Below are 121,484 nucleotides of genomic sequence, written 5' to 3'. Positions count from 1 at the left end.
TTTGCAGGTCACTTAGGTATTGTGGTAAATGCCTTGTGGGATAATGCTGCCATCTCACTAAAATATCATAGTATTTTTAAAAAATATTCTTACTCTTCAGGTTCTGGATTTTTCTACATAGTATATCAGTTGCTAAGGTAGAGGTACTCGGTAAAGTTGCCAGGAGGAGTGGAGTAATGAAGGGCTACATGTGCCACATTACGCTTGTTTTTCATTTCCTGTAGTCAAGGATGAAATGCTCAAGCATTTTCCTCAAACCTCTCTTTTACATGGCAAGTCATAACCAGTGCACTTTTTATTGGATGATGTTAAGGGTCGGGGAAATTTTTATTTTCATGCACTGAACACATTCTGACCAGGTAAACCCCAAAGTCACTACTGGGAAGAGAAGTATTTACTGTGTCTGTAAAGGGCTTTTTTGTTAAAAATTAAAAAAAAAAAAAAAAAAAAGTTTTCACCATCAAATTGAGCAACATCAGAGCCAGTTGAGAAAGGAGCTGGGAACAAATTAGTTAGGTCTTTCTGTGGATGCCCTTAACAGTATGCTCATCTTTAAGTGGCCAGAATCAAGGATAATTGAAAGTAAATTAGGAAGTGTTATTTACTCCTTCTCATAACACAAGAAAAAGGGGTCACCAAATGAAATTAATAGGCAGCAGATTTAAAAGAAACAGAAGGAAGTATTTTTTCACACAACGCACAGTCAACCTGTGGAACTCCTTGCCAGAGGATGTTGTGAAGGCCAAAACTATAACAGGGTTCAAAAAAGATCTAGATAAGTTCATGGAGGATAGGTCCATCTGTGGCTATTAGCCAGGATAGGCAGGGATGGTGTCCCTTGCCTCTGTTTGCCAGAAGCTGGGAATGGGCAACAGGGGATGGATCATTTGATGATTACCTGTTCTGTTCATTCCCTCTGGGACATCTGGCATTGACCACTGTCAGAAGACAGGATACTGGGCTAGATGGACCTTTGGTGTGACCCAGTGTGGCTGTTCTTATAAGTTTCTACTATTTAGGAAACACATGTTTTAAAAGTGAGTTAAGAACTTCTGTTTTCTAAGCCATCTGCATGTTCTGGGGGTTTCAGGCTCTAGAGAATAGCCAGCTTATGATACAGTCCTGGCTTGTAGATCCAGCAGGTTTTGAAATCCTTAGAGGGGAAGATGTTCATCATCCTGGCTACAAAATAGTGTTGCATAATAGGAAATGCTGCAATTAATGGAAACAGGTCGCCAAAAATGAGGTAATATTCAAAGAATGTTGTTTCTTCTTGGCCCATCAGTTCTGGAAACGATTGCATGTCTTTGGCTCTGTAGCTCTCCAGAGAAAGAGATGTGCCATCCTTGGGGGAAAAGGAGGAACTCTCTTTTCCTCCTCTATGCCACTCACAGTGTAACTGTCCAAAGGAGGAGCTGGTTAGAAAACCAGTTACTTTTTTTTCCAATATTGAGAAATGCTGCCCAGCTGTAAGTCATTTTAGAGACATTAGGCCTCTATTCAATCTTTACAACCACTTTTATCCTCCGATGTGTGAGCCACATTTGTCAATTTATGGACTAAAGGCCAAACCTCAGTGCTTTCTCAACTGTGACCCTTGCATTGATGTTGGTCCTGGATACACTGGTGCTGGAAGGCCATTTAATTGGCTCTCCTTGAATCATCCAGCTGGGTGCTTGTAAGTACAGCCTAAACAATTGTGTGAGCTACACCCAAATAAGACTGGTATTAAAGCCTACAATAATCACATCACTAAAAATAATACAAGAGAGACTCTCTTAAAAACAAGACAGAATTAAATGGAAAAAAGAACCACAGCAGGTAATGATGAGACTTCTTTTGAATCCTGGTGCAAATGGCTGCTGCCCTTTACTGAGAGAAGGGGAGCTGATGGATACAGGAAGGTACATAATAGAAATCTTCTAGCACAGTCCACAAAACCACACATCAAGTACCTAATGACTTAGCTTGGAAGGCTCTTCACTGAGCTATAAATCACTTGCAATGTGGCACAGGATCAGGGATCCCTATAGAATACTTTACACACTGCTTAATTCATAGAGAGCTGCTGGGTCTCAAGCAGACCATGCTGCATGGAGGACGCCATTTTGCAGTGTGCGCTGCTCTGCCCCAGCAGCATGGCCGCATGTGCTCAATGCATGGAGGACACTGTGACGTTGCACCCCATAAGGCTTTATGGAAATATGCTTATGAATGTATATATAACATAACTGGAATGTTTTATTCTACATATGCCATGTAACATATCTCTGTTAAGGTTATGATCTAGTGAATCTATTCCTCCTATTTGTATGCATGTATCATGTTTGTATTCAAAGTTATGAATATTGGCTGTGTACTGGTTTGATTTTAAGTAGCCTTAGTAAGGCATTTGGGCAGCCTTTAGAAAGGAATTTGCAAGTTAAGTGCCCAGTCAAGAAACACGTAATGGACAATGGATCTTGGAAGGCTCCAATCCACATAAGTATACTTGAGGACGTTCAAGGTAGCATGTGAACCATGGCTGCTACCTGTAAGTTCTGAGTCATGCATGGACATGTGACTTGCCCATGTGACTCCAAAACTCCATCTTGTATCTGGGATTCTACACGGGGAGGGAGGGGTGTTTACCCACAAGAGACAGTCTACTTAAACCTCTGGGGACCCCTCCATTTGGCCTTCAGCTGTCTCAAGCCACTCCACCCCCAAAGGATACCTGAAAGAAACTGGAACAAAGGACAGTAACCACAGGGGGTGTGAGTGATTGCTGGACCCAGACTAGAAGGAGACTAGTCTGTAAAAGGAAGCTTACTGGAACTCCTCTGAGGGTGAGGTTTTATCTGTATTCAGTTTTCTTACTGTATTAGGCATAGACTTGTGTGTTCTATTTTATTTTGTTTAGTAATTCACTTTATTCTGTCTGGTTACTACTTGGAACCACTTAAGTCCTACTTTCTGTATTTAATAAAATGACTTTTTACTTATTATTTAACCCGGAGTATGTATTAATACCCGGGGGGGGGGGGGAAACAGCTGTGCATATCTCTCTCTGTGTTACAGAGGGCAAACAATTTATGAGTTTACCCTTTATAAGCTTTATACAGGGTAAAACAGATTTATTTGGGGTTTGGGCCCCCTTGGGAGTTGGGCATCTGAGTGTTAGGAACATTTCTTAAGCTGTTTTCAGGTAAGCCTGCAGTTTGTGGGACATGGTTCAGACCTGGGTCTGTGTTTGTAGCTGGGGAGCATGTCTGGCACAACCAGGCAGGGTTCTGGAGTCCCAAGCTGTAAGGGAAGGCAGGGGCAGGAATAGACTTGGCACATCAGTTGGCAGTGCCAAAGGGGTTTCTGTGATCCAACCCGTCACAGACACCATGGCAGAAGAGGTGCTAGAGCTATGCCCCAGCATGAAAAGAGGTGCTGGGACCGAGCCCTGGCACAAATTCTGACTTTACAGAAAGAAATGTGCCACCCTGAGCAGTAGGAGTGAAGGGATGAGCACTATTCACCACTGCTGAGTGGCATGCCACGGGAATTTTAAAATGCTTCTAATGTCACTCCGAGAAGTTGAACAAGTATAGGTCCTCTTTCTTGATCATGCTGACTCAGTCAAATAGCAGGTGATGCTAATTCTGTTTTCTTGAATATTCAATGTGAAGTTTCTCAAGACTGAACCTCTTCTTTTCCAGTGATTTATTTTTCTTGATTTACAATTTTGCCTTCCAGCTGCATCTCTCCTGTCAAGTATCAGGTGTTTTTTTTTTCAACATTAGGAAAGCTCTATATAAGTGCTCAATATTTAGACCTCGATGATGTCTGTTTCAGTGTAACAGAATGTACTAAAGGAGCTACTGTTGCAATAAGGGATCTTCAGCAGTTTGGGGTATCAAACCCCACATACTTCCTCCCATAATCCATTCTGGCCCTGAACACTTTTAAAGTCTGGCTTGAGTGAAGGATATATTTGCAGTCTGTTAGAAGTTGAACATAAACAAGGTTGCTTTGTTAAACCTTTATGCAAAGTGATAAACCAAGAAGGTGGCTTGCTAGCAAAGTGCTAGATAAGTGTCTGATCCCTTATAGTTTACTAAACAGTATTTTATTGTAATAGCTTATTGCAGATTTATTCCCTTTTAATACTCTGCGGCTGTGAAGGCGGATGAGGGCTGCAGGGCCCTGGCTGTCTTGGATCCCCTTGCCACTGGGTCAGGGTTTTCCTCCTGCCGAGTCTCGTGTGGTCACTGCCTGTGCACTGGTTTCCCCACGTTAAAAGATTTCATGTGCAGGCCTCTGCCAAAGGGCCCACACAAAGCCCTTCGGTGATGGACAAGTGGCAGGGAAGACAGGAGCACAGTGATCTCTGGGAGTCTTTAGTCACAAATCTGCATGCAGGCGGCAGCTGTGTGATGGTTGTCTTGTGCTGGGATGAGAGAAGTGCATTTTGACAGCCGCAGCTGTGACTGAGCAGGCCTTTTCGGGCTCCCCCTCTGCTCACCCCAAATGGGGAGGGGGCTAGAAAAGGTGCCCCAAACAGGCTCTCTCTCATTCTTCCTACTGGATGGCTGTATCCTGTGGGTTCACTCAACTCTGCAGCCAAAATAAGAGCTATAAGACAATGAATTTCACCACCTGGAGTGTCCGCACCCTTATGGACTCTCAACACGTGAATGCCCAGAAAGAAGAACTGCCATAATTGCCAGAGAACTGGCAAGACTCAATATTGACATTGCAGCTCTTAGTGAGACCCACTGGGCCGATGAGGGCCAAGTAAAAGAGGATGGAGGTGGCTACACCTTTTGGAAAGGAAAGCCAGCTGGAGACAGACGCATTCACAGGATTGGCTTTGCCCTCAAAAAGAGGATCACCAGTCAGCTTTTGGAGGGTCCCATGGGGATCAACGAGCATCTCCTGACTCTTCGGCTCAAGCTCAGTAACAACCAATATGCCACAATCATCAGCGCATCTGCCCCAACACTTGATGATGAGGAAGGCAATAAGGAGCAGTTTTATAGCGATCTCGATGCAGTCCTCACCTAAGGCAGACAAAGTCATCCTCCTGGAAGATTTCAATTCCAGAGTCGGATGGGGCTCCCAACTCTGGAGCGGCACAATAGGCAAAGAAGGGGTGGGAAATTATGTTCTCTTCCTCAGCCAATGTGTGGAGCATGACCTGCTCATCACAAATACCATCGTTAGGCAGAGTAACAAATTTAAGACCAACTGGAAACATCCTCGGTCCAAACACTGGCACCTTCTTGACTGTTATAATCAGAGCTGGAGATTACGCCAATGTCCGTATAACACAAGCCATGAGAGGTACAGATCACTGTTGGACAGACTATTGATTAGTAAGGTCAGTCATGTACCTGCAGCTTGCTCCACCACACTGTAAACACCCAAAGACTAAGCAAAAGCGGTACAATGTCAAAGCACTTCAGGACCAAGCCAGCTACGAGATATTCCAGCAAACCCTGTCTGAGAAACTCTCTAACTTATCTGATAACATCATGGACATTCAAGAGCACTGGGATCAACTTAAAAATACCATTCATAATGCATGTGCTGAAACTATAGGATACTCTACTCATCGGCACCAAGACTGGTTTGATGAAAATAAGGAGGAAATCCTAGCGTTAATTCAACAGAAAAGAACTGCATTCTGGAACTGGCAAAATGATTCCTCTAACCAATGAAAACATGAGGTTTATCACCTGCTCAAAGCCAAAGTCCAAAGGAGGCTACATGACATCAAAAATAAATGGTGGCAAGAGCAGGCCTCTGAGATCCAGGTTTCATAGACCAAGATGACATGAAAAGCTTCTTTCAAGCAACAAAAGCTATATATGGGCCACGCTCCAAAGGCCCCACCCCTTTACGTTTCCAAGATAGCTCCACTCTCAAGGGCAATGTGACCATTAAACAACACTGGAAGGAGGCCTTTGGGAGCTTACTAAACTGTGAATCCATGGTCTCTGAAGACACCATCGAGACTATGCTATAGAATACCTGACTCTCTAAATCCCTTGGGCTGCCTGTGCTATTCATTGCTGTGAAAACAGCTCTTGCTGTACCCATTGCAATTGGCTCCTGCAAGTCTGGGTTTAGTGGCTAATGGCTATTGAATTTCTTTAGCATTGGTAAAAATGGTTGCAGGCTGAAGTCCTGGCTGCAGACAGCGCTTTGCAAAGATAGAAAGCGGTGATTAGGGACCGAATGGCTAGGCAGCAGTTCTGCAGAAAAGGACCTAGGGGTTACAGTGGACGAGAAGCTGGATATGAGTCAACAGTGTGCCCTTGCTGCCAAGAAGGCCAATGGCATTTTGGACTGTATAAGTAGGGGCATTGCCAGCAGATCAAGGGACGTGATCGTCCCCCTCTATTCGACATTGGTGAGGCCTCATCTGGAGTACTGTGTCCAGTTTTGGGCCCCACACTACAAAAAGGATGTGGAAAAATTGGAAAGCGTCCAGCGGAGGGCAACAAAAATGATTAGGGGAATGGAACACATGACTTATGAGGAGAGGCTGAGGGAACTGGGATTGTTTAGTCTGCGGAAGAGAAGAATGAGGGGGGGTTTGGTAGCTGCTTTCAACTACCTGAAAGGGGGTTCCAAAGAGGGTGGCTCTAGACTGTTCTCAGTGGTAGCAGATGACAGAACAAGGAGTAATGGTCTCAAGTTGCAGTGGGGGAGGTTTAGGTTGGATATTAGGAAAAACTTTTTCACTAGGAGGGTGGTGAAACACTGGCATGCGTTACCTAGGGAGGTGGTGGATTCTCCTTCCTTAGAAGTTTTTAAGGTCAGGCTTGACAAAACCCTGGCTGGGATGATTTAGTTGGGGATTGGTCCTGCTTTGAGCAGGGGGTTGGACTAGATGACCTCCTGAGATCCCTTCCAACCTTGATATTCTATGATTCTATGATTAGTAATGTAGAAATGGGGGTTGGGTGTGGGGGGTGTCTGTGTCCCCAAGTGGGACAATGGGCCTTCCAGACTTTCTGTTGATGCGACTCACAATTATAGTCAAAATTATTGACTTATGTATTGTTCACAGAAGTCACTTTATCCCTAAGGACTGATGCTTGTTTGGCTTTTTCTCATGCTGAATGAAGAAGGCAAGTGGAAATGCTGGGCATGGCGTGGCACGTTGAGTATTCTGGATCTTTTTTGTGACTGGGAAAGAAGACTGCAATAGAGTGGAGCTGAAAATGCAAAGTGTCAGCTTGGCTCTCTTCCTTTAGAACAGTGGTTCTCAATTTATTACATGTGCGGCCCACAATGTGTTACCTGGGCTGCCGCGGCAGCCCCCACCCCCGCCGCTATGGGCTGGCCTGGTGACCCCGGGGCCCTGACCCCGCTTTGCTGGGCAGCGGGACAGCCCAGACCCCTCACACTGGCCTGCTGGGAACCTGGTGGACCCCAGCACGCCGGCTGGCCTTTAGCACGCAGCTGAGCTGGGCCGCAGCTGTGTGCTAATTGGGCTGCGGGCTGAGAACCGCTGCTTTAGAAGGATCCTATTCCTCTGTGCACAGTCCAGTTTTCTTAAAAAATGTATCCTGTCTCTGACTTCTGATTGCTCTGGGCTTCTAACACTGTGATGGCTTGAATTTGATTCTTTAATCTTTTGTGTGTGTTGGCTTTACTGTTACCCTTTACTTTACAGATGGATGTATGACCTAGTAGACCACAGGGGTCGGCAACCTGCAGTTCTGGAGCTGCATGCGGCTCTTTGGCTGCCCCCTTGCAGGCAGCCGTTTTTTGAGGTGGTGCGAGGTGCAGGCTCGGGCCGGGAGGCGCTTACCACAGGCGGCTCCCGGCTGGCGGCGCGGGAGGGCTCTGGCCCCACGCCACTCCTGGAAACAGCTGGCTCCTGGCATGTGCTCCTTGCAGGGACGGGGGCAGCAGGTCTCTGTGCACTGCCCGCGCCCACAAGCACTGCCCCCGCGGCTCCCATTGGCCGGTTCACAGCCAATGGGAGCTGTGAGGATGGTGGTGGGGGTGGAGGCAGTGCGTAGAGCTGACATGCCAGCAGCCAGCCACTTCCAGGAGTGGTGTGGGGCCAGGGCGGGCAGGCAGCCTGCTTGAGCCCTGCTGTGCTGCCAGCCCGGAGCCGCCTGTGGTAAGCACCTCCTGGCCAGAGCCTGCACGTCACACCCCCTCCCGCACCCCAAACCCCTGTCCCAGGTCAGAACCTGCTCCTGCACCCAAACTCCCTCTCAGACCCCGCACCCTCTCCTGCACCCCAGTCCCCAGCCCGGAGCCTCTTCCTGTTTATATTCAAATTCAAACTGCAGAAGTCCAATTAAAAGTATTGGTGAGCAGTAATAACTTTTAATATGTTCAAATATTATGAGTTGATAAATTCTAACTCTACAAGTAGCTTTGTGTGTGATGCAGCTCTCGAAATATTTTGGTCAAAGACAAAAAAAAAAAAATGGCTGCTCTCCTTGGAAAGGTTGCCGACCCCTGTAGGAGACCGTCTCGTGCAAGGGTCGGCAACCTTTTAGAAGTGGTGCACCGAGTGTTCATTTATTTATTCTAATTTAAGGTTTTGCGTGCTAGTAATACATTTTAACATTTTTAGAAGGTCTCTTTCTGTAAGTCTATAATCTATAACTAAACTATTGTTGTATGTAAAGTAAATAAGGTTTTAAAAATGTTTAAGAAGCTTCATTTAAAATTAAATTAAAATGCAGATTTTATCAGTTTAGTGTGATCCGTGCCCTTGCTTTTCCTTGCTGAGTTTTCCAATGTCTGGCATGTATTTGGATACTTTAAGCTGCACACAGGCTTCTGAGTGATCAGTTGTTAACCAGCTCCGAGAGGGACAGAGGACAGATTTCATGTGTGAAAATACCTGTTCACACAGGTACGTGGATCCAAATGCTGAAAGCATTGCAAACGCAATTTCCTTCAAACAGTTAAATTTCACTGGCAGGGACATCCAGCAGGTCAGAATAGAGGCCCCATGATCTCTCTCGATAGCTTCAAGTGCACTCCGCAGATCTCCAAACTTCGATGCCCGCTATTCTGAGCTTTTTAACTGAATGAGCTGCATTTTGAAATCTTCAACACCCATCCACTGAAATTCAGACAAATCCAAGTCGCTTTCGTTGAACTTTTCAGGTTTAATTAGAAAAGAAAGCATTGGGCCAAATCGCTGGAAATCTTGAAATCTGTCAAAATTCTGATTCCAGTCCTTGCATGTACATTCTAATCTCAACGTCAAACACAGTGTGCTGTTCCACGTGGTACGATGGTGATGTAAGCAGCAAATTAGGACTTAAAAATATCCCAGTATAGTGGTGCTGGAACAATTTTTAAGGTGGGGGTTCTGAGCTGTGCCCCCTCTTGCTGCTGTCGGCACCCCTCACTGCCCCAGGTGGGGGCCAGTGGGCCACAGCTGGGGTTGGCTGCAGAACCCCGGGCTGGTGGCCGGGACCCCAGGCCGGCAGCAGAGCCCCCCCGGACTCGTGGCCAGGACCCGGGGCTGGCAGCGGGCTGAGCGAGGCTGGTGGACAGAACCCTAGCTGGCAGGGGGCCGGCGGCCAGTACCCCAGGCCAGCAGCAGAGCACCAGGGGCCAGGACCCGGGCAGCGTGAGTGCCACTGAAAGTCAGCTCGCATGCTGCCTTTGGCATGCGTGCCCTAGGTTGCCTACTCCCGGTCTAGTGTCTCCACATAGCAGCACAGGGTTGTTCCCTAAAATATTAAAGGGGATCCACAGTTATGGCGCCCTCTGGTGGCAGGTGGGCCAACTACAGGAGGGTCACACCTCCGATCCTTGAGTTTCTGTACTACTTCAGAGACAACTCTGTGACCTGTTTAGTCTAACAATTCCCCTTCTTGAGGTGATTCTTTATGTAACATCAACAAATCCACACCTCTTCCAAATTCTAATCCAGCCTATGAACCTTGGCTCTTCTAGGGATTAGTCTTTACAAATTCCTCATCAACTCTCTCCTGGCCTGGCTAAAACACCCTTGTGTCTGGCTCTCTCACCACTTTATTTAAGCTCCTCCAGTTTTAGACTTCCAAGGCTTCTCTTGCTTTTTAGGTTTAGCCTGCACCTCTGCCAAAGGCTGCAATGTCCACCCAGATATTTGAGCCCACTAGTGCAAGTCTGTCTACCCTGGTTAGGAGGCTGGCTCACCCGGAATATTTTTCACTTTTAGGTTAGTTAAATGTCCCAAGGGATGGGAGCTGCAGACCAAAAACCCACCCCTCTTGTGGCATTTGGAAGTACAAACTTCCTTTTGCAAACAATGCCTTTTCTTAGTTTTTCTCTGCACTTGCTTTAATGACAAGTTATTGAAATAAAAAAATCTGTCTGTACCACAGGTGTGACTGAAAATTAATCAATTAGTTCCAAAGAATCCCTTTTCTAGCCAGATTAGGAAATAAACTTGTGCTCTGTTTGCAGTAGTTAATGAAATAAGGCTCTGAATCTCAGGCTTCACATTATTTGATGCTGCCTTTATGTCTGATGAAGTAAATGCAATAACATTGATCAACAATGGGTTCTTTCCCCTCCACTTCTGCATGTCCTGTGAGAAAAATAACATGGATTTGACAGAGTCTTTGCAGTAAGGTCATGTCTACACTGAGCATCTTCCAAAATTCTAGCACTGGTGTAGGGTTACATGATATGGTACCAAAAACTCCTGCATCTCGTCTGCATCAACAATTGCTGGCCTTGTTACCAGTGTGAGGCCAGTGGTGGGAGAACTTCTGAAAGTATCTGCACTGCTCAAGGTCTGATGTTAGAGGCACCAATCAAGGACTTAGGCCTGCATTGTGCTAGGTGTTGCATGGACACACAGTAAAGAACTCCTAATCTTATATAGCACCTTTCACTAGGGAATTTGAGCTTCTCAGAACACTAATTATTCCTTGCAACACCAGCTGCTCCTCCCTGCAGTGGCCTAAGCAATGTGAAGTAGGCTTTATGCGATCTTCTACAGATGGAGAAATTGAAGCCCCGTGGACAGCAAAAAAGCAAACTGGTGATTGAGATGGGAATAAGCAGAACCTCCTGAGTAGGTGTGTTCCAGCAGATGTAGACAGTAAGGAATGATGCCTTTTATTTGTATTGGGCCAACATAATCTACTCAAACTTTCGAGGGTTTATTTTGCACGGTGAGATGAATCATTAATATGCAGATGTAATAGTTTCCATAAATCTCTCAATTCAGATTGACAAACACCTGTGGAGTTGGCATTTGTGCCATAACTTCTGCAGTGTTAAGAATATGTTTAAAGTCCAATGAGATACTGTTGGCAACAGATTTAATAAATAAATAAAATGTAGCTTCCACACCAGGAGAGCCTTTGAGGGGGAAATGTTTGTTTTGTTTTTTTTTTCATTTCAATAGAGTGACAGCTAAACTTATTGTTTATTAAAGTGTGTGTGTGGGGGGCCCTTAGTGAACTCATGCATTACCCATTGCTCTACACTTGCAGAATATTTCAGAGATTCCTTATAACTGACCTTCTTAGCAAACAGTCAGAGTTTACTAAGATTTCATTTTTCTTCAACAATTTGGGGCAGAAAGATGTCAGCTGATAAGGTCAGCCAGAAGGCATGGATCTTGTTAATATTCATTTTGAACCACAGGCATCTCTCTGATCATGAAACCAGAAATATTTTAATACCTGCCATGGATTTCTAGCACAGTAAGTTGCATTACAGATGTTGTGTTTCCATTTCATTTTTCACAGCTATTGACAAAGAAAAGCTTCAACGGGAGCAGCTCCAGTCATTCCTGTCAATCTGCAGAAACACCCTTTCTGCTCCTCTTATTTATGCTTCCATCTTATTTTGCTTCACAGATCACCTGTGAAATTGTAGCTTGAGGCTTTCCTACTTAATTTAATTTGTGAGGAAACCCTTTTGCTGCTAATATTTGAATTCATTAATATTTTGTGTCTGTTTCCCTTTGTAATATTGCCTAACCAGCATGTTGTTGTTTGTACTTCACATGTTGCAAGTTCAGATTTGAGGGGGTCTATAGTTTTTGCATAAGCTTGTTTTCTTCTAAAGTGTCTATAGTCTACTATCAAGTTTTCTTTAAAGATCATAGTTTGTTTTTTTTTAAATAAAAGCACCAAACTATCATCAGTTCTGATCAGTATTAAATCAAAACTGAAGTAGATAATTTTTAAGCATGAACCAAGTACCATCAGCTACAGTTCAACTTTTGCTTAAAAAGCCTCTTAAAAGCAAATAGCAACATTTTGCTGAAGGCGTCCCTGCCAATAATGTTGAAGGAATTTCCCAAGTGGAAATATTTTTTTTTCTAATCTAAATGGCTCTGTAAATACCTGCTGTGTGGCATCTTGGTTTTTCCACTGATTGTGGACTTAGCACAACATACAGAATTTTAGGCGAGACCCTCTTGTTTAAATGTTTGAATCTCACAGCCACAAGGATGACAGGATGATGCATTGGTTGTTGATCAGGTACAAATAGTGAAATACTTATTTAGCCATTTCATCATAGAAAATGCATTGTTTTCTAAGACTATCTTCCTTTGAGTTTTATGGGGTAATGTCCTATTTTGAAAGGAAAGATATCAAATTGCCAAACTGCAAATCATAAATTACCACAAGTATTTGGCTTTTCTATGGTATTCAAGTTTCTGTTGCCAAGACAGCTAAAAGGTGTTAAGAACAGTATAAGGAATGTCTTTTGTGTGACGAGGATGAACGAATGTATAAAGCTCCACAGTGTGTTTATAACTTAATTTTTGTACTCTGTGAAAAATTGCTTACACTTGTCTCTGTATGTAAATAAATGGTTTGTAATGGTTGCTTAGTTTGTTTAATCAAAATTGATAAAATGAAGTTGCACAGATGCCAAAAGGTGGGCTGTCCTTAAGAGTGAGATTTACAGCCCCAAAGAGTGAGATTTTCCATGTGGTGTGTTAGGTTATTGCTTAAGTCATGGATACCCATCTTTGGTCCTAGGTTTTTAATCCAACAAGCACTTAACAGTTTGTTTTAAAATGTACACTGCTTAATATTGCATATGAAACGCTATGTCCTAATTCAAACCAGTGGATTTTAATTTTAAAACAATCAATTGCTGGTTGGAACAACCACCTGGATGGTTGGAGAGCCCTTGAAGACCAGAGTTAATAACCCTTGGTTTAGTGGACAGAACAAGAGAAATATTCAAAAATGAACTGTTTTTACATAAACCTAACAAAGAGAACTTTTTATCAATACAATGTTTATTTTCCATATCACCTTGTCATAATGATCATCCATTTGAAAACCACTTTACAGTATAAATATTTTTTGGTTTGTATATTATTGCTCATATTACAAAATTACAGCAAAGTAAATTGGTGATTTAATCACTTGATTTAAATAATTCCATCCTGGTGAAGATAGGCCCAAGTTTGGATCAGAGCTGAAATTGGTATGGGTTTGATTTTTTTTCATCCAGTGCTTTTGGCTTGGGACCAGCTCTAGGATCTTGGTATTTTCATGTTATAATTAGGAGGACTGTAGGTCTCTAAAACATAACTTTTCTAATACTTGTGTGCACTTTAAAAAGAGACTTCTACTTGTCTAGCTGATTTAAGGCTTCAAATTCAGGCTCTAGATTACATAAAATTTAAGCCTTTGAATAACTTCCAACCTTAATGTGTAGAGCCCTGCCTGGATACAAATGTATAGCTGCATATATAAATCGGTATCCATGGAGCTGCAGGGCTCTCCCAGGAACCGCAGCGGTGAAAAGAGCAGAACGTGATGCCGCTGCTCCCAGGAGCCCATGCTGGCAGCTCTTCTGGTGTGGGTATACCGCCCCTAGCCCCGCCCCCTGGGGTGGGCACCAGGCTCACCAGCAGCTGTCCGTGGTCACATTAGTGTGCACACCAGCACTCGTGCCCCCTGACAGGAGATGCAGACAGCTGTGTGGAAGGGCCTCCATGTGCCTTAACAAGCTGCTGTTTGAATCAGTGGCATTATTAAAGGATGAGTGTTGGAGAGGGAAGCAGCTGGGTCCAACTCTGGGATACGGAGAGTGTGATGTTCTCTTCTGGTGTTATCTGGACCGATGATCCGTTAGGTCACTCCAATCATTGACTCTGGGAGCCAGCCTTACCCGGCTCTGCTGTGAGAACCCCCACTCCTGGGCTGTTCACACACAGCCTCTGGCATGTAAGCTGCTCCTTGGATTGTGCAACTGAATGACACTAGCCAATATCTCCAGTCCCAGACACAACCCTAGGAACCTCCATCTTGCAGTGCCCAGTTATGCCCGCTGGATCTGCAAGCTTATATGAGTTGGTCAGTTTAACAAAGAAATTGATGCTTGTTATCCCAAGGGGAATCTGACGCTTCAAACCAAACACACTGCTTCAGGTAGAATAAACAAACAGATTTGTTAACTACAAAGATATATTTTAAGTGATTATAAATCAAAGCATAACAAGTCAGATTTGCTAATTCTAAGCTGATCTTAACACTTTGTGCCTTTACAAATTTAGATGCTTCTCACCACAGGCTGGTGGGTTGTTTTTCAGCCAGGCTCTTCCCCTTTGATCAGCACTTCAGTCACTTGGTGTGGTGTCTGTAGATGTAGGTGGAAGAGAGAGGAAGGGCATGGCAAACATCTCTTTCTTTTATCATGTCCTTTCCTCCCTCTTGGCTTTGCCCCTCCTCCCCTTCAGAATCAAGTGAGCATTACCTCATCGCACTTCCAAACTGACCAAAGGAAGGGGGGTTGACTCCCTTGAGATTCTTTTGAATCTCAACAGATTCTTTTGTTGCTGCCTAGGCCAGCGCCCTTTGTTCCTGTGAGGCTGGGCTGGGTTAGTCCCATCCACGCCCTGATGAGGCGTGATTGCTCCTCTGCTTCTGGAGAGATTTTGTCTGGGCTTGCTTTAAGCCATGAGGATATATTTTCAGCCTCATAACTATATACATGAAATTATACCCTATAACATTACTGTAACAAGATCTCTATCAAGCGTTCTTACAACTACAGTACTCACCTGCTGAAGTGAAGAAACAGATTGACAGAGTCAGAAGAGTACCCAGAAGTCACCTGCTACAGGACAGGCCCAAACAAGAAAATAACAGAACGCCACTAGCTGTCACCTTCAGTCCCCAACTAAAACCTCTCCAACGCATCATCAAGGATTTACAACCTATCCTGAAGGACGATCCTTCACTCTCAGATTTTGGGAGACAGGCCAGTCCTTGCTTACAGACAGCCCCCCCAACCTGAAACAAATACTCACCAGCACCCACCCACCACACAACAAAAACACTAACCCAGGAACCTATCCTTGCAACAAAGTCCATTGCCAACTCTGCCCACATATCTATTCAGGGGACACCATCACAGGGCCTAATCACATCAGCCACACTATCAGAGGCTCGTTCACCTGCACATCTACCAATGTGATACATGCCATCATGTGCCAGTAATGCCTCTCTGCCATGTACATTGGCCAACTGGACAGTCTCTACGTAAAAGAATAAATGGACACAAATTAGACGTTAAGAACTACAACATTCAAAAACCAATAGGAGAACACTTCAGTCACCCTGTCACTCAATTACAGACCTAAATGTCGCAATACTACAACAAAAAACCATCAAAAACAGATTCCAAAGAGAAACTGCTGAATTGGAATTTATTTGCAAACTGGACACCATTAAATTAGGCTTGAATAAAGACTGGAAGTGGATGGGTTATTACACAAATTAAACTATTTCCCCATGCTTATTTCCCCCCCACACACACTGTTACTCACACCTTCTTGACAACTGTTGGAAACGGGCCATCCTGATTATCACTACAAAAGGTTTTTTTTCGCTCCTGCTGATAATAGCTCACCTTAACTGATCACTCTTGTTATAGTGGGTACGGCAACACCCATTTTTTCATGTTGTGTGTGTGTGTGTGTGTGTGTGTGTGTGTGTGTGTGTGTGTGTGTGTATATCTTCCTACTGTATTTTCCACTGAATGCATCCGATGAAGTGGGTTTTAGCCCACAAAAGCTTCTGATCAAATAACTTTGTCTCGAAGGTGCCACAAGTACTCCTCATTCTTTTTGCTGTAACAATTACTATATCTCTATAACAACCATGCTCAGTGCATCATGAGCCTTCCAAAGACACCCAACATGACAAACTTTGCATTGGATACCGCACAATCATTTTACAAGGATGAACATGGGGGGTTCTGGGTGCTCCCCCGAGGTACAGAGCATCACAGAGAGGAGTGGGAGGGAAACATCCTACTCCCAAGGAAAACATCTGGCACTGGAGTGAGGCACACAGAAAATGCTCCCTGCAAGAGCACTGGCATTAGTGACTCCTGCTTGGTATGGGGGGAGGAGGAAGAGGAAGGAGGTTAGAACCAGTCTTGGTCCCCCTCTCTGTATTTGCATGGATGATAAAAGGGCTGTGTGAAGGGCACCAGACCAGGACTGTGTAACAGCAGGGGGTGCTGAGCACTCCAGGCTGGTTCAGCAGCATGCAGAATGGGGGTTCTTTACCCCCATCATATAATTGCCTTTCAGCAGGGCTGTTCCTGCTGCACAAGGTAGCAAATGCTTTGAGTGGGATGTGTCTCTCTGCTGCCTGGGGGGTGACAAATTCTTGTGCAATCTTCTGCCAGCAGCTAGGTTTCGGTTGCTGCATGGGGCATAAGCATTGTGTTTTCAGGAAGTCTCTTCTGCTACAGGCCTCACATCCCAGCTGAGACAGTGAGCAACTCAACAGGGCGCAGAGCGCCCCAGGAAGAAAAGGGACCAAGTGAGGCGGGGACTAGAAACCATCACGATGGGGTCATAAGAGTAAAACCAATGAATCTCCCCCTGCCCCCTTCTCTCCCTTAAGGGCTCTCAGTTTAATTCATTAACATGAGACACTCAGATCTCTACATAAGAGGTGCCAGGGAGTTTCTTTATAAATGAATGGCTTGTCTGCAAGAGCAAAGGGGGTTTAGGGCAAGTATTTGCTTTAATTGTGCTTTGCACTAGTGTGTAATTTATTTATTTAAGCTTTTTGCTGTTGGGCTCTGCATTGTTACCCTCACCTGTTTACATTTAGCTAAACACCATGGAAGATTAGGTCTTACCTTGCATGTTCTGCCATCCAGCAGATGTGTTGCAGTTGGACATTCCTAAGACTTGGTGCCAATATGTGGCAAAATCTCACACTCCCCTGGCTTTAGATTCCACAGCTCAGATGCTGCAGAGCAAGACACCTTTCAGGACCTAAGGGCCAATTTTTCCTCTATTAGAGAGGCAAAACCCTGCTGACATCAAGTGTACTGTAGCTGTGAAGTGGGATGGCTACTGTTCTGACCTAGCACGGACACTGTATCCTTATGTAGATGTTTTCCCATAATGAACATCATGTAAGAACACTACATCAACTGGAATGGAGAGGTCTCTGAAGTTGAACTGTTTATTTCTGTGCCAGCTGGATACTTCCCTTACAGAAAGTGTGGGTCCATCTTCTACATACAATAGCCATGCTAATATGTATTTCCAGGCACCCATGCCTGATGGTCACACCCAACTGCACTGAGTGGCTGATGATGGGTAGATGCCAGCTGGCAAATAGGACTTTGCCAAACAACTTGTGAGGCGGCTCAGTGTGAATAGACCACATGGGCATAAGTTCAGGGAGCCAAAACTTAGTATCGCACTCTCTCATCTGCAGTTGAGAATTGCACTTGCATGACTGAACCAGTGCAAAGCATCCACACTACCCTGCCGGCTTCTGGTACTCCAACTGCAGCATGTCCCTTCCCCCTCCATCCCCACCCCGAGTGCTGCAAGGCCTCTGGGCTGGTGCATCGGTCCCACAGGGAAAGACACTGCTCGCTGCTGCAGGGGCATACCATCTTTTAGGTCTTACCTTGCATGTTCTGCCATCCAGCAGATGTGTTGCAGTTGGACATTCCTAAGACTTGGTGCCAATATGTGGCAAAAAGATGGCTTTTACATCTATGTACCTGCTCACATTATTGGTGTGTTCCACTCACCAGCTGTGTTGAATAGTTCTGTCCTGTGCGTCTCAGCATGAGGGGCAGAGATTACACTTATGCAGTGTGGAGGATCACTAGACGCTTACTCATGAGGCAGCTGGTTGGACTCTTGGGCCGGCTGCCCAGAGACTGTGATGAGGATCACCAGTTTTTAGGTGGCACTGTTCAAGTAGTTAAAGACCTTGATTTTTTTTTTCTGTTCATTTAAGTTTTTTGTTTTTTAATTCTATTTTGTGCTTTACGGTGTAGCTGAGCCTATGTGTTTTGTTCCTCTCATATGTCTGTCTAGGATCCACAGATGGGACAGGGCTGTCAGAACATCCCTGCAGGCGCCTCACTATGGCCCAGCCATTTCCCTTCACCACCTAGTGGTGTAGGATCCCCAGAAGTGGGAAGAACTCTTGGTGTCAGAGTATCACAGTGAGTCGTAGAAGGTTGAGTGGAAAGATGGTATGTCTGTGGTTAAGATTCCACTCTGGGACTGAGGCAACCTGGGTTCTATGTCTGTCTGTCTACCACAGACTTCCGGCAAGTCTCTGAACCTCTCTGTGCCTCACTACCCATTACTGTACAGATGGAGAATGACTCTGCTCTGCCTCATGGGCTGCTGAAGATCAGACTGTGAATGGGTGTGAGGTCCTGACATTGTATATCACTGAGCAAAACTGAAAAGCTTCTTTTAAAGTGGATTTGTTTTGGGATATTAGGGAGCCTTGGTACGTGTCCACTAATGACTTTTCTTTTTTGGCTTTCGGAAACACTGCAGTACTAATATGCTCAGCTGCTAAGAGGGAGGAAGCACCTCATGCTAACTGAGTGACCCTTCTCGCCAATTACAGAGAAACAGCGAGGGGCTTCAAAGTCTTTGGTTAGGAGATGAGTGGCTACAATGTGGGGGGCCATGAGGTAGGGTAGAGAAATGGGAGAGAGATTATCAGAGCTCCATAGGGCAGATGGAAAGTCCATGCTGAAAATAAAGGAAAGGTGCTGTTCAGGCAGATTTGGAACAGGAATAGATCTGCATTTACACACTGCTTTCGAGCAGCTCTCAGTGGCTTAGTTTTCTTTTGAGGATTGAAAAACCCATTAAGGCCCAGAGACAGTGGATGCCTTGGAGCCCATTCCACTAGCCCATGAAATAATGAAAAGTCTCCTACTGACTCCTCTGACTAGGGACTGAATATGCCAAGAAGGCCAATGGCATTTTAGGATGTATAAGTAGGGGCATTGCCAGCAGATCGAGGGACGTGATCGTTCCCCTCTAGTCGACATTGGTGAGGCCTCATCTGGAGTACTGTGTCCAGTTTTGGGCCCCACACTACAAGAAGGATGTGGAAAAACTGGAAAGAGTCTAGCAGAGGGCAACAAAAATGATTAGGGGACTGGAACACGTGACTTATGAGGAGAGGCTGAAGGAACTGGGATTGTTTAGTCTGCGGAAGAGAAGAATGAGGGGGGATTTGATAGCTGCTTTCAGCTACCTGAAAGGGAGTTCCAAAGAGGATGGCTCTAGACTGTTCTCAGTGGTAGCTGATGACAGAACAAGGAGTAATGGTCTCAAGTTGCAGTGGGGGAGGTTTAGGTTGGATATTACGAAAAACTTTTTCACCAGGAGTGTGGTAAAACACTGGAATGCGTTACCTAGGGAGGTGGTGGAATCTCCTTCCTTAGAAGTTTTTAAGGTCAGGTTTGACAAAGCCCTTGCTGGGATGATTTAGTTGGGGATTGGTCCTGCTTTGAGCAGGGTGTTGGATTAGATGACCTCCTGAGGTCCCTTCCAACCCTGATATTCTATGATTCTATGGTTCCTGGTGCCAAGACAGGTGCATTAGAAATATCATAATGACCTCCCTCAAAGACAAAGCTAAATGGGTAGCAGAGATGGAACTGAATGCAGCTCATCTGATGCCTAGTTCCAGTCACAGTACCCAATGTGTTAGAATAGAATTTATTCCCTCCTGTGACATATTTCCTAACAGGTCCTAAAACAGCGAAGTCAGCCTTCCACAAAAGGATTTCACTGAAAGCAGAATCCAGGGCCTGTGTTTTGAACAAAGCAGGAGAGAGAGCCCTAGGAATGCACCACTCTCTGGGGAAGATACAATTATTGGCTAAACAAGCCTCTGCTTGAATAGGCTTCAAAAGTAAGGTTGCATAGCCGGTCTATTAATGTTAAACTTTTATTTCACAGTTTTTTAGCTTAGTCATTTCATCCACAAGAAAATAAAGTGACAGCAGGGTTCTGTGTTCCCCAACCTCAGTGCAGGACAAAAGGCTTTGCAGGTAGGCATAATTCATCTTAAACAAGACAGATGCCAAGAGACATATGAATAATTAAATTTTTTTTAGAACAGCCCTTTTCCTTCTCTGGTAAGGCTGGCACCCTTCCAAAAATTAAACAGAATGAGGTGGAGTCATGTTTCAAGATGAGGCTTTTTTCCCCAAAAGCCACATACTTAGAAATAGTATTTTTCTGTAAACAGTTCAGGAGACCAGCTAACTGCCTCATCCAGTCCACCCACTAAATAAGTTGCACATGAATGGCTCTTCTGGGTTTCTGAGCAGGCACAAGTTTCAGAGACCGCATCTTCTAGAAGTGAGGCCTTAGCAGCATTTGCAGGTTTAGGAGTTGCTGGAATTCCAGCTCTATTCATAGGATTTAATTTTCTGCTTCTTAAACATGTATCAGTTCTTGACTTTCCACTGTTGGCTTTGTCTTCAGAAATAGTTTTTTTGTCAATGGGTTTGCAGATAGCTGGGCTCCTAGCTTGCAATCCAACTGTTTTTAAATTAGAAAATGCAACTGGCTGTAACAATTTTGTTGCTGATGGAGGGATCCATTCTTTAGAGTCATTCTCTGGCACCTCGCTGTTGATAAACGACTGCTGTGAAACAGACTTATTGATGGCTGTGTTACTTGAACTTTTGTGTTTCAGGAATTTGCTGGTAAATTGTCTTAATAAAGTATTTTTAAAAGAAGGCCTAGACAGTTTACATTTGCAGTGGATTTTAGTAGGACTTTTAGATGTCAATTTAGGGAGAACTGATTCTCTCCCCCTCTGGGATCTGAATTTTTGAAGAGGTCTTGCAACAGGAGTTGACTGTGAATAAGGAACAAAGTTCTGGGTATCTACCAGATCAAGTTCTGAATCATAAAGTGAGTAAGTTATGGGTGTACTGTGTATACCAAAAGGAGGTGGTAAACTAAGTGAGGATCTGCACTTCGAATAGCTGCAGTCAACATCTAATGGACTACACACTAATTCAGATGCTGTGTACTTTTCAGTCAAAACATCTTCCTGTGCTGAAGAGTTGTGAGACTTATCTGAAAATTCTACCATGGTTTCTATCTCTCTAGCACTAGCATCGAAGAGGTCAGCAGAAGCATTGTAGCTGCTTTTGGGGTGATTGGAGTTGTTCTGTAGCAAGTCACTCTGGTTTATAGCTCTAACAGTATTTTCTTGCAATTCAGTTAATGGTTCTAATTCGCTCTTACACATATTTTTAGCTTTGTAGGGAGCTGCTGAATCACAACCCAGTTCTTGAGAACTTGTAAAATCTGTTCTTGGGTCTGGTGGATAACTACAATTTTCTTTATTTTCCCAATCAGCTACACAGCCATCATATAGAGAATGTAAGTGGGCAGGTTTCTCTCTCCTTTGTAAATACGGGCTTTCTGCATCTTTCATAGTACACTGAAAGTTGGTGAAAGAATGGGCATTGTTTGAAATATTAACATTTGCTTCCTCAGATGGTAGAAAACTGCCCGCTGAAAGAGCAAAAGTTGCTCTAACTGCTGAGGACTGTGACAGCACTAGCAGAGGTGGGTTAGGTATAAAGTCAGACTCTCTGCCTCTCTTAGTACTTGTAGATAAAACGCTGGTCAAAGGCTCACTCTGTGATACTTGGCCATTTACAGGAGTGAGGTTTGATTGATGGCAGGAGGTAATATGCTCTTTGCAAGTATTCACATTCTCTGCTAGTTGTGGGAACCTCCCTGTTGTGGTGGTTGATTTGCAGGCAGTATGTACAATGCCTTGCCTACATGATGTTTTGCTATGATTTTCATCCAACTCACTTCTTTCACGCAGGGAACATTTATGAGCATTGAGACCTACTGGGGATATGGTGCTCTTGTTGTTTTCAATTCTGGCTATGAATTCATTTAGACTTTCAGAGAACGGCAACTCGTCCCAAATCATAGGGTCATCCTGAGAAGTTCCAGCTGCAATTCCATGATTAGGAGACACTGCTGAGTTGCAAAATGAATAATCTTTTCTCTGGTAAAGCAAGGAGTTAAAAGAGTTTTCTTGAAAGTAATCATGTCTGCTGATAATCTCTGGGCAAGAGTATTTTAAATCCAATGGGCTTTGTAACAACCTGGACCTGTTCCTATCAGGTGACCATTCTCTCTTTAAAGAAGAGAAGCTCTCTAGTTTTTCAGTTGCAGTGATCGTGTTTGACTGACTAGATAGTGAACTGAATTCATTATCTTCCTGTTCATTTCTCTCATTCATAGGGGTACAGAGCTGTAAATCTTGAATGGCTTGGTTGCTGGGGCTTAGGTTGCATAGTTCTGCAGAGAAACGCCTCTCCTGTAGTTTACACTGTTCACCAGCAGCCTTGCCCAGTTCTAAAGACGAAAAGTCTTCTGTTGTTACCCAATCAACAGATGAAGAAGTCAGGCCAAAGGACTGCTGCCAGGGTCCTGAAAAACTCTCTCGGCCACTTGACTGAACAAAACATGAGTTGCTGCCAGAGCTACACAAGCTGCTGAGCTCACTGCTAGGCTGATCTATTGCAATGAAAGGACAACCAGGTCGCTGTGAGCTACTGTGACTACTCCTGAAATTAGCTGATTGCAGGAGCTGACGGAAGTAGCTGATAACAGTAAAGCCGGCAACAGCCGTGTTTGGCAGGAAAATCTGGCAGGCTGTAAGATCTCTTGTAAGTCTATTAATTCTGTAGCAGTTTTGCAAAATGTTGTCAGAAACAGAGTGCCCTCCATCATGGTTTTCAGAGCTCTGCAAAAGAATTAATTATGTTTATTAGTGTAATGATTTGTCTGTATACAGAGCAAAATTTTATGGGGACTGAGAGCAAGAAAGGTCTAAACAAGTCCAGTCCACAGTTCATTTTAAAGACCTTCTCTTTTCATCAGGGTCTTTGGGGAAAGAGAGGAAAACCTGCTGTTTCACAGCAGCACACCCTAGCAAATGAGTGCTACTGAAAGCTATAAAGGACATTCCAGTCTGAAGGCCTTTGTGGCAATCATACAAAGAATTTTCAGAGCACTGGGTGAAAACTCAGTAGGAATTCTGAGGAGAAAAGACAAAACCTGGGCAGAAGAAAAACTACATTACTAGAGAAGGCCACCTTGTGAAGAGGGACATACTGCATACTTGACTAGGTGGCCACTAGACAGCAGATACCTTCCTTTGAACAATGACGTACTGAGCAATGTTTGAAGCAGGCACCCCGATACCCGGGAGCAGGGATTGGAGAGGAATATTACCTGGACCCCCTTGGTTAGGTCTAGATAATGCTGGAGCTGTATGGCCAGATCTTCAGAGGGGCCTCATCTGGAACTCTATTTGCACCCCCGTTTATCACTCACTGAATTGAAACTGCAAGTGCAAATTTAGAGGCATTCTTGGAAAAAGAAAGGCCTAAAGCATGTAGCTCATGAAGTGATTAAAACACCTGTAGTGTCTAGAGGAAATGCAATGCCAGAGCTGAGCAACTGGTGGAAGGTACAGACTGCAGAACGATTCACAGATTCCAAGGCCAGAAGGGACCATTGTGATCATCTAGTCTGACCTCCTGAATAGCACAGGCCTGAGGACTTCTGCAAAATAATTCCTAGAGCAGGTATTTTAGAAAAACATCTAATCTTGGATGGTCAGTAATGGAGAATCAACCAAGGCGGGGGGGAATTGAACCTGGGTCTCCTACATCCTGGGCAAATTCTCTAGCCACTAGACTAAAAGTTACAAAGGTGGGCACCTCCTGGCAAGTTTTGAATGGGGCCCGATTCAGTAGGCTTGCTCCGAGCATGCCTATTGGATCAGATCCCACAGGTGAGATAGGTGGCCTCCCACCTAACTTCTCCCAGTTTGTGGATTGTACTGGGGCTTAGGCAAGAGAGAAACATCTGAATGCCTAGAGGGAGGCAACAATGCATGTGCCCAGAGGCAGAAATGTAGGTGTCAAGGGGAACCTTTACCCTGAAAATGTAGGTGCCAAATGGCCTTAGGTCCTACACAAAACAGCTGTGTGAGGGTTTTGCGGATGGCAGTGGTGCCTAAGATTGTGACGTAGAAGCCTAAATCTGGGGTTTAGGCTGCTAAGTACCTTTGCAGATCTGGGCCTTATTGAGTTACATAGGAAGTTAATAGCAGAATTGAGAGTGGAACACAGGTCTGATTCCTCATCTTATGGCCTAGCCGCACTGCCTTCTTTGCTGGATATTTCAGTCCCTAGAAGAAATCATACATGCTGCTCTGCTACTGTCAGTGTGGGAACACGGTACATTAGACTCTCAAGCCTGCCTAGTAAAATTTGCATGATTCAACTGGAAACTAATGGATCAAAAGTGGAAAGTTACCTTCACTCCAAATATAAATCTTCTCCCAATGAAACATGTTTTAACTGCTTGAATTAACACACTTGGAGATGCATCTCTGTCCAGCTCTCCTGATACTTGGTTAAAATCTTGAATATACCTTGAATGAAGAAAGTTAAATGTTAAGTATTGACATGGGCAGAGAAAGCTTTACATGGTATTTAAATTGTAATGATTAGGGCACCCACACTAAAGATGGGGTATTGGGTTAGGTTGTTGAGCTACACATGGAATGAAAAGATGAAATCAGAGTAGGAAGTTAGCAGTGACAAAGCAGTGATCTGCAGAGAATCAACTTAACTATTATATAGAAGAGAAGTAAGGACACATACATACAACTGGAAAAAAAATCAAACAGAGAAATAATGGAGTAAGCAGACAACTACATAATTTGCTTTAGGACTGGTCTGCACGCAATTTTTATAGCAGTATCAGTATTTCTGTTAAGGGTGTGTTTTTATTGATAGTTTGACCGGTACCACCCACAGTGTGGACGCAGTTATACTGGTATAAAGGTGACATACCAGAGTAACTTGTTCCCCTTCTGGTATGGGAATAGCTATACTGGTACTAAGCACGCTTATAACAATATAACTTTGTCCACACTAAGAGGAGGTGAGAGGTTTGCCATTTCACGTATAATGATATAGTAAAAGCAGTACAATGTTTTATTGTAGACAAGGCCAAAAATTAAAGCTAGCACGAAGCTTGAAGTATAGCAGTAAATTCACACTACACTGGGTGGGTTTTTTTAAAACAAAGTATTCATGATACGTTCTTCTGCTATAAAGTAATAAAAATTTACAGAAGCATGTATGCACACAAACTGAGCCCTGGTCTACACTACAAACTTGTCAGCATAACTATGTTGCTCAGGGTGTGGAAAATCCACACCACTAAGTGATATAGTTATACAGACTTAACCCCCGGTATAGACAGTGCGATGGTGACGGGAGGGCTTCTCCTGTCAAAATAACCATCGCCGCTCGGGGAGGTGGAGTACCTACGCCAATGGGAGAAGTTCTCCCGTTGGTGCAGGAAGTGCCATTGCAGCACTGTGAGCATAGACAAGCCCTGAGACACTATACACTCCCTATTCCTATCATCTACAGCTGCTAAAGGAACTGGAAAACATGGAATTGAAGCATGAGAATGTCAGTTGGTAAGAAGGTGGTACTACATATTACTCTAATGATGGGGCGTACCTGATGGACAGCTTACTCCTGGTGGAATTCTGCACCAAAAAATTAAAAATTCTGTGCACAATATTTTAAAATTCTGCATATTTTATTTGTCAAAAACACCACAATTATTTTTGGTCATTTATTTCAAAATACCTGTCAGCAAGTATGTCTAACAATACAGACAACAAAAAAGATTCAAGAAATGTTTTTCAACAAATAGAGTTCTGTATTAATATGTCTAGTAAGGAATCTGAGTAATAATTCTCTTAAACTACACCACAGAACCATTTTCCCCACACCCCTCAGAAGCAGTGCAAAGGTTTGGGGGAGTCAAAGGTAACGGAGGAGCTGAGGGAGAGGGAAATATATTGCTGGGAAGGAGCCTGGGTGTGAACTTGGAGGGTTGTTGGGTATGAGTGGGAAAAGTATGGAACAGGTTTTTTTTGCGGGGCGGGGAGGGATTGTTAGAGACCTTCCCCCATGCAGACCCTGGCTGACCCCTATCCTCTCCTATTCAGTCAGGCACATCTGCCCCGTCCCCATGTGTCTCTGTTCCCCCACCCAGCCACTCCCCTGTCCCCGTGTGTCTGTTCCCCCACCCAGCCACTCCCCTTTCCCTACATGTCTCTGCACCTCCCTCCCCCGTGGCCCTGTGCCTCCACTCCCATTCAGCCCCTGCCCCAGTCTGTCCTCCCCCACTAGCCCTTAGGAACCCCTGTCTGACCCCGCCAACCCCAGCACCCCATGCTGTTTGTGTCCCCATAACCCCTGTCTCCTGACCTGGCCTGACAAGCTCTGTGAAGAAGGCAGCTCTCTCTCTTCCCTCGCTGGCCATGAGCTGTAGCTTTGTTTTATTGCCATAGTGCCCTCTGGTGGGCAAAAGACAGAATTGCATAAGTTATTTTCTGCTGGGAGCTGCTGCTGTTCTTGTGCCACAGTGCCCTCTTGTGCGCAAAAGGCGGAACAGCAGCAACATTTTTTTCTGTGCAAAAAATTAGAAATCTGCGGGGCTCATTAATTATGTGCACACGCAATAGTGCACAATTCTCCCAGGAGTAGCAGGTGCTAGACTGGGATAAAAAGCAAGAATATTATCCTAACTATTCAGAATGTAAGACAAAGCAAGCTTCTTTGTCTATCCACCACAGCCTGTGTGTGAAATTTGAGAGACGGAGAAGTCATAGTGATGGTCTTGAAGCGGAGGAACAAGCTGTAACTATGTGTTGTTAGAGAGTTAGCAAAGGATAATACAAATCAGATGGGTGAGAATGTATTCCCTACCTAGGGAAGCTATTAAGGTGGTGTTTTCAGAAATGCTTGGCTTAGGTTCAATTCTGCTCCTACTGATCACATGCATAAAACTCTCACTGAAGTCAAATCCCACTCAGATTTTTATAGTCAGGATTTTTTATGGCCAAAGGGTGAAGCTTGTAGGACTGGTGGTTGAGTTCTCAGTAGCATGCCTGGGAATTCACTCCTTGCTACTGCAACCTGACCGCTTCAGTGACGAGCTATAAGACACATTTTCTACCTCAATGTCCAAAACACAAGGTAGTGCAAGAGAGAGATGTCCCCAATGAGGCACCTAAATGACACGGAAAAGTGTGTCTAAACCTGAGGGAAGCTATGCTATTTAGCAACTTGCCATCAGACCAGGAATGATCACTAATGACAAAGGGACATAAGGGACCAAGCTCCCAATGCAGCGTGAAACTCAAAGGGCAGGTAATATCTACCTTTGATAGAGATCCTTCAGGTCTCTCTCCTGCACTTTGGCAACACTTGTACAGCTGTCATACCAATATATTGTTAGTGAAATGAAATTGTGAGGTGCACCTCTTTGACAAGATCTTCTCAAATGTTAACCCCTGGTTTCCTAGTAGATGGATTAAGCTGCAGGCAGTAGGGCTAATGGGGTTTTGTCTCTTATGAACATCTTTAATGTCTCAACTTAAGTCTTTTGAAGTGTCCAGATAACATGGTGATAGGTGCCAAATAACAAGTAGGTATTTTCCTGATTTCACCCTTACAAATAAATCACATCTACTCAGATCTAATTTTTACCAGTTTATGGAGAAATACTGCTCAGATACCAAGTTGGCAAACAGTTCTAAGAAAATATTTAGAGCCATGAATGTAGCCACACACTCATTCCCCCTCCTCCCCCGATTCTGCTAGGTTGAGTGAGGGGAGGCAGCTATATAATTTTTAAAAAAATAATCCTTTACCTCTGCAGACTTCCTGCTGTGACCCCAAAGAATGGATCTAAAGAGCTTCCAAACACGGTAATGGCAAATAAATCACTAGTGCCAGCAACTTTTAGGGACAGCTTATACCTGTAGTTTGCATCCTTAGCTTCACCCGTGCAGCCACATTTTAGACAGTTAAACCTGGTAAGACAGTAAGAAAAATGAGCACACATTTTTGTTAATTGATGGTGTAGTAAGAATTTCTATCCATCAATAAACACTACCAGCATAATGCACCTTGTACCAAATCAGAAATGTAGTTTTTTTCTTATTCTTTGCTCTTTATGGCCCCAATCATGCAATAAGCTCAACAAAAGCAGATTCCTGTGATCATGCAAAGCCACATGAACTTCAGTGAAGCTTTTACACAGTTAGTAAACATAAGCCTAATATAGGCTATGGGGTAGTTGGGGTTACTTTAATGTTTTTTTTGGGGGGGTGGGGGGGTTTGAGGGATGTCTGACTTCACTTTGAAACTCCTAGCACAGTAATTTTTGTATTTCGGATTTCTTTTATTTTATTTGCCTAGAGCTTTGGATAAATCAAAAAGATAACAAAACCCCCTCAGACATTAGAAACCTCCACCATCTTTCTTCTCTTCAATATCTGACACGATGGAGATACCAAGCTTTGTAAAGCTGGATGTCTTGATTTAGTATTTATGGAATTCATTCTTTTCGTGTGCTTCAGAGTCAGTGCCCAGGATTTGACAGGGCATCAATCTGGATGTTCCACACATTTGTGGGAGTTTCTTGATTTTACAGAACAATGGCACTATGTGATTGCCAAATGCTGTGGAGTAGGAAAGGGCAAAATTTGGGCACTGTCTAGATGTGAGATGGGGAGGAGAAATCACACAGGTGGACCCTATGTTATGAGAGGAAGGATGGGGTTGTCTACAGTCAAAGAACGAGGAAAGTCAAAAGGTTCATGAAGTTCAAGAAACCAGCTCAGTTTTAGTCATGTTAAACTGAAGTTAAGACATCCGGGAAAAAGTGTCTACAGATGCAAGAATGAGCCCATAGTTCCTACTGGCATAAGAAAGCAGGAGCTAGTGAATCTAGATTTCAAGGAATCTATGGGAAAGTAAACGTATTCTGTGCTCAGTGCCCCGTATTCTGCCACCATATTGCCCTCTTTCAAATCCCCTCTTAAAACTCTCCATTGCCATAATGCCTACAAGAAACTTTACAACTCTTAGGTTGCTAGTGTGCTGAGACCACCGTCATTGACGATCATGAGGATTTTCTTATTGTGCTCCCCTTCTGTCTTTTGTCTCACCTGCTGTGTCATCTTATAATTACATCTGTAAACTCTTTGGGATAAGGACTGTTTTTGTATGGGGCCAAGATCAATCAGATCCTGGTCCATGACTAGGGTTCTCAGGCACTAACATAATAGTTCTAATACAACTTTCTACAGGCCACATATATATAGCACCCAAAGTGTGGTAGGTGCTTTCCAAATAAACAATTAGCAATGCCCCAACATGGACCTACCTATTAGAATCTAGTATCAGCTTAGAAAAGCAGTTTTGACAAGAAGGGTACACAAAGCTAGAGTTTTGGACAGAAATTACAGAGGCAGCTAACAGTCTTCTCCTGCCATTCATGTGTTCACAGTGTCACCTGAAAAGACAGAAACACAGAATGATCTGATGAGATTATCATGTATAAAATTTTAACACAAACTTCTTTTTTTCTTAAAAATAAAACTTTAGCTTTTTTAAAAAGAGTAGTCTGTATCCCGGTTAACCTCAGCATATTATTTACTGCTCCTTGTGAAACAGAAGACAACGGCTACTTGAAGTTGTGTTAAAGAGAAACATTTAATAGTTTTTCAAATAAGTACTGCAAAATACTGTACTGTTTAAGGTGGTATTATAACTATGCTTCATCCCAGCTTTAAAGCATAATTGTTCTGGACTCTTTTTATTTAAGCTGGAGTCACAATATGGGGTTAAAAACCTGACACCTACATGATGGTGTTCGCATTATTGTGTTGAACTTCAATGAGTTCATGAATGAGGGAGACAACCTAGTGACAGAGATGTGGAAAAAGCGAATGTACTCAATGCTTTTTTTGCCTCTATCTCCACAAACAAGGTCAGCACCCAGACTGCTGCACTGGGCAGCACAGCATGGGGAGGAGGTGACCAGCCCTCTGTGGAGAAAGAAGTGGTTCGGGACTATTTAGAAAAGCTGGACAAGCATAAGTCCATGGGGCCGGATGCGCTGCATCCGAGAGTGCTAAAAGGAGTTGGTGGATGTAGTTGCAGGGCCATTGGCCATTATCTTTGAAAACTCATGGTGATAGGGGGAGGTCCCGAAGACTGGAAAAAGGCTAATGTAGTGCCCATCTTTAAAAAAAGGAAAGGAGGAGGATCCTGGGAACTACAGGCCAGTCAGCCTCACCTCAGTCCCCGGAAAAATCATGGAGCAGGTCCTCAAGGAATCAATTCTGAAGCACTTAGAGGAGAGGAAAGTGATCAGGAACAGTCAGCATGGATTCACCAAGGGCAAGTCATGCCTGACTAATCTAATTGCCTTCTATGACAAGGTAACTGGCTCTGTGGATGAGGGGAAAGCAGTGGACGTGTTGTTCCTTGACTTTAGCAAAGCTTTTGACACGGTCTCCCACAGTATTCTTGCCAGCAAGTTAAAGAAGTATGGGCTGGATGAATGGACTATAAGGTGGATAGAAAGCTGGCTAGACTGTCGGGCTCAATGGGCAGTGATCAATGGCTTCATGTCTAGTTGGCAGCCGGTATCAAGTGGAGTGCCCCAAGGGTCGGTCCTGGGGCCGGTTTTGTTCAATATCTTCATTAATGATCTGGAGGATGGTGTGGATTGCACCTTCAGCAAGTTTGCAGATGACACTAAACTGGGAGGAGATGTAGATACGCTGGAGGGTAGGGATAGGATACAGAGGGCCCTAGACAAATTAGAGGACTGGGCCAAAACAAATCCAATGAGGTTCAACAAGGACAAGTGCAGAGTCCTGCATGTAGGACGGAAGAATCCCATGCACCACTACAGACTAGGGACCGGATGGCTAGGCAGCAGTTCTGCAGAAAAGGACCTAGGGGTTACAGTGGACGGGAAGCTGGATATGAGTCAACAGTGTGCCCTTGTTGCCAAGAAGGCCAATGGCATTTTGGGATGTATAAATAGGGGCATTGCCAGCAGATTGAGGGACGTGATCGTTCCCCTCTAGTCGACTTTGGTGAGGCCTCATCTGGAGTACTGTGTCCAGTTTTGGGCCCCACACTAGAAGAAGGACGTGGAAAAATTGGAAAACGTCCAGCAGAGGGCAACAAAAATGATTAGGGGACTGGAACACATGACTTATGAGGAGAGGCTGAGGGAACTGGGATTGTTTAGTCTGCGGAAGAGAAGAATGAGGGGGGATTTGATAGCTGCTTTCAACTACCTGAAAGGGGGTTCCAAAGAGGATGGCTCTAGACTGTTCTCAGTGGTAGCAATTGACAGAACAAGGAGTAATGGTCTCAAGTTGCAATGGGGGAGGTTTAGGTTGGATATCAGGAAAAACTTTTTCACTAGGAGGGTGGTGAAACACTGGCATGTGTTACCTAGGGAGGTGGTGGATTCTCCTTCCTTAGAAGTTTTTAAGGTCAGGCTTGTCAAAGCCCTGGCTAGGATGATTTAGTTGGGGATTGGTCCTGCTTTGAGCAGGGGGTTGCACTAGATGACCTCCTGAGGTCCCTTCCAAACCTGATATTTTATGATTCAACGATGAGGGGACAAGCGGATGCTGGGCACTCGAGGCACTCAGAAAATCATTAGGTTGTCCTTTCAATTGAGAATGAAGACCATAATTCTGCCTTTTGATCCAACAGTGCAGACCAGCAAAGTGCGCAACTAACTTCAATGAGGCACAGGTCTGCCCATGTGTATCGGATAGCAGTATGAGGAGCTAAATAGTTTCCAAACTAGTCTTAATTTTCTCTGCAGAATTACCAATGTACTCTATAGTTAAGGGGTGGGCAAACTTTTTGGCCTGAGGGCCACATTGGGGAATAGAAATTGTATGGCCGGCCATGAATGCTCACAAAATTGGGGTTGGGGTGCAGGCTCTGGGGTGGGGCTGAGGATGAGGAGTTTGGGGAGTAGGAGGGTGCTCTGGGCTGGGACTGAGGGGTTTGGAGGGCGGGAGGGGAATAAGGGCTGGGGCAGAGGTGCAGGAAAGGGTGCAGGTTCTGGCTGGGGCTGGGGATGAGAGGTTTGGGATGCAGGAGGGTGCTCCGGGCTGGGATCAAGGGGTTTGGAGACCTGGAGGGGGATCAGGGCTGGGGCAGGGGTATGGGGAGAGGCCCAGGTGGTGCAAGCTTCCAAGCGGCGCTTACCGCAAGTGGCTCCTGGAAGCAGTGGCATATCCCTTCTCCGGCTCCTACGTGGAGGCACGACTAGGTGGCTCTGCACTCTGTCCCATCCGCGGGCACCACCCCTGCAGCTCCCATTGGAACGTGTAGGAGCCAGAGCGGGGCCATGCCCTGGCTTCTGGGAGTTGCATGGTGCAGCCTCCAACCCAGCGCCCCAGCTGGAGCAGGGTCAAGCCGCATGGTGCGGCCTTGAACTCAGTGCCCTGGCCGGAACAGGGCCAAGCTGCGTGGTGTGGCTCATGAGCCGTAGTTTGCCCACTCCTGCTATAGTTAAATCATTCTTTTGAGGAGACATTTGGCTCATGTGGTTTTAGTCTTATGTTTCACCAAAATTAAAAAATGCAAGTCATCTGGTTTGAATTAATACATTTTTGCTCGGGCACACTTTACTCCAGGGGTCGGCGACCTTTCAGAAGTGGTGTGCCAAATCTTCATTTATTCACTCTAATTTAAGGTTTCACGTGCCGGTAATTCATTTTAATGTTTTTTTTAGAAGGTCTCTCTCTGTAAGTCTGTATTATATAACTAAACTATTGTTGTATGTAAAGTAAACAAGGTTTTTAAAATGTTTAAGCAGCTTCATTTAAAAGTAAATTAAAATGAAGATCTTATCAGTTTAGTGCAGTGGTTCTTAACCTGGGGTGCATGCACCCCCTGCAGGTGCGAGATGCCCTTTCTGGGGGTGCGAGACATGCGAGTTTTTTTAGAAAGTAAATCATCGAAAACACAAATTAAGCACAGGCACATAAGTACAACTACTTTGTTTCATCAAACCTATGTATTTATTAACATTATACATTTTTAAACGATTACTGTAATATACAAAGTTTTTAAGTTTTCAAGTTTTTAAGCTAACTGTAGTGTAATTTTTTATAAGGGCTGTACAGCGCTGGGCCCAGGCCAGGAGCAGCGCCCTGGGCTGGATGCTGGTACCCCAAGATGGCAGGAGGGCTGAGCAGGGCCAGGCGGCTGGAACCCCAGACCAGCAGCGAGGTGAACAGGGCCGGCGGCTGGTATCCTAGGCCAGCAGCAGGCTGAGTGGGGCAGATGGCTGGGACTCCGGCTGGCAAGGGGCCAGCGGCTGGAACCCCAGACTGTCAGCAGTCTGGCTGACTCGCTGCCGGTCTTGGGTTCTGCCAGTTCCTGCCAGCCGTGGTCCTGGCTACTGGCACTGCTCAGCCCGCTGTTGGCTGGGGGTTCCATTCACTCAGGCTTGCAGCGGGCTGAGCAAGGCTGGCGGCCGAGACCCTGGCTGGCAAGGGGCTGGCGGCCGGAACTCCAGACCGTCAGCGGGCTGAGCGGGGCCGGCGGACAGAACCCCAGACCAGCAGCGGGCTGAGTGGCTCAGCCTGCCGCCGGTCTGGGGTTTCGTCCGCCGGCTCCTGCCAGCCGGGGTCCCGGTTGCCGACCCCGCTCAGCCTGCTGCCGGCCTGGGGTTCCGTTCACCCAGGCAGGCAGTGGCCTGAACGGGGCTGGTGGCTGGGACCCTGGCTGGCAGCAGCGTGCCAGTAAAAATCGGCTTGCCTGCTGTCTTTGGCACGCATGCCGCAGGTTGCCGACCTCTGCTTTACTCTGAAAGCTGCTGTTTTCTCAAGGAGTCATTTAGCCATTCATATATGCTTCTTGCTCTTCAGGCTTTTTTAAAATATAAGACTAACACAAGACTTCAATTCTGAAACTGCAGAACACTCTATTTTAGTGAGACAGTCAATTTACCAAAATATTTCTTATGTAGTTGACAGCAACAACTCTGTTTCTTCATTTGTGTGGGTCTTTCAAACAGCAATGGAGGAGAGAAAAACATGTTTAAGAATAGGAAAAAGTGATTGTAAAACTAAAAGAGTTATCAGAAGGATTCATACAGATGAAGTCCCTCAAGGTTTTTTAACATGAAATCAAATCAAGTTAAAAAAACCAACAAGTTGAAGCGTCTCTTTAAAATGTTTCATGATAAACATTTTTAATCCAACAGCGCAACACTTGGAATTTTAATGTTGCTTTTGTAAATCAACCTCCTCACTATACTGGCACAGAGAGAAAAAGAGCCCTTTTAATCATATGGTGTCATGAACACCTGCTTTTTACCCAGACAACGTTAAAATTCCAAATTAAAACTTTGTACCCTCAACTATATTCAAATGTTATCTACCCTAAAATATATCTGAGGATTTTTTTGTTTTTTAAGAGCTAGCACCTTATACTGTTTACAATTTTAATTAAAAATACCCAGCTCTTCCAGTTTTCTTCACTGAATTATCCATTTGTCTCAGCTGTGAGTTACTATATAGAAATATCTTCTACTAATCAATATGAAAGATGTGGTTCCAAAGCTGTCAAATAGAAGTGGAGGACTTTGTTAAAGGGCCTTATTTAAGGTGATGTGTAGTTCTTCAGATTGTTAAAGTTCGTAGAATGGAGAACAGACTGTGGATTTCTGAAACTGACAAACTGAAGTGTTCGTATAACTGACATACGCATTTGTGCATTCAACCATTTAGGTATCCCCCATAAGCTCCAAAGGTGCCATTTTTAAGCAAACCGTTGATAATGGCAATGTTTAGGCACAATTGCTCACAATGAGCAATACCCTTCACCTTAAATAGTCTAATTAAAATCAAAAGGAATATCCAAGGGTATTCTCCTCCACAGAAGGGTAAGACAATTTGGTCTTGCGCCTTCAAATCAAGTCACAGACAAGCTACTTTTGAGCAGTGCAATATGTGGAAATCAAGCTTTTTTAAAGGACTACACAGAGCTTTACAACTGCATCAGGAGAGGCCCTAAAACTTCTTTATGGAAGATTCACCGTCATTGTACTATCCAAACCTATATATCCCTTTTCGAGATACACTAGCCATGCCCCCCCCCCCCCCCCAAAAAACTTACAAGTTAGAGAAAACATGTTTTAATAATTTCAATGGAAACTGAATTCCCAGGTCCTACATTATCCACAGCATCAGCCTACAGCTCCTTCTGGTATGCATGTGTGTATGACTTCAAGGGCAGCATTTGTAGTTTGTAGATATAGCTATATTAAAATATTTCAAAAGGATATCTATTTTGTAAATATTTAAGGCAAAGTATCTAAATAATTGAGGACATGTCCTCTGGCCTTGGCCAGAGCAGGCAGGGCTATCTATCATTTTGGAAAAGTAAAACAAGATTTGGAACAAGCACAGTGGTCATATTCAGGTTACAAGACTTGTTGTCTGTGCATAACAAAAACAAAGTTAACCTGTTCAGTGCTGTGCAAATATCAAGATGGACCCAGCCCCAGAAAGTTTAAAGTTTAGAAAACAGACACAGAAAGACAAAATACATTGGGACATCAAGTGAGAGGACAGATAAAATCCATAGCATTAATGAACCAGAGAAAGATTTGACTGTATACACATTGTATTGTAAGTGCTACCAAAACTGCATAACAATCTTGATTTCAAGAATAAACACACAAGCGAGCTACAGAATCACAGAACAGGATCAAGAAAATAAGTTTGGACAGGGAATAAATTTGAGAGTTGATAAAGAATGAGTCTGATCTTAAACTGCTCCAAATATGAAATTCAGATAGAAATCAATAGGAGTTTCATGCAGAGAAATTGGAAGAATTGGCACCGTGCTGTCAAAACACCCTGTTACCTATGCATTTTCAGTCAGCTAGGAAATAAACACAAATGCACATTCTGAAACAGAGACAGGGTGAGACATGTAATGTTTGTATTTTACAGGTTTTGTTGTTAACCCCTCAGGTGCAGTTTATATAGAAAAACATGTAATCAATAGTTCAGTTCCTGCATGGTGGAAATATTAAGGCCACTCAGTAATAAACATGTGAGATACAGAGTCAGCTTTAGTTACCTGAATATAATTTTTGTCTCAGAGTGCTGTGTATCGAAAGGCGCAGCCCTGGAGACAGGGCTGTGTCACACAACTCTTTGATTGGTTACCACAGACAGGCTTCAATAAGCATCCCTGTTCTCCAGGTATGTTGTCCCCCTCAAACGCTATAAATCAGTGTTTGGTGCCCTCCTTTCCAAATGCAAACAGATGGACATCGTACCAAAAGGACTGAAGGTAAAAAATCCATTACAATCTACATACCACACAGACTATGCTGACAGCTTGTGCCACATGCTCTCAAAGAAACTGCGGAATCACCTGATCAACATCCTCTACAGCAAACAGGGAAAGATTAAGAATGAGCTCTCAGAACTGGATACTCTCATAAAAAAACAACCTTCCACACAAACTTCCTCGTGGCTGGAATTTACTAAAACTAGACAAGCCATTTACAACGCACACTTTGCTTCTCTACAAAAGAAAAAGGACATTAAACTTTCTAAACTACTACATGCCACAAGGGGCCACAGCAATGGTTCCCTCAACCCACCCAGCAATATTGTTAACCTATCCAACTATACTCTCAGCCCAGCAGAAGAAGCTGTCCTATCTCGGGGTCTCTCCTGCCCCTCCACCCCCACGAACATGATACAGTTCTGTGGTGACCTAGAATCCTATTTTCGATGTCTCCAACTCAAGGAATATTTCCAAAATACCTCTGAATAACATACTAATCCACAGAGGCCTCCCTACCAACATTACAAAAAGAAGGATTCTAGGTGGACTCCTCCTGAAGGTCAAAACAGCAGACTGGACTTCTACATAGAATGCTTCCGCCGACGTGCACGGGCTGAAATAGTGGAAAAGCAGCATCACTTGCCCCATAACCTCAGCCGTGCAGAACACAATGCCATCCACAGCCTCAGAAACAACTCTGACATCATAATCAAAAAGGCTGACAAAGGAGGTGCTGTTGTCATCATGAATAGGTCGGAATATGAACAAGAGGCTGCTCGGCAGCTCTCCAACACCACTTTCTACAAGCCATTACCCTATGATCCCACTGAGAGTTACCAAAAGCAACTACAGCATTTGCTCAAGAAACTTCCTGAAAAAGCACAAGATCAAATCCGCACAGACACACCCCTGGAACCCTGACCTGGGATATTCTTTCTACTACCTAAGATCCATAAACCTGGAAATCCTGGGCGCCCCATCATCTCAGGCATTGGCACCCTGACAGCAGGATTGTCTGGCTATGTAGACTCCCTCCTCAGGCCCTACGCTACCAGCACTCCCAGCTACCTTCGAGACACCACTGACTTCCTGAGGAAACTATAATCCATTGGTGATCTTCCTGATAACACCATCCTGGCCACTATGGATGTAGAAGCCCTCTACACCAACATTCCACACAAAGATGGACTACAAGCCGTCAAGAACACTATCCCCGATAATGTCACGGCTAACCTGGTGCCTGAACTTTGTGACTTTGTCCTTACCCATAACTATTTTACATTTGGGGACAATGTATACCTTCAGATCAGCAGCACTGCTATGGGTACCCGCATGGCCCCACAATATGCCAACATTTTTATGGCTGATTTAGAACAGCGCTTCCTCAGCTCTCGTCCCCTAAAGCCCCTACTCTACTTGCGCTATATTGATGACATCTTCATCATCTGGACCCATGGAAAAGAAGCCCTTGAGGAATTCCACCACGATTTCAACAACTTCCATCCCATCATCAACCTCAGCCTGGTCCAGTCCACACAAGAGATCCACTTCCTGGACACTACAGTGCTAATAAACAATGGTCACATAAACACCACCCTATACCGGAAACCTACTGACCGCTATTCCTACCTACATGCCTCCAGCTTTCACCCTGACCACACCACTCGATCCATCGTCTACAGCCAAGCTCTGCGATACAACCGCATTTGCTCCAACCCCTCAGACAGAGACAAACACCTACAAGATCTCTATCAAGCATTCTTACAACTACAATACCCACCTGCGGAAGTGAAGAAACAGATTGATAGAGCCAGAAGAGTTTCCAGAAGTCACCTACTACAGGACAGGCCTAACAAAGAAAATAACAGAACGCCACTAGCCGCCACCTTCAGCCCCCAACTAAAACCCCTCCAACGCATTATTAAGGATCTACAACCTATCCTGAAGGATGACCCAACACTCTCACAAATCTTGGGAGACAGGCCAGTCCTTGCCTACGGACAGCCCCCCAACCTGAAGCAAATACTCACCAACAACCACATACCACACAACAGAACCACTAACCCAGGAACCTATCCTTGCAACAAAGCCCGTTGCCAACTGTGCCCACATATCTATTCAGGGGACACCATCACAGGGCCTAATAACATCAGCCACACTATCAGAGGCTCGTTCACCTGCACATCCACCAATGTGATATATGCCATCATGTACCAGCAATGCCCCTCTGCCATGTACATTGGTCAAACTGGACAGTCTCTACGTAAAAGAATAAATGGACACAAATCGGTTGTGAAGAATTATAACATTCATAAACCAGTCGGAGAACACTTCAATCTCTCTGGTCACGCAATTACAGACATGAAGGTTGCTATCTTAAAACAAAAAAACTTCAAATCCAGACTCCAGCGAGAAACTGCTGAATTGGAATTCATTTGCAAATTGGATACTATTAATTTAGGCTTAAATAGAGACTGGGAGTGGCTAAGTCATTATGCAAGGTAGCCTGTTTCCCCTTGTTTTTTCCTACACCCCCCCGACGTTCTGGTTAAACTTGGATTTGTGCTGGAAATGGCCCACCTTGATTATCATGCACATTGTAGGGAGAGTGGTCACTTTGGATGAACTATTACCAGCAGGAGAGTGAGTTTGTGTGTGTGGTTTTTGGAAAAAAAAAGGGGGGGGGCTGAGAAAACCTAGATTTGTGCTGGAAATGGCCCACCTTGATTATCATGCACATTGTAAGGAGAGTGATCATTTTAGATAAGCTATTACCAGCAGGAGAGTGGGGTGGGAGGAGGTATTGTTTCATGGTCTCTGTATATATAATGTCTTCTGCAGTTTCCATGGTATGCATCCGATGAAGTGAGCTGTAGCTCACGAAAGCTTATGCTCAAATAAATTGGTTAGTCTCTAAGGTGCCACAAGTACTCCTTTTCTTTTTGCGAATACAGACTAACACGGCTGTTACTCTGAAATCTAGTGGATCAGTTATTTTTTTCCCCTTTCAGCCATGAGTTTACACTGCTCATGAAAAGAGCAATACACCTGAATTGTAACTTGCAGTGCTCCTGCCATTCTAATCCTGAGATGCCTAAATGGAGCTCACTAGCTGTGCAGTTAGCATTTCTGACCGATCCCTTCCCCTGTTTTTAAAGTGAATGCTGATGAGGAAGGTACATCCACAAAGAAGTGGATGCTGATTAGGTCACGACAGTCTCAACACCGGTAATCTCAATTAAGACTTGGGTGAGCAAGCCACACAGCTAGGATTTGGCATCTCCATAGCAACGTGCAGTACGTCATTCTGACACACCATCTTCCAGACTGCCCGATGTTGTGGCCATGCTGACGGTCTCTTTCTCTGCAGGAGATCTCTGGAGAGAAACCAGGTGCGCGCCAGCGCTCTTCCCAGGGCCGGAGCAGCGAAGGGGTGGAAGAAACAGCCACTTAATCCTTGTCTGAGGGGACTGTCAGTGAACGGATGCGGGGGGGCGGGAGGGAATTTGGACACAAATGGTCAGCGCCTGGTAGCAGGTTTAAAACAAACACAAGAAAGTATTTTTTCAAGCAACGCACTGTCAACCTCTGGAACTCCTTGCCAGAGGGTGTTGCAAATGCCAATACTATAATTGGGTTCAAAAGGAAGCTAGACAGATTCATGGAGGACTCTCCAATCAATGGCTATTAGCCAGGGTGGGCAGGGATGGTGTCCCTAGCCTCTGTTTGTCGGAAGCTGGGAATGGGCAACAGGGGATGGATCGCTTGATCATTACCTGTTAGGTTCACTCCCGCTGGGGCACCTGGCGTTGGCCACTGTCGGCGGACAGGATACTGGGCTGGATGGACCTTTGCTCTGACCCAGCAGGGCCGTTCCTATGCTCTGCCCGCCTGCGCTGCGGAGGGCGGGGAGGTGTGTGGGGGGTGAAGGGGGGTTGGGGGGAATCCGCGGGGGTGGCCGGGAGCCCCAGGCCGGAGCTAAGCACAGGCCGAGGCCGCCTGTCCAGAAGGCGGTGTGGGCGGCAAGGCCATTGCTGGGCCCAGCCCGGCGGAGGCGGGGCGCTCCCGGGGGGGGGGGGGAACGGCGGGCAGGAGGCGCGATGCCAGCGACGGACGCGCCGAGGCGGCCGTTACCGGGACCAGGCAGACAGCTGGGGGGTTACTGGACTCACCCAATCGCAGCCCGGCTCAGGGAGCGGGAACCCCCTCCCCAGACACCGCTCCCGCCGCCCGCGCGCACCGGGCTCGCTTCGCCCGCAGGGGCAGTGACGTGACACGCGCCGCCTCGTTCTCACACACCAATCATCGTGCACAAAAACAGCCCCTTTCTCCTCGACCCCCCTGGGATAACAGCACGGAAACGGATCACGTGAGTGAAGCATCCTCAAGGAGCCAATCGCCGCCTCCCAATATCAGACCAGGTAGCCAACCCCTGCTCTTCACAGAGAATAGTCAAAGAATCCGCTGAGCGCGATCAGGCAGCCAGTCACCACTTCCAAACACAACAGCCAATCAGGGTTAGCCATCCCCAGCTTTGCAGCCAATCACTGTAGTCAAGCCGAAGAGAGACTCATTGCCCATTCCCGGAAATCCAACCACATCCTGGCATGCCCGGCCCGCAGACCAATCAGAGCACCATGCTGGGTAGGCCCCGCCCCCTGGGTTGCTGACGGGTCTGGAGGCCCTAGGCAGATAGCTCTTTACTTCCATACCCTCGCTCGGCCTGGGGGCGGGGCGCTGAGGCCCCCAGCAGCCCCTCCCCACCGGGCTCGCGCTTTCCACGGCCCCCGCCCCCGCCCCCGGGGTTGCCCCTCGGCCTCCCCCGCCCCCCACGCGGGGCAGGGGCCGCGCCCCGGGGCCGGTATAAAGCGGGCGGAGCGCAGGCGGCGCCGCTCATAGGCGCTATGCTGCGGCTGCCGGCGCTGCTCCTGCTGCTCAGCCTGGGCAGCGTCTGCTGCCCTCCGGGGGTCCTCTCCGGCCTGCCCCTGGGCTCCCGGCGGGGCCCCCCGGGGAGAGCTCAGCCCCCCCGCGCCGCCCTCTACCAGACCCGCTACTTTCCCCAGAAGGTAAGCGCCTCCGCTCGCCCCGCCGGAGACACCCCCGGCCTCTGCCCGGGGGTCCCCTCCGCTGGGCCCAGGGCCACCCCTGCGTCAGTGTCTGGGGGGGGGTCTCATCCGCTGGGCCCCCCCCGACCCCTCCCCAGCGTGAGCGTCTGGGGGGGGTCCCATCCGCTGGGCCCCCCCCCAGACCCCTCCCCAGCGTGAGTGTCTGGGGGGGGTCCCATCCGCTGGGCCCCCCCCAGGCCCCTCCCCAGCGTGAGTGTCCGGGGGGGGGGTCCCATCCGCTGGGCCCCCCCCAGGCCCCTCCCCAGCGTGAGTGTCCGGGGGGGGTCCCATCCGCTGGGCCCCCCCCAGGCCCCTCCCCAGCGTGAGTGTCTGGGGGGGGGTCCCATCCGCTGGGCCCCCCCCAGGCCCCTCCCCAGCGTGAGTGTCTGGGGGGGGGTCCCATCCGCTGGGCCCCCCCCAGGCCCCTCCCCAGTGTGAGTGTCTGGGGGGGGTCCCATCCGCTGGGCCCCCCCCAGGCCCCTCCCCAGCGTGAGTGTCCGGGGGGGGTCCCATCCGCTGGGCCCCCCCCAGGCCCCTCCCCAGCGTGAGTGTCCGGGGGGGGTCCCATCCGCTGGGCCCCCCCCAGGCCCCTCCCCAGCGTGAGTGTCCGGGGGGGGGTCCCATCCGCTGGGCCCCCCCCAGGCCCCTCCCCAGCGTGAGTGTCCGGGGGGGGGTCCCATCCGCTGGGCCCCCCCCAGGCCCCTCCCCAGCGTGAGTGTCCGGGGGGGGGTCCCATCCGCTGGGCCCCCCCCAGGCCCCTCCCCAGCGTGAGTGTCCGGGGGGGGGGTCCCATCCGCTGGGCCCCCCCCAGGCCCCTCCCCAGCGTGAGTGTCCGGGGGGGGGGTCCCATCCGCTGGGCCCCCCCCAGGCCCCTCCCCAGCGTGAGTGTCCGGGGGGGGGTCCCATCCGCTGGGCCCCCCCCAGGCCCCTCCCCAGCGTGAGTGTCCGGGGGGGGGTCCCATCCGCTGGGCCCCCCCCAGGCCCCTCCCCAGCGTGAGTGTCCGGGGGGGGGTCCCATCCGCTGGGCCCCCCCCAGGCCCCTCCCCAGCGTGAGTGTCCGGGGGGGGGGTCCCATCCGCTGGGCCCCCCCCAGGCCCCTCCCCAGAGTGAGTGTCCGGGGGGGGGTCCCATCCGCTGGGCCCCCCCCAGGCCCCTCCCCAGAGTGAGTGTCCGGGGGGGGGTCCCATCCGCTGGGCCCCCCCCAGGCCCCTCCCCAGCGTGAGTGTCCGGGGGGGGGTCCCATCCGCTGGGCCCCCCCCAGGCCCCTCCCCAGCGTGAGTGTCCGGGGGGGGGTCCCATCCGCTGGGCCCCCCCCAGGCCCCTCCCCAGCGTGAGTGTCCGGGGGGGGGTCCCATCCGCTGGGCCCCCCCCAGGCCCCTCCCCAGCGTGAGTGTCCGGGGGGGGGTCCCATCCGCTGGGCCCCCCCCCAGGCCCCTCCCCAGCGTGAGTGTCCGGGGGGGGGTCCCATCCGCTGGGCCCCCCCCAGGCCCCTCCCCAGCGTGAGTGTCCGGGGGGGGGTCCCATCCGCTGGGCCCCCCCCAGGCCCCTCCCCAGCGTGAGTGTCCGGGGGGGGGTCCCATCCGCTGGGCCCCCCCCAGGCCCCTCCCCAGCGTGAGTGTCCGGGGGGGGGGTCCCATCCGCTGGGCCCCCCCCAGGCCCCTCCCCAGCGTGAGTGTCCGGGGGGGGGGGTCCCATCCGCTGGGCCCCCCCCAGGCCCCTCCCCAGCGTGAGTGTCCGGGGGGGGGGGTCCCATCCGCTGGGCCCCCCCCAGGCCCCTCCCCAGCGTGAGTGTCCGGGGGGGGGTCCCATCCCCTGGGCCCCCCCCCAGGCCCCTCCCCAGCGTGAGTGTCCGGGGGGGGGTCCCATCCCCTGGGCCCCCCCCCAGGCCCCTCCCCAGCGTGAGTGTCCGGGGGGGGGTCCCATCCCCTGGGCCCCCCCCCGGCCCCTCCCCAGCGTGAGTGTCTGGGGGGGGTCCCATCCGCTGGGCCCCCCCCAGGCCCCTCCCCAGCGTGAGTGTCTGGGGGGGGTCCCATCCGCTGGGCCCCCCCCAGGCCCCTCCCCAGCGTGAGTGTCTGGGGGGGGTCCCATCCGCTGGGCCCCCCCCAGGCCCCTCCCCAGCGTGAGTGTCTGGGGGGGGTCCCATCCCCTGGGCCCCTCCCCAGCGTGAGTGTCTGGGGGGGGTGTCCCCTCTGCTGGGCCCAGCCCCTCTGGCCTCTCCCGTAGGCCCCTCCCCAGCATGAGTGTCTGGTGCTGGGGAGCTTCCTACTGAGCAACCCCCTTCCCAGCATGAGGGGTGTCTGTGGGGCCAACTTGGACTCCCTTCCCCAACATCTTCTCTGGGGTGCGGCATAGCTCTGGGGGCTTACCTGCATCCCATAGGTGCTTCTCTGGTGTGTCTGTGGGGCCCCCAACTGCTGCCTGGGTAGGGCCCCTCTTTCTGTTGATAAGCACCCACTCCCTGGCACGAGGGTCTGATGTTGTCTGCCCCTTCCTCATGGTGTGTCTGTTAAGGGTCTTCTCTCTTATGCTTCTGAGGCTGTCTAAAACTTGGGCCAAGGGAGACCTCAGGCAGTTGTGAAAGAACCTTTGAGAGTATCTCTACACTACAGTTAGACACCTGCAGCTGGCCTATGCCAGCTGACTCAGCCTCACAGGGCTGGGGCTCAGGGGCAGTTTGATTGCCCTGTAGCTGTGCCTGAACATCTGCACTGCAATTAAACAGCCCTTTAGCCCAAGTTCTGTGAGCTCCAGTCAGCTAGCATGGACCTGCCACAGATTTTTAATTGCAGTGTAGACATACCCTAAATGTCTTGTTGAAATATCAGGCTATCAGGAAGGGTTCCTTCCACACTCTGAACTCTAGGGTACAGATGTGGGGACCCGCATGAAAGACCCCCGAAGCTTATTTGTACCAGCTTAGGTTAAAATTTCCCCAAGGCACAAAGTCTTTGCCCTTGGATTAGGTAAACGCTACCACTACCAAGTGATTTAACAAACGATCAGGGAAAGGACGACTTGGAGTTCCTATTTCCCCAGCATATCACCTCAAGCCCTTACACCCCCTTTCCTGGGGTGGCTTGAGAATAAACAAGATGAGCACAGACCAGCCTTGGATTTTTAAGACCCCCAAGAACCCAATCAGATTCTTAAAAAACAGAACTTTATTAGAAGAACAAAAAAAGATAAGAGAACAACTCTGTAAGATCAGAGTGGAAGAATCTTACAGGCAGTCAGATTCAAAACATAGAGAATCCCTCTAGGCAAAAACTTAAATTACAAAAAGACACAAACAGGAATACACATTTCCTCCAGCATAGTGAATTTCACAAGCCAAAACAAAGAAAACCTAATGCATTTTCTTGCTAGATTACTTACTAACTTTACAGGAGTTCGAGGGCTTGCATCCTTGATCTGTTCCCAGCAAAGGTATCACACAGACAGACACAAGCCTTTCCCCCACTTCAGATTTGAAAGTATCTTGTCATCTTCTCATTGGTCATTTTGGGTCAGGTGCCAGCCAGGTTACTTGAGCTTCTTAACCCTTTACAGGTAAAAGGACTTTGCCTCTGGCCATGAGGGATTTTATAGCACTGTATACAGAAAGGAGGTTATCCTTCCCTTTTTATTTATGACACAGCCCGAATAGCTGTACTTAGTGGAAGCTCCTTGAGGCAGGGACCATCTTTTTGTTCTGTATTTGTGAAGTTCCTCGTGTGGTGGGACACTGGTCTCTGACTAGTGCTGCTAGATGCTGAGGTAATACAAACAATAAAATAATAATAGTCGTGCATAAACCAGTGTGAGATCTTACCAGAGCTTTAAAAGAAATCCCATGTGGAGGCGTCTGCTTAGAATTTAGGGGCATGACTGTATCTGGCTATTTAGGGGATTTTTTTTTCCCTTTAAACTTCAGAACAGGAAATCATCAGTCCCAAACTACTGGCCTGTGGGATCCTGCAGTCTTGTTGCAAATGGAAAGAATTGCTTATAAAATGCTGGATAATGCTATTCAGTGGAACTTGTTCTAATTTCCTAGCATTGCGCAAATGGACATAAAGTGTCTGAATGATAATCCTATTTGAGCACAGACTCTTTCCCTTTCCATGTATAAAGCATTATCTCTGAATGCTTAATATCTAAAACTTATAAAAATTTGGAAAAACATTTCATTTCTGATGAATAGTTTAATATTACCTTTCAGTTAAGAGTAATGTTGCCCAGCCAGTAGACTTGCTGGGTAAGACAAAGTTGCTATAAATGGCCCTGTTTTTTCCTCTTGATCATTCAAAGGATGGTGATTGGCAATGAATTAGTCATGTCCCCTGTAAAGTCTCCTGGGTTGCTGCATAATTTTATTGTCACCCTTCTATGTGACTGTGAGACTGCTGTACAAGAGTGAAACAGTGCAGTGATGCTAATACGGTGTTTAGGGATTGGAAAACTTTACACACCTATTAGCAAGGGGAGGCCAATAGGCAAAATAAGGCCACTAATGAAGTCCGGGGCAATGCTCTGTGGAGGTGTCTAGTCCACTTTCTCTCTCAGCTATTGAGATTCTTGCCAAACTCTTGTGCTTGAACTATGCCCAATCATATTGACCTCTGGGTAGTAGCTATTGTGATACAGTTGAAATCACTTGACTCACATGGACTGCTGGAAGGGAAAGGATCTCTCTCTCCCTCCCTTTTGACACCAGTGTCCTAATCCCATAGGAGGTAGGAAGTTAAATTGGGTAGGAAGTCCACAGGATGGTCAGACAGCATGCCCTCCCCACCCCATGTATAAGCACATGACCTTACTGGGATGCTAGCACTGGACTGGAGTCCTCTCTCTCATGTTAGAGACAAAGGAGGGGAACGGGTTTAGTAAGGATTCCATGAAGTAGTACTGCTTTCCTATGGATCATAATCCAGTAGTCCCTGGGGACTCTCCTTTTCCAACTATCTGCCCACATAAGGGGGCACTTCCCACCCTTCAAAAAGACTCTCCTTACAGCCTCTTCCAATCACATACGTGCAATTTTTTTTTAATCTGGAAGTGGAATTCCAACTTTCTGCCTGGTAACTAAAAGTCCCACAGCTCTAACCCTTAACAACACAGAATCATAGAATCATAGAATATCAGGGTTGGAAGGGACCCCAGAAGGTCATCTAGTCCAACCCCCTGCTCAAAGCAGGACCAATTCCCAGTTAAATCATCCCAGCCAGGGCTTTGTCAAGCCTGACCTTAAAAACCTCTAAGGAAGGAGATTCTAGCACCTCCCTAGGTAACGCATTCCAGTGTTTCACCACCCTCTTAGTGAAAAAGTTTTTCCTAATATCCAATCTAAACCTCCCCCACTGCAACTTGAGACCATTACTCCTCGTTCTGTCATCTGCTACCATTGAGAACAGTCTAGAGCCATCCTCTTTGGAACCCCCTTTCAGGTAGTTGAAAGCAGCTATCAAATCCCCCCTCATTCTTCTCTTCTGCAGGCTAAACAATCCCAGCTCCCTCAGCCTCTCCTCATAACTCATGTGTTCCAGTCCCCTAATCATTTTTGTTGCCCTTCGCTGGACTCTCTCCAATTTATCCACATCCTTCTTGAAGTGTGGGGCCCAAAACTGGACACAGTACTCCAGATGAGGCCTCACCAATGTCGAATAGAGGGGAATGATCACGTCCCTCGATCTGCTCGCTATGCCCCTACTTATACATCCCAAAATGCCATTGGCCTTCTTGGCAACAAGGGCACACTGCTGACTCATATCCAGCTTCTCGTCCACTGTCACCCCTAGGTCCTTTTCCGCAGAACTGCTGCCTAGCCATTCGGTCCCTAGTCTGTAGCTGTGCATTGGGTTCTTCCGTCCTAAGTGCAGGACGCTGCACTTATCCTTATTGAACCTCATCAGATTTCTTTTGGCCCAATCCTCCAATTTGTCTAGGTCTTTCTGTATCCTATCCCTCCCCTCCAGCGTATCTACCACTCCTCCCAGTTTAGTATCATCCGCAAATTTGCTGGGAGTGCAATCCACACCATCCTCCAGATCATTTATGAAGATATTGAACAAAACCGGCCCCAGGACCGACCCTTGGGGTACTCCACTTGATACCGGCTGCCAACTAGACATGGAGCCATTGATCACTACCTGTTGCTTTGCTAACCCTCCAATAGGCTTAATCATATGGAGGAACAGACTGATTCTTTTGCTAGTGTAGCAATAAGGGCAAACAGGGATGTGGTGCATCATTCATTACCATGATACTAGTGTTGAGTGCTGGTGCCCAACTAACTGAGATGAATACACAGGAATCTCATGATACTGGTGCTGAGCATGAGTATCGTTGTGTTGCAATGAATATAAGTTCTACTTTTTCTTCTTGCACCTTCATGCATCAGCTACAAATTTCATTTCCTTCTAGGTCTTGATACTTAGTTATGATGAAAAACATTAGAAACTTCATTGTACGCAGTGTTGTGGCTGTGTCGGTCCCAGGATATTAGAGAGACAGGTGAGGTAATATTTACTGGACCAACTTCTACTGGTGAGAGAGAAAAGCTTTCATGCTTACACAGACCTCTCTTTTTTAAGCCTCTCATACTACACCAGTGTCCTGATCCCGTAGGAAGATAAACTGGGGAGGAAATCCAGGCAGCATGCCTTTCCTAGCCAATGCTAAAGAGCAAAAGTTGGTCTGATAAAAGATATTACCTCACCCACCTTCACATTAGAAACTTCAGGCAATTAAAGCTTTAGGTGGTATGTGCTCTGATGGTTGGAATAGGAAGTACTAGGAGCCAGGAATCCTGGATTCTGTTCCCTGTTCTGCTACTGACCCTGGCTATGTCTACACTAGCGCTTATGTTGGAGTAACTTATGTCGCTTGGAGAGAGAAGGTGGGTTATTCGCACTCCTGAGCAACATAAACTGTAGTATAGGTAAAGCCTAAGTTTGTCTACACTACCATGTTAGTCGGTAAAACTTTTGTTGGTCAGGGGTGTGAAAAAAAGGGAAACTCTTTCCTGCCAACACAGCTACTGCCACTCATTAGGGGTGGGTTAATTATGCAGGCAGGAGAGCAGCTATGTGGGAGACCTTACAGCAGTACAGATGCAGTGGTACAGCTTTGCTGCTGTAAGGTCTGTAGTGTAGACATAACCATGGTTCCGTGGGTGAACCACAGGTTCGGGGAGACTAGTCCCTGCCGCTGCCCACCCCTTCTGCTTGAGGCCCCAAGCCCAAATTTCACCCCCTGCAGCCACCAGCTCCCCTGCAGCCCCAGAGCACCAGGTGGGGTGTGCCCCCCCCAACCTGAGAGCACCAGGTGCGTGGCTCCCCCCAGGTGTGTGTGCGGCCCGCCCTCCCCCCGCCCCAGAGCATTGGGCTGTGCAGCCCCGGTGCCAGGGACCCCTCAGCACTGGGCAGCCCCAGCTACTCTATCCCCAGGCCCAGCAGGCTTCCCTTGCTGTAAGAGTTGCAGCCTCCCTGGGTTGGGGCCAACTAGCTGCAGGGGAGGGACCTCTGGACTGAGTGTGGGTGGGGCCACGTTAGTCTCCTTTCCCCACACACAAGTCCCCCCTCAACTGTTCCCCCCCCTTTCCTTTCCTCCCTAAGACTGGAGGGGTGTTAATGGGCCACTTCGCCTTGAATGGTCCTTTAAATATGTGTTAAGTATATATCTAAACAATCTGTTCATCTTGTATTTATCAATGACACTCTGAGACCTTGTCTACCTAGAACTTACTTCAGTATACCTTATGTCGCTCAGGGGTGTAAATAATCCATATTCCTGAACAACATAAATTACTCCTACCTAAGCGCCAGTGTAGACAACGCTGTATTGGTTGGAGAGCTTCTCTTGCTGACGTACCTACCGCCTCTTGTGGGAGGTGGAGTAATTAAGCCGACAGGAGAGCTCTCTCCTGTCGGCTTAGAGCATCCTCACCTGAAGCGCTACAGCAGTGCAGCTGTAGTTTCCCAGACCTGAAGAAGAGCTATGTGTAAGCTCAAAAGCTTGTCTCTTTCTTGGACAGAAGTTGGTCCAGTAAAAGATATTACCTCACCCACCTTGTCTCTAATATCCTGGGACCAACCCGACTGTAACAATACTGCATACAAATGGGGATAACAGTGTTTCACAACGTTATAGGACATCAGAGAATTATGTTTCTGTTCCCTATTTATTTTAGCTTCTCAGCAACAAAGATCCTATTTTGATTCAAATGGTCTCTAACACAGGATTGAGAGAAGAAAAACATGTTCGGCATAATGACTTCTAGAATGTTATATAAAAATAGAGAACTAAATTTGTGCATACCGCAACAAACATTATAGTGTAAATCACAAAGCAGGCTTTCATTTTTAACTCATTTCTATATATTCACCACTTCCAAAAATTCTCTTTGGGGCTGAAACTTTCTATACTAGATCTCTGTCCAAAGAGGTACTTTAAAAAGTTTGAGCAGAATCCTTTCAACAGGGGGTAAATTCCACTGCCAGAGAACAAACTTGATACTTTAAGCTTTAAAGAATATTTAATGGCATGTTGCAAATGGATAACTTCAGAAGAATTACCTCGAAAAGTCTGAACTTTTCATACTGTAAGTTCTAACTAATCTCTTAGGTAATTTTTTTTTTTGCTGGGTGTGGGGTGTGCAGGGGAGAAGATTACAGTATTAAATAAAAAGTTGCAAATGACTGTAGGGGAAAATCACTTTTGCACAGAACAGTATTTCTGTGTTTAAACTGAGTTTGACTGTGAAGCATATAAACAGTTTATAGCACTGTTTGAAGCAGGATTTGTATCAAAGCTTCACTGCTGAGATTCAACTATTGCTGAATATGCTCTTTGTGCAACTGGGGAAGTACATAGTAGAATGATAAAGTTTAACATTAACTTCCTCTTTACCCATTTTTTCTTACTTAAAATGAGATTAAATGCAAAAAGCTTATGTTGATGGAGGCTGAAGTCCAGAATGTTGAGAAACAAATCAAGTAATGCAGAAGTTAATGTTGCTATGAGACCTTTAACTTGCTACTTTGCTTGTACAGTATGGTGCATATCCGTGGCTGTCAATCTTATTTGTTGAAAACCAATTTTGGAATGGACTGGTGCAATGATGGCCATGTCCTGACACAGGTCTCTTTTTTTGCTACCTATTATTTCTCCTTACTGACCTTTTTCCCATCTTGTCTTTTATTTATTTTCTTATTCACTTTTGCTCTCATACATATTTCTTTCTGACTTCTGAGACTGATTCACACAGAATTTTGTATCAGTTTAACTATTTGGGTTAGGTATGTGACTTTTCTAGTGTAATAGTTAGAGGTGTGGGGGTGGTGTACCACTTTGTGTGCACACATTTATACCAATATGAAGGTGCTTGATAGCTTAATTCCCTTCCATTACAAGAATAAGCAATATCAGCATAAGCACTCTTATACTGGTATACTTGCATCCACTAGGGGAGATGTACTGCTTTAACTATATGGGTATAATTAATGCAATACAATTTGTGTGTAGACAAGAACTTACCCTCTTTTCTTTGGTAGTTTTGATCCCATTCTCCTACTCACTAGAAGGCTACATATTGGGAGTGTTCACTGATGCTGTCTGAAGCCGAGCTGAGTGTAATGGAGAAGGGAAGATGGGGATGACAATCTGCAGCTTGCACCCACATTTGCTTGAGCTATTTTTATACAGCCAGCTATGTCAGAGGTCGCAACGAGAGGCAGGTGTGGGTAGCTCTCAAGGAGCCACTTACCAGTTTTATATGCAAATTGGCAGCAGTTTTGCCATGTGTCAGGGGCCTGAGGGGTGGAGAATCTGGAATCATGCAGCTTTCCAGACCCACAGTGATCCTCTTCTGCCCCCTAAAACTAGTCTGGCACCTTTCTCCCTCCAGGAATCCCACATCCTAGATTGGAAACAGTGGAATGTGTATTAAAGTACTGTAGCCCTTGCAGGAGACTGTAGCCCGCACAATTGTTATAAGGTAAAGGACTAGGAAAATGACGCAGAAATGCAAGGAGCCCATAGGCCTAGACCTATAAGAATGGCCCTACACTCATGCTAACTGCTTAAGTTAAACAGCCTGTGTAGGAGTAGTTGCTGAAAAGGGTTTGTGATCATGGTGCCTGGATGGGCCATGCTGAGAATGCCAGCTCAGGGCAGACTGCAAGAGATGGGGCATACAATCACCAAGACTGGTGATTTATTCTATAATTAGATTCCCCAGTCCAGTAACAAAACAGCTTCTGTAATACCACACTGGTTAACCAGAAACCAAATACAGTCCCCTTTTAGGCAATCCAGCCTTTGGCTCCCATCTAGACAGCCAACTCTAAGGGCTTGTCTACACTACCCACTGGATTGGTGGGCAGCGATTGATCCAGCGGGGGTTGATGTATCGCGTCTAGTATAGCGCTCTCCCGTTGACTCCAGTACTTCACCAGAACGAGAAGCGCAAGCGGAGTCGACGGGAGAGCGTCAGCTGTCAACTTACCACAGTGAAGACACCACGGTAAGTAGCTTTAAGTACGTCAACTTCAGCTACGCTATTCACATAGCTGAAGTTGCGTATCTTAGATCGACGCCGCGCAGTAGTGTAGACAAGCCCTAATGTAGTGAGGGGTTACTAAAAACCTTATTCACCATAAAAGTGTTAGTTATTCGAAAGGACCGGATGCATTGCCCACCAGGCCAGTGAATATTCCAGATTTCACCCAAATACAGCCAATCCTTATTAACTAAATCTTTTAAGAGATCAATATATGTACAAACCTGTGTAAAATCCTTAGGTCAGTTTCATAGCAGAGATGGTGAGGCTGCTGGTTTGTAAAAGACTTTCTGGAATAGGTTTCAAAGGTTATAGTCCAATAGGCAGTCCAGGTGTAGAATCTGTTCACGTTCTTCCATGAGAATTCCAGGGTAATCCAAGGTAAACCCGGAGACTTCAGTTTTATGGTTTAGACCTTCCCTGTTCAGAGTTTAAGCAGACCTGAGATGGCTGGATTAGGCCCGGGGCTTTCCTTTATAGTTTCCTAGCAAGCTGGCAAGCCTCTTGTCACAGCAGGACCTCTCCGGAGGAAGCAGAGGCCGTGCAGATAGTTGCTTTGAAGCTAATCTTCTATTTCCTAGGCATACACAGATCATGAATGCATCCGATGAAGTGAGCTGTAGCTCACAAAAGCTTATGCTCAAATAAATTTGTTAGTCTCTAAGGTGCCACAAGTACTCCTTTTCTTTTTACAGATAAACTAGTTGCATTCATTCACATAAGGCAGTTTGCCACTACTTCATTGTGGCATAGATAATTAAGTTGAAGATAATATAGATAATATTATTAGTTTCCTGCAGTATCTTACATCTTCGATCTTAAGGTTAACTGAACCATCCGCATGCATAATATAAAGCACTTAAGACATGAAAGGGAATTAGCATCTACAAGCTGATTTCTATTACTACAGATAAATGGGTTAATGATTGCTGGTCTAGTACATTTCTTTGAAATTCACATACAAGTAGATTGTCTTGATCACATTTCAGTGCCTCCTGTTAAGTTATGGGTCATACCCAAGTTGGCTGATCTGTCAGTATCACAGGGTTAGCATAAGTAAACTATTAGTGACCTTAAACCACAGGATGGCATAAGACTTTGTTTTTCTTGTTTTGTAGTAATCACAAGTGCTGAAATTAAGGAAAACTGCAGACAGGTAACAGCAAGAAGGCAGTTTGTACCAGTTTAGGGTGTTTTTGGAGAACATCCGCAGATGTCTACTGCATGTAGTCCTAGTAACCCAATCAATGTATATGCCAATACATTTAAACTAATTAATATACTAACCTATAAGATAAGGACACTCCAACATTATGAGGGTGAGGAATTTAAGATAGGGCATAGGAGGAGCTTCTTATACATATGCGTGAAGAACATCAGACCCTATAAAACATCTGGTTTTAGTACAAATTTAACAACTGAACTGATGATCCAGAATGCTACATATGGCCCGTATGGCTGCGGTGATGTTACTCTGAGAACTTTAACTTTTGCATTTCCTGATGGGTCTGATCGTATAGTACTTAATAACTTTTACAGTTTTTTCAGAAAAAGAGATAATAAGATGTATTGTCAGACTTGTGCTTCTGGGGGATTTGATGCATATGTCTGATAGGCCCTGTTTTCCCCCATCACTCATTCTGATTCCATGTTTCACAGAATTAAGCCTCTGTGCAACAGCTTGTACTGATATAATGCATTATTTAAAACTTAAACTGTTTTCCAGCATTGGTTTGAAAGATCAGGTCCTATAAATTCTATCAAGATCGTAAGACTATTATCTTTAGCAAGGGGTTTATATTTTCAAACGTGTGCATGTAAATTGTGTGACAGTTTTCAAAATGTACTCTTTTTGCATGCAAGCAGCTTCAAGTGCTAATTCGTACAGGCTATAAAATAGACACACAGCCACCCAGTGCGTGTGTAATTGGTAATGCTTTAAAAAACAAATGTTTGTGTGCATAAAAGGGAAGAGTGCATTGAGACACGAAAATTTGGCTTTTTTTCAATGGGAGCAATACAGCTAACTTAGTGCCCAGCTGGATCAGATGCCTTCAGTACCATGGCTTACATTACAGTCAGAAATGCTGCTAAACTTAGAAGAGCTGGAGAAAGAAAGACCTTAAGGTCAGAATTGCAAAAGTAGGGAGGAAAGAAAGAAAAAAGAAAAAGAAGACACAATATTCCTTTGGAAGTAGTTCTTTCTGTCAGTCACAGAAGTTGCCCTGCCTCCAAGAGATGCATCAGGAACTCCCACCCATTCATGCTTAATATGTTCCTTTCCCAGCAATGCACAAGACCTAGCTACAATCTGGATTATTATTCATTATCAAGCCTTCACATTCACTTGGGGAAGTCCATGCATTCTTGTACCACCACCGTGGGTGCTGGGATATGATGGTGCTGAGCATGTCAAATGATTAGATAAAGAAAGCAGTGTCAAAGTGTGACTGGCCGTTTAAGGCTCTTAAGTCTGGTCCGCGCTAGGAAATTTTGTTTTTGCTATGGTTTTATTGGGGAAGAAAGGGGGAGCGGGTTAAGCATGTTTGTTTTCTTTACAATGGTGCCTAGAGGTCCAATATTAGATCAGGGCCCCGTTGAGCCTAGTATTGAAAACTGTCCCTGACCCAAAGAATACAGTATGAGTTGATTTTATTATTAAATTAGAAATTTCTATCTTTGCATGTGCCTGCCCTAGGAAATTTCTACTAAAATTTCCCACTGGTGGAGCTGAAGTGGAGGGAAAATTGTTGTGGGGAGAGAAGCAGGAAAACAGCCATTAAAAGGGTGTGATGCTTAATAGGTGTTGCCTGTAAATTCCACAGTTGAATTGCATATGGCATAGAGAGTAGTGTATGTAGTAATCCTTCAAACTATTTGTTTGAAAGGTAGCTAAAAACATCTTTCACTTCATTTTTGTCATCAAATTCTCACAGTCAGAGATAGAACGCTTCTGTCAGATCCGGACCTTACTACAGTCACTCCTGCCTTTGTGTTGTCCAGACTGGATTATTGCAGTGCTGTTGTCAGTGTGGCTGCATTTGAAGCTCACTTGGAAGTTACAGCTGGTTCAGAATGTGATACTGTATTGGTCACAAAGACAGTATTACACCAATTCCTCGAGAACAGCATTGTTTAATAATTTCTGGGTACAAGGTATGGACTCCATCTATCAAGCCCAATATGGCATGAGTCATGTCTACTTGAGAGACGGTCCCCCTTCCTATGGAGCGCTAAGTCTAACAGTTTCTTGACCTGCCTGTGTACTGTGTTCACAAGAAGGGAGTTTATAATTATGAACAAAAATGCCTTTCGCCCCAACTCTGGAATTCTCAATGCAGTATGATATTTTTGTGTGGATTAGTGTCTGACTTGTTTTTAAACAGAGCTGTATAATGTAACTTGGCACAAATGTAGCACTTTTTATCCATAGGTTTCAAATCACTTTACAATACCTCCTTTTTTGAACTGATAAAACTGAAGCACAAAGGCTAAGCCTGGGTAAAACAATGAATTGATGTAGGGTGTCCTTAAATCACATGCTCTTGAGATTAATACTTTTAATTCCAGTAATTATGGTGCAATATTTAATTGGTACTAGTGATGGCATCTCAGAATAGTAACATGTTGAGAACAAATAAGTTGGATCTCTTCTTCATCACTGACAACATAATACAATAGCTTTTTAATTTTTTTGATGAAAGGAAAAAAAAAACAGTGGTTTTTGAAACCCACTTAGTGCTAATTAAAAGTAGTGTCATTGGTTAAAAAGAAGTGATAATTCATGTCTGTGACAAACACTGTGTTGATTATATGTTTTATTCATCAAATAGTATCGGAGTATTTGGCAACAGCTATGCTGTGATTTCATAATGGGATTTAAACCAGGAGCTATAAGTGAACACAAGCTATAAGCAAAAACAATAGATCTTGTTCAGCAGATAGGCAAGTGCGGAAGTACTTGTTACAGCTTGTCAGTGAATTTTTATTTTTATACACTGTTTATCTATGGGTCACAATGCAGACATCAGCTTTTCAAAGTAAGCAGGAAACACTTAATTTCCTCACAACTTGCACCCGCTTTCTTCAAGGGAGCAGTTAATACAGTAACTACAAAAGGCAGCAATAATCACCACTACCTCTTTGAAAATAAACACTTCCTCTTTCGTGCACCAGCCGTTTTAATCATTAACAAACTATAATAAGCAGAGGGTGAGAATTGTGGATGACAGTGTCTTGATTAAAGAAAGTTTAAAAGGCGAAATAAATGAAACTTCGAAGTAGAAAGAGGCCTTTCATGAACTCCACACACACATTAGATTCTCAGCTGATATAAATCAGAATAATTCTATTGAAGTCATTCTGATTTACACCACTTGAGGATCTGGCCCTCTTTTTAATGGGTCAAACCAAAACTGTAAATTCCTCTGATGGTAGGGGTTCAGAGCCTGCTAGCAGTTCAAAGTGGTATTTAATGTCAACATGTTCTGCATTGAATTCATTCTCCAGCTGAGAAAGATCAAGACCATATAACTGCCTGAGAGCACGTCTGTGATGAGACATCATTGTTGTAAATGTAGATGATGTGTAGCACATCCCAAATTGGCAAGAGGTTAGGGACCACATGACTGTCTTTGAGTCTGTTTCAAAACCTGAAGGAATACAAAATGAAAAGAGAGAGATGGAATATAATTGAAACAGTGTTTGTTCTGCTTGATAACTTTTCTTCCCCACTAGCGTCCCTTGGTCTCCCTGTTTAGCTGATCCCCTCTCAACAAAACCCCACCCAAAAAATTAAATCAAACAAAGGGTGAAAACATGGTGGCACTAACAGGATGTTTGCAAAACCTTCTTTGTTATATCCCTTTCTCCTTAATCTTTTGTCTGTTTTATCTGTTTAAATTGTAAACTCTCCAGGGCAGAGATTGTCTCATTCTGTTTGTGTAATGCCTCGCGGAGTTAGGCCCCTGATCCCAACTGGCCCTTCAGTTATACCGTGATATAAATAATAAAAATTGACTCTAAGCCTGTTAGTAGCCCGGACAAAAATTATCTTAGTTATGCAGGAATTCAATTTTAGTCACTTGGAATACCTATGTTAGTCTGCTCTTCTCTGCAGTTTTACAGAAATTAACTCTTGCTTCTGAAACTTTGACCTGTACATTTTACATAATCAGCTGCCCTTAACCAGGCACTAAATTACTAGATTCTGCAAACACTGCTCTACCTGTTGATTAACGCCACTCCCAGACTACAGGTGTGCAATAATCTTTGTCTCATCACAACATGAATTTAATCCCAAAATTAAAATGGGACCACTTTGGAATTTATTGCTGATTTTCAGATAAAAGAGTAGGGTAGCTTTTTAGGACATTGTGATGGGTTCCTTCCAGGGTGCTGGTTGAAACTGTGGTACCATTGAGCCCCCCGATCCACCAGCCTGGGCTCTCACTCACCCTGTAATACTTTGACAAGCTGCAGACACGCTCCAGGTCTCTCACTTTCACCAGCACAAGGGTAGGGACACACCCAGCTGTAGTAACATGCAGACAGGCTTTCTGACCAGCCCCTGCATGGGAAGGCTATACAGCTAGGGCACTTATCAGCTTCTCAGAGGCACACCCCTTCTGGAGGGTTAACCCAAAATTATACCGTCTTGAGCTGCACCGGGAACTGTACAGCATAAGCTCATAAAATTCTTGCCCTCCCTCAATGTGGAAAGGAATATACACAGCTTTGTGCCCCAAGTTACACACTGGTTTTAGACCAAACAAAAACACACTGGTTTTAGACAAAACAAAAACAAGTTTATTAACTACAAAAGATAGATTTTAAGTGATTATAAGGATAGCAAACAGATGAAAGCAGATTACCTTGCAAATAAACAAAAATGTAATCTAAGCTTAATATACTCAAGAGATTGGATATGAGTAGCAAATTCTCACCCTAAATGATGATTTAAGCAGGTTGCAGAGATTCTTAAGCTGCAAGCAAGTGCAGTTTGCCCTTTAAAACCCCAGGAATTCCTTTTATAGGCTAGAAATCCCTCTAGCCTGGGTTCAGCCCTTCTTTCCCAGTCCAGTCCTTGTTCCTCAGGTGTCTCCAGGAGCCTCTTTGGGTGGGGAGTCAGTGAAGAACCATGATGATGTCAGCCCCTTCCTTAAAATAGCTTTTGCACATGGCGGGAACCCTTCGTCTCTAAACTTGGTTCCCACAGCTGGTCAGTGGAAGAACTTTGGTATTCCAAGATGGAGTCCAGTATCAGGTGACTTGGTCACATGCCCCTGTAGGGTCACAGCAGCCATGACTCAGAGGCTGTTTGTTGCATCCTCAGGAAGGCTCCCCTGTGGGAGATTAGCTTCTTCTAAGACCTATTGTTCTCCCTAATGGCCCTTCCCAACCAGCCATCTAGACTGATTGCATCGTGCCAAGTGGGCATTCCCCAGGTGTAAACACATTTGTAATAGATGCATAGACAATATTCCTAACTTCAGATACCAAAATGATACATGAATACAAAAAGGATAATCCTATTCAGTGAATCATAACCTTTTCAATGATATCTTACATGACCTATCCTGCCTAAAATACATCATAGTTATGCTATAATCATATGATAATATTACTATGAAGAATATGGGGCGTAATGCCACAGACATAACTTTTTTTTTTTGAATACCAAGACCAAAGATGATCCTAAGGAGTTTAAAAGTATAAGTTCTATTAAGGTTTTATCATATTTCAGAATGTTAATTTTGCAAAACAACAACAACAAAGAGTTGGCATTTATGGGAAAAATACGGTTAACATGAAAATTTTTTTTTCTCTTTTAAATTACTCCATGGAGGCAGCCATGTTCCCAGAAGTTCGGACAGTTTAGGCGAGGGAGAAATTCATTCTGTATAGAAATCATTGGGGAAAACAGACTGCCTGAATACCTGCTGCTTACATGTGAATACCAGTGCAGATCTTGTGGGGCCTTTGTTTTTCATTTTAAAATGAAAGCCTCCAGCTGTCTTGTCTTAATCTCTGGGAAAAAGTATTTCCACTCTGCATTTTGCTTCTGGCATTTCCAACTACAGGGGACCAAGTCTACTACTGCCCCAAATGTTCCAACTCTCTCTACCATGTTGAGCAGCTGTTGTCTCCTTTACGACATTCACGTAGCAATGTAGAGCCATGCTGCAGCACTGCCAGAGTGCCAGCTGGTGATTTTTAATATTGTGTGACTGTATGACTAATTGCTTGCTTGTTGAATTTTAGCTGACTTGCCCAGTGGTTCATAGTCAAGCTGGAAGGGCATATTGAGAGGGGGTCCCGCAGGTATTGGTCATGGGTCCGGTTCTGTTCAATGTCTTCATCAATGATTTAGATTATGCCATAGAGAGTACAGTTATAAAGTTAGTGGATGATACCGAGCTGAGAGGGGTTGCAAGTGCTTTGGAGGATAGGATTAGAATTCAAAATGATCTCGACAAACTGGAGAAATGGTCTGAAGTAAGTAGGTTGAAATTGACCTCTTGAGGTCCCGCCTACTCCTACACGTTTACGATTCTGAAAGTTTAGGTTTCTAGACAGAACCAGCAACTGTTTTATAAGTGATGTACGTGTTACTTGTAAAATCCTCCCTAAAGAAACTGGGATTCTGGACCTAAAAGTTGGGTTGTGGAAAACCCAATGCTGGAGGTCTTTAAGAACATATTAGTCAAACACCTTTCAGGGATGGTCTATGCTTAATCTTGCCTCAGCACAAAGGGGTGGGCTTGATGACCTTCAGAGTTCCCTTCCAGGTTTATATTTTTATGATTACACAGTACCTGTTCTGGGATTATACAATAAAAGCTTCCTCATGATGCAAAGTGGTTAACTTAATGGATATATGGGAATCTGCCATTTAAAATTCTGGCTATTCAGGTTTTGTAGGATTGACAGCATTGCATTGTGTGTTCATAATGTATGGCCCAGTCACTTACGAAACAATCCAGCTGAAAGGAAGTGTTTTGCTACCCTAAGCCTATGTTTGTTTTTGGACCTATGTGTGTTATTCCTAACTTGTAAAATTCTAGCAAAGCCTGGAAGTAATAATGTATTATGCAATATATTTTCACCATGTCCTATTCAAAAAGATGCATTTAGGGAGACTATTTCTCTTTCCTGGTTTGTTTTGAAATAGAGACTATGTAGTGTGTATTACTATCTAATGCTGTTATTTAACAGTGCTTCCAACTGCCTCCCAAAACAAACAACGCATCCCTGTACCAAGATTAGAGCTTTTATCAAATGTCACATCAAGGGTGAGGGGAGGGGTACCAGTTCACTTTCCTCATTCAAATCCATCCTTAAGACTCTCGTCTTCTGTGACTCCCACAACAGGAGTGTATCATCCCTAATATTAGCTACTTAGAAAAATACTTGTGATAGGTTGTGTCTCCATCTTGATTGTTCAATCGTCACATCAGTTATCCCAGCTGTTTTGTCCTGTCTAATATCAGATTAACTGTTTGGGGTAGGGATTGGACTTTTTCCCCACCTGTTGCCAAGTGCCTAGCACATCTCTAAGGCCATGTCTACGCTACCCGCTGGATCGGCGGGTAGTGATCGACCTATTGGGAATCGATTTATCGTGTCTAGTGTAGACACGATAAATCGATCCCCAATCGCTCTGCAGTCAACTCTGGAATTCCACCACGGCGAGAGGCAGAAGCGGAGTTGATGGGGGAGCGGCGGCCGTCGATCCCGCGCCACGAGGACACGAAGTAAGTGATTCTAAGTCGATCTAAGATATGTCGACTTCAGCTACGCTATTCTCGTAGCTGAAGTTGCGTATCTTAGATCGATATCCCCCCCCCCCCCCAGTGTAGACCAGGCCTTTGTGATGCAAAATAATGCACCTTGATTAATCCAGCTGGACGCAGATAGGTTTTTTTCTCATCATAAAAATACTTCTCTCTGGGGCCATATTATTTATTGTATTTCAGACAGAATGTCCTAATTTAAAGTGTCACTGATGTGAATAGAAAGGAACATAAAGGCCATGCAGGGTCAGACCAAAGGTCCACCTAGTCCAGTATCCTGTCTTCTGACAGTAGCCAATGCCAGATGCCCCAGAGGGAGTGAACAGAGCTGGTAATCAAGTGATCCATCCTCTGTTGCCCATTCCCAGTTTCTGACAAACAGAGGCGAGGGACACCATCCCTGCCCATCCTGGCAAATAGCCATTGATGGACTTACCCTCCATGAGTTTATCTAGTTCTTTTTTGAACCCTGTTATAGTCTTGGTGTGACATTCCCCTGGTGTTATCTGGACCAGTGATCTGCTCGGTCACTCCAATCCTCGAATCTGGGAGCCAGCCTTGCCCTGCTCTGCTGTGAGAACCCCCACTCCTGGGCTGTTCACGCACAACCTCTGGCATGTAAACTGCTTGGATTCTGCAACTGAATGACACTAGCCAATATCTCCAGTCCCAGACGCAACCCAAGGAACCTCCATCTTTCAGTGTCCAGTTATGCCCGCTGGACATTGCAAGCTTATGTGAGTTCGTCAGTTTAACAAAGAAATTGATATGTAGGCTTGTTATCCCAAGGGGAGTCTCTGACACACTTCAAAGCAAATGCACTGCTTAAGGTAGAATAAACAAACCAAGATTTTAAGTGATAAGTCAAAGTACAAGTCAGATTTGGTCAAATGAAATAAAAGCAAAACACTTTCTAAGATCTTTCAGTGCCCTTACAAACTTAGATGCTTCTCGTCACAGGCTGGCTGGTTGCTCTTCATGCAGGCTCTCCCCTTTGATCAACGCTTCAGTTGCTTGTTGGTGATGTCTGTAGATGGAGGTGGAAGAGAGAGGAGGAGCATGGCAAATGTCTCTCCCTTTTATCATGTTCTTTCTTCCCTCTTGTCCTTGCCCCTTCCCCTTCAGAGTGACGTGAGCATTACCTCATTGCAGTCCCAAACTGGGTAAGGGGGGTGACTCACTGGAAAATCCAACAGATCTTTTGTTACTGCCTGGGCCAGTGTCCTTTGTTCCTGTGAGGCTGGGCTGGGTTTGTCCCATACATGCCCTGATGAAGTGTGAACTGCCCCTGTGCTCTTGGACAGTTTTTGCCTGGGCCTGTTTTAAGCCATGAGGACACATTTTCAGCCTCATAACTATATACATGAAATTACAATGTATAATGGGGAGGGCAAACTGCAGCCTGTGGGCCAGATCTGGCCCGTCAGGGCTTTCAGTCTGGCCCACGGGATTGCCAGCCCCATGGCACAGTGAGGCTAAGGCAGGCTTCCTGCCTGCCCTGGCCCCGCACCACTCCCGGAAGCTGCCGGCACCACGTCCCTGTGGGAGGGGGGACAGAGGGCTCCATGCGCTGCCCTCACCTGCAGGCACCACTCCCCGCGGCTCCCATTGGCCAGGAACGGGGAACCATGGCCAATAGGAGCTTTGGGGGTGGTATCCACAGGTGAGGGCAGCGCGTGGGAGAGCTGCCTGCGCCACCCCACCCCCAAGAGCCACTGCTGGACACGCTGGCCACTTCCGGGAGTGGCGCGGGGCTAAGGTAGGCAGGGAGGCTGCGCACTGCTGCCACCCCAGAGCTGCTCGAGGTAAGTGGGGCCAGGCTGGATCCCACACCCTGAACCCCTCCTGCACCTCAACCCCCTTCCCTGAGCCCATTCCTGCACTCCACATCCCTCCTGTACCCTCAACCCCCTTCCCTGAGTCCCCTGCCGCACCCATTCTGCACCACAACCCCCTGCCCCAACCCTAAATTCATAGCCCTGCATACAATTTTCCCACCCAGATGTGGCCCTTGGGCCAAAAAATCTGCCCACTCCTGACCTACAACATTACTATAACAATTCTCAGTGGATCACAAGTCTTCCAAAGACACCTGACATGACAAACTTTGCATTGGATACCACACATTCATTTTATAAGGCTGAACATGGGGGTATAGGGTGTTCCCCTGAGGTACAGAACGTCACACCTGGCTTTCATAACATTTTCTGGCAAGGAGTTCCACAGGTTGACTGTGCGTTGTGTGAAGAAATACTTTTTTGTTTGTTTTAAACCTGCTGCCTATTAATTTCATTTGGTGACTCCTATTCCTGTGTTATGAGAAGGAGTAAATAACACTTCCTTATTTACTTTCTCGACACCAGTCATGATTTTATAGACCTCTATCATATCGCCCTTAGTCGTCTATTTTCCAAGCTGAAAAGTCCTAGTTTTATTAATCTCTCCTCATATGGCAGCTGTCCCAGACCCCTAATAATTTTTGTTGCCCTTTTCTGAACCTTTTCCAAGTCCAATATATCTTTTTTGAGATGGGGCGAGTACATCTGCACGCAATATTCAAGATGTGGACGTACCATGGATTTATATAGAGGCAATATGATATTTTCTGTCTTATCTATCCCTTTCTTAATGATGCCCAATATTCTGTTTGCTTTTTTGACTGCCGCTACACAGAGTGGATGTTTTCAGAGAGCTGTCCGCAATGACTCCAAAATCCCTTTCTTGAGTGGTAACAGCTAATTTAGACCCCATCATTTTATATGTATAGTTGGGATTATGTTTTCCAATGTGCATTATCATATACATATAAAATGATGGGGTCTAAATCAACATTGGATTTCATCTGCCATTTTGTTACCCAGTCACCCAGTTTTGAGAGATCCTTTTGTAGGTCTTCGCAGTCTGCCTGGGACTTAACTATCTTGAGTAGTTTTGTATCATCTGCAAATTTTGCCACTCACTGTTGACCCCTTTTTCCAGATCATTTAGGAATATGTTGAATAGGACTGGACCCAGTACAGACCCCTGGGGGACACAACTATTTGCCTGTCTCCATTCTGAAAACTATTTATTCCTACCCTTTGTTTCCTATCTTTTAACTAGTTAGCAATCCATGAGAGGACCTTCCCTCTTATCCCGTGACAGCTTACTTTGTTTAAGAGCTTTTAGTAAGGGACCTTGTCAAAGGCTTTCTGAAAATGTAAGTACACTATATCCACTGGATCCCCCTTGTCCACGTGCTTGTTGACCCCCTCAGAGAATTCTAGTAGATTGGTGAGGCATGATTTCCATTTACAAAAACCATGTTGACTCTTCCTTAACAAATTGTGTTCATCTATGTGTCTGACAGGTTTGTTCTTTACTATACTTTCAACCAGTTTGCCTGGTACTGAAGTCAGGTTTACCGGCATATAATTGCCGGGATCACCTCTGGAGCCCTTTGTAAAAATTGGTGTCACATTAGCTGTCCTCCAGTCATCTGGTACAGAAGCTGATTTAAATGATAGGTTATAGACCACAGTTAGTAGTTCTGCAACTTCACATTTGAGTTCCTTCAGGACTCTTGGGTGAATGCCATCTGGTCCTGGTGACTTATTACTGCTTATTTTATCAATTTGTTCCAAAACCTCCTCTATTGACAACTCAATCTGGGACAGTTCCTCAGATTTGTCCCCTAAAAAGAATGGCTCAGGTTTGGGAATCTCCTTCACATCCTCAGCCATGAAGACTGATGCGGAGAAACTAAATGAATTCTTTGCAATGACCTTATCCTTGAGTGCTTCTTTAGCATCTCGATCATCCATTGATCCCACAGGTTGTTTAGCAGGCTTCCTGCTTCTGATATACTTAAAAAATTTTTGCTATTACTTTTTGAGTCTTTGGCTAGCTGTTCTTCAAATTCTTTTTTGGCCTTCCTAATTATATTTTTACACTTCACTTGCTAGAGTTTATGCTCCTTTCTATTTTCCTCGCTAGGATTTAACTTCCACTTTTTAAAGGATGCCTTTTTTTGCCTCTCATAAATATAAAGGGAAGGGTAAACACCTTTAAAATCCCTCCTGGCCAGAGGAAAAATCCTTTCACGTATAAAAGGTTAAGAAGCTAGGATAACCTCGCTGGCACCTGACCAAAATGACCAATGAGGAGACAAGATACCTTCAAAAGCTGGGGGGAGGGAGAAACAAAGCCTCTCTGTCTGTGTGATGCTTTTGCTGGGGACAGAACAGGAATGGAGTCTTAGAATTTAGTAAATAATCTAGCTAGATATGCGTTAGATTCTGTTTTGTTTAAATGGCTGATAAAATAAGTTGTGCTGAATAGAATGTATATTCCTGTTTTTGTCTTTTTGTAACTTAAGGTTTTGCCTAGAGGGATTCTCTATGTTTTGAATCTGATTATCCTGTAAGGTATTTACCACCCTGATTTTACAGAGGTGATTCTTTTACTTTTACTTCAATTAAATTCTTCTTTTAAGAACCTGATTGCTTATTCATTGTTCTTAAGATCCAAGGGTTTGGGTCTGTGTTCACCAATGCAAATTGGTGAGGATTTTTAGCAAGCCTTCCCCAGGAAAGGGGGTGTAGGGTTTGGGAGGATTTTGGGGGGAAAGACGTTTCCAAGCGGGCTCTTTCCCTGTTATATATTTGTTAGACGCTTGGTGGTGGCAGCAATAAAGTCCAAGGGCAAAAGGTAAAATAGTTTGTATCTTGGGGAAGTTTTAACCTAAGCTTATTTTTACCAGCTTAGGGGGTTTTTCATGCAGGTCCCCACATCTGTACTCTAGAGTTCAAAGTGGGGAAGGAACCTTGACAGCCTCTCACTGCTTCTTTTACTTGGTTGTTTAGCCCCAGTGGCACTTTTTTTGTTCTCTTACTATGTTTTTTAATTTGGGGTATGCATTTAAGTTGAGCCTCTATTATGGTGTTTTTAAAAAGTTTCCATGCAGCTTGCAGGGATTTCACTTTTTGTGCTGTACCTTTTAATTTCTGTTTAACTAACTTCCTCATTTTTGTGTAGTTCCCCTTTCTGAAATTAAATGCCACAGTGCTGCGCTGCTGTGGTGTTTTCCCCACCACAAGGATGTTAAATTTAATTATATTATACAAAAAGAAAAGGAGTACTTGTGGCACCTTAGAGACTAACCAATTTATTTGAGCATAAGCTTTCTTGAGCAACAGCTCACTTCATCGATGAAGTGAGCTGTAGCTCACGAAAGCTTATGCTCAAATAAATTGGTTAGTCTCTAAGGTGCCATAAGTACTCCTTTTCTTTTTGCGAATACAGACTAACATGGCTGTTACTCTGAAACCAATTATATTATGGTCACTATTACCAAGTGGTCCAGCTATATTCACCTCTTGGACCAGATCGTATGTTCCACTTAGGACTAAACCAAGAATTGCCTTTCCTCTTGTGGATGGGGTGGAGGTTCGGGGGGTGTGGGGGGGGTCAGGGGATGGGGAACAGTGGGGGTTGGATAGGCGTGGGCATCCCGGAGGACCTGTCAGGGGGCGGGGGTGTGGATAGGGGTTGAGGCAGTCAGGGGACGGGGTTGGGTAAGGGGTAGGGTCCCGGGGGCAGTTGAGGGGGGGATCCTGGCAGGGTGTGGTCAGGGGACAAGGAGCAGGGGGTTTGGATGGGTTGGGGGTTCTGGGGGGGGCAGTCAGGGAACAGGGAATGGGGGGGTTGAATAGGCGTGGGAATCCCTGGAGGACCTGTTGGGGGGGGGGTGGATAGGGATTGTGGCAGTCAGGGGACAGGGAGTGGGGGGGTTGATAGGGAGTGGGGTCCCGGGGGGGGGAAGGGTGGTTAGTGGCGGGGGGTCCCGGGAGGGGCAGTCAGAGGACAAGGAGTGGGAGGGTTGGATGGGGTTGGGGTCCCCGTCAGGACACAGGAAGTGGGAGGGGGCCAGGCTGTTTGAGGAGGCACAGCCTTCCCTACCCGGCCCTCCGTACCGTTTTGCAACCCCGATGTGGTCCTCGGGCCAAAAAGTTTGCCCACCCCTGCCCTACACCATCCTCTCAGCCACACATTGAGACCCTGAAGTTCTCCCTGTCTAACTGGCCCTGCGCGTGGAACTGTAAGCATTTCAGAGAATGCTACCATAGAGGTCTTGGACTTCAATCTCTTACCTACCAGCCTAAATTTGGCCACCAGGACCTCTCTCCTATCCTTCCCTATGTCGTTGGTACCTACATGTACCACGACCAACGGCTCCTCCCCAGCGCTAGACATAAGTCTATCTAGATGTCTTGAGAGATCTGCAACCGTCGCACGAGGCAGGCAAGTCACCATGCGGTTCTCCTGGTCATCGCAAACCCAGCTATCTATGTTTCTAATGATCAGCTCGCCCATTACTAATACCTGTCTCTTCCTGATAACTGGAGTTTCCTCCCCTGGAGAGGTATCCTCAGTGCAAGAGGATCCACAACATCATCTGAAAGGAGGGTTCCAACTATGGGATAGTTTCCCTCTGCTCCAGTTGGATGTTCTTTCCCTGAGAATCTCATCCTCCTCAGCAGCACAGAGGCTGTCAGACTGGGCGTGGGACCATTCTACTGTGTCCCAGAAAGTCTCATCTGTGTACCTGTCTGTCTCCCTTAGCTCCTCCAGTTCAGCCACTCTGGTCTCCAAAGGCTGTTCACGGTCTCTGAGGGCCAGGAGCTCCTTGCACCGAATGCACACATACACCACCTGCCCATAGGGCAGGTAATCAGACATGCTGCATTGGGTGCAATAAACAGGATAGCCCCCCTCTGTTGCTGGACTTCTGCCTGCATTCTCTTTTGACTCCTGAAGCTCGTTCCTTTGTTGTTTTTATCAGGGGGTGTTTTTGGCTTTAAGTTTAAAGAATGTTAAGTGTATCTAGCCCCCCTCACACTCCCGTTAGCTGCTCCTGTTATATATAACATGCAATATATTTAAGTCAAGCAGCAACCACAACACAAACAACACACTACAGGCAACAAACTTACCCCAAGGGTCACGTAATCGCTCCTCCTTCACCTGAAGAACTCCCTTGCAAAACTCCCCTGTTAGCCGCTCCTGTTCACTCGCTCATGAAAACTGCTCATGTATTGGGACAGTGCTTTACACTCTTATTTGATTCTCTGCAGGACAAACATGTCCATTGCTTGCAGATCAATGTGGAGGGGAGTACTGTGAAGGGAGTGAGAGGGTTTCTGTGCTGTGGCTTGTGTCAACTGACTTGGGCTTGTGGGGATCGGGCTGCTGGGCTGTAAAATTGCAGTGGAGGTGTTTGGGCTCAGGCTGGCACCTGTGCTCTCAAACCCCATGAGGGTATTTTATTGCAGTGTAGACACACTCAGTGTGATCTTACTGTGATTTCCACAGGTTTTTTTTCTTAAATAATTAAAACCCAATTTTATTCTGACACTGCCTTACGTGGCACGGATATCTGTGCTTTTAATCAGACAGCCAATGCTGTTTCAAAGGAGCGGGGAGTTTGTCAAAGCGTGTAACCAAGATTGTCTTTCACTTCCCTAAGACCTTCACTGTGTTGCCATTTAAATTTTATCTCTTTATTTTGATTTTATATAAAAATAGCCCTGTATTATGTTCTGCTTACTGGGTGACCTGTTTTTAACAGAGGCTAATGTGAATAGTGATGGCTACTTTCCTACAGTTTCCTCTGGGTATCTGAGTATTTTTCAGCCTGTTGTTTTCCAGGCAGTTTGTCTAAGCTGTGACACAGGACAATAGCAGAGTTCCTCTCCAACATTTCCCTTTTGAGTGTTTCTAATCACAAATGAGACAAATGGGTGCTAGAAGCAGGGTGATTTATTTAAACTATGACCGCCTATTCAGAACAAGTATCAAGGCTATCACAAAATAAAACAAGCCCCAGTGAAACAAGTGAAAGTATAATAACTTGCTCTTATCCCCGAAGAAGACACACTAGCAATGGTACAGTCACAGTTGAAGAGGTGCTTCCTCGCTGACTCCCTGTTCTCAGGGTTTTCTGAAAAAATTAGGTTGTAAATTCCCATGCCTCTCCTGTGTTAGAGTAACCACTGGGGTAAGTGAATACTGGCCCCTGCCATATGAGAAGGCATTAACCCTGTCTTGGGTCAAGGAGCTGGGCTAGGAAGTACAGTCATATCTTAACAGCTCTCCTGTATGTCATGCTATTATAGACTGATTTTCTTTTGGCACTTCATAAAATGATTTAATTTCCTAATCTAACCTTTGAAAATTAATTTAAGGTCTAAAATAAGACTCTAGCTTATCCTTATTGCCTAATTGCAGGCAGAACTAGGCACAGACACAATAGGAGTCCAGCCTTTTAAACTGTTTTTTAAAAAAAATTGAAGCTGAGAGGAGGAAATTAAACACTAAAACCACTGAGATTTTATGAAATTTTTTAAACCAAAAAATAAAAGGCAAATTCAGTTATTTATCATGACTACTTTTCACTTATTTAGCACTTTAACATTATCTAATTGTCCTTGAGTATTTCAAGGTTATTAGAAAAGTGCATGATCCAGTGCAGTAAGAGATGGAAATATATCGCAGATCACACCTTCTGATAAATGGCACCCGACGTTTCTCATTGAAACCGATCATTCTTGGGATTTAGCTATTATTATTTAATCAATAGCATCTTCTACAAGTATCAGCGTTCTGAAAAGAATACAACAAACACCCATTAAAAAAAATTGGTGCGCAAGTTGGAGCCCACTAACTTAAAATGGAAAATGAACTCATAAAGCAGCGTTTCAGTATTGCCAGCTCTTGTGATTTTTATCGTGACTCTAGCAATTTTGGGGTGTCTCGTTACCTGTCTCATGAAGATGTGTTCACATGTGGCCAACTCATGAATTTTCCCTTATTCGATGTGGCCACCATCTCATATTATTACCAATGGGTCTCGTCACCACTTCCCTCAAGTCTATCTGCATCTGGAAGTGAGGCCGTTCCTAATAAAGTCCCATAGTTGGCAGCCATTTTGCCCATGGACTTGGCTTTAGTCTGCTTTAGGAGGCTGAGCGGGACACAGGGACTGTGAGGAGCAGCCAGCAGAGACTCTGTGCAAGGTAGACGGGGGAAGAATGAGTGGAGCAGGAGGTCTATTTAGGGGTTCAGGGGAATGTGGAGGCAGGAGGGAGGTTGAGGAGTATGCAGAGGACAGTGTAAGAGTGGGAGATGGTGGGGATAGAATGGCAACTCCCTCAGCCAGGGGGTAGGTGGGTGAGTAAGTGGGAGACCCCTCTGATCAGGCCAGGGGAGGGCAGTGTTGCTAACTCTCATGAATTGATCTCCAGTCCCGTCTCAGGATTTTGGAGCCACCTTGGGAGCTGTCATGACAAGACTCTCCCATGATTCAATCCCATGATTTTCAGGGCTCGGCACATGGGCAGAACTCCGTGGAAGAGCCTTGGGGCTGAGGACGCAGACCTGCCCTGGCTTCCTGTGGCCCTGTAGCAGAGAGCGGGTTCTGGGATAGCAGGAGGAAGGGGAGTGGGGAGCCGGGACAGCAGTGCTGCTGCATAGAGAAGTCCCAGGGCGGCAGGAGGTAGAGAAGTGTCACTGTTGCATCAGGACTGTGCTTGAGGGAATGGATGGCCGTTCCCCTCTTTGGGGTGAGGAGAGGGTAAAGGGGCTCCAACTGAGCAGCCAGGGAGAGGTGCATGTTTGTGTGCATTAAAGGTTGATATTTCAACCTGAAATTCTCTCACATGCGCTCCATTGGCAGGGGAATAGAGGGGAATCCAAAAAACAGATTAAAACCATAATTTGATTTTTTTTTTTAAATGATGGTTTTTGATCTCGAGGTTGGCGGTACTGAAGTTTTAGGGTTAGATTTAAACAAAACCAAATTGGCACTGAGAAGGGAGAGAATTTCACCCAGCAATAGGTGACACAAGATGGCGCTTGATCCTTTATGTGAACAAGAATGAAAGTACAAGCAATCTCAAAATGGAAGTACAGTGTGAAATCCTAGCTATTGTAATATAAAAGCTTGATTTCTACCTAGCTTTTACTCCCTTTCCCTCTTCTTCCCCCCCATAAAAGGTAAATTGCATTTTATTTTGTAAAATACTAGTGTGTCTTGTGGGCATAGACTTGGGGATGGTATTTATTATTTGTATTATGGTAGTACCCAGAAGCCCTAAACAAGAGTGGGGCCGAGTTGGGCTTTATGCTGTACGTATGCATAGTGAGGGACAGTCTCTACCCTGAAGAGTTTATGGCAGTGGTCCTCAAACTGGAACCCACCCCCTGGAGGGGTGCAGAGGAACATCAGGGGAGGGGCACAGCGGGGCCTGGGCCAGCTCCCACAAGGGGACAGGGAGGGATCACTCCCCAGCCCTGCTCTGTCTCCAGCCCCACTCCTGCCCCAGCTCCCACTCCACTCCTGGTAAGGGGGTGGGGCAAGAGGAAAAGTTTAGGGACTACTGGCTTATGATCTACAGAGACAGGACAAGCAAAAAATGGGTAGGGAAAACAGGCACAGAAAAGCAAAGTAACTTGCCTGAGGTCACGCCGCAGGTCAGTGGCAGAGCTAGGAATAGAACCCAGGTGCTGCGAGTCACAGGCAGGTCAACAACCATGCTGCTTCTCAAGGCAGGAGGATATCCTCTGCCCTTCCTGTGTCTTTCCACAGTGAGGAAATAATTCAGACAGGATGAGCTCTTGGAGGGTGTCTTTCTTTTACTTAAGTTCTTTTTTGGCTATTCACCAATGGAATCTCTAAAGTAAACTCAATTGCAAATGAAATATCCAACTATGTAAAACAAAGCTGTTATTGCATAAAGAAATTCTGAAATATAAGCCATCACAGCAATGCTTTAGAGTCTCATGATCCTTCCAGAATCTCCAGGGGGTAAATAACATTGCAGTTATTTACAGTAAAAAATGGGTATAATCTCCTCTGGAGGAGACTTAGAACTGAGATCCTGACTTTGGTCATTAAAGATCAAATGGGACTTCTGAATAGCGAAGTGCTCTGTTCTGTTCCATATAGGTGGTTATACTATGTTTATCACAGTAGTATGTGATTGCCTTCCTGTAGTGCATTAAGGAATATGACTAACATCTGCCACTTGTTTTTTCTCTCAGCCTCTCCCCAGGGGCAGGGGGGAAGTATGGCAAATGGAGTATTTTGGTTTGGATAGCAACATGAGTATAATAAGGCAAGGTCAAGGAACTTCTTACATCCCAGGTGTTAACACTCGGTTTCAGAAGTGTAAATTCAGTGTTGTGGGTTACAATGGCTGTAGGTTAAGTGCTGAAGTCACACATGGATTACTGCTACAACCGTAGAATAGAATGCTGTTCTGACGGTCTGGCTTGCACCGCTACTGTTGATGGCTAGGCTTGTTTCTAGCCAAGTTCTCTAAAGCTACATACTTAAATTTTAAGCCTATATAGCCACTCAGGATGAATGTCTTCATACATGTGCCTTTAATAGTAGTATCCCTTCTGGTAGCTATACTGTAATTATGGGTTCACTATCTATATAAAATCCTTACATACACTGTGTATTTGTGTAAGATAATAGACCATCTCTTGATCAGTGTTACAGATAATACTTTAGATGATGATTAAAATCTGAATTTTAAAAATCTGCTGTGTGATTTCTGTATCATGGCTTCTGTTTTATTCCTTTGCATTCCACACTGATTGGACAACAAAAGTGAGTTTTTGTTTCTTGTCATTTTCACTTTTAGATTTCTATGCACTAAGCACAGTGTTGATAAAAATGTTAAATAGCATAGGGTCCAGAACAGTTCCCCACAGGACTCACTAGCAACACACCTACCTGCTGCTGATTCGCTGTTTGCAATTACATTTTGAGACCTATCAGTTAGCCAGCTTTTAATTCATTTAATCTGTGCCATGTTCATCTTACCTTGTTCTAGTTTCTTAATCAAAGTGTTGTGCAGTATCAATTCAAAGCCCTTACAGAAATCTAAGTATGTTACATCACCACTATTACCTTTATCAACCCAATTTGTACTATAATAAAAAAAAATCAAGTTAGTTTGACAGGATCTATTTTCCATAAACTCATGTTGATTCGCATTAATTATATTACCCTCCTTCAATTCATCATTAATCAAGTCCCATATCAGCTGTTCTGTTATCTTGCTTGGGATCTATGCCAGACTGACAGGCCTATAATTACCCTGATAGTCTTGTTTATTCTTTTTAAATATTGGCACAACATTAGCTCTCTTCCAGACTTCTGGAACTTCCCCAATGTTCCAAGACTTATTGAAAATCCGTGTTAAAATAGTCCAGCAAGGTCCTCAGCCAGCTCTTTTAAAATTATTGGGTGCAAGTTATCTAGACCTGCTGATTTAAAAATGTCTAACTTTAATAACTGCTGTTTAACATTCTCCTGCCATACTAGAGATTCTTGTCTCTCTGGACATATATAAACTTTCAAACAGTTGCAACTTTCAAATCAGTGGAAACTGCATCAGTAAATCTCCCTTGCAGCACTTAAAAATCAAAACATCAGATACATTGTCTAAGTTGTTTTGATTTCTTGATATTAATATTTAGCACTTGCATGTTCAAAGTACTTTACAAACATTGGATTCTCTCCTGCAGTCCTCCTGTGATAAACTGGCTTAGCCCCTAGTAACTGGTCCTGTCAAGGATGAGCCTGCTACTTATTTAGTGCTTAAAGGAGTTACTATTTTGTCACAAGTAGAGGTACTTGTGCTTTTGGTGCTGAAGGTCTGGAATTTGATCTCTGGGGCCAGATATGTGATGTCTCTGTGTTTATATGGCCACTGTTTGTTTACCGTGTTCAGGCCAAATCAAAGGGAATTTGTTTGAATAAAGACTGAAGAATTGGGCTTATTAACTAACCCTCAGCAGTGCTCTGAGGAAGGTAAGTGGGGTTAATACAACTTTAGAGTTGGGGGAGGAGAGAAGAAACAGACATAGAGCCTCTAAGGGCATGTCTATGCAGCATTTTTGGAGTGAGCGTCCCAGCCCAGGTCAACAAACTTGGGTTAGCAGGGCTCATGCTAGTACCAAAGGAAGAGTGTGGGCTTCAGAGTCCGAGCTACAGCCCGAGCCACAACTTAAAAGCTCTGTCTGTTCAGCTATTCTTAAAGCTCTAGCATGAGCCCAGCTAACCTGACTCTGTCGATCTGGGCATTGCTCCAAAATGCTGTGCAGACCTACCCTAGGTGATGACCACGACCAAGGAATGAGTCTGCAGCAGTACAGACTAGGAGCCCTGATGCAGAACTTTCATAATGTCGCTTGACTCATTAAAATCTTGGTCAATAGCAGTGATGAAAGAGGAAGGAAAAATAGAATTTCTTTCTCTATCAATACTAAAAATTGAAGATATGCCATCAATAGCGCACTGGCAGTTTGGCCTTCTGCCTTACGTTTAGAAGGGACAGCAGAATAAAACTGTATAAAAAAGAAAATCCCACTTAACCAAAACTCTAAAAAGAAAGTTAGCCAAAAGCGGGGGGAACGACCGAACAATCCCCGCACCTCAAACCAAAGAACTGATTTCAATTTAAAACTCAGGATACTAAAAATTGTTAGAAAAATCAGATGCATGATTTTCTGTAGAAAGATTCTCTTCTGTGTCAGAATGTTGGGAATCTGCCAACTTCTGTACTAGCCTAATGTTAATCCAGATCTTCCACTTTAATTCACCATTTAGCAAGGAAAAATAGAACTCCTAGTACAGAACTATTTAAAAAATGATGGTGCATATGTATAAATAAAAAACGAATGTTTGTACTAGAACTGGCTGGAGGTTGACAATTCTGTTTCACAGCAACTTTCAGGGTTTTGGAATTTGTTTTTGTTCCTCATTGGACCAACAACAAAACTTTTCAGGCATCTTTTGCAAAAGATGGAGTTGTCAGGGGAGGGATGTGTATGTATTTGTATCAGTATCACACCCCATAGGGTGGGGGTTAGGGTACTGGCCAGGTTTAAGACCTTGCCCTACCTGACAGCAGAATTTTCAATCCCACATCACTCCAAATCAAGCAGAGCAGCGACTTGAATCTTGGTCTCTCACATCCCAGGCCAGTGTCCTAATCATCCACCTATAGAATCTTACTCTGTCAGGAAGAAGAGAAGGAAGTTTTGTGGAAACAGATTTCTCATTCCTCCTAAAACCAGGCATGTACAAAATGGATTTTCCATTACTACCAACAGAGTATTCAGGTTAGTAGACTATATTATTCGAATAGTTCTTGGAAACTACTTATCAAATATGTTCCCTCTAAACCTGCTTAAATTCCCTCCCCAAAACCTATACACTTCTAAACTTGAGTATTTTCTGCTGCTGAGTCTATTCTTGGTTCATGGGAATCACTTTCTAACTACAGCACTAAGTTTATTACATGTTAAATAATGGCACTGCAAAAAGTAGCAAGCCAAATATCAGCATACAATGACATAATCTGTCATCATTCATTAGGGCTGCGACCCAGCAAAGCCATTAAATGCATGCTTAACTTCAAGCATTCGTGTAGTCTCATTGACTGCAATGGGAGAACTTGTGCTTAAAGTTAAGCACATGCATAAATAGTTTACTAGATTAGGGACTGAATTAGTTGTCTAATTTATGTGGGGGCTCTTAGCCATGGATCAGGGCCCTGTTGTGCAAGGTATTGAACAAACACAGAACAAAGAAGATGGTCCCTGCCCCAGAGTTCACAATCTAAGTATAAGACAAGAGACAACAGGTAGTTTCAATAGACAAGGACAGCACTGGTTTGGATGATAGGCGGTGGTCACAGCAGAGCAGCTGCTCAACTGCTGTTAAGTTTTTGGTAGGTGTGACAGCAGAGGAGGTGAGAGGTTGGTTCAGCTGCTACATCTGTTTAGTCCTTGGCCTTTCCACTCAGCCTCAACAATTAAAGACTAATCGGATGGAGATTTCTGTGATGTAGACAGGTGGCCAATAGGAACTGGATTGATTAATTTAATAAACAACTCATTTTGCCAGGGCCAAACAGCATCAGTTGGCAATAACTCACAAATAGGTCTGCTCTGACTATGCTCAGGTCTGGTTTCTGGTGCCTTGGGGACTTTTGCCAAATGGGCCAAGAAGAGTGTAACTAGCTTCCTGGTGTCTTTCCATCCCCATCTTCACAGAGTGAGAACTTGGAACAACAGAGAACCTTGTCCTTCAATCTTATTTTGTTTTTTTGTGTTAACATTTTGTGGAACTATGCAAGTGTTACACAACTGATAATGAACAGCAACAATGCCAAGAAAAACTGATATCCCTCTTACAGTTAAATGAGTGATACCATAGTTAAAATGTTTCATGCTTCATGACTTGGCAAAGCTAGAAAACTTTCAACCAATGCAAGTTCTTTTTGGACCAGTACAAATTTTCATAGCACTGGTTCTGGACCAGGAATCCCTGTGGTCCCTCACAACCTGGGATATATTTCATCTGGTCACATTTGACTCCCATTGGCAGTTTGCTAAACCATCTGACATTCACACTTATCGTCTCAAGAAGCTTAAAGATAAGCTTCCTTGGTGTAGCTTTCTGATATTTACATTCATGAACACTAAATGGCTCAGACTTATCCTAAAGTTATGTCTGATCTTCTTTGTTAGACTCCAAGACTAATCGTATGAGATAATGACCCCAAACTGAAACTATGGCTTTGGCAGCTGCTTGTCTTCTAAACAAACAAATTGAGATTAAATACCAGAATTAAAACCATTCACAAATGGTGCAGGGAGAAAAAAAATAAAGGAAAGCACAAGGATCAAATACTTGAGCACTTCTGATTTTATTTGACCAATGGTTGACCAGTCAATTGACCAGTTATTTTTGGACTAGTAAAAACCCTAAATCTAGTTAATAAACTCTCAGGCAAGGACTGTGTCTCTCTCTTTTCCATGTCTGTAAGGTAAAATGCACACACATGGCATTATTATGAATAGTAGAATGGGCCTGAGGCACAGAGGATCTGAACTTCCTCTACGTTCAGTGCTGCTAAGGCCCATCTGTAATAACAGCACCCCCAAAAGTGAGTGCGGCAAAATACTTTTTGCGAGCTTGTTAGGTTTTGAAAATAAACCATTTTAAAATGTCTATTTTTTTTTTTAAGTTCAAATCCTGTTCTTGGGCCCAAGCAAAGCCTGGAGTCTTATCCCATTCCCTGTTTGTACGTACCAACCTCTTAAAAAGTGTGCGCACAAGGCCATGCAGTTTTGCTATCTTGATTGGAATATCTGGGTTCTGGTAGTCAGGAATTAGACTCAACATTTGAGCTGCATGGAGAAGTTTGCACAGCAGCTGCTCATGCTACACACGGCTTGATCTAGTACTGAGATGTCTTTTTTCCGTGTGCACTAAATCCACTTGCAGATGTTTGCAGAACAAAGGCCGTGTTAAAAGAGCCCAGGTTTTATGGGGCACATGAGGGACTGTAGAGGCTGTATGTTAACGACAGAAGGCAGCAGGCACAGATGTTCATTCCAGCAGATGTCAGGCTTCTACCAGCAGCACGCCATAAGCTACTGCCAATGTCTTTGTTCTACTGGTCTGGAAGGGAGACTGACAGAGAGAGATGAAGCAAAGATGCTTCTCTCTCCTAGAATAATTCAGTGATATCCAGCTACAGGCTACCCTCACTCCCAGGGTGGAAGCACCAAACACTGGTTTCTAAAGCAAAAGTGATGATGTTTTAAGACTTGGCTATGATTTGGAAATTTACTGAAACAGCTACTTCAGAATAGTTACCTTGAGATAAGCCCCCCTGTGGACACTCTTATACCAAAATAAGAATGTCCACATAAGGAGATATTCCAGGATAGCTATTTTGGTAAACTTCCCAGCAGGGGTGGCGCCAGCCTCTTCCGGGTGAGGGCGCTGAGGTGGACTAGACAGAAAATTGGGGGAGGGGCTGCGCTATACATTTTGTGGGCACACATGGGAGCACTGAGGCTCCCCTGTGCCCGAGCTGGGCCTTGGGAGAGTATGAGGGCTCTGGCCCTTCGCTGCCTCTTCACGGGAAGGGCCCCGGAGCCACCCTGGGCTCCGGACCTGGGGCTCAAGGTCAGCTCCGCACACCTCACGTTGCCTGCTGCCCTGAGGCACAGCTCTGCGCAGTTCCTGGCAGCCCTCGGACAGCCATGGCAGTGGGACCGGACCCCTCACAACATCTGATGGCTCCTGCCTGCCCTGCTCACAACAGTAGCAGCATCCCCTGTGCTCCCAACCATGCGCTGCTTCATCGTGTGCCATCTCCTCTTTGCAGGATGCCTGCCTATCTGGGACTCGTTCCCCCACCCACACTCCCTCTGTTTGGGGCTCTCCACCCCTAGTCCGTGCCCCCTATTCCCTTAACCATGCCTTAACCATGTGCTCGATATGTCACCCTTACTTCTCCACTTCTGCTGCTGGCTGTGGCTCTGCCTTCAGAGCTGGGTGCCCAGCCAACAGCCATCGCACTCCCTGCTCTGCCTTCAGAGCCAGGCCCTGCCATGCCACCTTTACCTCTGTGTGACGTTTGACCTTTGCACTGGGAAGGGTGGCTACGGGGGGGGGGGGCGGGTAGGGGACATAAGGGCCCTGCAAACCCTCCCCCCAGCATTGCCCTGCTTCCTAGTGTAGACAGGCTCGCCAAGGGGAAGGACGTGTGTAAACATTTGTGTGTGTAAAGTAGCATAAATGAAGGCTGAAAATTTCACCTTTGTAATCCAGGGTAAATTTGCAACAAGGTTCCAAATAGGGCCCTACCAAATTCAGGGTCCATTTTGGTCAATTTCATGGTCATAGGTTTTTAAAAATTGTAAATTTCATGATTTCAGCTATTTAAATCTGAAATGTCATGGTGGTGTCATTGTAGGGATCATGACTCAAAAAGGAATTGGTGCGGGGGCGGTCGCAAGGTTATTGTAGAGGGGGTTGCAGTACTGTTAGACTTACTTCTGCACTGTTGTTGGTAGCACTGCCTTCAGAGCTGGGCAGGTGGAGAGCGGTGGCTACTGGCGGGTGCCCAGCTCTGGAGGCAGAGCCGCTGCGAGCGGCAGCGCAGAAGGAAGGATGGCATGGCATGGGATTGCCTCCCTTACTTCTGTGCTGCTGCCTGCAAAGCTGGGCCCCTCAGTCCGCAGCCGCCACTCTCCGTCCACCTGGCTCTGAAGGCAGCAGCGCAGAAATACGGTGGCATGGTATGGTATTGCCACCCTTCCTTCTTGCTGCTGCTGGTGGGGTGCTGCTCTGAAGGCAGCGCAGAAGTAAGGGTGGCAATACTGTCACCCCCCCTAAAATAACTTTGCAGTCCCTCTCTTTTGGGTCAGGACCCCCAATTTGAGAAATGCTGGTCTCCCCCGTGAAATCTGTATAGGGTAAAAGCACACACAAGACCAGATTTCACAATCTGAGATGCGTTTTTCGTGGATTTGAATTTGGTAGGGCCCCAGTTATAAAGCTAATATTACTGCTGTTTTATGTAGAAAAACACCTCCCCACCCCCATGGAAAATTTAGATAAAAATGGGAGGAAAGTTTTAGTGAAAACATTCAGTGGAAAATTTCAACTCTTAATCAGAAATGAAAACTTTACCATTTTTCAGCTGTATACTGTTGAAAACCAAAAATATTTTAGCTAGGAAAACTTCAGTTTTGGGTTTTCAGTATTTCATCAAATATGTTCTAGGAAACATAATTCCTTGAAAATGTTTCTATTTAGTTGAAAAAACTACTTTGTATTTTCCCCACCACACCTCTCCAAAAAAACAAAAACAAAAAACTGACAGAAAACTTTTGACCAGCACTGCCATTTGCCCCCTCACTCTTCTACCTTCCATCTTGCCCCATTTGTTTATTTCATACAGCTATCCTGTCTTAGTCGTGACCCTAACAGCATCCCAGTGCAAGAGGGCAAGGGGTTTACTGGTATCTGGTAGTGAGTTTCAGCTGGCCTGACCAGTGTACCCCAATTCATTAATGTCATAAATTGTATCTGATAGGTGTCACGTAAGGTATCATTGAAAAACTAATAATGTGCTGATCATTAATAGTCTTGCCTGGGGTAGGTACAGTAAATGCCCAAGGGACCATACAAATAATGAAGGAAATGCAGAACTAAAATATGTTTACTGGACAAGTCTGGGGACTGGGTAAACAGGTTTCTCCCAGACAAAGGACAAGCCAGCACTTCCAGCCAGGTGTTATCAGCCAATTAGTATCACATCAGGTGGCCATTAATTTGCACAGGAGGGGGCAGGAACAGATCAACATACATTTTAGCAAATACCATCAGGAAAGAAACTAGCATTGAACTTCCTTTATCACCAGACCCCATGTCTCCTTCCTCACGGTTTGAATGAACTTTATTTTGGGGAGTAACCTTCAGAAGAATCCATTTCAAAGTTTCACTGGTCTATACAAGAACTTGGGGTATTTTGTCTTTGGGGAGAGATTTTGGGTATGTCTACACTACGGAATAAGGTCGAATTTATAGAAGTCGGTTTTTTAGAAATCGGTTTTATATATTCGAGTGTGTGTGTCCCCACAGAAAATGCTCTAAGTGCATTAAGTGTATTAACTCGACGGAGCGCTTCCACAGTACCGAGGCTAGAGTCGACTTCCGGAGCGTTGCACTGTGGGTAGCTATCCCACAGTTCCCGCAGTCTCCGCTGCCCATTGGAATTCTGGGTTGAGATCCCAATGCCTGATGGGGCTAAAACATTGTCGCGGGTGGTTCTGGGTACATATCGTCAGGCCCCTGTTCCCTCCCTCCCTCCGTGAAAGCAAGGGCAGACAATCGTTTCGCGCCTTTTTTCCTGAGTTACCTGTGCAGACGCCATACCACGGCAAGCATGGAGCCCGCTCAGGTAACCGTCACCCTATGTCTCCTGGGTGCTGGCAGACGCGGTACGGCTTTGCTGCACAGTAGCAGCAATCCATTGCCTTCTGGCAGCAGATGGTGCAATACGACTGGTAGTCGTCCTCGTCGTGTCCGAGGTGCTCCTGGCCACGTCGGCTGGGAGCGCCTGGGCAGACATGGGCGCAGGGACTAAATTTGGAGTGACTTGACCAGGTCATTCTCTTTAGTCCTGCAGTCAGTCCTATTGAACCGTCTTATGGTGAGCGGGCAGGCGATACGGACTGCTAGCAGTCGTACTGTACCATCTTCTGCCAGGCAGGCAAGAGATGAGGATTGCTAGTAGTCGTATTGTACCATCTTCTGCCAGGCAGGCAAGAGATGAGGATGGCTAGCAGTCGTACTGTACCATCTTCTGCCGAGCAGCCACGAGATGTGGATGGCATGCAGTCCTTCTGCACCGTCTGCTGCCAGCCAAAGATGTAAAAGATAGATGGAGTGGGTCAAAACAAGAAATAGACCAGATTTGTTTTGTACTCATTTGCCTCCTCCCCTGTCTAGGGGACTCATTCCTCTAGGTCACACTGCAGTCACTCACAGAGAAGGTGCAGCGAGGTAAATCTAGCCATGTATCAATCAGAGGCCAGGCTAACCTCCTTGTTCCAATAAGAACGATAACTTAGGTGCACCATTTCTTATTGGAACCCTCCGTGAAGTCCTGCCTGAAATACTCCTTGATGTACAGGCACCCCCTTTGTTGATTTTAGCTCCCTGAAGCCAACCCTGTAAGCCGTGTCGTCAGTCGCCCCTCCCTCCGTCAGAGCAACGGCAGACAATCGTTCCGCGCCTTTTTTCTGTGCGGACGCCATACCAAGGCAAGCATGGAGGCCGCTCAGCTCACTTTGGCAATTAGGAGCACATTAAACACCACACGCATTATCCAGCAGTATATGCAGCACCAGAACCTGGCAAAGCGATACCGGGCGAGGAGGTGATGTCAGCGCGGTCACGTGAGTGATCAGGACATGGACACAGATTTCTCTGAAAGCATGGGCCCTGCCAATGCATGCATCATGGTGCTAATGGGGCAGGTTCATGCTGTGGAACGCCGATTCTGGGCTCGGGAAACAAGCACAGACTGGTGGGACCGCATAGTGTTGCAGGTCTGGGACGATTCCCAGTGGCTGCGAAACTTTCGCATGCGTAAGGGCACTTTCATGGAACTTTGTGACTTGCTTTCCCCTGCCCTGAGGCGCATGAATACCAAGATGAGAGCAGCCCTCACAGTTGAGAAGCGAGTGGCGATAGCCCTGTGGAAGCTTGCAACGCCAGACAGCTACCGGTCAGTTGGGAATCAATTTGGAGTGGGCAAATCTACTGTGGGGGCTGCTGTGATGCAAGTAGCCCACGCAATCAAAGGTCTGCTGATATCAAGGGTAGTGACCCTGGGAAATGTGCAGGTCATAGTGGATGGCTTTGCTGCAATGGGATTCCCTAACTGTGGTGGGGCTATAGACGGAACCCATATCCCTTTCTTGGCACCGGAGCACCAAGCCGCCGAGTACATAAACCGTAAGGGGTACTTTTCGATAGTGCTGTAAGCTCTGGTGGATCACAAGGGACGTTTCACCAACATCAACGTGGGATGGCTGGGAAAGGTACATGACGCTCGCATCTTCAGGAACTCTGGTCTGTTTCAAAAGCTGCAGGAAGGGACTTTATTCCCAGACCAGAAAATAACTGTTGGGGATGTTGAAATGCCTATATGTATCCTTGGGGACCCAGCCTACCCCTTAATGCCATGGCTCATGAAGCCGTACACAGGCAGCCTGGACAGTAGTCAGGAGCTGTTCAACTACAGGCTGAGCAAGTGCAGAATGGTGGTAGAATGTGCATTTGGACGTTTAAAGGCGCGCTGGCGCAGTTTACTGACTTGCTTAGACCTCAGCGAAACCAATATTCTCACTGTTATTACTGCTTGCTGTGTGCTCCACAATATCTGTGAGAGTAAGGGGGAGACGTTTATGGCGGGGTGGGAGGCTGAGGCAAATCGCCTGGCTGCTGGTTACGCGCAGCCAGACACCAGGGCGGTTAGAAGAGCACAGGAGGGCGCGGTACGCATCAGAGAAGCTTTGAAAACCAGTTTCATGACTGGCCAGGCTACGGTGTGAAAGTTCTGTTTGTTTCTCCTTGATGAAACCCCCCGCCCCTTGGTTCACTCTACTTCCCTGTAAGCTAACCACCCGCCCCTCCTCCCTTCGATCACCGCTTGCAGAGGCAATAGTCATTGTTGCTTCACATTCATGCATTCTTTATTCATTCATCACACAAATAGGGGGATGACTACCAAGGTAGCCCAGGAGGGGTGGTGGAGGAGGGAAGGAAAATGCCACACAGCACTTTAAGCACAGCACTTTAAAAGTTTACAACTTTAAAATTTATTGAATGACAGCCTTCTTTTTTTTGGGCAATCCTCTGTGGTGGAGTGGCTGGTTGGCCGGAGGCCCCCCCACCGCGTTCTTGGGCGTCTGGGTGTGGAGGCTATGGAACTTGGGGAGGAGGGCGGTTGGTTACAGAGGGGCAGCAGTGGCAGTCTGTGCTCCAGCTGCCTTTGCTGTAGCTCAACCATACACTGGAGCATACTGGTTTGGTCCTGCAGCAGCCTCAGCATTGAATCCTGCCTCCTCTCATCACGCTGCCGCCACATTTGAGCTTCAGCCCTGTCTTCAGCCCGCCACTTACTCTCTTCAGCCCGCCACCTCTCCTCCCGGTCATTTTGTGCTTTCCTGCACTCTGACATTATTTGCCTCCACGCATTCGTCTGTGCTCTGTCAGTGTGGGAGGACAGCATGAGCTCGGAGAACATTTCATCGCGAGTGCGTTTTTTTTTCTTTCTAAGCTTCACTAGCCTCTGGGAAGGAGAAGATCCTGTGATCATTGAAACACATGCAGCTGGTGGAGAAAAAAAAGGGACAGCGGTATTTAAAAAGACACATTTTATAAAACTGGCTACACTCTTTCAGGGTAAACCTTGCTGTTAACATTACATACGTAGCACATGTGCTTTCGTTACAAGGTCACATTTTGCCTCCTCCCACCGCGTGACTACCCCCTCAACCTTCCCCCCTCCCTGTGGCTAACAGCGGGGAACATTTCTGTTTAGCCACAGGCAAACAGCCCAGCAGGAATGGACTCCTCTGAGTGTCCCCTGAAGAAAAGCACTCTATTTCAACCAGGTGACCATGAATGATATCTCACTCTCCTGAGGATAACACAGAGAGATAAAGAACGGATGTTGTTTGAATGCCAGCAAACATACAGTGCAATGCTTTGTTCTACAATGATTCCCGAGTACGTGTTACTGGTCTGGAGTGGTAAAGTGTCCTACCATGAAGGACGCAATAAGGCTGCCCTCCCCAGAAACCTTTTGCAAAGGCTTTAGGACTACATCTAGGAGAACCGCAAATGCCAGGGCAAAGTAATCCTTTCACATGCTTGCTTTTAAACCATGTATAGTATTTTAAAAGTTACACTCACCAGAGGTCCCTTCTCCGCCTGCTGGGTCCAGGAGGCAGCCTTGGGTGGGTTCGGGGGGTACTGGCTCCAGGTCTAGGGTGAGAAACAGTTCCTGGCTGTCGGGAAAACCGGTTTCTCCGCTTGCTTGCTGTGAGCTATCTACAACCTCCTCCTCCTCATCATCATCTTCGTCCCCAAAACCTGCTTCCGTATTGCCTCCATCTCCATTGAAGGAGTCAAACAACACGGCTGGGGTAGTGGTGGCTGAACCCCCTAAAATGGCATGCAGCTCATCATAGAAGCGGCATGTTTGGGGCTCTGACCCAGAGCGGCTGTTCGCCTCTCTGGTTTTCTGGTAGGCTTGCCTCAGCTCCTTCAGTTTCACGCGGCACTGCTTCGGGTCCCTGTTATGGCCTCTGTCCTTCATGCCCTGGGAGATTTTCAGAAAGGTTTTGGCATTTCGAAAACTGGAACGGAGTTCTGATAGCACGGATTCCTCTCCCCAAACAGCGATCAGATCCCGTACCTCCCGTTCGGTCCATGCTGGAGCTCTTTTGCGATTCTGGGACTCCATCATGGTCACCTGTGCTGATGAGCTCTGCATGGTCACCTGCAGCTTGCCACGCTGGCCAAACAGGAAATGAGATTCAAAAGTTCGCGGTTCTTTTCCTGTCTACCTGGCCAATGCATCTGAGTTGAGAGTGCTGTCCAGAGCGGTCAGAATGGAGCACTCTGGGATAGCTCCCGGAGGCCAATACCATCTAATTGTGTCCACAGTACCCCAAATTCGAGCCGGCAACGTCGATTTAAGCGCTAATTCACTTGTCAGGGGTGGAGTAAGGAAATCGATTTTAAGAGCCCTTTAAGTCGAAATAAAGGGCTTCATTGTGTGGACGGGTGCAGGTTTACATCGATTTAACGCTGCTAAATTCGACCTAAAGTCCTAGTGTAGACCAGGGCTTTGACTGGGTGGGAGGAGTCAGCCATCTTGCTCTTTGAGCGTGCAGTAAGAATCTTACCTTGAATCAAGACTGTAGTTTTGTTAAGTCTTAGTCTCTAGAAAGCATTTTTCACCTTTATTTGCTTGTGACTATTTCTAACTGTATTCTTAATACTTGAACTCACTTAAAAGCCTACCTCCTTTTGTTAATAAACTTGTTTTACTTTTAATCTACACCAACCCACTGTTTGAATTAAAGTGATACAACTGTGAATTTTGTCTCTTTAGAGGAATGAACGAACCTTGTTATTCCTCTGAATGGTCCAGGAGAGGGCTGGACATTAAAGAGCACGTGGTTTTGGGAAATCTTGGGACTGGGAGTGTTGGAGTCACTGGGCTAATAGTAACAATCTTGGGAGATACCAGTGTGTGGCTGGGCTGTAAAAAGCAGATGGCTGGCATCAGAGTGCAGAGCCAGAGTTGCTTAATACACAGATGCTCAGTGCGTGTTTGTCTGCTGGGTGTTGCTGTTCAGGCTGTGAGCCACAGCAGCAGAGCATTTAAGGCCCCCTGGGTGACAGGGCAGGCTGTGACGCAATCCAAAGTAGTGAGTGGTTGTACCCCAGAACGTGACACAAGACTGTAAGCAATATGGGACAAAGACTGTGTTTCTACTGCATTTGGAGAGCATACTCCTGGAGAGCATCACCTTTAAATATGATGCTATTAAAACTGCATGTATCTTTTGTAACTGAGATTAAATTTCACTTCCGTCTTGAGTGTACAGCCTTCATCCAGCGCTGGTTAACTGTCTCTTGGAGAGGAAAAACTTTAAATCAATTTCAGTGTGTTAGAGTCAAAGAATCCTGGGTTAAATTATGTTTTTCAACCTTGGTGAATCTCATCTTGAATGTCAACACTTTCACTCCTTGACCCTATTAGACCTTTCTGAAGCTATTTGTTTGTTTTTTTTCTGTTCATTCCCACAGATTGATCATTTTGGATTTGATCAAGATCTTACATTCCAGCAGCGGTACCTAGTAGCAGATCAGCATTGGAGAAAAAACAATGGATCGATTCTCTTCTACACTGGCAATGAAGGCGATATCACCTGGTTTTGCAATAATACGGTGTATATAAAATAGATTTTTGTTCTCTAATATTGCTCTTACTTTATAATGTGGCATATTAGTGGGAGACCGCATCGGAATACGTATTTAAAATCCAAGTCTGCAGTAATTTTGATTAAAATAATAGTGTTCCTTGAGGAACAGTGAGCTAAAAGAATAAACAAAATAAGAGTTTAGGGCCTGATTCAAAGCCCATTGAAGTAAATGGAAATACTTCCATTGATTTCAAAGGGTTGTCAATCAGAGCCTGAGAGGAAGGATGATATTGTGGTTGAGACACTGGACTGGTTGTCAGGAGATTTTGGTAAGTTACCTCACATCATGTTGCTTTAGATTCCTCATCTGCCCTCTAGGGGAGTTGAGTCTAGATTCATGGACGTGGTCTGATAGTAAGTTGATGATCACCATAGGAAAGTCTGTTATACATAATAATAGTAACTGAACATCCGTGCTGTCACACAGACATGGTAGTTGGGCGAAGTAATCCTCTTTCAGTGCACTCCATACAAGCAATGAAATTGTTGCATGTAAATTAACTTTAGAATTAGGCTGTGATTGTGATATATCAGAGGTAACTCAACCAATATCTAGGACTGTCACCATGGCATAGATACATGCCTTGCTGCCGCTTGGGTATAATTCCTCAAGTCAAAATGTCTGAGAACTTAAAAATGGGATGGTAACGGATTTCAAATCCCAGTGGTGATAGAACCTGGAGATGTTTTGAATAAAAAGAGCTTTCAACCATGCTTGTAGCTATTTCCATCACTTCACATTGACTCAACAGATAATCTAGACTTCAGTATGTCACACCTCAGAGTAACGTTCTTGGAATCTTATATAGATTATAGACAGGGATTCTGTTTTTCAGGGCTTATTTTTAGTAACTTTTTAGTTTTATGTAGATATCCAAAAACTGGGTGGGGGGGAGGGGGAAGGGTTGGGGACCTTCTCTTTGTGTATGCTGCAATATATACATTACTCATTACAGTAGTAAGAACAACAGGAGTACTTGTGGCACCTTAAAGACTAAGAAATTTGAGCATAAGCTTTCGTGGGCTATGGTCTCTAAGATGCCACAAGTACTCCTGTTCTTTTTGCGGATACAGACTAGCACAGCTGCTATTCTGAAACCTGTCTTAACAGTAGTATATGCCGTAGCATCTTTAGCACGCAGAAGCAGGGACTACATGGACCAATTAATGCACAACATGTGGCTGTGCTTTATAAATCACACCCCTATTGTATGCGTTACTGCTCCATGTAGACAAGCTCCTAGATACGAGTAACCAGTTCCGGTGTTGTTCTGGTGTTCCCTGGATGAATGCTGATTTCAGGGGGTTATTTATGTCAGGGATGTCTTATTGGTTTTTGAGTAGCAGCTGTGTTAGTCTGTATCCGCAAAAAGAAAAGGAGTACTTGTGGCACCTTAGAGACTAACCAATTTATTTGAGCATAAGCTTTCGTGAGCTACAGCTTGCTTCATCGGATGCGAATTGCGACTTTTAGGTCTGTAATCGAGTGACCAGAGAGATTGAAGTGTTCTCCCACCAGTTTTTGAATGTGATAATTCTTGACGTCTGATTTGTGTCCATTTATTCTTTTACATAGAGACTGTCTGGTTTGGCCAGTGTACGTGGCAGAGGGGCATTGCTGGCACATGATGGCATATATCACATTGGTAGATATATCCTTGCAACAAAGCCACACTGTCAGAGGCTTGTTCACCTGCACACCTACCAATGTGATATATGTCATCATGTGCCAGCAATGCCCCTCTGCCATGTACACTGGCCAAACCAGACAGTCTCTACGTAAAAGAATTATGATTACAGACCTAAAAGTCGCAATTCTTCAATAAAAAAAACTTCAAAAACAGACTTCAACGAGAGACTGCTGAATTGGAATTAATTTACAAACTGGACACCATTACACTAGGCTTGAATAAAGACTGGGAGTGGATGTGTCATTACACAAAGTAAAACTATTTCCCCATGTTTATTTCTCTCTACCCCACCCCCCCCATCCCTGGCTACTGTTCCTCACACGTTCTTGTCAACTGCTGGAAATGGCCCACCTTGATTATCACTACAAAAGGTTTTTTTCCCTCTCCTGCTGGTAATAGCTCACCTTACCTGATCACTCTTGTTACAGTGTATATGGTAATACCCGTTTTTTCATGTTCTCTGTGTATATAAATCTCCCCACTGTATTTTCCACTGAATGCATCCGATGAAGTGAGCTGTAGCTCACGAAAGCTTATGCTCAAATAAATTTGATAGTCTCTAAGGTGCCACAAATCCTCCTTTTCTTTTTATTGGTTTTTATCAGTTAAAACCGTAACTAGAAGCCCTATTTATATAGTGTTTGCCGCAAAATGATGTTGATGTCACCTGTAACTTAATCAGAATCCTGAGATGTGTATAAGCTTTATTCATAGATTTCCCATGAGCCATGTCCCTTTTGCTACAGCAGTTATGGCAGCATTTCATGAACTGGCTCTGGCACAATAATGCCACTTCCCCTCACCTGAGATGTTTCTCTTTTTGTGTACCCACTTGCCCCTTGCAGAAATTTGGCCCTGTGAATATTTTCAGTGATTTACTAAGCCTCCATTACATTCTGTATCTGTCTAGTTCTCTTTACTTTTACTATCCTTAGACAACAGTTGAGTGACTAGTAACTAAGTCAGTGGCATCTTCGCTATTGAAGAGTATGAGTTTAATGGGTATATTTAAATGAAAGTGCATAATAATTCAGTGTCTGCTCATTGTTTTAAATGCTCCCTCCCCCCCCCCCCCAGGGTTTTATGTGGGATGTGGCAGAAGAGCTTAATGCCATGTTAATATTTGCTGAACACCGATACTATGGAGAATCCTTGCCCTTCGGAAACAAGTCTTACAGTGTAAGTGCCTTTTCCCACTCTGATCACCCACTGGTTTCAAGGCTTTTGAGAAGAACTGGCTGCTTCCTTTCTCCTTAAAATTCTTCTTTGCTAGTGTAAATTCTGCTGGCTTGACTCATGTGAATAACCCTGTTGACTACATAGTAATTACTTGCATGAGTACGGGGAGGTGGATTTGGCTCCATGTTTACTAGTATTTGCGGCAGGAGAGTCACATTTTCTATAACTATTGATTCTGTACAGTTGCTTTCAAAAGCCTCTAGGGATTTCCAGAATTACAAGCTACACTTGCAGAGATCAATTCACCTGTTGCCCAAATGCAGTCACCTCTGGTGTGATCCTCAGCAGATCACAAATTGCAAATGGAAAAACAAAGATTGGTGTTTGAAAATCTGTCCCATACTATATAACGTGTTCTTGTTTCAGGATTCCAAACATCTGAATTACCTGACGTCGGAACAAGCTCTGGCAGACTTTGCGATACTAATTCAGCACCTAAAGGAGACAATTCCAGGAGCCCTAAATGCCCCTGTGATTGCCATAGGGGGATCCTATGGAGGGATGCTTGCAGCCTGGTTTAGAATGAAATACCCTCATGTGGTGGTTGGGTAAGTGCAGTTGCTGTGCTTAAACACAGATCAGTAATGGCACATAAAAAATGACCTGGAAATAGAGGGATTGGTTAGGAAGACCTAATCCTTCTTTGCATTTATAATTTGCATTTATAGCTATGAATATCGTGGAGGCACTCTTGAAGGCTTAGAGTTAAGATTGGGTTAAATTTTTCATCTAAAACAGGGATTCAACTTCTTTGTTATTGACTGAAGAATAAAGTATCTCTTCCGAAATTTACAGAACAGAATCTAGCAGTTGGTAGTAGTAGGCACCCTTCAGCCTTGAGAGGCCATGGGTATGCACCCCTGAGTGGTAAAGAATTCACTCAGTTGGTTTTATGGCAGCTGTAGCTGAAGACACCCACTTGAGAGAGACAATCTCTGCTGCATCTGTCACATTTGACGGTGATGTTTCAACCCTTTGGGCTCTGCCTTCTGCGAGCTCTTTTCTCCTCTGCTAGGCTGGATGGCTTCCTCTCGTAACTCCGGAGACCTTTAAGCTCTTGTTTCCAAAGGCTGCGGTCCTGAGTATGATCTTCCCACATCCAGGTCCGTTTCTTTGAGGTCTCGCTTGCACAGACCCTTGAAAGCAATTTTGGACGCCCTTTGGGTCTTTTTCCAGATGCCACTTCACCATAGAGGATGCCCTTTGGGATGTGCCCATCATTCATTCGGCACACACGTCCAAGCCAGCGGAGGCATCTCTGTTTGAGGAGTGTTTGCATGCTGGGTATGCTGGCCTGTTTGAGCACCTCAGTGTTGGTGACTCTGTCCTTCCAAGAGATTCCAAAGATTCAACGGAGGCAACGTATATGAAAGCTGGCAGCTAGTGTTGACTTTTTTCTGAGGATTTTCAAGTAAACCTGTTAATTAAGTTATAATTACTTTTAAATGATCCCTTTTAAGAAAATTGACTTTTTGAGTCTCCTGATCTTTTCAGGCTCCATTGTCCTTAAAAGTTGCAGGTGGCGGAAAGTCAACCATTTATCTGTGATAACATTGTGTCTCTCTCTGGGGTGAGGTAACTTTTAAAATTTATTAACAAAACTTAAAAAGTGATTGGGATTTTTGGCATAACCAAAAAGTCTTATTCAATGAATATCTGACCAATAGCAATGTGTTTTACAATGGCTGTTTTCGTTCCTTGACGCAGCAAATGTAGTTGAGCATGGGAATCTCCTCGCCCCTGAAGGCTTAAAGTGCAGGCAAGCTTTCCTAGGCTGGCTAGGACTTCATATGGGACAGGCCAAGTTTGGGACACTTCACTTGGCGGCCCCCTTTTTTCTGAAGGTCAGGTAGAGAGAAGAGCAAAGAGTCGCACTGGGCTGAAAACTGAACACCTCTGTTTATATTCCTCTTCTCATCATGAGGAAAGAGAGATGCTCCAGGATAAACTATGGTGTTGGAGGGTAAGGGTTTCCCACAATGTCATTGTGAACATAAGCTCTCTTCTTGGTGTCTAGAAGAAAGAGAAGCTCCTCTATATGCCCTCCAAATGCCTGAGCCAGCCTTATCACCCTCCAGCAAACGTGCAAGGGAATTAGTAGAGTTGTTTGTAACTTATGTGGTCTTTGCCTTGGCAAGCAGACTGCCCAGCTGTCCCAAGGGTTGACTACTGGATGCTCTTTCCTTGGGCAACTTCACAGTTCATCATGGGAAAGTTATTTTGGTGACTTTGCTTTGTAGCATCTGAGGCTCTCCTGCCACAAAGCCAGCATCCATAGCCTTCTGTGGCTTTTATGACCGAGGCAGCCACTGCTATTTTGTATTGTATCAGACCCTATATAGGATTACTGTATAGCTGTTGGCAAAGGATTGTCCTGTGGTTATGGCACTGGCTATGACTTGGGAGCTCTGGGTTCAGTCCCAGTTCCACAGGTGACTTTCCATGTGACCTTGGGCAGGTCACTTAGCCTCTCTGTGCCCCAGAGTCCCATCTGTAATATAGGAATAATAATTCTACCACCCTTTGTCTGCCTTGTTTGTTTAGACAGTAAGGTCTCTGGGGCACAGACTGTCTCTTTAGTGTGTGTGTGTGTATATGGTGCCTAGTACACAGTAGTGTTTAGAGACCTCAGTTGGGATCTCTAGACACTACTGTACAAATAAATATAAACATGGACTAAGAGCTGCAAAATTTTTAAAAATGTTTGAACTAGCATCTGACATGGCTAAAACATCTACTTGTTTTGCACTCCATCTTGTGGAATATTTTTGCAAATGTATGTATTGTTCATGTAATTCTCAGTCAAGAATGTCACAGATAAATTATAAACACCTATTTTTAGAAGTTTTTAATTAGAAGACAGCAGCTGTGAGGAAAGTGTTGCCATGAGGACAAAGATTCATTTTTTTAGAGGTGCTAGATGCACATGTTTCACCAAACGATCTTGTCTTTCTGTCTCCATCCACAGAGCTCTTGCAGCCTCTGCCCCAATCTGGCAGTTTGAGGATTTGGTACCCTGTGGCACTTTCTACACTATTGTGACAAATGATTTCAAAAAGAGCGGGCAGCGCTGCTCAGAGAGTATCCTGAATTCCTGGGGGGCCATTAACCGTGTCTCCTCCACAGGTAGGCAGTTGGCAAGACCTTTCAGGAATCATGCTTTTCGAAGGATCACAAAGTTCAAGCAATTTGCTTAAAGAGAATCATTGTAAATTTTAAAATTGCACAAAGTGTGAGTGATTGTCTCATGTATAATTAATTTTTTTAAACATAGCCTTCATCAGCTGTTATGGATTAGCTTTTACATTTAAAAAATGAACTTTTTAAATGAGACCATTTGGAGTTGACTTTGAAGGTGGAATCGAACACAGGTTGAAGATGCTATCTTACCACATGAAAACAGGAGACCTTCGTTAAAATAAACAACTACAGACCAAAAAAAAACCCAAAAACCAACAACAGATTTCCACGCTGGTTGAGTTCTAGCTTTATCTACCTTTTTTTCCAGGGCCACACCTTGCAATGGCCTAACATAGTCCATGATACGTCTGCATGCTCAGTACTGTAGCTAGTTTTTCAAAGTAAATAACTAGGTTGTTTAAAAATGACTACAAAATAGCAGCCCTTAGTCTAGATCTAGAGAGTTCAGCCATTTCCTCTATCTGGAATGGGTAAAAGAAAAGAGGCTAGCTACGACTGAAATGCTATTTCTGCAGTCCCTTGGTATCAACCTTTCAAAAAGGGGAAGGTAACTTAAAAATAGACCTTGCTGATGGCGTAGCATATGGTTTGTACAAGTTTTATAGAGTGGTTTAAAATCCAGGTCCAAACCTCCCTGGCCACTGGGAAAACTTCAGATCTGGAGTTGGTTCCATATCATAACTTAAGGAATCTCTATCATGTTCCATCCTGGTGCAAACTAGGAAGGAATGAGAAAAGGTGAAGGGAGGAGGATGGGAAAGCAGATCTTAAAGGTAGTCTGTTTGGTTTTGTTTTTAAACTAGCTTAAAAATAAACAGGAAAGGAGGAAGGGAAAATCTTAATTGGCCGTTGCACTATTTATCATTTAGCACTGGGGGGAGAGATCAGATGGGATTTCAGCCTACCTAGAGCACAGGGATTTTAAAATTTATTTTCGTGTTCTAGTTCAGGACCCCACTAGAGATACCAGTATTCTAAGTTAGTCTGTAGAAATGGGAAACTGAGTCAGGGATTCTTAACCAGGCAAAACAAGGGAGAGAAGGGCAAGCAGAGTCCTGTGAGTTATCTAGTGACAGCTCTCATACGTTCAACCAGTAGGTTTGATGTTTCCTTTCAGAGAAGAAAGGCTTGCTGTGTGGTGGTCGTGATGATATGTCAGACATTACATTCTCCAAACACCAGCCAGATTTACATTAACCTAATGTGCTTGATATGCACTATCCATGTACCTCTGAGTAATACAAATACTTGCTGGACCAGATTCTGCTCTCAGGAATGCTTGTGTACACGTGAAGAAACTTCAGTGGATTAATTACGCTGAGGGAAGGGAAAAGGGTAAGAGAGAAGCTGCACTAACAGGGGCATGTTTCGGGTCCTCACCATCCATAGCCTTTATGATGTATGATTGACTCCAGGGACATTAACCCCTAATTTGTATGTTTTCTTGCTTAGATGAAGGTTTGAAGTGGCTTTCCAGTGCATTTCACTTATGTAGCCCATTAAAAAGCAAGCAAGATGTTGCTGTGTTGAAAGCTTGGCTAAGTGAAACATGGGTAAATTTGGCAATGGTGAACTATCCGTACAAAGCTGACTTCTTACAGCCCCTGCCAGCTTGGCCTATTCAGGTAAATGAATGTCTACATCTTCTATAACTGGATTCAGCTTTAGGCTGGGACAAGCTGATTTACTGCAAATTGCTGCTTTTAAAAAGTTAAGAAAATCCACATGATCTAGGACAGGGGTGGGCAAACTACGGTCTGCGGGCTGCATCCGGCCTGCCAGCTGTTTTATTCTTCCCCATCGATATCCTGCTGGGGAGTGGGGTCTGGGGCTTACCCCACTCCGGTGCTCTAGCCGGGGAGCAGGGTCAGGGGCCACTCCACACAGCTCCCAGAAGCAGCGGCATGGCCCCATCTCCGGCCCCTACACGTAGGGGCAGCCAGGGGCCTCCGCTCTGCATGCTGCCCCTGCTCCAAGTGCCACCTCTGTGGACGGGGCAGCATGCAGAGCCGCTTGAGGTAAACGCCGCCGGGAGTTTGCACCTGTTTCATCATCTTGTTGGAAAGTTGCTATTGGTCTTTACTTCCCCTTGGCCCTCCTCCTTATTCATACCTTCATCTGCTGTGACCTCAGCTGTTGCCTTTCCCTCTTATGATCTTACCAAATCCCTCTGGTCTTTAAAAGCCCAAAGTGCTGGAACTAGACTGTTTTTGCAGCTGTGTTCTGACCTCCTGCCTGCAGCTCTCCACATCCTCTGCCTTATTTGCTAGCCCACTTATTTGGAATGCTTCTTGCCTCTGAGCCACTTCTTCTTGGTCTTGCCTGCCTCTACTCTGTTAGCCCCTCAATGAGTTCCTTTGAGTCACTTTGAGATACTATGAATTACCAATGAAGTACAGTAGGTAAAATTAAAAGAAATAAAGTCAATACCAGTGTTATCTTCCATTAAACATAAATTCTGAACAGACAAACTGTTGATCTCCTTTAGACAGCAGTCTTGGTTTTATATGCCACATAAGGGATTGATCCTGTTGGAAAAATCTTGCTAATGTGAGCAATGTGGCTTATTTGAATTGGACTAGTACGCACCCAAGGACTTGTGCTCATACTGAGTAGTCCCTTAGGAATGCTCCCCTGGATTTGAGCTTGAGGTACTACTCTGGGTGAGCAAGGAAAGCAGAATCTGGAGGTGAGTAAGGGATTTGCTGAATTGTGTTTCAGTGTGGTTTTCTGTCATGTCCTCGCACTGTGTATTGTCATGTTGTGTGCATAGGTGGGCTTGACTTGCTCTGGCTTGTTAACAAAAGCTGAAACATGCATACAAAAATAACCATAGACTTGACTGGTGGAAGGGAAAAGAAAGGAAAGGGGGGGAGAATGGAAATTCACCTGTCCTTTGCTGCTCTCCCATCAGCATAAATACCCTCAGTTCAATTTCAGTCTCTTGTCTGTCTAAATGCAGCTTGAAGGATACCCTTTATCATCTCACTATCATCCCTGAATTTGCTGTTCTGTTACTGATAGATGGAGCTCAAAGGTTTGAGTGAGCCACAGTGACTCAGTAAGATATGAAATAGAAAATCCTTCCTTCTTTTTGTCTTGGCACTTCTAATGTATGCGGCCTCTCTGGGTGGTTTAAGCTGTTTAGGTACCGTCTATCAAATGTGAGCTCTAATGACAAAACTAATGTGATTAGCTGAGTGAGAGTGAGAAGGGTATTGAGAGTTTAGTGGAAGAAAATCTGTTTAGAATGTGAATATGTCTGCATAATCCTTTCTCTAGTGTGGGCGGATGGTGCCCTTTGAGAAGTGATTGGTCTCTCAGTCTCCACCCTGATGCTTGATCTACAGAAGTAGGGTTGTCTGCAGCTCTTTAGACTCTCATCTTTACCTTCTGCAGTGCACAAGGGCACTAGTGAGTGAATTTTCAGAGCCTTTAACTGCTCAGAGGCAGAGCTGGTTAGTGAACTAGCCAGTGCTTCCTTTGTAATGAAATTGGTCAAGCAATTAGATGCTGGGTCTCAAGAAATTTTTTTTACATTCATAACTGATGCAACAAGCCCAGAGGTGCCAGGGCTATAAACTGCCAAGTCTAGGGGTGTCGGGGCTCAGCCCTGGAAAGCCCTGGCACAAATTAAGCACTGGAACTAGCCCAGGCAGAAATGATGATGGCAGAACAGTTGGTATCTTACACTTAGGCCTGGTCTTTACTAGTATGTTCTTGCCTCCTGTTAGCTAACACAAGGTAAAATCCTAGAGACGAAGCAGGAGTTAACTTCTACCTCGACCTGCTAACTTGTGTTGAAACTGCCATGGGGCAGCCTGGAGTTGACTGTGACCTGCTCACTCACGTTAAAACTATGAGCTGCCTGAGTTCGCAGGTCACAGACAACTCTAGGCTCCCCCATAGCCCCTACCTCAACCTGCTAACTTGTGCTAAAACTGGTAACTGCCTCTTCTTCAGTTGGATTTGACCTTGTATTAGGCCCTCTGATAGCTACCAGGAGGCAAGAACACACCTTTGCTCCTAGTGAAGGCATAAAGTGAGCTATACTCTGCTGAGCACCAGCAACTCTCTTCAGCTTCAGGGGGAATTAAAGGTACTCTCCACACCCTTCAGGGGGCTGGATTGCACACCTCTGCCCCCCATAAGTCTGTGGGAGGAGGCTAAGGGGAGAGAAAAGTTACACAAATATCCCCTCTCAGAGTTTCTTCCTGATTATCTTTAGATGGAGACAGGGACAGGATTTGCACACTGCCTCCTCCCCCCGGCACACACCTATTCCCACCATGAGCTATGGAGCCTGTCCCCAAACCATGTAGATCCCAGAAGGTCTGCAGGTGGCCAGAACTGTTTGCACCAGCATCCTTGTGACTTCACAACGGCTCTAGAGTCCTGGTGCATCTCCCCCAGTCCCTGGCAGGATCCGCACTAACAGAGATTCCCATGGCCACCCATGGACTGGGTTGGAGACTGGGGTCTGATGGATGTGCCCTGGCCCTCCCCACACTTACCATTGGGATGCTCAGTCTCTGCCCTTCCTCATGTAGGTCCAAGACTTACTGAGAGCCCTCCACAGATCAGGAGATAAGAAGGGAGCTCTGCTCAGGAATCAGCTGCCACATACCTCTTCTGTTTGGGAATGTGTGGAGGTAGATCACGGTGTGATGTGGCCCAGGATTTAACCCTGAGCTACCAACCAAACCCAGCGTTGATTTAATTCTCCAGCAGCACAGTGCCTCCTTCCAACAGGTTTTCCAGAGCTGAAGAAATAACAAAACTGCTAGAGTGCTTAAAAACAGTATCACTTTAAAAATGAGAAACTTCCCAATTTATGTTGATTTATTATTTATATTACAGTAGCACCTAGAAGCCCCAGCCATGGATTGGAGCCCCATTGTGCTAGATGCAATGAATTTACATTTTTAGGAGACATTTTTCATCCAAAAGGAACTCCAAATTATTTATTAACTTTGCTAACTAATTATGAAGCATAAGCAATTTTTATAAAGCAAGGGAATTGGATGCAGAAACCTCTAATGCAATATTAAGATTGTACAGCTGAAATAAAATCAGGAAATTCAAAATGTTGGGTTCTAACAGCAAAATTAACTCAGCTGTACTACACGTAATAGTTTATATTTGTGGTTTTCTGATTTAATATAATTGTCTTCGTAATATATACCATAAAATTAAATAGGATGTTCAAGAAATGCTGTAGTTCAGACTGACACAACTTTCAAAAGAAAGCAGTGCACCTTACCTGACTTGTTCTCAGGTTTGGTCCGTCTGCATCAAGGGCATCATTAGAGACATTTTCCCCCTTTCTCTTGCTATAGGTAGTTTGCAAGTTCTTGAAGAATCCCAAACTGCCAGACAAATTATTGCTGCAGAATGTTTTCCAGGCAGCAAATGTCTACTACAACTACTCAGGAGCTGCATCGTGCCTTAACACCTCTCAGAGTGCCACAAGAAATCTTGGGCTGATGGGCTGGTACTATCAGGTACACACGCAAACCCTTTCCAGAATGTCCAAAGTGCCAAAGCACTTTGTGAATTCTCAATTCATGCTGTCAGAATCTTTTAACTTGTGTTAATATATGGGTGCAGATCCTTGGTTGATGTAAATGAGCAGACCTTCACCGAGAAATCAATACAAGCTGTGCCATTTGCACCAGCTGAGTGTCAGGCTTCATTTTTTCAAAATCAAGCTGGTCTAGAACTCAATAGGAATGTGTCAAGGGATTATCAGTAGCTTTTGTGAACAGTCCTGGCCTTCCCAACAAAGGAGTTTGTGTTAGATGATCTCTATGAATTAGACTGTGATCTTAAAACATTACTTCAGTCTTTATCTGTGAAATTGATTAACAGAACCTGAACGTTCTCTTGAGCTTGTATGTATGGTGGTGAATAGGGTGGAACCTTTTTAATGACATGAGTAATATGTCTTGCTGACCTGCAGATGTGAAGTAGGGAAAATTGTCAAGAATTAAAATAATGAAAGTTTACAGCACTTTTCATCTTTAGGGCACAAAGCCCTTGACAATGGAAGGTCGGTACCATTATCCCCATTTTAGAGGTGGGGAGACTGAGCTATATAGAGAGGAAGTGACTTGCACGATGTCACACTGCAAGATGGTGGCAGAATGGGGAACGGAACCCGGGGCTCCTGGGCTTTTGACGACTGGTTTAAGATTCACACCAACATTTTTATTAGAAGCAAACCATTAAGTTCCCGCAAAAAAACCCCACATAATTTGAGTCCATGTAAATTTACAAGGGTAAATTGATTCTGGTTAATTCAGATAGAACCACTTCTGATGTGTCCTCTGGCTAGGGGTATTGAGGTCAGTGGGATAACTGGAATGGGAAAGGCAAGCAGTTTGTGGCTCAGTGTCTGCATTTTAATATGTAGCAAATATCTATTGTTATGTAAGGCATTGAAAGGAGTCCTTTACAGTACAATTATAGCCACAACTAGCATATTTAAAGTGTCTCACAGAGGCCACTATTACATTTTCCTGCTCTGCCTTCCAGGCTTGCACAGAAATGGTGATGCCCATGTGCACAGATGGTGTCAATGACATGTTTGAACCTAGGAAATGGAACTTCCATGTGTTCTCTGAAGAATGCTTCAAACTGTGGAAAGTGAAGCCTCGCCCTTCCTGGATTCCTTCTGTGTATGGAGGGAAAAACATCAGTTCACACAGTAACATCATCTTCAGGTGAGCTTACTTCCGCTTCTGTAACGATCCCCCTCCACCAGCATGGGTTGCTGGTGGGGATAGAATCCGGGGCTTTGAGCACCAAAACCACAAGCCTCTCCCACTTTTTGTTTCATCTCATGTGTAGCCATAGCCAGGAGTCCCCAGCACTCCCCAATTCTCTCCTAGGTGCTTGTGCTGCTCTGAGAGGTGAATTTGGCTTATGGCTTTGTGGAGTGTGGCTTTGTTTCTGTGAGGAAATGCTCTTGTCTCTCCACCTGTAAACGTGGCCATTGCCATAGTATCCCAGGACGGTAAGGCCATCTAGTTTGCCGGCTAAACTGGACCGCCAAGCCTTCCCCTGTAAATGGAAGTCTAAAAAACACAAACTCCAGCACCAGGAGTCTTTTGCCCAATCTGTCACCCTGAGTCACAGCCTCTGCTGTGGGCTGGAGCAACCTTCCCTCCCTCAGCTGGATGCAGGGGAGCTGCCACCCAGCTTCTTTTGAAAGCCTTAGCTTGGGGCCCTGAACATGGAAGCCAGTCATGTCTCAAGCCCTCTATTCTCTTGGCCAAGGCCTGAGTCTCTTAATTTCCCTCTGGGATGTTGGCTGTCCAGCCTCACACACCCCCTTGTTGGGGTACTCAGGAATACTGGTTGTTGCCTGCCCTTGGCTCTACCTGTCATCTCTGTCACCAAGTCAACATCAACTTTCCCCTTCCCAGTGTTCCTTGCCCTTCTGTCTGTCTACTAGGTCTCCTTCTGGGCCCCTTTCACCAGTTTTGTTCTCAGGCCCTTTTAGCAGAGATTCTGGGGGCCTCCTGCTTCTTTCAAAGTCTCCTCTCAGTATAGAAACCAATAGCCTAATCTTTTACAGCCCATCTTCTAGTCTCTGTAACATGGGGAATGATCCTCCTTTTAATAAGAAAATGTAGGGAGTATAAATATAATTTGTAGTATAGACTCCAAATCCACAAACTGGCCCTCCTTTCCTAACACATGAGACAATTCTTTCAGCAAACGACTATTAATCATTGTTTCTTAAGCAGCTTTCTAGATTTCTTCCCCCCTTTTATTTTTAAAGAGAGAAAGATAGGAACTCTGATAGGGAGATCAGTCTTTCTTCTTGTGCAGCACACAGTGATTGCCTACAGCTTGCAGCTCCCTGAGAGACGACTTGTGCTATCGTTCAAATTGTTCAAGTTCTTTTAGAAAAGAAACTTTTTTAACAAAAGTCAGAATTAGTCTTTTGGACCGAGTAAATAGCTGTGTATTTTAAAAGTAAGGCATCCTTGAATCAGGGATTATTCTCAGGATTTCAGCCTGTGACTTTGGTCTCTTAGAAAAGCAATAGGCCTTGGAGCTCTCTTATTGGTCTCTTGCTGTTCCTTCCCCAGCGGAGTATCTGCTCCAAAGTGTGAAACTGTGCTTTGACGGAAACTTTATTTAAATGATAACCCCCCCCCCCCCAACTCATCTAGTTTAGTTCCTGCAAATTGTAGCTTGTTCTTAATAAGATTCCATAAAATTGTACAGTAGGAATCTGCTTGATAAATTGACAGATGAGCAAACAAACATATTTAAAGCATGTTTAAGCATTTATGCCAGCGCAGGGCATTTGAAACCAGAAAAGCATGAAAGCAACCAAATGAATGAAAAAGAAATGCTTTACACACAATGCTTTGGACCACAAGCTGAGCTGTTTCCTTTGGACAGGCATATTATCAATACCATACATATATATACCATATATACACACATATACTATATATATATATATATATATATATGGTATATCTTACCTTTTATCCTGACGGGCAACAAAGAATCCCTACACCCACCATGGAGATGCAGCCCCACATGGAGTAAAATGCAACATCTGTTTAACTGCAAAGCAACTCTCACAACAGTTTTAGGACAATGAGTGAAGCATACTATATTGGAATGGAACCATTGGGTGGATTTTCTTCAGGCCGAATGTAATTACCCAGATTGGAATTTGGCCAGGATATTGGAACTGATGTCTCTACTCCTACAAAAAATGCCCTGAGATACATAAGAAACAAAAATTGTCATGACTTCTGCCCTGACATCCAAAAGATGACACCCTTAGCAGCAGTGTCTTAGAGCACCATGCTGATGCGTCAGCATTGACTCAGAGAAATCCACAGCACCACTTCTGTAGCTCCTTGGAACTTCCATCAAACTCTCTCAGCTTGTGAACACTACTGAGACCATGGCCGATGTGGTATGGCTCTCTGGGAAAGTGCACCTTTATTACAACTTGAGTTTTTGTGATCTTGGTGTTCGCAGTGACTATTTCACTCTCAGCAATTTTCATACCAGAGAGTCTTATTGGAAGCTATTCAGTTTTTCAGTTGGCATGGCATGGAAACCTTGCATCATGGTGGAAACCATACTTTAATCCCATTAACACATGGGATTGTAGAGTTTTTGTTGCGAGTGGCAAGTTTCAGAGCTGAGTGATGATGTCAGACTGTGAAGGCTCCTCCCAGCTGCTTCTCCTGGTCCCTAGGAGGGGCTGGGGGTGAGGGTGACAGATGGGCCTGTTCTGAGAAAATGGGTTGGGAGTTTTCATAGGGATGTTTTCATAGGGATGTTTCTTTAGGGTCAAGGCCCCTTAGGAAGTTCTGTTTGTACTGTCCGTACTAGGCAGTGATGGCAGGGATAAAGAACTAATGATGGGGGTGGGAGATAGGAACTTTACACTGGAAACTTGATTTTTTTCAAAGCCTCACCAGGATCCTTGTCAATGATGATTTCCTTTTAACTTGTCCCTCAAGAAGCATTTGTAACCATGTAGTGAATGGAGAGGAATGGCTGACTCCTAATATTATTTCACTTGGATAAAAATGAGTGTTTGCTTGAATTTATTCTCTTGTATTCTCAGACTCTTTACTTGCAAGATGCTCAGCAAAGCACTTAAGCTTAACTTTGAGTCTGCATTGAAGTAAATAGGACTATTCATATGCTTAGTTAAGCACATGCTTAACTGCCTTGGTGGATCAGGATCCGAGCACTCAGCACCTTCCAGGATAAAGCCCCTACTGAGCATTGTTTCTCAATCTCCATCAGTGCCGCCATGCCATCACTTGGCACGTTGGCCAGAACCTTGGATGGAGCAGCCAGACTCTCCCATGAAAGCCAGGGTTGGTGCTGGTTTCCTGCTGCACGCTTTAATTTCCACATGAGTGGGACCAAGAAATCCAAGTCCATGTACGTTTCGGGTCTCTCAGCAACTCAGCCTACTGTTGCTAAGGCACTGGGCTGATTCAGGAGACCTTTTGAATCAAATGCATTTTGCTTATTGTGCAGTTCTCTCTGTGTTTTTGTTCTGCAAATACAGAATGTTTTTTTCTCCCGAGCCATATTAAGATCTATTGAAATTAGAGGTACAGAGAGAGATGCAAGATTTCCTGTATTTTCCACTGAGGAAAAACAAACACTGTAATACTATAGTTCAAACGCAGTCAGTTTTTATTGTAGTTCTTCAAGGTCAAAAGTTGGAGACAGAGACAAATGTTTTGAGTGTAATCGACTGATATTCTTATGAAACACGATGGCTGCGTGACATCAACAGACCCCTGTCCCCCTAGGCATCCGATTCTGTAATGCATCAGATTTGGCTCAGGACAGAACATCATGAAGGTGCACAAAGTGTTCAGTGGCCTCTATGCTGACCAAGCAACAGCCTGAGATCTAACCTAACATATTTCTAGCTGCGTGACTACAGATGTAATAGAAACGTCTTTTGTGTCCCAGGAAGAGTATCTGAAAGATTTAACTTAAAACTAGCATTCTAAATAAAATAAAATAAAATAAAAAAGCCCAGGGCTATAATCCTTTTTGTTGCAGCAGTTCCCCTGATTTAAATGGGAGTGAACAAATAAGGATTACCCCCAGAGACTATGCGTTTATTTGGTGTGCTGTCCAAGGTCTCTCCTTTCATCTGGAGAGATGGCACTAGAGATAACCTTGTTGAATGGAAGGGATGGGGGAAAAAGTACCATAGGTTTTAGTGGACTGAGCCCAGGATTGGGAATTAGACGTTCTTAAATGCTAATCCTGATTCTGCCACTGATTTGCTGTATGGACTTGGGTAAATCACGTTGGACCTGATCCAAAGCCCATGGAAAGCCTCCCATCGATTTCATTGGGGTTTAGATTGTTGCCTGTGAGGCTTGAATTTTCAGAAGTGTCCACTGGATGGTGTCTCTAGCTGGGCACCCAAAATTCATGGACACTTCGAAAAACTGGACCTTTCCCAGTTGACCCATCTGTAAGAACAGGGAAGTTACTCCATTATTTTTGCAGAAAAGGCATTAAAATAAAGGCATAAATAAATGAATAGCTTGGTACTGAAAGTGCAGAAGGGAAAAGAGAAGATAGAAGTATATTGACATATCACTCTGCTACAGTCACTCTTATTCTGTACGGAAAAGGCAATCTGTGTGTTTGAAAAGTTTACCCATTTGAATGTGAATTTGCAAACGAAGATGGCTCAATTCCCCAGGTAACTTTAAGTGAATGTAGGCTACTTCAGTTACTGTTTAAGCTGCCGCATGTTGTTGCTGAACTCTATGAAAAAACGGCCACATTTTATCTCATGAGGAGCTGGATTTCAGTGGGGGCAGAAATGGATCCCCAAGGAGTTCATACAAATCATACTGAGCCAGCATGTGAGACCCTTACTCCCCACAGAGTGGTATGTTATTCCACAAGTAGCCCCATTCACTTTGGTAGGACTGTTCATGGAGTAAGGTGCTATAAGTATCACAATCTGACCCGTACACTCACGGTGCTTTAAATTTTATACTCCCTGGATGAAAAACACTGCATAAGAGCATTAGCAGGACACGTTGTCTGAGATGAATGTCCCCAAGGGAGGGAAATGTGCTTAACTCTCACCAGTTGCCCTGGCAGCTGAGGATCGTCTGTGCCCAGGATTGGGCTGTGCATTTCTAGCCCCTATGAATCTGAAAAAAACCTTCAAAATGTGGAGTGGATGGGTCATGAGGATAAGACACGTGATCGTCCTCCCCTCTGGCCCTGTTAGCTGTGAAAGTTAATACAGCCTCGGACTGTGAGCCAAAGCCCCCAGGAGCTGCCATTGTCTGGTGGGAGTCTGTGAAAGTACAGGCCCAAGGGAGCCCTTCCGCTGGGAGAGTGGGCAGATAGTGCCATCCTGTCATTCCCTATGGCTTCTTGTCACCTCCTGGAATCAACAAGTAAGGCCCCCCTCCTTGTGTGGCAATCTAAGGTAACCTTTGCACTGAATTTTTCACTGAGTTGTTCTTGTGAGACGTTCCCTTCCGTGGCTTTTTTGTGTGGGAGGGGACAGCCTGCGCCCCAGTTGGTGGCAGAATGCTGAAGCAGAACACCACAGAGCAGGGGGACTTTGTTGTAGAATTTGGATCTATCCTGAATACTGAGCCTCTGATCATAACAGTGGCTGCTGAGTGACCCCTAGCTTTATCACACAGGTACCGTCACTCAGGATATTAACTGTAATCTAACGGGCTATATGGACTTTCCTTATAGCAATGGCGGATTGGACCCGTGGTCTGGAGGTGGAGTGACTCGGAACATCACAGACTCTCTCACTGCAATTGTGATCCCAGAAGGAGCTCATCACTTGGACTTGCGTGCCAGTAATCCCAGTGACCCCAAATCTGTGCTGCAAGCCCGGGCCTTGGAAGTTCAGTACATGAAGCAATGGATTGAAAAGTATAGGCATAAGCACTAAAGTGGTACTGTAATAATGGTGGTCATTATCTCCCATTGCCTTCAATGGGAGCAGGAGCAGGCCCTTATTACAGAGTTCTATTCAAAACGTTTTTTGCCCTTGTTTCCTCTCGTCCTTTACTAGCTATACGTATGGTGGCTGTCAGCACTGTGCCTATCACTGCGGGATAGAGGAGGTGGCTGACAGTTGCGAGTCTGCTCCAATAGCAAACCTCAATCAATAAAGTACATGGCTTGAGTCACCCATGGTGGCTTGCTTTCCTGTTCCGCTAATACCAAATGCTGCATTACATCCTCTTTGCAACATGCTTGCGTGGGGCCTGATTCCTACAAGGCACACACATCCTCACAAAATCAGTTTCCAAAGTTACTAACGAAGTGTGTGCTCGACCAAATGCAGGGACTGCTGAACTCCATGGCAAAGCTCTCACTGATTTCAACTGGATCTCAATGCAGGGGCTGCTTCTCAGCTGGTGTAAATTGCCATAGCTCCGACAGGAGCACCAGCTGAGATCTGCCCTAGGACTTTCCCTTATCAACACAAACTGCATGTACGCTTTCTTCTATCAGACACAGACTAATTAGTGAATACTGTAACCCAAAGAGTGAGAAAGCACATCTGTTCAGTTGATAAGTAGAGGGAGACCTGCTGAGTATCGCCTCCTACAGGCAAACCCTTGTCTTTAGAGACTGCTTGCAAGTCTCTCCAGGCTTTCCAGCAAGAACTTTTATTGTTTCCAACGTCCAGTTGAAAACAAAACCATGAGAGGGAGCTGAGTTTGGGTGATCCCTTAGCTTCAGACAGTTGTCGTCTCTGTACTGGAGAGTTACATGGGGATACAAACCATTCTGATATAGTGAGGGCTGGAGGAGTTATTTTAGAGTACGAACAAAACCACACTGGGATGTGATTTCATGGGCGGAAAGACTTTTAAAGCAGAATAGTAGGAATCAGCTCAATATTTTTCTTGTTTTCAGCAGCGTCTTAAGCAAGTTGTTGTATACTGTGTGGTTGTTCTGTGCAGAGGAGAATAGAAACAACCAGGACTGGCCCCTGAACACACTTTTGTTGATTAATTCTCTAATTGATTGGCTGTGCACAATTTATCACTTTTCTCCCTCCCACACTGCTTCTCTTAGGTCCAGGGCCAGGCTATCTGCTGCTGCCAAAGAGAAATGTGGGTATTTTCTTCCTTGTCTTTCCCACAAACATTTCATTTGTTTTTTGTTTTTTTTCAAATCATCACTGGGAAACTTTTTCTCTAAACTCTCCTCCTAGAGAGGGAACCTGACACAGTACTTGTGCTAGCTAGATGGTATTAAGTGACAAATAATTGGGGCTGGACCTTGTTTTTTTTTCCCTTTCTGTGTATTGATGAGATTCTGCATGGTCTGGTTGCTGATGGTAGTTCAATAAAGGCCTTTTAAAAATTGTTTGCAGGGCAAACTATTCAGAATGCAGCTAAACTGTTGCGACAGCATTAACCCAAAGCGTGAGGCAGTGCTCAGCAGGGCAGGTGCATTAGATGGCTTTCTGTAGGGCTTCCAAAAGAGAGACACTGCCCAATTCATGCAGACAGCATATTTGACATTAATAAATGGCTGAGGGAGTCCCCTCACTTTGCAGCTTTGGCTTTGTTCACACTGAAAGCCTTCTTCCAAAAGGCCCCCTTTCTAGGCTAATGGGACTAGATAATTTCATTTCAGAAAGTCTCAATGCAACAAATGGACCCAAAGGTCTCTTAAAATTCCAGTTTTGTTTGTATTTCTCAGCCTAAAATACAGCATTTCTTCTTATTCCAGACAGCTTTTTACATTCCCACACAATCCAGCATTTTCTAGGAACAAAATGGATCTTATTCTGAACCTTTAATTTTTTTGATACACTCCAGTACGTCCGGTTCTCTTGTTTGACAGAGCTCTTGGCATATCCTTGCTTTTGCTCCAGTGTTCTAGGAAAGGTTGATTTGAACAAGGAGGCCTTTATGTTCAGGTTCAGCAGTCTGGACCTTTCATGCTCTGTCTTTAGCAGGTAATCACTTTGGAGCCTATAAAGAGTGAGACCAGAGAAGCATCGAAGTGCAAGGGGAAGAGCTCTTTAGAACTGGACTAAAATCTGTCAGGTGTTAGTAATCTCCATTCAAATGGGTCAATTTTCTAGCATTATGATGTAAATGTGTCCTAATCTGGGGAGGGGGTATGTGTGTGTGTACGTTACAATAAAATAGTGGCCTTATTTTTTTTGTGTTAAAACGTTTTAGATCAAATAAAAACTAACCAAATTTCCTGCGTCCACTGCCAAACAAAAGTTAAAACTTGAAGACACAATCAATAGTATTTTAAGATGGCATCTAGGTTTATTTTTAACATACTTTATTGAAGGGCAAGGGAGAGAACTGACCAAGTAAATCTAAACATTGGGAATGCACGAACCACTCATAATCAAGGAGAGAGAGGATAAGGGCCTAATCCAACTACTTTCATTGACTGCAGAGGGAACACTTGTCAGATCTAAAGATGATTGAACTAAAATGTCTTGAAAATGCTTCGGTTTTCAAAAACAACTGTCTTTAAAAAAAACTTTCTTTTTTCCCCTCCCCCTCCATCTCTGCTTTTTGCCATTTTCTGTGGCATTTTTGTTTTAATTTTTTAAAGGAATATTTCAAATATTTTTTTCACAATTTTATGAAAAGGCCCTTTTTTGACTCTGCTCCCCAAATCTTTATATTAAAAAAATATTTCCATTAGCTCTATCCAGTCCCTCGCTCAGACTTCTAGAAGATGGTTATTGCTTCCATCTGTTGTAGGCCGAACTCATGCTGTACCATTCTTGTAGTATCTAAGGGCTTGATTCAAAGAGCCCATCGAAGTCACTGAGAGTCTTTCCATACACTTCAGTGTATGGATCAGGCCCTTACCACTTTTCCTAGATTTTTAACAAGGTGACCAGTGTTCTGTTCTGTTTAACAGGGCTTTCTACAGGTCTTCATCCTTATCATTGAAACTGTAGATCCATCTATGTACTTTTTCCCTTAAAGGATCTTTCAGACCTGGTCCAAGAATTTGTCCATTAGGGAATGACCATCAACAAAGATCGACTACCTCATTTTGAAATGTAACTTTCCCTGCTTATGTCATGCATGTTAGACTATCAAGAGCCATGATAGGATTGTTACTTTCTATGCTCAGCTGTATCATGATAGGACCATATTTCATGCCCTTCAAGAAGATATTCCCAGATACATTAGATACACTTTTGTTCTCCATGTGTATTGTGAATTCTTTTGTTTTAAGTATATGTTGCCTTTTTGGGGAAAAATGCATAAAATAAAGCAAATTTAAATTTGTATGTGTAGCACTGATGACATGTGAATCAAAAACCACTAACAATGGATCTTACAGCTAAAAGATTTTGAAATTGAAATCTGTATGACAAAAATATGCTGTAACAAGTATTAAAGATAAATAAATGTGAATTTCTGGAAGTTGCTTGTTTCATTTTTAAAGTAAGCAGATTGCTGATATTAGAAAGATGTTGGGGTCTGTTAGCATTTCTGTAAGTAAGTTTTTCTACTTTATGCTTGAGCCACAGATGGTGAATGTGAGCTAAATATGCCACTGTTAAGTTACCACTGCTTTGTAATATCCAAGGGGTCAGGTGTTCAGATGCCCCATGCTGGTTCAAATAAGAAAGCTGTTTTAACTCTTCAGTGCTTGGGGGATTTGATGGCTCAGGAGCTTGGTAATGGGCAAATAACCCTTTCTTCTCTAGCCTGCTGGTTTGAATGTAGCTTAGGTGAGTAGTATTTGAAAGTTGCTATCTGATTGCTGGTTTTTGTTAGTCTCAGTCCAGGCCCCAACAGACAAATGTCTGCTCACATTTCTACACTGATATGAGGGCCATGTAAGTATCTAGATAGACAAGCATCATGGAAACCACTGGTATCCTTGGCAGTAATTGACAGTCCCAAAAGGTGAAAGTTAGATAGGACTAAGCAGACTGAAATGCGAAAGTTTGAACAGCTGCTGTCTACAGTGTATTATGCTCCTGGGAAATGTTAAATACTTAGACCAGTGGTTTTCAACCTGTGGTCTGCGGACCCCTGGGTGTCCTGCAAATTATGTCTAAGATTTCCAAAGGGGTCTGTATTTCCATTTTAATTATTTTAAGGGTCCACAAATGAAAAAAAGTTGAAAACCACTGACCTAGATCTCTAATACAGTCAAACATGCATTGTCAGAGAGGTTACCAAAAATATCTAAACTCCATCTTGAGGAGAAGCTATCCTGGCTGTGACACTTTACCTCAAAGTAGCACCCTGGAACCCCCATATTCACCACTGTCATATAATGATGTGATTTGCACAAAGTATGCCTTGTGAGGTATCATTTTAAAAGCCTTGATTGGTTGAACATTACTGTCCTGTTGGATTGTATGTGCTATCATTGTATGTGAAGTTATGAAGTATTGCTGTGTGTATCACTGAAATATGTTTTACGGTTGGAAACCCTCACGGCCAGCCTTTCAGTTGCAACAAAGGAGGGTCAGACAGGCGTTGATGGCCCACCAAGAAAAGAATCCATTATCCCAGAGACTCCTTAGAGAAGGTATGTACGCAGTGGAAACTTCTTGGCCAATGGGGGCAACCTGTGCCCCACGTCACAGAAAGGATCTTTCTAGCAGCTGGAAGAAAGTATAAAAGAGGGACAGTGACATCATCATTTGGCTTCTCTCCTGCCCATCTCAACACCTGGAAGAATGTCTGCAAGGAAAAGACTTTGAACTGGGGAAGTTTGGTCTCAGCATGGAAAGTGGTCCAGTCTGTATGCAGAGGAACTGTAACCTGTTTGTACCATCTATTAGGGTGAGATGTTGCTTGATTCAAATCTTGCTTAGTCTGTTAAAGTTAAAATTTAGGCTGCAGATTTATTTTTGTTTCTAACTGATCTCTATGCCTGCTACTTACAATCACTTAAAATCGATCTTTCTTTAGTTAATCTGTTTTATATCTTACCCAGAACAGTGTGCATTGGTTGAAGTGACTGAGGGAATCTCAGCTCAGGTTACAAAGGCTGGCGCATGTCCACTTTCCTGTGAAGAACTGGTGAACTAAGTAATGAACTTACACTGGTCAGGCTTCTGTCCAGTGAAGATGGTACAGTTCTGGGGTATAAGACTGGGGGGCATTGGCTGAAGCCTCTCTATCAGGTGGCCAACCTGTGGCTCTGGAGTCACATGCGGCTCTTCAGAAGTTAATATGCGGCTCCTTGTCTAGGCACCGACTTCGGGGCTTGAGCTACAGGTGCCAACTTTCCAATGTGCCGGGGTGCTCACTGCTCAACCCCTGGCTCCTCCACAGGCCCTGCCCCCTACTTTACCCCTTCCCGCCTCCTCCCCTGAGCCTGCCGTGCCCTCGCTCCCCCCTCCCACCCCCCGAGCCTCCTGCATGCCACGAACCAGCTGATCGGGAGGTGTGGGGAGGGAGAGGGAGGCGCTGATCGGTGGGGCTGCTGGTGGGTGGGAGGCGCTGGGAGCGGTGGGGGTGGGGGAGCTGATGGGGGGCTGCTGGCGTATTACTGTGGCTCGTTGGCAATGTACATTGGTAAATTCTGGCTCCTTCTCAGGTTCAGGTTGGCCACCCCTGCTCTCTATTGATGGTTCATGAGTGGCTGAGAGATCATTCAAGTAACTCAGGTGTGTCCTTGCCTGTGGATGGCTCTGTAAGTGCAGAGTCTGTCAGAGGCTTGCAGGTTCACATCAGCATCACAGTGAGAGGCAGCCCGGGTTGGAGGGCTTAGTGGTCCCACAGTCTAGGTTGCATCCAAGAGAGCCAGTCACACTGACTCATCTACTTAACAGAGCGAAATTAAATGAGAATAAAGGGAAAGTTTGGAACTGATGGCTTGAATTTGTATTAGTAAAGAACTGGGTACCAGAAAGCAGCAGGACAAGGCTTATGGAAAGAGTTTTGAGGATTTAAGGTTCAAGCGGAGGAGATTTCAAAAGACGCAGAGGACAGTTAGGCCCAAATCCCCTGAGAGGTGCCCAACTCCCATGCATGCCTTTGAATATCACCCCTGCAGGGAGTAAGGTCCATATGAGGAAAGATTGAGTTCACAAGCCTGGAAGGAGGCTGGGGAACCCTAAATGAGGCCCTAATTAGAACACAACAGACTTCAAGTCCTCCAACAAGTAAGAATGCAAGGAAGAAATGGCTGGTGTGCCTTCCTGAGGCTGTGCTCGGAGATCTGAAGGTGAAACATTACAACTCGTACTGTAAATACAGCATTCTCCCCTGAAAGCTTTAGGTGAAATTTGTCATGCCCCATCAAATGGACTCATGCTTTGCCCAGGCAAAGTTGGTAGGGAATAGTGTCCCACTGCTGGCTGGCATAGTAAATTTCTTCATTAAGGTCCAGAGTATAATGCCTATATTTATCTTGACTAGTGCCCAACATGACGAGTAGGCCCATTGCAGTCTATCTGGTCGCTTGTGGAGTTAGGCGCTTTCAATACGAATAAGGGTATCAGAATCTGGCTGTAAGAAGGGGCATGTTACCACCCCAGTGTCCAGGCTCAAGAAGGGCGTAAGATCTCCTACCTTTAAGAATCTTGACAGCTACTGCCTTGTCTCCAGCTTCTCCTTCCTAGGCAAGATAAATGAGGAGATGATAGATGCTGCTGGAGTGAGTGCACTGCTCTCTGCTAAGATCCAAGAGCCTTTCCATTTAGGCTTCAGAGTATCTTACAGCACTGCAATGACAGACCATCTCCCTTTGGCTACTGATGGGTTTGTCATCCATGTTCTTACTACTTGCGCACTCTGTGCCTTTTGATAAACCCTTCGTGTCACACCAATCAATCATGTACTGTGTTAGGCACACCTAGCATGTTCCAGATAGACTATTTTACAAATGTCATAGAGGGTTTTAAATAAAGGGACTTTTTAACCCTTCTGCCTCCAATGCAAGGTAGTTTAGTTGCTATTAATCCAACTGTGCAGGTCTCAGGAGCCATCATTGACCTAAAGTAGTTTTCTATACTTGGATGCTTTGTGAAAATCCAGCCACGTAAATTCCAAAATACAATTTGAGGAGGCTAACTTTAGGTTTTTATTCCTTTTGAGATTTTGGCCTAGGTATTTGTTAGGGGCCAACTTTCAAACTTTTTGACCAATGTACGTTTGGGCAGTGTCACCCTCCGGCAATGTTAGTAACAGTGAAGTGTAGCTCGGTCTCACGTGGCTGTTGTCTAGACCTGCTCCGAGCAGGCTCGCGTGATGCAGTGATAGAAATGTCCATGCCCTGGCTGCAGTAGAGCGCTCACCATTTGTACTTTAGTGGTGTAGCTGCTAGAGTGAGGAATTTAGAGAAAACCCGTCTAGTGAGGACAAGGACAGTGAGGTAGTGGGCTGTGGTGGCTGCGTGTTGTGCTAATGGTTGGAGCTGTCTGGAAATCAGAATTCCTGTTCCACGAGGAATTCCAAAATTAAAAAAAAAATTAGTTCAGAAAAAATTTCCCCTGGTCTGGGCCTGCTGAAATGTCATGTAGAAAAAGCTAAAGCACCGCTTTATTTAGACATTTTTGCAACATTTCAAAGATACTCCAGCAGCTCACCGCAGAGGGAGGGGGGGAGAAGGGCAGGAACAAGCAGCTCACCAGGCAGCTCGAGGAGCCTGAGACTTTGAGAGCTGGGAACCCCAGGCCCTGGAAGTCCTGGTTCTGCAGCAATCTGCCTGGCAGCCTTCCCCAGAAGCCTGGAAATCTGGGTGTTCTGTGCTGACAATGAGCAGTGAAACTGCAGAGCTGACAATAATTTTCTGCCTCCCCTCCCACCTCACCCCCAGCCCTACTTCCCCTCAGCCCACACACAAAAAGTGAATTTTTCTGGATGAAAATAATTTAGGTGAAAATTTCCAAAACCCAGCTCTACTAATCACAATAGTGTTTATAGTGTGTCTATATGTTACAGTCGGTTTGTTGCTGCTCATCAGACACTTTGGGGCCAGGATTGACTTCTCATGATATGTATGTACCCTGCTGGATGCCATGGGGCTCCGACACTGGATTGGGCTTTAGGTGCTACGCTACTGCAAGATGAAAATTAAGGAAAAAGCTAAACCATGGTTCCCTAGTCTGGTTGTAACCTATTTCTCCTCAGGCAGAAAAGAGTAGCAGATGTCATAAGCGGGTTAAGCTGAAGTCAGGATTCACAAGCTTGTTTGAACATGCTGGCTCAACTGGGGTAAATCAGCATAGTCCGGAGTGTAGTGTCGACAGGGCGGTAGGTTTCCATTTACTTGGCTTTAAGCCTCTTTGTGTAATACCGGGTGTCACCTCAGTGGGGAGCAAGTGCTCCTCAGACGAGGTTCTACAGCACTGTTCTGTCATGTGCAACTTCTCAGAGCCTCCTTTCTGATGTGGTTCTTCAGTATTGAGCTGGGGTAGAGGCAGGGCTGAGTGCAAAGCTGCCCAGGACTCGGCTGCTTTACCCTTTGCTGATAATTTGCAAAATCTTTTAGTTCAATCTCCTGAGTTTAGAAAATAGGTGCAGTGAAACGCTGAGACAGGGAATAGCAAATCCCTTCCGTTTGGCTTGTTGTTTTCTAATGTATGTGACCTCTCTGGGTGGTTTAAGCGGTTTAGGTACTTTCTATAAAAGGGATCTTTTAATGACAAAACTAATGTGATTATCTTAGTGAGTGTGAGAGGGGTATTCAAGGCTTAAAGAAAATCTGTTAGAATAGCTGAATGTATCTGCTTAATCCTTTCTCTAATGTGGGTGGACAATGCTCTGGGAAGCAATTGAGCTTTCTTTCTTAGAGTAAATGCCTGGTCTCCAGAGGTAGGAACTGTTTGCAGCTTTTTATACCCTTACGCTTCACCTTCTAGAGAATACAAAGGCACCGGAGGGAGGGGGAGAATTTTCAGAGGCCAATTTTCAGTTGCTGAGGGTGCCTTGGGCTAATTCCGGCAAGCTGCTGAGTACCCTCAGCTCCCCTTCACTACATCAAGAAGAGAGGGAGCTCAGCATCTCACAGGATATGGCCCACTGTGGGTTAAGAACCCTGGGTTCTTTCCCCCACATCAGGCAGCAGTAAATATATTAACACTTTCAAAAAAAGAAAGCTATGAATACGAACTTTAAGGGTGTATGAAATCTGACCAGGGTTACTTGACTGGACAGATGATTTTTTGTATTACAAAGTTGCCTCCATGCATGGGAGTCTGCCTTTGTTTGTCTGGGTTCTCAGTACAGCAGCATTTCTGTCCAGAATAATCGCGGCATTGGACGGTCTGGGAACAGGAATGCTGGGAAATGGAATTCTCCACGGCATTTTCCAAATGACCACTGATTTTTCAGTGCTTTGAGTTTTGGGTGCCCATCTTGGGAGGTGCAGAGCAGCCACAAATCCAGCTGATGTCTTTGGGAACTGTGGGTGCTCAGCGGTTGTCACAAGATACGGAACTGCAGTCTGTCTTAACCAGGATGCATTAATTTGCAGTTGTCCGCTTTAATAATAGAAGTAAACAAATACTGTAGTTTGAGTTTCAGCTTTGCCTCCCTTGTTTATGAGTGACCACATCCTGTCTAGAACTCTGGACAACACATGGAAACACCTAGAAGCTGAATAATATAGTGCAAGTTGTTACATCGTTAGAGAACCTTTGGAACTAAGGCCCCAGAGGTCTCAAGCTGGGCATCCAAAATGGATACTTTTAAATCTGCTGGTCTTGATTCTGTTGTGTTCCTTGATGAAACCTAGGCTGGGTCATTTGGGCCCTAGGCTGCCTGAGAATGGGCTTCCTATTCCTCCAGTTTGGAGGGTCACTGAGTTGTCTCCTCTCTCTCACCCCCACAGCAGAAACACAGAGAGAGGGGAGTAACTCCCAGCCCTTGCGTCCTCTTAGAGAGACTCAGCTAGCTGTAAGAACTGCTGAGGTTACATGTAGGGAATGCGCGTGGATTAATTTTTGTAAATAGGCCAATATTCAAAGACCTATAACAAAGCCCAAATGGTGTCAAAGTATGACTTTCTTTGAGGGGTGCAAAAAATAAATTATTAGACAGAGCCTCAGGAGCACCAGAAATATTCAGAATCTCTCCCATAGGATACTTGCACAGTCAGTAACAAAGCTAAAAAGAGCCAAATCAGCCAAAAATTCATAATCTGGGAATTAAATGTTTTCTTTTTTAACACTATTCTAGAAACTCTGCTGGGAAAAGATTACTGGTCCTGAAAGCACTTATTCTAGTCCTCCCTTATAACATGTTTCTGGCCTCGTCAGGATGCTAGATATTGGGCATTAAAAATGTCGTCATTCTGATTACCTTCTTGTGTAAGAAACTTCAGTTCTTACACATTTTCTGCAGCTGACTACTGATTAATGTTTTATACCAATTTTCTTTCAGATAACATTGTATATAGGATAGATGTGGGGGAAGGGTAGGGGTGTTTGTATGTGGATAATAATCTTTGGGGTGCACTGATTGTGTGTGTTAGTATTAGGTAATCACTAATCTGCTGCAGGAGAAGGGTTGCCTACATGCTTGTGCTGGAGTCTAGGCACAGCTTCCAATATTTAGAAAAGTTCTGTAACAACCAAGCCTCCACATAAGCCAGCGCTGGGAGGGCAGCAGGCGGGGTCTCCTCCTCCCACCCTGCAGTGTGTATGTTCTGACACGTCACCACTTGTATAGAGCTTCACTCGCCTGAACAGTTAAGGGTCCCACAGACCCTTTGAGATAGATGAGTAAGTACTATTGCCTCCATTTTATTTATGGAGAAACTGAGACAGCTGAAGATCCAGGAGGGCTGGATTTTGACTTTGATTCCATGCCCCTTCTGGCTGAGCAGGAAGGAGCAAGAAGCTTCCTTATGTCCTGGTGGAGCTGCCCAGACATTGGAGCTAGAGGTGGAGGAGTACCAGGGTGCTGCATTTCTGCCTCTTGGAGCAGGTAGGAAGAACCCTGGGTCTGTCCCTCAAGGGGCTGGCAAGCACAGCTGAGCAGATGTGGGGAATATCATGATTGGTTGCCAAGCCAACAGCAAATTACTGCACCTCTCCCTGCCGCGCCCTCCCCTCAGAGCAAGGGCACCACTCCCTGCTAAAATTGTGCCTCTGGGCACAGTCTAGGCCAGAGGGAGTCACTGTGAAATAATATTAATACTTTAACACAGTGCCCCCAATGCAAAAGTGGGGCTGGGGCATTAGTTCAACAGTGATTGAAAGTGAGGAGCTCTCTACCTGTTGAATGATAGACACCACTTCCTAGTACCTAGTTGTTCCCTTGACATTTCCTCTCTACACACTCAGACGCAGAGAAAGAATTATCCCCATTTTACAGGCAGACGACTGAAACATAGACCAAATGATTTGCCCATGGTCCCAAAGGAGCACAGTAGCAGAGCTGTGACCTGAACTCAGATCTCCTAAGGCCTAGTTCACTGCCTTATCCATCCTTCTACTCCTAGATCTGTATGTCTCTTCGGGTGTGCAGCTTTGAAAACTGGTCTGCTCAAACTTGCCCTCCAAGATAGAAATACCCATCTTAGTGGAAACGTGGATTGAACGGTTCAAATCCAATGACAACCTTTCCCTACAGCGGAAAGTCTGAGGTTTTTGATTTCCACAGTCAGGGCCTTTAAAAAGCCCAGGCTCTTGTGAACCAACTTTGATGAGAGGGGTGCTCTTACCTTTTCTCCTGAGAGATGAAGTCAGCATTCTGTGTGTAAACGAGACTAATAAATGTTGGGGCAGCAGGAGGTGAGTGTAATAAAGTGAGAGAGCCTGAGTTATAGTGGTAACCTGCTGAATTCCTAGGTCACAAAGTAATTTACAGAGCAGCCCTAATGTCATTCAATAATTATTCAGACAGCCCAGGCCCCAGGGTGCCCGGCCTCCCACTGATTATATTATTAATACCATCAACAAACAGCAGGATGTTGGTGTGAAGAAAAGAAACACAACACAAGCATCTGAGCTAAGGAACAAATGGAGACCGATATTAACTGGTTGTTTGTACCAGCACCAAACAAGTAAAGAGAACACCAAAACCCGTTCCTGACAAGTCATTCAGCAAGTATTGCCAACTCTCCCGTATGTCAACAGCGAAAATCACTCACCACCTTTTGCAGGGGAAGGGGGGTCGGGGGCAAGAAACCGGCATGTCAGTATCCGTCCATTTATATCAAATGCGCTCTGCGATAGTCCCCATGGAGATGGTGGGGAGGGGGGAGGGAGAATAATTTAAATTAATATCCAATGAACAATGTAAACCTTTTCTCTGACGTGGCGTGGGAATAGGCAGTCACAACACTATAACTGGGTCAGCTGAAATGGAAGGTAATGCCAAAAGCTTGGGATCTGACCAGCAGAGTAGGCCAAGGTCCTGACCTCTGCTATCTCAGTCACTTGTTACATTTCTCTTCTCTCTTCACGCTCCCTCCTGCCCACCCTGTCCAAAAAAAAAAAAAAAAAAAAGGTCTAGAAAATGGTGGTGGAAATCTTTCTTTAGAAACTGACACTTGTTGGGTGGCACAAATGTATGTAACCAGAGAGTGTGTGCACAGTGAGTGACCCTATGTATATGTCTATGTATATGTGTATATACACACATACATGTATGCTTATATATGTATATGCATCTATACGTGTGTGTCTACATGTCATAGTAGTGACCCTATAGTTAACATTTTAAACTTTGTTCCATTATAAGACTGATTTTGACCTGTCTCTCCTAGCAAAGCTCCTCTCTGCCTGAAATCTGTTATGTGCCCCCTGCCCAGGGGTGTGTTTTAGACAAACTCTGCGGTTAATTGGCCAAAGTTGTCTCTGAGTTAGGAGACGAGGGATGAGTGCTGCTTTCCTACTTTTTGAAATTTGTTCTGATTTTTTTTATTATACATTTAGAGCTAAAACTATACCAATGCTCTACTCCTCCCCCCACTTTTTAATACACTATTTTGCAGTGGGAACATATGGTTTAGCATTTTGCATTCATTCAACAAGCCTATTTCATTTTTTCTTACCTAAGTAATTCCCATCTGAAAACGTTAGACTGGTGATCTTGGGAGATCAGCAGGCCAGCTTTTTTAATTGACGTGTCTTGAGTGGATGTTGTTTGAGGATTGACCAATGTAAGCCTACCCGTCATGCACTGAGTCTTGGGGAGATAGATGGAGGATATCAAACTATAAGATGTTCTTGGAGGTCTCCTACCTAGTTACCAAGAAGTATTATCACTCAGATTGCCACCAAGTGAATAGAGAACAGATATGTGATATTGACTCAAGGGGGATGTAGCCTCAACTACAAAGCTGAACCAAGCAATAAGAAAAGGAGCTGGTAACATAGATGCAGCTTTCTGCCTTCAGAAAAACAAGCTGTTTAGGAGTTGGGGATCAGACAAAGAACTTTCTACCATATTTGACTTTTGCGTTACTTAATCTCTATTATGTAATTTAAGTTTAATGCCAGTCTAGTGGTGCTTTCCAGAGGAACCAGCTACCCTGGGGCTTTCACTAGCGAGGCTTCCCATAGGATCCAACTAAGTGTGTTTATCCCTGTATTCATATTTTATTGGGTAATTTTTCTCTCCAATTAGATTTTGACAGTCGAGAGGTGACTTGATTACAGTGTACAAGTACCTTCATGGGGAGAAAATCCAAGTGACTAGAAGGCTCTTTAGTCCTGTGGAGAAAGGCAAAACAAGAACCAATGTCTGGAAGCTGAAGCCAGACAAATTCAGATTAGAAACAAGGCACAATTTTTTAAACATGGAGGGTGATTAACCACTGGAACATACTATCAAGGGAAGTGGTGGATTCTCCATCTCTTGCTGTCTTCAAGTCAAGATTGGATGCCTTACTGGAAGACAGGCTTTAACCAAACACAAGTTATTGGGCTCAAGAGAGGGGTAACCATGTGAAATTCTATGGCCTGTGAAACACAGAAGGTCAGACTAGATGATGTAATTGGTCCCTTCTGGCCTTAAAGTCTATGCAACCGGGAATCTCTTTCTGTAAATTTGTGGAGCAGGTGGGAGTTGATCAGGTTGAGCCACTGGGTGGTGGTGTGGTGTGCAGTGCTAGTGACCAACACATTTATATTTTGTTTCCCTTCCATGGGCATTTGGTATGTGCATGGTAAACAGTGAGGGTACCTAGGCTTGCTAAATCTTGTTATTTGTATGCCATGATGGCCTCGCAATATTTGCCAACTAGCTTATCATGGCAAGCCCTTGTAGTAAGAGCCGGGATCAAGAACAAATGGACTGATGCCAGATGTCCCTGATCTGGAGGAAGTAGTTGAAACAAAATAGCCATCAACATTATGAGTACCGTCTTGGCTGGATTCTATGCCGGGTTGTTGTAGCCATGTTGGTCCCGGGATATTAGACAGACAAGGTGGGTGAGATTGTATCCTTTATTGGACCCACTTCTGTTTGTCAGAGAGACAGAGCTCTGTGTAAACTCAAAATCTTGTCTCTCTCATCCACAGAAGTTGGTCCAATAAAAAATATTTCCGCACCCATCTTGTCTCTCTTTGGCTGGATTCTCACACACCAGGAAGAATGTGCCATTGTAATGGTGATGGGAACTATGAGATAAAGTGCTGGGTCATTTCAAGTGGAAATCATAAAGCGGATCCTTTTGGTGCAGAAGCATTTCTGCACAACTAGCTATGCCCCCAATCCAGCAAAGCACTTAAGTACAGTATTTGAATAGTCCTGTTGGCTTCAATGTTAAGCATGCACTTAAGTGCTTTGCTGGATAGAGCCCGACTGAGCATGGTCAGAAAGTCTCCAATCCTGCCAAAAAGCTATACATTCTTGCTGCTCAGGAAGCAAATTACACAGGGCTGCTCTAGTTTTCCAGTGTTCTTGGCTACCACAGGGGGTCCCTGCACTACTTATCATTTGGGCCATGCCAGGAAGCCCTTTGTGGTGCACTTGAATGGCTCTGGGATATGACAGGGCACCATCTTATGCCCCCTGCTAGGGGGTCTAGGATTGTGGTAGGGGCTTGTAGAAGGATACTTTTGTGACTGAAGCACAGGGCTGGTACCTGGGGAACTAACGTTTGGGAGATGTGAGCTGGAGAATACCAAAAAAATTGCTGCCTCCCAGAGGAGACTGAAGCAGGGCGGAAGTGATACTCAGTGACAGTGATCTGAGAGCATCTCCTAAGTGCACTGCTGGACATGATTACATCAAGTGGAAGGGAGTAAACAGAGCAGCTTGACCCTGCAGAGTGTTGTGGTGGATAAAAATTCTCCACCTTCTTGTGCTGGCCTCTTTTAAATTTTTGGCCAACAGTTTCTTCAGTGCCAAGTTTCCCCAGAAACCAGCTCTTTGTTCTGCAATTCTGCCATCCCCCACCTCCATCTTGGCCTGATCATAGACATGGAGGCTATGGCAGAGCCTGGTGCCTGTGTAAATAGGGAGGAACAGAGAGAGGATTTCAATGACTGCTCTCCTCACACCACCTATCCTTCTGCTTTTATTTTCCATACATTCACCAGGAGCCTGGGGACATCGAAAGGCTCCTTCGCTTCATTAATACTTGGCCTGGGCTGTGGTGACTCACTGAGCTGCTGATGGCGCAATCACAGGGATGGTGGGTTTTTTTTTTTGAATGCTGTCAATGGACAGTACATTTTTAACAGGCTCAGCAGGCAGCCCGTCCAACCACAGATAGCACAGCTACTTCCCCAGGCACCAGTGACTTGGAGGTGCAGAGGCCGTGGGTCCTTCCCCTGATTCACAGCTTAGAACTTAATCGCTGGTGACATCCATTCCCTGTTCCAAATGCCCTCTCTTCCCCGCCCCTCCCCGGAAAAACTGAAAGCAACTGTAATTTTGTCGGTTGTTTTTCTTCCCTGTGGGATCTGGAGAGAAAGGGAGAGAGCTGCATTATTCTGACATTATCACTGTAACTGCCGAAGCCCAGGATTGCTGAAATACTTTTATTCTCCCTTTTGTGTTTATGCACAGATGTTGCAGATGATATTTCCTGAATTCCCCTGAAAAATAAAGAGTGTTTTTATCAGTATTCCCCAAGTGTCTAATACAAATGCAAATCAGCTGTGGGCGGTAAATGTTGTTTTGGCTTTTTATTGGCTGCCCAGCGTTAACTGGCTGATCTTTTCTCACTTCTCTCCTTTCACTCCATTTCCTTTAACCAATGTGTTTGAAGTGAGCTCCCTCCAAGGTTCTGAAATATTCTCCCTTTCCAAACTTTTTTTTTCTCCCTTTGGTCAATGCATTTGTTTAAGGTTGTTTGTTTATTAACCCTTTACAAGTTTTCCCCCCTGTGCAGGGTATTTTGAGCTAGCTTGGAATTCTTTAAAAGACTAACAGAATTCCAAACAAGACCCATTTGCATTTGATATTACTGGCTCATTGCCTGTATTCTTTACCGCGCTCTCCTCCTTAGT

General features: G+C 45.1%; 2 protein-coding genes across 7 annotated transcripts; one reads left to right on the top strand and one right to left on the bottom strand.

The window, feature by feature from the left end:
* Positions 1 to 20,187: 20,187 nt before the first annotated feature.
* DDIAS (DNA damage induced apoptosis suppressor) lies at positions 20,188 to 40,907 on the bottom strand. 5 transcript variants are annotated; one of them, XM_048841101.2, is made up of 6 exons: positions 40,335 to 40,907; positions 34,198 to 34,253; positions 29,579 to 29,707; positions 28,059 to 28,220; positions 24,629 to 24,746; positions 20,188 to 23,045 (listed from the first exon to the last, which is right to left on the bottom strand). In XM_048841101.2, exons 3-6 carry the CDS (start codon positions 29,689 to 29,691, stop codon positions 20,478 to 20,480), a joined length of 2,961 nt encoding a protein of 986 aa, XP_048697058.1. In that variant the 5' UTR covers positions 29,692 to 29,707; positions 34,198 to 34,253; positions 40,335 to 40,907; the 3' UTR covers positions 20,188 to 20,477. The 5 variants fall into 5 exon arrangements, with proteins under 5 accessions (XP_048697058.1, XP_048697049.1, XP_048697038.1 ...); XM_048841092.2 differs by having other exon boundaries at positions 34,198 to 40,085; positions 40,731 to 40,907; XM_048841081.2 differs by having other exon boundaries at positions 34,198 to 40,028; positions 40,731 to 40,907.
* A 454-nt stretch (positions 40,908 to 41,361) lies between these two features.
* On the top strand, positions 41,362 to 108,525 carry PRCP (prolylcarboxypeptidase). 2 transcript variants are annotated; one of them, XM_048841159.2, is made up of 9 exons: positions 41,370 to 41,624; positions 86,263 to 86,403; positions 89,207 to 89,308; positions 89,735 to 89,916; positions 92,337 to 92,494; positions 94,022 to 94,194; positions 97,909 to 98,073; positions 99,107 to 99,294; positions 104,837 to 108,525. In XM_048841159.2, exons 1-9 carry the CDS (start codon positions 41,463 to 41,465, stop codon positions 105,039 to 105,041), a joined length of 1,476 nt encoding a protein of 491 aa, XP_048697116.1. In that variant the 5' UTR covers positions 41,370 to 41,462; the 3' UTR covers positions 105,042 to 108,525. The 2 variants fall into 2 exon arrangements, with proteins under 2 accessions (XP_074982464.1, XP_048697116.1); XM_075126363.1 differs by lacking the exon at positions 89,207 to 89,308 and having other exon boundaries at positions 41,362 to 41,624.
* The last annotated feature ends 12,959 nt before the right edge of the window (positions 108,526 to 121,484 follow it).

This window comes from Caretta caretta, chromosome 1 (genome assembly GCF_965140235.1).
Source record: "Caretta caretta isolate rCarCar2 chromosome 1, rCarCar1.hap1, whole genome shotgun sequence".
Lineage (NCBI taxonomy): Eukaryota > Metazoa > Chordata > Testudines > Cheloniidae > Caretta > Caretta caretta.
The sequence above is the reverse complement of the archived record's forward strand: the minus strand, read 5'-3'. Positions and strand labels throughout refer to the sequence as shown.

Excerpts from the sequence above, each read along its gene's own strand:
- PRCP (XM_048841159.2), top strand. The coding sequence starts at position 41,463 with ATGCTGCGGCTGCCGGCGCTGCTCCTGCTGCTCAGCCTGGGCAGCGTC. Across the intron at positions 86,404-89,206 it reads CCTGGTTTTGCAATAATACG|GGTTTTATGTGGGATGTGGC; the intron begins GTGTATATAAAA and ends CCCCCCCCCCAG. Across the intron at positions 92,495-94,021 it reads TAACCGTGTCTCCTCCACAG|ATGAAGGTTTGAAGTGGCTT; the intron begins GTAGGCAGTTGG and ends TTTCTTGCTTAG.
- DDIAS (XM_048841101.2), bottom strand. The coding sequence starts at position 29,691 with ATGAATGGCAGGAGAAGACTGTTAGCTGCCTCTGTAATTTCTGTCCAA. Across the intron at positions 28,221-29,578 it reads CTGATACTAGATTCTAATAG|GTTTAACTGTCTAAAATGTG; the intron begins GTAGGTCCATGT and ends CTGTCTTACCAG. Across the intron at positions 23,046-24,628 it reads GATTTATATTTGGAGTGAAG|AGCTCTGAAAACCATGATGG; the intron begins GTAACTTTCCAC and ends ATTCTTTTGCAG.